The sequence below is a fragment of the Acomys minous genome, assembly GCF_964271855.1.
Source record: "Acomys minous genome assembly, chromosome: 13".
Classification (NCBI taxonomy): domain Eukaryota; kingdom Metazoa; phylum Chordata; class Mammalia; order Rodentia; family Muridae; genus Acomys; species Acomys minous.
The window spans coordinates 54,736,321-54,839,038 of record NC_140495.1 but is presented as its reverse complement, the minus strand read 5'-3'; the positions used below and the strand labels follow the sequence as shown (position 1 = coordinate 54,839,038).

Sequence of the window (102,718 nt, the reverse complement as noted above, 5' to 3'; positions counted from 1 at the left end):
GGATTAGTGGCAAAAAGTTAGAGACAGTGTATTTGTCCAGATTCACAGACTGCTCCTGTGGACCTATTAGAGGCCTACCCAATTAGTAAAGATACGGGCATGTGTGTGCTTAACTTTGATGGGTAATTCTGTGTATGTAATTGTTATATGTTATCAAACTGGCTTAGATGGCAGTTATACTGGAGATTGAGAGTCCCTATTTTCTGCATCCTTACCTATTTAGATTATTGTCAGATTTAAAAAAAAAATCTTCTTCCACCCAAATCTAGTAGATGCTAGTTACTTGTTAATTGCTTTGCACTGGCCTGATGACGGCAGCATCAGCTGCTTTTCTGTCGCTGTGACTAAATTACTTGACATTCAGATTGAAGGAGGAAAGGGTTATTTTGGCTCCTGATTTCATAGGATTTGGTCTGTCATGGTGGGCACAAGGCACAGAGAAGTTCTGTAGGAACCAGGCCCGACTGGGCTGCCTGCCTGTCTTGCTGTTTCATGTCCTGTTTCTAGCAGCTTCCATGTCTGTGTTTATCTTGGTTAGCTAGTCATGTTTACTGCTCTGGGAACGCACCCCTCCCCTCCTCGAGACTTTTCCTCCTGTGTGCGATCACCTCTTGAGGGATTTCACCTGGGAGGAGGATTCCTGTTCTGCTGCCCATAAGAAGGCTCTTTGGAACTCTGGAGGAGAATAATAAACCGCTGCTGCGGCTGCTGCTCTCAGCACGAAGGACCCGCTGTGTTAGTGTGTGTGTGTGTGTGTGTGTGTGTGTGTGTGTGTGCGCGCGCGCAGGAGTTAAATCCACAGTCCTCCACTTGGTACTGCGGTGGCGCAGGCGCCACAAAGTTCAAGTCCTGATGCCTCAGGGAGCAGAGAAAGGTGAATACTAGCATTCTTTCCAGTGTTAGCCTTCCCCGCCCCACCCCCCCCACCCGTTTATTCCCTCAGTAACAGACCCAGAGGCATGCCTGTCTGTCTTCTAGATGATTCTGAATGCAGCCATGCTGACAGTTAAGATCACACCACTGCAGCAGGCTGGCTTTCTGTCTGTGGACCAGCTGTTACCGTCTGTGGTGAAATGGCCTGTTACGACTGTTGGCTCATCACGTGCCATGGTGAAAGTTACAGTGTCAAATCTCTCATCTTAGCCATGCGCTTGGCTGCACACGAGTCTGTAGAAGTTTGCATCATGCCCGGAATTCCACCTCTTCTGAACATGGTTCCCTTAGCTCCACCCCTGGCAGGCTCCACTCTGCCTTCTGTTTTGATGAACTTGACCATGCTCATCCCTCAGACAAATCAAATCCTGCAGGACTTGTCCTTTGACTGGCTAATGTCCTTCAGACAATGTTCCCAAGGGTCACCCCTGTTGCAGCATCCAACAAATCTCTCTCTTTCTCAGGCTAATATTCTGCTTTATCTGTGTACTGATGTCTTCATTCATTTGTCCGACAGTGAACACTTAGGTTGTTTCCACTGTTAGGAGCTATGCTGTAGTGAACTCAGGCGTGTGGTTATATGTTGGGGGTGTTATTTCTCTCAGACAAACTCGGAAGTGGGATTAATGGGTCTTAGGGTGATTTTGTTTTTAAGGTTTCTTTTTTTGTTTTTTCTTTTTTCTTTTCTTTTCTTTCATTCTTTGTTTTTTTTTTGTTTTGTTTTTTTGTTTGTTTGTTTTTGTTTTGAGACAGGGACTCTTCACATAACCCTAGCTGTTCTAATTTCTTCCTCCCTTTTTACATTAAATAATTAATTAAAATATATTTACATCATTTCCCTCCTTCCATCTGATCCTACCCAGGTTCCCCAGCCCCCAGCCCCCCAGCCCCCCCAGCCCCCAGCCCCCCACCCTCTCACTCCCTCCACCCCCATCTTCCCCTCACGCCCTCTCAATTTGTGACACCGTTTTCTTTCATTATTACTGTTACATATGTTTATGTAAAGGCAGAGATGCAACCTGCACAGCCTGTTTAGTGTTGCTGTGTGTCTGTGACTTCAGGGCTGACTAGCTGGTATTGCATAACCAGAGAGGAGCTCATCCCTGAGGAACACTGACTCTCTTTCAGCAGCCTGTATGTGGCAGCAGTTCTTTGTCTATGGGTGGGACTCCAGGGCATTTCCCTCCCATGCAGGCGTGTCCATATTAGTTGGCATGTCTTTCTTCAGGTCCTGTTTAGACAGACATACTGTTGTGGCACCATGACTGGAAGTTCGCTGTTCTTCTAGGAGACACAATCGCATAGCAGACTTCTTGGTCTTCTGGCTCTGAGAATCTAATTTGTTCATATTCTCTCCAGCACCAGCTATTTTTAAAAAAGATTTATTTATTTATTATTATGTATACAGTGCTCTGCCTACACATAGGCCTGCAAGCCAGAAGAGGGCATCAGATCACATTATAGATGGTTGTGAGACACCAGGTGGTTACTAGGAATTGAACTCAGGACCTCTGGAAGAGCAGTCAGTGCTCTTAACCTCTGAGCCATCTCTCCAGCCCCAGCACTGGCTATTTTTCTGGTTTTGTTTGTTTGCGTTTTAAGTAATGGTCCCTAGCGGGTGTGAGTTGACATGTCACTAAGATTTATGTTTATTATACTCTCATGGTTGCTGATGTTAGCATCTTTTCATGTGCACTTTGACCATCTATGTATCTTCTCTGCGGAAACGTTTTTTTTAAGGTTCTTTGCTCATTTAAAAGCCAGATTTTAGTTTTGTTGTTGCTAAACTGTAGGTCTCCCTTAAATATTTTAGATGTCAACACTTTGATCTAGTTTGCTTTCTGTTAATGCGCTAAAACTCTCTGTCTCGAGGGGTACGTTAGTTTGGCTGTTATAAAACTGTGCCTAAGAGCAGCTTGGGGAGGAAAGGGTTTATTTTGTCTCAAACCTCCCAGGTCACAGTGCATCACTGAGGGAAGCCACAGCAGGAACCCAGAGGCAGACACTGAAGTGGAGGCCATGCAGGGAAGTGCTCATTGGCTTGCTTCCAGACACTTCTCCTACACAACTCAGGACCACCTGCCTAAGGAGTGGCGTCGCCCACTGTGGGCGTGCCTTCAGTTTATCTATCAATTAGCAGTTAAGAAAATGCCCCAGACATGCCCACAAGCCAATTCGATGGTGGCAGTGCCTCAACTGAGGCTCCCTCTTCCCAGGTATCTCCAGTTTGTGTCAAGTTGAGAAAAAACCAGCCAGCACAGGGCAAGAAAGGGGTTATTTCTGTTTATGGGTTATGGACTCCTGTTGAAGGGACCCAAGGCAGGAACTGAAGGAAAACGCATGGAGGATCACTGCTTGCTGGCTAGCCCCTGACTCATGCCCAGCTACGTTGTGTATCTAACCCAGGCCCACCAATGCAGCAATGGTGCCAGCCACAGTGGGCCGGCCCCTCCTACATCAGCCACCAGCCTAGACAGTCTTTCACAGACATGCCACAGGTCCATCTGATTGAGGAATTCATTAATCGAGATTTCCTTCTCCCAGGTGACTTCAGCTTGTGTGATGTTGACAGTTAGGAACAAACCAGTACACACCGCGTCAGACATTTTGTTTACAACTATTTTCTCATTCTGTAGTTCGCTTTTCACCCTGCCGATGTGTCACTCACTGTGTTGATGTGGCCCCACTTGTCTGCGTTTGCTCTTTCTGGCGGTGTGTGTGGTGTCATTCCTAATACATCATTGGAGGGACCAACCTGGGAAGCTTTGCCCCACAGGAGAACTCTGTGAGCTTTTCTTGGATGTCACGTCTAAGTCGCCAGTCTGTTTTGAGTTAATGTTGCACGTGGTGTAAAATCAAGTTATACGGAGATTCAGCTTATTTTTTTTTACTTTTATTTTATTTTATTAATTCATTTGTATTACATCTCAATAGTTATCCCATCCCTTGTATCCTCCCATTCCTCCCTCCCTCCCGTTTCTCCCCCCCTCCCTCTCCTACGACTGTGACTGAGGGGGACCTCCTCCCCCTGTATATGCTCATAGGGTATCAAGTCTCTTCTTGATTCAGCTTTTAAACAGTAGAGGAGACTATTCTTTGCCCATCGTGCAGTTTCAGTGACTTGGCTGAACATTAGTGTGAACCTCTGCAAAAGCAACTGATTTTTTTCTCTTCTCTTTGTGTTGATCTCTAATGTGATCTTTTAATTTGTGAATTAATCTTTCTACTAATTGTGGGCTTAATTTATTCCTCTGGTAATTTGCGGTGGTGTGAACTTGGGCTATTTCTTTACCACGACATCTTTTCAGTGTGTATTCCAGGCTAGCCTCAAACTCACAACATGTGTTTTAGCCTGCTCTCGAGTACTGGGAAAACAGGCACACTCTTTCTAAATATGAGTGTCCAATGCTGTACATTTCCTTTCTGTGTCTTGTAAGTTTTGGTGTGTACTCCCCAGTTGGATTTTTATTTATTTATTTATAAATTAATTAATTTATTATGTATACAGCGCTCTGCCTGCATGTACACCCGCAGGCCAGAAGAGGGCATCAGATCACATTACAGATGGTTGTGAGCCATATGTGGTTTCTGGGAATTGAACCCAGGACCTCTAGAAGAACAGACAGTGCTCCTAACCACTGAGCCATCTCTCCAGCCCTGGATTTTTTTTTAAATAATTGACACAAGTTAAAATTATCTGGGAGGGGGACCCTGCAGTTAAGAAAATGCCTCTATTAGATAGACCTGCAGGCCAACTGTGGCAGGTTTTCCTGACTAATGACTAATGTGGCATGAGCGCCCAGCTCCCTGGAGGACTTCCCCCACTGGCAGGTAATCCTCAGTGGTATAAGCAAGCAGGCTGAGCAAGACACAAGTAAGCCAGTGAGCAGCACTCCTCTGTTTCCCAGCCCCGACTTCCTGCCATGAGGGACCACAACCGTACAATGAAACAAGCCTGTCCCTGACCTAGCTGCCGTTGGTCAATCAGCGTTTCTCTCAGCAGCAGACATTTAAGACAGTATGCTGTGCTTACTTTTCGTTTGTTTTCAAGTATGCTTTCAACTGTCTTTTGAGTTGACCCATGAAATGTTCAAGATGGTATGACTTCCACGTATTTTCAGATTGTCTAGGATGTTTTCCCCCTGTGTTTGAATTCTACTCTTATGTCATTATGCTCAAACAATACTTGGTACACATTTGTTTTCTGAATTTTGTATTATTTTTCTCCTTCATATTTAAAACTTTCATATATGTGTGGTATATCTACATCATCCCCCTCAGGCCCTCCAGCTCCTCCTGTATCTCCTCCACTTCCTCTCACATTTACGGTCTCCTTTTCTTAATTATTATTCACACACACACACACACACACACACACACACACACACACACACACCCCTGCTGAGTCACCCCAGTATTGCTCTATATATGTTTAAGGGCTGACTACTGACTAGTGGTCCTGCGTAACCCATTTGGGAGCTCATCCCTGGGGAAGAACGGTTTTCTCTCTTTCAACAGTTGCTCAGTTGCCTGTAGCTCTTCATCTAGGTCTCGTGAATATTCCTGGCTTGTCTTTCTGGAAACGTGATACATTGTGGAGAACATGCTGTGTTTGCTTGGGGAAAGCACATGTTCTCTTATGGGCAGATGGAATGTTCTGGAGCTTGCTATCTAGACCAGTCTCGCCTCGAACTCACAGAGGTCTACCTGCCTCTGCCTCCTCAGTGCTAAGATAAAAAACATGCATCACCACACCTGGTTTATTTATTCATCTTTGGGACAATGATTCATGTGGCCCAACTTGGCCTCAAACTTGCTATGTAGCTGAGGGTGATCTTGACCTTCTGACCCCAGCCTCTACCTTCTGAGTGTTGGGACCACAGGCATGGGCCAGCCGGTGAAGCTTTATGAGGTTCTGGGGATCAAGTCCAGGGCTTCATGCACCTTCTGCAAGATATACTCAGTCCAGAACTGTACTTTAAAACATTTACTATTATTACTTCTATCCGTGTGTGTGTGTATTGGGTGATGTGTGTGTGTGCATGTGTGCGTGTATGTGTATTAGGTGATGTGTGTGTCTGTGCACGCGCGTGTGTATGTATGTATTGGGCGCTGTGTGTGTGTGTGTGTGTGTGTGTGTGTGTGTGTCTGTATGTGTATGTGTATGTACACATACACATGACTTGGTGAGCATGTAGAGGTCAGATGACAGAATTCAGGCATTGGTTCTCTTCCACCCTGGGATCGGGCTATCAAAACCATGCACTTAGACTTATCCAAGTGCTCTTAGCTGCTGATCCATCTTGCTGTCCCCAAAGTCTCACTTTAAATTAAAATCTCCTACCATTATTGTGACGCTGTTTTCTTCTCTCTTCAGTTTTTGGGTTGTCTGGGGTTTGTACTATTGAGGGTGGTACCCAGGGTTTTCTATGCTAAGCACACTGTCACTAAGCTGTATCGCTCAATGCTCTCTCTAACCTTATAACGATATTTAGGTGCTTCAATGCTATGGTCACGTGTGCTACATTTTTTGTATATTCCTGGTGTATACTTACTTTTCTATTGTTGTGATAAAATACCATGACCAAGGCACTTTATGAAATAGTTCATTTTAAGCCAGGTGAGGAGGCACACACCTTTAATCCCAGAACTCAGGAAGCAGAGGCAAGAGGATTTCTGTGAGTTCGAGGCCAGCCTGGTCTATATAGTGAGTCCAGGACAGCCAAGGCTACACAGAGAAACCCTATTTTGTAGGAAAAGAAAAGAAATTGTTAATTTTAGCTTTTAGTTCTAGAAGAATAAGAGTTTGCTATGGCAGAGGGCACAGCAGTAGGTAGCAGGGGCAGAGGGCACAGCAGTAGGTAGCAGGCATGGTGGCGGAAACAGGACATGAAGAGGTCGCATCCTTAACCGTAAGCACGAAGCAGAGAAATTGGACTGGAAGTCGGACCAGACTATGACCTCTCAAAACCCAATCTCAGCGTTGTGCTTCCTCCAGCACAGTAGCACCAACTACCTGAACCTGTGAGGGACATTTTTATTCAAGCCACTACAGCTGCTAATCAATCCTGTCAATGTCACACAGGGTCTTTCTTTGTATCTATCTTAGGGTGTTGGTTCTAAGTCTATTTTGTCCTGCATGAATTTGAGGACTCCTGTCTCCTTTCCTCATCATTTGCTGAGGGCATCTTTCTCCATTTTTCTATAAGTCTGTGCATGTTCTGAAATCTAAATACACCCTGTGTGGACAGTATAGTTACCTTCCCCCTGAAGTATTTCGCTCACTCTGACTTTCCACTGGATAGTGTAAGGCGGTTACATTTAAAGCCGTTACTGAGGGGGAGGGTCGTGTGGTCCCCATTTGGCTGCTTCTGTCCCTCTGCCCATCTCCTGTCCCCCAGCCTCCCCCCCCAACCCCCGCCCCCTGCCCATCTCCTGCTGTCTTTTGTATGTCACTGATTTTGTTTGTTCTGTCCTGACACTTTCATTCTCTTTACAATTTTCTGTGTAAGTTAATCCACTTGGAACTAATGATAACTTTTTGCTTTAATCACATACACAAGTCTTACCCTTTCGTATCCTCTGACCTTACGTAATTAATGTCACATTTTATTTCTTTGTGTATTGTGTCGACATTAATAGATTCTTACGGTTGTGCTTGTTTGTTCTTGTCTTGTAACTTCTTTATAATAATGTTATTATCTTATTTGTGCCTTTGGAAGTTCACGTGCAGCGTGCATGTTCAGGTGCCTGAAGAGAGGCCAGAAGAGGCTGTCTGATCATTCTGGGACACAGTTACAGGCATCAGTCAGGTGCTTGCTGTGGATGCTGGGGATTGAACTCGGGTCTTCTGCAAGAGCAGCACGTGTTCTTAACAACTGAGCCATTTCTCCAGCCCCTCTCTGAACTTCTATAGCAGAATTAAACGTGCTTCTTGCACTGGGCCAGTATCATAGAATTTGTAGTAGTCTGTGTGTTTACCTTAGTGTCTTAGTCACTGTCTTATTGCTGTGAAGAGACACCATGATCATGGCAACTCTTACAAAAACAAAACACTTGATTGGGGCTGGCTTACAGGTTTACTGGCTTAGTCTATAATTGTCACGGCCGGGAGTAGGGCATCATGTAAGTACACATGGTGCTGGAGAATAGCTGAGATTTCTACATCTGAATATATAAGCAGCAGGAAACGGGGTGGGGTGGGGTGGGGGTGGGGGGTGGGGGGCAGACACAGAGACAGACAGAGAGACAGAGACAGAGACAGACAGAGAGACAGAGACAGACAGAGAGACAGAAACACATAGAGAGACAGAGACACACAGAAGAGAGACAGAGACAGACAGAGAGACAGACAAAGACATACACACGACAGAGAGGGAGGGTGGGCTTGGCTTGATCTTTTGAAACTCCAAAGCCCACCCCCAGTGACACACTTCCTCCAACAAGGCCACGCCTCCTAAACCTTCCCAAGTTGTGCCACTCCCCGATACCCAAGCATTCAAATATATGAGCCTATGGGGCCATTCCTGTTCAAAGCACCACACTTAGCTAACAAGCTTTACATGGTCGTCTGATGTCCTGTGGCTGTTCAATGTCTTTGTTCCAACTCAAAGACCTCACTTGAGCATTTCTTGCCATCAGATGTAATGGTGACTGCAGTTTTTGGCTTGGTTTATCTGGGAAACTCTCCTCGCCCCTTCATTTTTGAAGGGCAGTTTTCCCGATCTGGTAATGCTTTTCAGTTTCCTCCCTTATTGTTTTGAGAAGAGCCCATTTGCCTTCTGGCCTGTGATGCTTCCTGAGACTTTTCTGATACTTCTGTGCAAACCTCCCCTGTACACGATGAGGCAGTTTTCATTTAATTCAATTCCTTTGCTTCTTCCAAAACTCTTTGTCTTCTGACGGCTTTGCTGCAGCGATGTGTCCTGGAGTGGCCTTCTTCAGTTTCATGTGGTCAGAGCCCACTGCGCATCTTAAAGTGGGATGCTCACTTCCTTCCACAGATTTGGGGCATCCATGGCTGTCAGTTCAGTAAGCTCTGCATATGCCTCTTTTTCTCTTTTCTTTCTGGGGCCCTTCCAGTGCATTTGCTGGTGCCTCTAAGGTGTCCTATGGATCCTTGTCCTTTTTTTCTTGTTTTGTCATTCGTCTTTTGTTCATCCTGGTTTGTCTTCAAGTCTGCTTATTATTCCACTTTCTTGATCAGGTCTGATGCTTAACTTTTCTGGTGAGTTTTATTTTTTGTTTAGGTACTATTCTTTCATCTCTAAACATTCTGGTTTTTTTCTAGCTCTCTGTGATATAGGCTTATTAGTAAATATTGTTTCTTTTATGATTTTTGATTAGATAGAAATTCTGTTACATAGGCATATTAAAACATTTAACATGCTATAATTACATATTACACATCTGATAACAGACTTACACCCATAATATACAAAGGTCATTTATAACTCAACTACAAGGAAATAAAAAACCCAATTCCAGATAGGGGAAGAACTTAAACAGCCATCTATCTTCCCAAGGAGATAGGCAAATGGCCACCAAATACAGGAGAAGGTGCTTGGCGTTATCATAGAGAAATGCAAAGTGGTCCATGCAGGAAGTGCTAGTACTTTCCTTATGGTGGCTGCTATCAAGTGGATAAACTGGATCCTTCCTGTATTGCTAATGGCTCTTAAAATGGTGCCATCACTAGGAAATCCATTTGGCAGTTCCTCTACAGATTAGACACAGATGTAGCCATAGGAGCCAGGAGTCCACTGCTAAGCATATATGGAAGACAAGACTGTCACACTGTCACACTGTTACGGAAGTGTGCCTCATTACAGTGCAAATGGGAAGCTACTTACATGGTCATCATGCAGTGGTAACTGCAGTGCTGTCTATCCTCACGGTGGCTGTGCGGGGCTGAACAAGAAGCAGGAAGAAGGAATGATGGCCAATGCATTTGAGTTTCTTTTGAGGGAAATGAAAATGTTCTAGAATTATATCATGATGGTAACAGACTATTCATTGATTATACATGTTCAGTAGAAGAATTTTAGATAGCATATGTTATATCTCAAAATTTTGTTTAAACCTAGCTTCGTGACACAATAATTGAACAGTAATTACTCTATTAATAAATCTCTAGGCTAGTCTGACTCGCTGTTTCCCAAAACCCTGGTGATGCTTGCACTTTCCTGCTTTTCCTGCTCAGCTGAATCTTCTCCTGGACCTCTGCCCTCCTCCCCTGGCCGGCAGGAAGTCCAGCCCTACTCTCTCCCCTGCTCAGCGATTGGCTGTAAACTGCTTTATTGGCATAACTGGGGACAAATGGGGAGTAACAGTTACCCACTGAGACAGGAGATTCTCAGAACAAGGATTCCAACCAGATTATGGGGGCCAGGGGGTACAGAAATCAGCATTTGAATTACACAATAACCTTATGCCTACACATTTTAAATCCATGACTACTGACTTCAGTGGTGACCCTGGACTGGGAGGAACAGCTACCTACTTTGTTATAACCTTCTGCCCTTCTAGAGCCCAATCTTTCCTTCCCCACATCTGATTTTAAATTACACCCTGTGAGACAGGCTCTCCTCCCATGTCCTCCAGGAAACCCCCATCACCACTGGTCCCCGCTATGGTATTTTAACTCTAACACTTACACCCAGGTCAGATAGTCTGCTTTAATCTGTTCATTGCTTCGAGTCTGCCTTTCCCTACCTAGTGAATAAGCTTTGTTGGACCAGGGGCTTTCTTAGTTATTCATGGTACCTGGGAAAAGAATAAATCTATGACAAATACTTAATTTTGGAACATATTGCTATAAAATTTAAATCAAATATCCCTTTCCCGGAAATCTGTTGGCTGCCAGAATGTTAGTGGATTTCTAACTTATCATCACGAGGGAAGATTTGGGTTCCAAGACGTCTGTGGGTGTAGCTATTATTACCTCAGAGAGAGATGTGATCTGCCTTTCTTTCTGTAGCCTCCACATTGACAGACAGTGGCACCCCTTGTGGAATCCCTGTCTGGGCAGGGGTGCATTCCTGAGGAGCCTGTGTTTTTGCTGCATTGCAAGTTTGGGGTCTGCAGAAGGTCAGGGCCTTTCCTCTTGTCTGATAGCCTTGGGCAGCAGTTGTCCTAACAAGACAATTGTGAAAATTTGTCTAGACATTAGTTGGATGATTTGAAGTCCATAAGGTGTGTGGTGAAGTGACCGTGGCAGTTCCAGAGGCCGGTCACCTCCCCGTGCCCACATCTGTAAGTGCTGCTTCCTCTCTGGAGCTGAGCTCAGCTATATGGCTTGCTTGGGCCAATGGCACAAGAAGAAAGCAAACGTACTGTGTTTGTGTATTTTCTTCTCTGCATTCCTTGGAAAGGAGGAGATGCTAGCTTTTCTAGAAGTTCCCCACGGACAGTCAAGCCATTGCAGGCAAGGTTTTCCTAACCCAGCCAACTCCAGCAAGGCTGTGAGGGACCACAGCTGAGACTCAAGAGCACCCGAGCAGCCTGTGCTCCGTGTGGGGGGGTACCTAAGTGAACTGCAGACCATGGTGCTACAGCAGCAAAGCAGAGCACAGCGACAGCAGGAGACCAGCTGTGCAGCCACCTCTGTTAAGTAGTTCTGGCCCTTGGGTGAAAATCCAAACTTGTTCCCATTTGTGACCGAGCAACAGGAAGCTGTCTGTATTCCCCAAGTGTCCATCGGAGAGTACGACTCAGTGCTTCCTCTGTCCTGAGGCCAGCGAGGTAGATTAATGAAGTACCCCCACCCCATCCTGGCTCAACACAAAGGGGCATTGGGAGCTAAATATGGCATTCCCCTGGGGCAAGGCAGTCTGTCCACACAGAGCAGCCTGTCCACACAGGGTACTCTGTCCACTCTGCAATGTGTGTAGGCCCTAGTGACTTTTCAATCCCAGCTTAATTTCTCTTGGAATCCTTCGGAGTGTCTTGTAGTCCCACTCTCTCCTGGAACCTCCCATTGCGGGGGGCAATTCATCCTCGTAAATGATCAATTAATTTCTGATGCTGGCGGTGGAGCCCAGGAGCTTGTACTCGCTGAACAAGCACTGTACTGTTGGCCACATCGCCACTGCCTCTATTTCTCTGTTTTATTTTTAATCTTACATTTTAGTTCATTACACTTTTGTTTTATGTTTGATTTATTATTTAATTGCTTGGTGGGGGAGATCAGAGGGGAACTTGTGGGAGTCAGTTCCAGGGACTGAAGTCCGGTCATCAGCCTTGGTAGCCAGTGCCTTTACTTGCTGAGCCATCTCACCAGCCCCTACAGTAGCCCCCCCCCACCTGACCCACCCCCCCCCCCCCCCCGCCACCTCACGGCCTCTGTGACTCAGCTACCAATTGTCTGCTTATATGTGAGCAAACAAGAGACGTGAAGAGCTCTGAATGGCAAGGAGGGAGTGAGTGTTCGAATGAATCTCTAGGAATCTCGACTTCCAAAGAGATTAAGAAAAGAGGTGAGGTCACTACAGCAGGGCCTAACATACGATCGGCTTCAAAACTGTTAGGATGACTATTGCGTGAATGTGGACTTATGCAGGGGGGCGCAGTGGGCACGGAAGCACTGGACCCCCCCAGAACTTGAGCTGGTTGCAAGCTGTCTGACACTGGTGATGGGAACAGAACGTGGGGCCTCAGAAGCAGCAGCAAGGCCTCTTAACTGCTGAGCCATCTCTCCAGCCCTGAAGATGAAAAATTCTAATGTGACCCAGTTCCTATTTCTTAAAACTTCTATGCATATAGGAAATTAATTTCACTTTGCAGGTAAATCTAATTCATGTCGTATGTGGAACTAAATGAAATTTAGTTGATTTCATCACATGTCATGAGAGACCACTAAAGTTTCTCAAATTGCTTCATGTATGCAAGATCATGGCAATGATGGGTTGTACACTTCATTTCAAACCTCATAACCAGGTGCACAAAGTGCGTCTTTAGAGCAGTGTACACAAAGTGCGTCTGTAGAGCAGTGTACACAAAGTGTGTCTGTATAGCAGTGTACACAAAGTGTGTCTGTACAGCAGTGTACACAAAGTGTGTCTGTATAGCAGTGTATACAAGGTGTGTCTGTATAGCAGTGTACACAAGGTGTGTCTGTAGAGCAGTGTACACAAAGTGTGTCTGTAGAGCAGTGTACACAAAGTGTGTCTGTAGAGCAGTGTACACAAGGTGTGTCTGTATAGCAGTGTACACAAGGTGTGTCTGTAGAGCAGTGTACACAAAGTGCATCTGTATAGCAGTGTACACAAAGTGTGTGTAGAGCAGTGTACACAAAGTGTGTCTGTAGAGCAGTGTACACAAAGTGCGTCTGTAGAGCAGTGTACACAAACTGTCTGTACAGCAGTGTGCACAAAGTGTGTCTGTAGAGCAGTGTACACAAAGTGTGTCTGTAGAGCAGTGTACACAAAGTGTGTCTGTAGAGCAGTGTACACAAAGTGTGTCTGTAGAGCAGTGTACACAAAGTGTGTCTGTAGAGCAGTGTACACAAAGTGTGTCTGTAGAGCAGTGTACACAAAGTGTGTCTGTAGAGCAGTGTACACAAAGTGTGTCTGTAGAGCACTGTACACAAAGTGTGTCTGTAGAGCAGTGTACACAAAGTGTGTCTGTAGAGCAGTGTACACAAAGTGTGTCTGTAGAGCAGTGTACACAAAGTGTGTCTGTAGAGCAGTGTACACAAAGTGTGTCTGTAGAGCAGTGTACACAAAGTGTGTCTGTAGAGCAGTGTACACAAAGTGTGTCTGTTTAGCAGTGTACACAAAGTATGTCTATAAAGCAGTGTACACAAAGTGTGTCTGTACAGCAGTGTACACAAAGTGTGTCTGTACAGCAGTGTACACAAAGTGTGTCTGTACAGCAGTGTACACAAAGTGTGTCTGTATAGCAGTGTATACAAGGTGTGTCTGTATAGCAGTGTACACAAAGTGTGTCTGTAGAGCAGTGTACACAAAGTGTGTCTATAAAGCAGTGTACACAAAGTGTGTCTGTACAGCAGTGTACACAAAGTGTGTCTGTAGAGCAGTGTACACAAAGTGTGTCTGTTTAGCAGTGTACACAAAGTGTGTCTGTAGAGCAATGTACACAAAGTGCATCTGTACAGCAGTGTACACAAAGTGCGTCTGTAGAGCAGTGTACACAAAGTGTGTCTGTAGAGCAGTGTACACAAAGTGTGTCTGTAGAGCAGTGTACACAAAGTGTGTCTGTAGAGCAGTGTACACAAAGTGTGTCTGTAGAGCAGTGTACACAAAGTGTGTCTGTTTAGCAGTGTACACAAAGTGTGTCTGTAAAGCAGTGTACACAAAGCGCATCTGTACAGCAGTGTACACAAAGTGTATCTGTAGAGCAGTGTACAAAGTGCGTCTGTACAGCAGTGTACACAAAGTGTGTCTGTAGAACAGTGTACACAAAGTGTATCTGTTTAGCAGTGTACACAAAGTGTGTCTGTAGAGCAGTGTACACAAAGTGCGTCTGTAGAGCAGTGTACACAAAGTGTGTCTGTAGAGCAGTGTACACAAAGTGCGTCTGTATAGCAGTGTACACAAAGTGTGTCTGTAGAGCAGTGTACACAAAGTGTGTCTGTAGAGCAGTGTACACAAAGTGCGTCTGTATAGCAGTGTACACAAAGTGCGTCTGTAGAGCAGTGTACACAAAGTGTGTCTGTAGAGCAGTGTACACAAAGTGCGTCTGTATAGCAGTGTACACAAAGTGTGTCTGTATAGCAGTGTACACAATGTTTCAACACCTTTCACGACTGTGCGTCATAAGAGGAACATCGGCACTTGTAGACGTTTTTGAATTTGCGACTTTACCTCAGACTCTGAAACTGGGGTGGAGAGCAGGTGTGGAGCCACCCCAGGCTGTGCCCGGGAGGGAGCCTAACAGAGAACTCAGCAAGCGCCCTCCTGCTCTTCAAGCCTAATGGAGCTTTCTCCACGTTCTGTTTTGATGGGGTCACAACCAAGGGGAAGAGAACCACCAGTTTGTATTCTACAAACCGTACCTTTCTCTGGAAACCTAACCATTTCTTCCTCTTCCTAATGAGATTTCTTAAATTGGTCTTCTGTTCCATCCCCAAAGAGAACTGTCCAAGACGAGCCGAAAGGAAAGCAGAAGGCCAAAAGAAGTATTCTCCAAATTAGTTTATAGTTTGATCAAAACCAATTCCTCAAAATACGTACAAACATAAAATCCTCATCTACTATATACAGGAAACTCAGATAAATACAAAAGCTTTAGGACTTACTACATATTTTAAGATCCCAAGCCTGCGTCCTCACACCCTATTCCAACAAAGCACCTTGCATATTCACGTTGCTTTTCCTGCAGTAAACAGTTTCCGAGCTTTGCGGCACATCTGTTATGTGAATCACAAATCTCTGCCCATTGCTCAGGGTTATGAGGGCTTCTTGTCCCACAGGGAGGCTGAGTTTGACTGTGCTTTCGGTGGCCTTGTCTTCCAGCAACACTTGGATGAGCTGCCAGGGGGACATAGTTAAAAGGAAAAGACAAAGGGACAGCATTATACTAGTCCTGTTTGCAGAATCCACCCACCTGGGGACCTAACAGGAAACGTGTGCAGGTACTTTGCTCCTGCCCGGGGATCCCAGGTTTTTAGGGGAATCCTCGAGGTCTCCTGGCGGATTCTCTGGGAGGTCCGCCCCCTTCCGCCCCCAGTCTGGAGACGAAGGAAGAGAGATGGCTCGTGTCAAGTGCCTTCAGGAAGGGAGTGAGGCTCTCCAGTTTTTGAGAAACATCCTGGAGCTGACACCCTCCCATAAAGACCCCCTCTACCATTCCTCAAACATAAAAGTAGGTTGGGGGCAGGGCTTGTGGAAACAGTTGCCCCTCTGGTTGAACTGACACTAGACTTGGCAGTAAAGGGTTGCAGAGGCTCACACTGTGAGATGGCTCATGTACACACCTTCTCCCTTTCCCCGCCCCCTCCCCCCTCCCCTCACTGACCTGCCTACACCACGGTACAGGGAATAGGTAGGGAGGCGTGGCTGTGTTTCCGCTCAGCTTTGGGGGACTGGGAAGATTGCAAAGCTTTGAGCATAACTTGAGGGTGGATATGAATATCTCATCCTGGTCTGATTTAATCAACAAATACCCCAGAAATGAATATATTTTTCAATGATGTGCACAAAATAAATGTTAACTTCAAGACTCACAAAACATCTCTCTCCAACAGCTAACAATACTCCCCCCCCCCCACACACACACATACATGTGTGCATGCCTCAAAAATCTGTCTCTGGGCTTGTGGGATGGATGGTAAAGGTGGTTGCCGCCAAGCCTGATGAGTTTGATCCCTGAGATTTACATGGTAGAAGGAGAGAATCAATTCCCACAGGCTGTCCTCCGACCTGTACACGAGCACCCCACCCCCACCCCGCATGAAAAGAAATGTAACAGGCCGGGCATGGTGGCACACACCTTTAATCTCAGCACTCGGGCGGCAGAGGCAGGCAGACTGCTGTGAGTTCGAGGCCAGCCTGGTCTACAAAGTAAGTCTAGGACAGCCAAGGCTACACAGAGAAACCCTGTCTCAAATAAATAAACAAATAAACAAATAAATAAATAAATCTAAACAAACCAACCATCTTTATCTTTGCCCGCAGCAGGGATACAATTCACCCCCTCTTCTCTCTCTCTCTCTCTCATACACACACACACACACACACACACACACACACCACACCACACACCTTTAATTCTGAGAACATGAAAATTAAAAACCTAGTTTGTCTTTTAAAAAGATTTTCCTTATTTGATGTCATCCACAGCTCTGACTTTTTAAAAACATGCCTTGGCATTTAGACTTTTGGAACATTTCCCTGTGCCCAAGACTGACAGACGAATGTGTCGATCTGGAATGCTGACTTCTGTTGCTATCCTCGGCACAGGGCAGCGCTAAATTGTTCCGAGAATGAGGCGAGGCTGACACAGATGTGCAGCGCACGGGGCATTAACTCTCAGCAGATGGGACGCGGGAGGCGGGGGTGGTGGCGTGTGTACCCTTTTTTTCTTGGTGATGAGCACACATGCCGAATAATGAATGCAATGAAAATTAGAGGCGTGTAACTTCGGTGTTGGCTTGTTTAAGTCATTACGGCTAATTCAGCAAGCGTGAAGAAGCAGAGCGACTTTAATTAATCTCTAATGCACATTACCTTGGATTATCTGTCATTCATCTGCTTGTGCTGCTTTATTACGAAGTTCAATTACGTTTTTAATATCTTCTCTATTGTTTCCGCCAATTAAACAAAAGTCAAGCCCCATTGTAATAAACTTCCGAGAGCTACGCGGTTCGGGGGAGAGTTAAGGGCAGGTACTCCAGGCAGGAAGCTTGGTGGGAGAAATACCAATAATGACTATAAAGGAACCAGCCCCCTTAAGGCCAAAGTCTGGAAAATGTAAAAGTCGGCCTACTCAGTCCTCCCTTAAAGACCCCCATTAAGGTGAAAGCATGTAAATTTCTAGAGGGTCCAGCTTGAACCAAGGACAGACAGATATCATCAGATCACTGTGTGTGTATGTGGCAGGGACAGGAAAAACCTTGAAGAGTCCAACTTGACTCAGGGTTAGTCTGTGCTCAGAGTCCAGCTGGACTCAAGGACAGCCAGCTGTGTTTAAAATTTCCACTACCCCTCCCCAACTAAAAAAGTTCCTAAACGCCCCCTGTGACTGCTTCAACCAATCTTTTCCACAGGAAAAGTCCACAGGTTAACTTGCCCGTCCACCCATTATCCAACCACCAAACGCCAAGACTTGTAACTCCCTGCTTGCAGCTTTTCTGCCCAAATGCCAACCAATCACATACTGTAAAACTCATTTCTTTGTCTAAAACCTATAAAAGGCCTGTGCCTCTGTTTCTCGGGGTCTGCAGCTTGAAACAGCTGAACAGACCCCATCGTGATGGCTCAGTAAATTCCTATTCCTATGCGTTTACATCGGCAATGGACTCCGTCTCTTAGTGGGGACTCTGGGAATAGACTAGAGATGTCTCTAGAGGTCTCAGTCTTAGAACTAGTGGTTGGTTGGATGTTGTTCTTAGGATTTTTAAAGCATATTACCATGACTGGCCTGTTTAAACCTTATCGTATGGAGTTAAACTGATGCTCTGGGTTCTCAGGTAACATGTGAAGAGGTGACATTCTGGAATCTGTGTGCAAGCTTGCACACTTACTGAGTCATCGAATTTAGAATTAATCCCACGGGTGAACAGAGGATGCTGGGAAGGTCAGCCCTGGAAAGGCATCCCGTATAGGTGCGAGCCCTGAGCTCTCCGTGGGTGGCCTTGGGAAGGCCGCTGCTGCACCATCTGCAAGCCTCGGTTGTGTCACTGTAACACAGCTGCTGACACCGTCTCTCCCACAAAGCTGCGTAATGCTCTTTGCCTGATCTCCACCTGGTGCAACTGTGGCTCAGGAGGTGAGGGTTCACTGATCACCTTGCTGACTCAAAGGCAGCAGGCAAACTTGACAAGATTCTCCGCATGGCCAAACTTCACTTTGGTGCTTCTTCTAGAACCATCTATGCACTTACGGAAGTCTCTAGTAAATTTGGGAAGATCCTTCCGCCTTTGATAATCTATCACCCTCTATATATGGTTCCTCAGCCTTCACCACTCCCCAGGAGAGAGCTGGTCACCATGGTCAACCATCAGGGACAATCCTGGCAAGCTAATTTACCCAGAACCACCCTGACTTCTAATGGCCCCATTTTAGTTGTTTCCATTCTCTGACTGCTCCTTGGTGCTTCTTTACTCTGTTTTCACAGTCAAGCAAGACCCTGTTGGGCGGTCCTGGGTGGTCCTCATACCCACCACAGTGGACTTGAATCAAGTGTGCCTTATCGTGTTAATCAGTGTCCCCAAATGATATTTTTTTATCCGTAACAAAGTCTCATGCTGCTGTCCATACTTTTACTGAATCCAGCAGCCCAGCACTGATGCTGGTGGTTCTGCTGGGTTCTACAGAATACTCGAGACTAGTCTCAGATGGGCCTGCATTGTGTAGAGGGTCATCCTCCTCCTGTATCGCCTTCTCCATGGGGGCCTGGGGCTCCTTTCTGTCAATACTCCTGGAACACTGGCCCCCCACTCTTCCTCAACTGTGGAGGCCCAGCTCCTACTTGCAGTCAGGTCTTTGACTGGTGCGGGCTCCATATTCACTACTTCCTCACCCACTGATTACATCCACTCACACACAAAAGACACCCCTCCCGGGGATGTACACCCTAACAGGATGGCTTCCACGGCACCATCTTTGGAAGGGCTACACTGTTTACCCTTCCACAAGGTGGCTTCCTCTCCAGGGTCCTTTTATGTCCTGTCTTTTTCCAGGCATTTGAAATTCTAAAGAGAAGCCCCACTTAAGTTAGGCTATTAACTGATAAATCTTTCCTTAGCTTTATAGAACCCGGGACTTCTGGTAAACGCTGGAGTGCACAATGGCACTCCATAGACTGACGAGTCTAACGTGAAGCAGAGTGAAATCAGTCCCTAAAGAAGTCCAGAAGTCAGACCATGCTGGTTAGGATCTATTGCAATATGCTCGGCGAGAAGGGGACCAGAGCTGTGCCCCACAGACAGTGAAGATGTGCTTAAAACATGGCCTCTCCTCCTACCGGAGATCTCAGCAGAGCTCGGAGTCAACAGCTCCTCTGTCTTCTCACGACACTGGACGGAAGCTTTTAGACACAGCCGACTGATGAATTTAGCAAGATGAAAAAGTAAAGTCTAAGCAGAGACAGACAGACAGACTCTGTCACCTGAAAGACATTTCCTTGGCTCCCATTGCTGCTTTTCTGAAGTTTGTACTGTGGGACACTTGTTCCCTGGAAGGGCTGTACTTTGCGGATTATCGGATATGAGCAGTTTTCTTATTCATGTGCACAGCCACAGGTGGCAACGCACCTGTTTCTGGTCAGTAAGCACAAGCCATCTCTAGATGGGGCTCTGCAAACACAGAAGGAAAACCAGGGATGGTGACCCAACATCCAATGCATACAGGGGTTGAGGAATCAGGGCTGTGGAAACGACCCAGTGAGGTGCTTGCCAGGCAAGAATTCAATCCTAGAAGCTGTGTGAGAAAAGCACAGGCGTGGGGTGGGGGGTTGGTGAGGGATGGAAACAGGGGGATCTATGACTTACTAGCTAGCCAGCCAGTGAAAGATTCTGTCTCAAAAAACCAAGATGGACACACACACACACACACACACACACACACACACACACACACACACACACACACCAAGAACACACAAAAGTACACGCATGCCCCTCCTCCCAAATTTAAGGGTCAGATTTCAAATGCCATAACGAGGACCCTCCAGAGCTAGATTAAACATTAACAGAAGCCAGCACCAGCCTGTCCTACAGATGAAGATGCGCAGACGGCCTGTACCTAATGGCGACATAAAAGATGAGCCAACGGCAGAGGCTTCACAGAGTTTAAGGGTAAAATGACCAGCGGTCCCTTCCTAGCCCACAGCAACCGAGTGACAAAGTAAGGTTGGGTACCGTTCACCCTGTCTGAAGCACGCCCTGGGTTCTAGGCCACACAGATTAAACCAAATAATACTGAGGTTAAAGACTTCCTCCTTGGTTGGTCCAAATGGTAGACTCTGTTTTCTGACCCAAGCCTACACCACCCTAGGATTAAGAGACTCCTATGTTCCCTTCAGTAAAAACTAGGAGGGACAAAATTCTCTGGGCCCCAGGTCTTTCTCTGCCTCAGTGTATTGGTCTGTATTGGTCTCCAACACTGCGTTTTTTTCTAGTGTTATTTTAATAAGGTGTGTGCTGCCACTCTCTAGATCTCCCCTCACACCCCCTTCACCAATAATCTCAGAACACTCTTAATCCTCGAAACTCCAATAACTTCTCCACTTTCCATCTCTGTTTGAAAATTCCTTCATCAATGAGATGGAGAACCGACAGTGGGGGCTCTGTGAGATGCTCCTGAGCACCATGAAGGAAAACTCGCTGTTTACAGACTTCACCTTTCTCCTCACACCAGGCATGCCACTGAACTGTATACTATACAGCTGTGCTGACCAGCAGCGGGCAGACGAGCTGTCATAACTGCCCCTGACAAAATGGCTGCAAACAAAGAAGGTTCTGGAACCCTCATCATTGTTCAGTCCATGTGAGGAGTTTTTACTAACTCTCCCTGTGTGTGTGTGTGTGTGTGTGTGTGTGTGTGTGTGTGTGCGCGCGCGTGTATGTGTGTGTCTGCCCGTCCATCTGTGTCTGCCTCTCTCTCTCTCTCTCTCTCTCTCTGCATATCTGTCTATCTGTCTCTCTCTCTCTCTGTGTCTGTTGGTCTGTCTCTTTGTGTATGTGTCTGTCTGTCTGTCTGTCTGTGTGTGTATGTGCATACATGTGTGTTTACCTTATTGCCCGTGGCAGTGTCCACCAGGAAACCCAGCACCTGGAGAACCATGCTGCTTATACCCATAGGGCCACAGCTCTGGTTCATGTGTTTCACTGTCACCTGAGGTGACTCCACACTCCGGCTTGCGCATTCCAATGTTGGCAAAGAATCTAGAGGGTGGAAAAGGGCCTGGTCCGGCTGGGTGAAAAACTGGTCATCTGACAGCAGGTCCTGGAGGCTCCCCAGGTCCTCCTCCTCCTCTTCCTCTTCCTCTACGCACGACTCCAGAATATGAACCACATACTCCAGCAGCAGCAAGTGGAACAGATGCCAGGCGCCTGCACTTAAACAACACCAGAGGTCAGTACACAGGCGGAAGTCAATCGCCAGGAAGCAGATGGCTCTTTGCTCCTTGCTCAACTGAAGGGCTGGGTGCCTGGTGGGGAGGGGCCTTTCAGTCTTGCAGCGAGTCCCCTTCAGGGAACCCTGCAGGTCACTCATAGGCCAGGGTGCCAGTGGCTTGAGCTAACTCAGTAAGAAAGAAGTTAATAGTCAGCTGCTGTGAGATGAAGAAAAATCCACTGTAGCGGAGATGGGTACTGCCTGTTCTGCTCTGTCCTTGATGTTCGCCTGAGAAGCAGAGCCGGAGAGCTGGCCTGTGCAATCTTTAAAGACGCTTACATCATTAACGAGGGAGGGGCTGAGGGAGAGGGGGCAGAAGGAGTCACGGAGCCCAGGGCAGCAGAGGGGACTGGCGACATGGCCTTTGACAAATAGATGCAGAGGTGGTCTGTCCTCCGGGCAGAGCTCAGTTTCACAGGATGGTGCCAGCAACGTGCACTTGGGTGAATGGGAAACACTTGGGTTTTGGCTTGGCCTCAGTTTACAGAGTTGTAAAATAATGAAAGTATACTCTAGAAGTGTGAACTCCATTTTTTTTTTCAATCCAGGGTTTCTCTGTGTAGCCTTGGCTGTCTTGGACTCTCTTTGTAGACCAGACTGGCCTCGAACTCACAGAGATCCACCTGCCTCTGCCTCCCAAGTGCTGGGATTAAAGGCATGCATCAGCATGCCCAGCTTTGGACTCCATTTTTTAAAAAAGCTTTCTGTCAAGTAATGTTTTTGTCCATTTCAAAGCTCCCACAATTCTCCCTATCCAGTGTTCACACATCCTTGAGGGAGGCAGGGGATGAACACCGCCCATGAGAGAATTATCTGACTAAACTTGGCCAACAGTGCCCAGCCTGCTAAACCTTGTGAAAACTTTGACTTTGAGCGACACGCAGAGAGGAGAGACAGGGAGATGGAATGACACCCTCAGAGCTGGGCACTCTGTGGCCACATGGGGTCCTGCTCTGTTTCTTTGCTTGGGTGTTGGCATAAAGTCTGGACCTCATTAGAAGGGGGTGCCTCCTTAACAGTGGGTGCCACCCACATGGTTATGTCTAGCAGCAATCCTCCAAAGAGCTACAGGGTGATTGCAAACTGAGCTAGATTAAGGCTTGCCTTCTCCCAGCTCTGTCTATGTGGAGCAAGGGTCCCGGGCAGCTTGTGGGAGTCTGCCTGACAGGTGTGTAGACTGGGAAAGGAGGCTCTGACTTCCCTCTGCTGTGTTCGTTACCAACTAATTAATTAATTAGTCAGTCAGCCACTAGGACAGAAGCACTGAGGGAGGCAGGGAGGAAGGGAGGGAGGGCTTTGCTCACAGTTTTGGAGGGTTCAGTCCGTCCAGGTGGGGAAGGCATGGGGAGCAAAGCAGTTCACATCGTAAGGTACACCAGTGCTTTGTCCCCTTTATTCTGTCAGGCCCTTGGCAGTTTAGGGCAGGTCCTGATTCTTCAGGTAATCTGCTCTGGAAACCTCTGCACAAACGCACCTAGCGGTGTGCCTCACCAGTCTCCTACGACCTTCTAAATCCACAGAGCTGACATGCTGTCTGCCCCGTGCCCATGAAATACTCGGGACACTGCAGGTGGGGTGTGGGGTAACAGAAGTACCTGTTCACTGCACGATTCTTCCCAGGAAGTTCCCTCCCCACAGCCCCTATGGTTCACCTTCACCAATGGCAGGAGTCTCCTCAACCGAGGAGACCAATCATTGGCCAGGAGGGCGGCGGCACCGCTCATTCTTCTGCCATTTGCACACAGTGGTGGCTTTATCAATCGTTCCTAACCGTTAAAACAGTGCATCAGTGAACGTGCTTCCCCTCCGCCTCTGGGCACCTTCCTCAAAATGTCACAGTTTATCCCTCAAAAGCAGGGACTGAGGCGACACCCGGTCGTTTACTCAGTGGACAATCGCCTTGCCACTGGTAAATACACAACCATGTTTCTGTGTCTACACAGCAACATGAGATTGTGTGCTATGCTAACACTCTTATTACTTATGTATCTTATTGGTTTTCCACTTATTAGCATTTATCTAATGAAGCATTGCTATTATTTATCTATCTACAGCTTTACTATTCCTTTGCTTGTTTTTCCATGTTAGGGCTTGAACTTGGACACATTGAGCCAGTGTTATCCCATGCAGTCCACCTTCAACTCGTACTATAGCAACATCTTAAAAAAAAAAAGATTTGTTTATTTATTATGTATAGAGTATTCTGACTGCATGTATGCCTACCTACCAGAAGAGGGCACCAGATCTCACTATAGATGGTTGTGAGCCACCATGTGGTTGCTGGCAATTGAACGCAGGACCTTTGGAAGAGCAGTCCGTGCTCTTAACCTTTGAGACATCTCCCCAGCCCCCCTTTATTGACATCTTAAACGTGCCTCAAGTCTTGGACTTACCAAAACTGTCTTTGTGGCTCAGGGTCATGGCCTTGCTCACAGCGGTGAGAAGAAAATTCCATTTTAGTTGGAAGCTGGCGGCCAGCTTGATAAACTCCTCTTTGCTTTTGCTTGGCTGTTATTATTTGTATGTAAGAGGAAAAAAATGGCGTTTATGATAAAATCAAGGGGAAAAAACCCCACATTTTCAAATGTACATATCTATCACGAGCTGACATTTTACAAAGGAAACAAAGGGGGAGATGAGATGACTGAGGAAGCCGACTCACTGGGAGGGCGTTTGCCTTGTCTCACTGTATTTTGTCTGCCTCTGGCGCCCTGCTCTTTTCTGAAGGGAGATGAAGGAGCAGTGGATTGAGGGGAGAGGCGAGGTGGTGGTAGCAGGAACCAGGAGGAGTTAGCGGGAGGGGAAACTGTGGTTGGGGTGTATTGTACCAGAGAAGAAGGGTCTAGTTTCAATTAGGAAGGAAGGAAGGAAGGAAGGAAGGAAGGAAGGAAGGAAGGACGGAAGGACAGAACCGAGGCAGAGGCAAGCAGGGGCTATATCAAGTCTTGTGAGAAGGTACAGTGGCTGCTTTGGATGCTAGTCCCACCCCTGTGCCCCTTCGCGTGCATCTACAGACACCGATGAGTCCTAAGGTCTGGGCTCCAGCTGGGCTCAGCACACAGCTGTCTGCAGTGGGGAGGGCTCGTAAGCAAGAGGATCTAAGTTCTATCCCAAAACACTTGAGAAAGAAGACTCCAGCCGGCCTAGCCTACTGGTGAGTTCTCGGCCAGTGAAGGACCCTGTCTCCAAGAATTGCCAGGATGTCCAGGGCCCAACAGCAGCAGCAGAAACAAGAGAGACCCTGCCTCAAATGCAAGACAGAAGGAGAACCAACTCCTAGAAAGTTGACCTTTGACCTCCACACACAGGCTGTGCACTCACACTCCACTCCCACCTATCCCGCCATTACTTTTTACAATGTTTGCAAGGGCCTGGAAGGAGACTGCTCACAGTATATGAGGCACAGTTCCACGGTGTCCTTTGACCTGTGCACACATGTGGACACGCTACCTGCACAGATGAGTGCGAAGCTTGACATTCCTGCTTCATTAGTCACTTTGTATTCCGGGAGCAACAACATGAGGTGGAAAAGCCTCCTGCCGCAGACAGCAGCAACTTTCTTATGACTGATAAAGCCATGTCGGGCTAACCTGACTAAACCACAGCTTGATGGAGGCCGATTAATTATGTACACTTCTTCACTTCTTAGCCATCCTCCACATCCTTACCCCATGTCAGTAATCCTAACACAGAGCTGAAGAGGCTGGTCTCATCTTTGTGTGTGTGTCTGTGTGTGTGTGTGTGTGTGTGTGTGTGTGTGTGTGCGCACACACGCGTGTGTGCATGTGCAGTGCCTGAAGAAGGCACAGGATTTGTTGGAGCAAGAGTTACAGGTGTCGAGTCGCCCTGTGTGAGTGGCTTGGGTCCTCTGGAGCAGCAGCATGTATTTCTACTTGGGGCCCATTTTTCCCACTTTTCCACTGGTTTGTGGGATGAGGGATCAGGCCTGATTGTCAGGATCACTGGGGTTAGCTGCCTGTCGAGCAGCAAGCCTGCTCCAGTCCCTGTGGAGATGGTTTTGCAGCAGAGCCCTCTGACGGAGGTCGAGAGAAGCAGGGAGGTAGGAAAGTGCCCTATTTTATTTTCCATCCCCACATCATTTTTAAAATGAGGCCAGGCATGAAATGTATTACATAAACTTTATGGGGGGGGGATATTGATTTGACCCGAGTTCCTGCACTGGGACACAACAGAACCATAGAGATTCACCATACTAAAGCTCTGTCACCGAGAGGAAACTGAGGATTTTATCTGACCTGAGAGACCAAGAGCGAGTGATGGGCAGAGGAGAAGGGCAGGAGGAAGTGGGTAAGGAGGGGGAAGGAGGGCCACATTTAAGGCCTCAGCTATAACTCTCAGCATGATGCGGCTTTGCTTGAACCTTGGTGGCCAGTTGACTTTTCATCCTTATTTCTTCTTTCAGCCTTTTCCTGTCTGCAAACACTGCTGCCATGACAGAGGATCTTCTCTGGCTTTGAGGGTTGCCCAACGCAGGGACTGTTCTTTGCTTAAATTAACTTTGTTCAATTCACTTTCCCCACAGTGTTTCTTTAGTAGGTACCACACAGAAATGCTGTAGCAGCGGCACTGAAGTGCCCCGGAGAAGCGCCACTGGGGCTCCTGCAGACTAGCTCTCCTGCACGCCGTGTCTGACTGACAGCGCCACGGAGCCCACAGCACTGAGACACGAGGGTGTCTGCGTGGGAAACTCAGCTCTGGGTGTCACCATCTAGGACTGGTCAGTCCCTGCCCTTATGCCCAGCAGAACTCTGGCCATTTGATAGTCTAGGTGGCACTAACGTGTCCATCAATAGATGCTGCCACGTGTAACTAGGATGTTCTCTGTGTAGACTGAGAGCAGCACCGAGTCACATGTGAACTACAACCATGACATGCCGTGAATGAGTGTCCCCAGGACCCTTCTCAGCCTTGGTCACTTGCCATGTGGCCCATGCCTGACTGACCCAGAGGCAAAGCTTGGCTGGAAACAGTGAAATGTCCTGTCTTCTACCACTTTTCTTCCCACCCACACAGAAAACCTACATACGCCAGAGACCATCTCTGAGATTTACCATCTTTCTTACCACGTTTCTCACCGCTGAGTGGGGCTCTTACTGGTAATCAAGAGTGGTGAAGGGAGAAGTGAGGCTCACAGACATTGTAACTATGAAAACACAGGACTCCATCCATCCATCCATCCATCCATCCATCCATCCATCTATTATTTATATTTTTACTTTTGAGGTAGGGTCTCATGTGACCCTAGCTGGCCTCAAGCTTGGTGATGAATTCTGGGCTTATCACCACCACCTCTGGAGGCTGGGAATACAGGTGTGTTAATACAGGTGTGTTAATACAGGTGCATTAATACAGGTGTGTTAATACAGGTGTACATCCCACTAGGTATAGTTTTATGAGTTGGGGATCAGACCTGATCTATGCTAGGTAAGAACTCTACCAACTGAGTCACATCCTCAGTCCACAGTGGGGGTGCTTCCTAAAGGCAACTGGGAAGGAGCGGGGTAGGGGAAAGAGGTTAAGGGGGGTGCGCAGTGGGGCATGAACACCAGCCTATCTGTCCCAGCACAGCACCAGAGGCATGCCCTGTTTCCTCTGCTAGTACTCTGTCAGATGCTAACAACCGAAGCGGCTAGTCACCCCTGACAAGTCCAAGGCTCTGCACTGGCTCTTCTATTGACACTCTTTTGTATTTTTAAAAATCAGCTGAGCTACTTTATAGCAACAAGCTTTTCCAAGGCATATACTTAAAGCAAACTGATGTCATTTTTCTCAACATGGCTCATTGGTGAAGGCTGCCGAGAGGGTGGTAGAGACCAGCAACACATGGTGTCCCGTGCTGTCCCTTGGCTTGAGATGTGAATGGGTCAGTCCAGCTGCTTAGAGGCAGGACTGGCACAAGAGATTTCTTGGTTTAAGATGGTGGCTGAGTGAGTTGGTAGAAATAGGGACAGACCCCTGAAAAGCCTGCATCACTGACATGGTACAAACCTTCGGCTGCCCAGTCACCCAACATCCAGCACAAAATCACAAACAATTACTATTACCTTTTTTTTTTTTTTTTTTTTTTTTTTTACACAGGGTCTGGTTATGTAGTACAGGCTAGTCTTGAGTTCATGATGCTCCTGCCTCAGCTTCTTAACCATAGGTGTGTGCCCTCCACACACCCTCCATGCACCCTCCAAGCACCGCTTGTGTGACTATTTTTTAAGAAGCAAAGAATGGGAAGGGAGCGGGAAAGGGCTTCCTGGCTCTCTCCTTAGGCATTTTTCTAGCTCTTCTCCTGGAGTTACTGTCAGCGTGACTGAGGAGGCCAGGCAGGGAGTGACAGGGAGGTGGAGCAGGAGGATGTCTGAAGCCCTTCTCCGGTTTTCAGGCACAGGGTCCTGGCTCTGGCCTGCTGAGTCTACTCCTCCTTCGGGACAGGCTCGTCTCTGCCCGTGCTCTCTTCCCCAAGCTTTGCCCCTCTTTCCCAGGTAACGCGTATGCTGTGCACCTTCATGTGTTCTCCACCTTCCAGGTGCCAGGATCCCATCTAAGTTCCAGCCCCCACTCAACAGGGACCACACGCATGGCTCTCTCTGTAGCTTCTCTCATGGCGTTCTTGGCCTTCCATGGCTTGCTGTCCGCTTGGTCGGTGATGGGAGTCAAAACCCAGGACCCCAGTGAAAGGAGTCCCTAGAGGCACAGCTGCCAGAGAAGAGTTCACTCCCATCACTGACAGTCTAATCTACTTTTTGTTTCTTTTCTGTGGTCCTGGAAGTGGAACCCTCAACTTCACACAGGCTAAGCAAATGCTGAACCACTGGCCTATACACAGCTGGATCCCACCTCTCCTTTCCTTCCTTCCTTCCTTCCTTCCTTCCTTCTTTGAGACAGGTCTTTCTATGTCATCCTAGTTGTCCGGGAGCTTGCTGTGTTGACCAGAGATCCTCCTGCCTCTGCCTCCCAAGGGCTGCGATTGAAGGCATGAACCACCACGGCCACGCCTTGAGTTTTTTCATCTACTTTATTTGGGCATGTCTGTCTGTAAAACCTCCAAATGGACACTGCTATTCCCAAAGGCGGAGCTTTCCTCCTGTCCAGCAGTCCAGGTGATGCTCATGCCCTTGCCATATGCTCTAACTCTGTTCTTCAAATGCTTATGTACACACCTGCCTACACTCATCTGTGCACACACATCCCCTATGCTAACATACACCTGTTTACCCAAACACATGCACATACATGTACCAAACTGCCTCCCATTTCACACTTCTACTCATGTATGCAACCCACATTCAAACATACAGTACACACACACACACACACACACACACACACACACACACACGAGATATGCAACCTTCCCATCTTGTGTCTTGTCAGAGGTGAGAGGCCATGTCCCTGTCCTGACACCCACACCACCCTGACACACTTGTGGCCAGCAGAGAGCCAGTTTCTCGTGCCTCCAGGGACAGTCCGAACTTCAAAGGGATTCTCCAAAGGCCTGCACTCTTTGGAAACAAAGGATGAATTCTGAGTGAGTTTACCACCTCTGCGGTCATCAAGGCCAGAGTCATGCAGGTAAGTGGTGGGTACTCGAGGCTGTAATTTATCTAGAAGGATCAACACCCACATCTTTCCTGTAAAAAAAAAAAATCAGTTTTTTACCTGGAAGACAAGTGCTTGGAGGTTTGAAGACACACAGTTCAGGAGTTCAGCAAGATCTGTTGAGGTTTCCAGCAAAGAAATTAAACAGCCCAAGCCTGCAAGGAGCCAACGAATAAAAGATCAAATGAACTAGGTACTCATGTTAGAAACCTCGGGACAGACCAGGAGAACAGCACAGAGGGGATCCCCAGGACACAAAGGATCAGTTCTCTGGCTGGATCTGTCATCTCTAGGGTCCCCTTCTTGGAAATCATAGTCCTGTCTCTACCGCTTGTTGCAATGGGATGCCATGCTTTGAGACAATAGCTCCACCTTGCAATTACATGGAGTCTGGCTTCAGATGAGCTCACTGCACAGGGCAGACATGACCTCACCGATCCCTGACAGTTTCACAACAGGCTGGTTTATTAGTGTCACTTACTTAAGCGATGGGGGCATCAAAGGCAGTCAGTGCCTTGCCCGGGGTTGTGTGCTCATACAGGTGGAACCCTTGCCTGTGTGTGAAGTCAGGTCCGGGTCCCGGAAGCAGTGCTGGAGGAAGAGCAGCATGGAAAGCCTTCCTTCCCAAGGGCAGCTGCCCAGCAAGTGTGGCCCTGGGCTTTACAAACACTGGGCCTGCAGGAGCCAACAGTAGCCAGCAAGGTCCCGGCTGTGCTCTGAATCCTCTTTGAGGGTCACGCAGGATGATAGTGGGCACACGCATGTTCTAGGCAGGCCTAGAGGAAGTTTGTAGGCATCTGGGGCCCAGGTGCCTTTACTGGGCTCTATAGGCAGTTGGGGCCGGGGCCAAGTACAGTGAATGGATGCCCATTTAGGTCTTCCAAGGAAGCCAGTGCCCTTGGAGGGGAGCCTTTAAGACTCTACTACTGAGGACTGATGCCCAGAGCTCTGAAACTTGTTTGCCTGAGGAGATTGGGGCACCACAGGGGGGATATCTGGATTGGGGACAGCCAGGAACTTAGGGTCTAGGGACACAAGTGACAAGTGGAAGGGGGTTGACAAGACACATTACCAAAAGCATAGGTATATTTCAGTAGCTTAACTACTAGCACATCCACAGCAGGGTCAACTCTACTTCAAAGTCAAAGAAAAGATTATTTTTCAGGTGGTTTCTATGTTACCCAAACCATGTGTTCATTGGGTCACAGAAACTGCCGTGCTGCCGTGTGACAGGGGCACTCCGGGTGGCCCACGATGAGCACAGCTGACATCTGAAGGAGCTTGCTTCTTTGCAGGCAGCTTTAGCCACAGCTGAGAGGACTCCGGGAGGGATTGTGCCTGAGAGGGAGAAACTTCTGGGCCTTCCTGAGGCATGCTGGCCAAGAGTGGAGCCTGGCACCCAGTGCTAGCTTCAGGTAGCTATCAGCTCAGCTCCCCTCCTGAAAGGCACTTTGGGAAGGCTCTTCAGTCACTATCTCTGTCCCTGCCCCACACCCCAAACACACACAGTGTGCCACCATAAATTGGGCCTCTTTATAGAGGGGAGATTTCCCTTCCTTGAAAATAGTCACAAGTATTTGTCATGAGGGAGGAATCTGGCGCTCTGTATCAGTTGTTTGTGGAGTCCTGCCATGGCGAGCGGCTTGACCCCCGTACTGCACGTTGTTAGAATTTTCCTTGTCTAACTGTGGGTCATCAGAACCTGGTAATGCGTGGTGCTAGCTCCATTCAGTCACACAGGATGGAAGAGACGCTTGGATGTGCACGCATACAAGGCAGATGCAGGAATAATCTCCCCTCACCCCCATAAGGGGGATGTCTGCAAAGAAATACAGTCAGGCAGCAATGTCCGAGGCCGCACCTCTCTGTGCACTGCCTTCTCCAACGTGCATTGGCACCGACACCCTGTCTGGCACTCACGAAGGCCCAGGGAGCAGACGCCATAGAGCAGTGGTTCTCAACCTGTGGGTCACGGTCCCTTTCATAGGGGTCACTTATCAGAGATTTATATTACTGATCATGATGGTACTAAAATTACAGTTAGGAAGTAACAATGAAATAATTTTGTGGTTGGGGGTCACCACAACATGAGGAACTGTATTAAAGGGTGGCAGTATCAGGAAGGCTGAGAACCACTGCCATTGGGGGTTTCTTGGCTTGCCTGTCGCCCCCTACAGGAAAACATGAGTGAGTACGTTCGCCCAGGTAAATGCGGTTCTGCCGTAGTGAGCAGGACCTTCCTAATGATGGCCGAGCTCGCCCCAAATGGAGTGTGAAGGAGGGTTACATTTCATCTCTGTGTGGCTCTCCAGATCCTCTTCATGGCCTGAGTCACCCGCCAGGACCTTCTTTGAAATAACCAAAGTGCCTTCGCTGATGATGGCGCGCAAGTCTGACTTCAGGAGCCCGATTCGCCTGCTGTTCTTCAGGACCATTTTCATTGTCTGAGGATGCAGAGGGAGACCGATTAGTCCGTGACATGCTCACCGTGGCATGTTACCGTTGCTCACCACCCTGGACATCACAAAGCTTCCTGCTGTCGTTGAGTGGAAGGAAAAGCGATTGTGGGTATGTCCAGAAACATACAATCTCAAGTGACACGAAATGCTCAGACGGTGCACATTCTAGCTCCTGGAGCCAGGTCTGCTAAGCTTCCTCTTCCTTAGTAGCCCCCCCCCCCCACCAACCAGGCCCCAGTGACTCAGAAAGGAAACCAGAGCAACTTATTAGATTCTTATAACATTGCCCTTGATACTAAGCAGGCAGCTATGGGACATCAGGCCTTCAGGCCTGCTTTCTCTCTCTCTCTCTCTCTCTCTCTCTCTCTCTCTCTCTCTCTCTCTCTCTCCCCCCCCCTCCCCCTGCCTCTCTCTCCCTCTCCCACCCCCCTCTTCTTCTTCTCTTCCTCTTCCTCTCTCTCTCTCTGCCTCATACTCTGTGTCTTGCACATGACAAGGAGCAGCTTTGTCCGTGCCTCTGTGCTTCCAATTGGGAACCCTTCAAACATGAAATTAACCTTTAAGAGCTGATTTCTGAGCTGTCGGTTGGGGGACTATAGAAACCTTTACATATGGTACAGTCTGGACAGTCTTCCATGCGGCGTAGACTATCTCTAGGGGACTGGCAACACTCTATACAGTACAAGCTGTGAGCATAGCTGTTGCAAGGTATTGTCCAGGGAACAATGACAAGGAATGTCTGTCCACACTTGGGACAGACCTAACTGTCAAGGGCCTTGGAATCATTTTCAGTCTGAGAAGGGCTGAGCCTGTAGGGAGGAACCGACAGGTCCAGGAGGAGCAAAGGGTATCACCGTCCTCTAGAGCAGTGCTTCTCCGCCTTCCTAACGCTGCGACCCTTTAATACAGCTCCTCACGTGTGGCGACCCCCAACCACAACATTATTTTCATTACTACTTCAAAACTGTAATTTTGCTCCTGTTATGAATCGTAAGTATCTGACATGTGACCTCAAAGGGGTCGACACACACAGATTGAGAACCACTGTGTCTAACACGTCAGCCACACAATCACCACCAAAGCCAGAGGCTCAGAGCTGAGGAGACTGAGGAGACCCCAGACACGCGGAAGTCAGAGGGGAAGGGGTCTGTCTGTCTGTCTACCTGTCTGTCAGGGGTTGGCTGTGGTACCTTTTCACCTCTGACACCAGCCAGCCCAGGTCAGCACCTCAGGGCACCCCTCCAGCCCAGGTCTGCACCCCAGGGCACCCCTCCTGTATCCATTAGGTGCAGCCTTGGATTTTCTCCTGGGCAGAGCTCAGAGGTGACTGAGCCTTTCAGTACAAGGGACAGGGTGGACTTCTCACATTGCATCATGGGACCTGCCCACCCCCTACCCCCTCAAGCAGGCTTTCCTGTCTGCCCTCTGCCTATGGGTGAGGTGAAATAGCTTCTGCTCTGTCCTGCAGTCAGTGACAGGAGGATGTGGAGGGTCATGTGTGCCCCAGGAACATTCAGGGAGCAGCAACATACCTTCGCCATGTTGGAAAGGTACGTCTTTCTCCTGAGTCTTTTGACAAATCCATTGACTTCTGTGAAGAACAACACGCAGGCCCATTACTGGTGCTCTCCCTGGAGCTCCGCTAGGGGCAGCACAGCCAATATAAACCCGTGTAGCCGACACTACAATCCCAGCGTCTGGACTGGGCTGCTGTGGGATGGTTTGTGATCCCTTTATTCACACAGTGAAGCGGCACCCCACAGTCTCGGTACTGAGAGGACTTGCCTCTGTGAGCGCATCAGTCTCCAAAGCGGGACTTTCCTGAAGGGAACGGTGCTTTTAGGAGAGGAGGACTGAGAGAGAGAGTCCCCAGCCGCCAGCCCCGTGTGAGGGCAAAGCCGACAGCAGCCTGCCTGTCTGTGAGCCAGAAAACAAGTCCAGACTAGACTGGACCTGCCACTGCCCTCACACTGGGTTTCTGGCTGTACAACATCCATTCCTCACAAGCAACCGAGGAAGGAATCTCAGCTGCTTGTGACCCACCCAGGGTATGATGTTACAACAGTCTCAGGTGAATACCTGAGGAATACCAAGGAGTCTAAAATTTTTATTCAAGATCTCCAAACACACCAACTTCCTTATCTCTTTTTAAAAAATTAAAAAAAAATACATATATATATATGTATATATATATATATATATGGAAGGGAGATGGGAAGGGGGCAGTTGCTCACTTTCCCACCCTCCTGAAGGACAGCTGCTGAGAAGGACACTCTCAGGCAGTATTTGTGGGGGTGGCTTAGCCTGGGAACCCATCAGAAGCACTATAACGTCACTGAGCCCCCAACCCTCAACCCTCACCCCTTACATCCCCCCACCCCAGCTCTGCTCCATTTCAGGGGTGAGGGGCAAAGGGTTCTAGTGCATGACCAGCCGCTAGATGGCGCTGCTGGGTGGGGCGGGGCGGGGCGGGGCGGGGCGGAGCGACATTCAGTCCTCCGTTTTAGAGAATCTGCGTTGTGCGGAATGGTACCTTTGAGTTTGGAGATCTGTAGGATGGCTGGGAAACCTTCCAGAGCACCGAGAAGCCACAGTTTGAATCTCTTACTGAACAGCCGGACAGACTTCAGGTACTGGATGCTAACATCCTCCAGGAAGTCAGGGAGGAGAGTCTCCTCCAGGCCCTGCAGAGGAAGAACCAAGCCGGGTGACCTGGCCTGCCGGTGCACGGGGCTTCCAACAAGTGACGCAGGGACCCGGTAGGTCACAGCATGTCTGAGGGAGCCACTGTTTCTGGTGCGGGACACCCCAACACCCTGGTGTGCCAGAAGTGGAACCTTGATTTCAAATATTGATACTGCCCCCCCTCGGCCACGGATGGAACCCAAGGCCTTGTGCGTATCAGGCAAATACTATGCCATTGAGGCACACGCTGGCTCCCGACTCAATCAAAGCAAGCAAACCAAAACCCAAACAACAAAACCACCACCACTCTGGCTAACGTCACGAGCGTCAAAACCAACAAGCGGAAGGGCTGAGTCAGCTCCTTTTAGTTTTCTGTGTGAGAAACAAGAAGCACTCGACCCCTAAGACCTAAACGGTGAGATTTGTGATACGCAAAAGGTGGTTTCAGCAAAGAAACAAGGCCCGTGTGGCCTCAGTCTCCCGTGACTGCCCCAGAGAGTGGAGTGCCAGAGCAAGGCAAGCCTGGCAGCGGCTCCTGCACAGTCACCATTCATGGCTCTGCATTCAAAAACATCTTCGTTTCTTTTCTAAAATGCTATTTGCTTTATGTGTACAGGTGTTTGCTCACACATGTCTGCATGCTGTGCCCAAGGTGACCACCAGAGGGCATTGGGTTCCCTGGAACTAAAATTACAGAAGGGTTGTGAGCCACCACGTGGGTGCTGGGAATCGAACCTGGGTCCTCTGGAAGAGCAGCCAGAGCTCTTAACCCGAGACATCTCTCTAGCCCCCTGAAAATGCCCTGGCCTGGGGACACCTATAATCTATTACTTTATGGACCGAATCAAAGCCAGGTGTGGTTAGATAGTGGGATGCTGTCTCCAAGAAATAAAAACATAGAACATCTTTGCCTTGATATGCCCAGAGATGGAAACTGGCTAAATTCTGAACCATGGGTCATTATTTTCTTTGTATGCAAAAATTCAAAAGAGCAAAAGGCCCTCCTGGTCCATCATGTACAGATGTGTGTGTTACGGAGTACTATCCTGTATGTTGATTGGGTATGCTGTTCTGGGCTGGTGTAGATTGAGGTGCTTTCTGGGCTGCTGTGTAATAGGGTACTGTTCTGGGCTGGTGTAGATTATTGGGGTGCTGTTCTGGGCTGCTGTGTAATAGGGTACTGTTCTGGGCTGGTGTAGATTATTGGGGTGCTGTTCTGGGCTGCTGTGTAATAGGGTACTGTTCTGGGCTGGTGTAGATTATTGGGGTGCTGTTCTGGGCTGCTGTGTAATAGGGTACTGTTCTGGGCTGGTGTAGATTATTGGGGTGCTATTCTGGGCTGCTGTAGATTGGGTGCTTTCTGGGCTGCTGTGTATTGGGGTGCTGCTCTAACTTGACCACTGGCATCTGTTTCTGAATAGATGTCCGGGGAGGCCAGGGTCTGCCCACCTTATAAAGCTGCATATCGTAGCATCCCAAGAGCTGGCGCACATCAGGCAGTGACATGAGCATGACTGTGTCCTGCTGCAGAGATTTCCAGAAGGATGTGATTAAATCCTCCACCTAGTGTGACAGAACATACCATCAGAAAACCAGGCTGTGCCTTGCAGGCCTCACCTCCATACAGTCAACAGTCCCCCCCTACCCCCCTAACCCCCACCCCAAGGCCGTGGCATGGTCTTCACAACAGGGCATGCAAAGCATGCTATCACCTTCACAAAGCTATGTTTGGAAACTAATGTATTTCATCTGCGTTGCTGGTTTGCCTGCATTTCCGTTTGTGTGAAGTGTCAGATCCCCTGGAGCTGAAGTGGTGAGTCCCCATGTGGGGGCTGGGAACTGCACCCGGGTCTTGGAAGAGCAGCCCATGGTAGTGCCATCTCTCCAGCAGAAACAAGCCTCTGTCCCACGCTAGGAAACCAATTTCCTTGAGGGCTGTTCCTAAGTGGAAGGCTGCTTCTGACCACCAGGGGGCTCTGGTTGATTATAGTAAAGACGAAGGTTGGGTCACTGGGGGCCCAATCAAGGGTTGAGACTAAAAAGTCATCTACTGACTGACCGACCATTAAAAAGTAATGGCACCACTGCACTGTGAAGCCGCAGGGGCCTTCTCGGAGATCAAGTGGGCAGCGTGCTGAGGGGCAAAGGGCTGATTTCCTTCCTTGTCTGTTTTACCCGCCCATTTCCAGATTCCAGTTTTTGAACTAGATAGGCAGTTGCCAGCTATTAAAGAACACCCCCCTTAAGGGTTTAATATTAGTTGTATGTGTGTGTGTGTGTGTGTGTCTGCGTGCGCGTGCGCATGCGCACGCGTGCACGTGTGCCTGTGGAGTCAGAAGAAGGGATCAGATGCCTGAAGTGGAGTTAGTGTGGTTATCAGCTACCATGTTGGTACTGGGAGCTGGAATCAGGTCTTCTACAAAAGCAGTGGGTGCTCTTACCCACTAAGCCATCTCTCCAGCTCTAAAATTCGTGTCCTGTAGGATTTCCACAGGCAGAGACATCCTGAGGCATGACAAGGCCCTCTAGGGTCCCTAGGCAAGAAGCGAGTCCCAGTACAGGCTGTAAGGAAGTAGGCGCCACCAAGAGGGCTGTGACTTGTGATCTGGGTCAGGAACACTGACAGAGGCTTCTCCAGACTGAGTCAGGAATAAGTGCACCATGGGGTCTCCATCCACTCACAGCCTGGCTGGTGACCCGTGTTCAAGTCCTCTGATGCTGCTCAGTAATAAGGAAGAACAGGCTGCTCCTCTGCCCGACAGCCGTGCCTGCCCAAGACTGAACCCTGGCCCTTCTCACTGGGACCCCAATGAAGCGTTGGTCTAGACACTTCCAGGGTGGTGGCCTTCCCAATGGGTTGCAGTGGAAACTTCGCTGGTCCTGCCTCCCCACCATCTCCTTATGTACAGACTCCTGCTGGGGAACACCGTGCTGTCTCTGCCCACAGAGCAGACTCCAGCAGGAACCCATTCTGTGCCCAGGCTCTGCTCAGCCTCTGCTTTTCCTACTGGCACTGGCAGCAGCATGGTGGCCTGCTTTGTGTGTGTGTGTGTGTGTGTGTGTGTGTGTGTGTGCGCACGCGCGTGCGCATGTGTGTGGGGGGGGGGTCCTCCTCAGCTTCTGCTCTTCTATCTCTGGGTACCCAGAACATTCTAACTATACAGCCTGCCATGGCTTGTCCTCCACTGAGCTTATGCAGGGGTTCAATACCCACTGTGGAGAATGAAGACATTGGTGTGTAGAGCCAGGGCCTTCAGGGAGCTGACTTGGATTATAGAAGGCCACAGGGTAGAGGCCTGATGACTAGATGCTTAAAGCTCTATAAGAGGAGGAGACAGACAGACAGACACACACACACACACACACACACACACACACACACACACACACACACACACACCCCAAATCAAACCAAACCAAACCAAAAACCTCAAAACGCTGCTGTGTTGCTGTAGGCTTCCAATAGGAAAGCTATCACAAGATGAAGTCCTTCAGACCTTAAACTTTTAAAACTATGACCCAAAAGAAACATTCTTTTTTTTTTTTTTTTTTTTTTTAAATAAATGAGTCTTTCCAGGGCTGGAAAGATGGCTCAGAGGTTAAGAGCATTGCCTCCTCTTCTAGAGGTCTTGAGTTCAATTCTCAACAACATGGTGGCTCACAACCATCTCTGATATGATCTGATGCCCTCTTCTGACCTGTAGGCAGAGCACTATATACATAATAAATAAATAAATAAATATTTATTAAGTGAGCCTTTCTAAGGCATTTTTGCTATAGTAACTGTTATGGTTTAAATCTAGAATGTCCCCCAAAGGCCTATCAGTCAAAGGCTTGGTCCTTGGCTGGTATGCTATTAGGAGGTGGTGACACATTCAAGAGTTCGGCCTAGCAGGGAGCATTGTAGCCACTGGGAGCCACCTTTGAGATGATTGCGACACGTTGGTCTCTTCCTCTTTCTCATAGTGTCTCACCCAGGAGGAACACTTTGTTCTGCTGCTCAGCCGCTGCCTTCATATTCTGTCTGCCTCGTCACACATGCAAAATGATGAGCAATGCCAATGAGCAGGAGTCCAAATTTCCCAAATCATAAATTAAAATAAAGATCCCTTCTTTTCAAGTTTCTTATCTCGGGGATTTTGTTGCAGTTAACGGTAACTGAGAAACACATTAGTCAGGAAAAGGTGACTAACCCTAGGACTCAGCAGTCATGTCGTGTAACGGTCTTCCGTCGTTATTGAAATATGCATTTCTCAATATGGAGAAGCCTTGTGGAAGGACCAGCCTTCCTAGTCCTGGAAACGGAGCCAGTCACAGGCCATGATTTAAGCAAGTATCTGAGAGACTTGGCACTGGGATGCGCGCTGGTCTCTCCCACACTGTAACGCTTCACGCTGGCTCCACAGCGTGCGCGTGCGCGCTAAGCGACCTGTCACTCAAAACTGAGGAGCTTAGATACCAAAAGCTTGCCCTAAATGAGGAAGCTGAGCCCAGACCACGTTCCAGAATTCACCAATGCCAGGACAGTTGCACGCGGAGGTGTCAGTGCAATGGGATGGCTGTGGCTGACCTGAGGGCATCTGCTCAGGTTAAGTAGTTGACAGGCAGCCACAGAGCCTGTGTTTTATAGACGGAAGCCTACCTTCTCCAGTTCCTGGTTCCTCACGCTCTGTAAAATGTCTCGACAATAGTTGCAGTACTCATCAGCAAGAAAGACCACCTAGGAAGGCACCGAGTGTTAGCTCACCTGGCAGGCCACTTCACGAACAGCCGTCCTGACTGACCCGTGCAATCTGCTTTCTGAGGCCATTCTCGTCACAGTTCTGACGTGACAACAGCCTGGCTTTCCACCCGGCCTGTGCCCTGTGTTTGCATGGACAGTTTACTGGCTGGCAGCTCTTGGAGCTTCAGTTCTGCTGAGGTAACTCACACATTGCCAGGGTCAGTTCTATTACTATAATGTTTGAGGGCATGTAATGTGTTTTTTGTTTGGTGTGTGTGTGTGTGTGTGTGTGTGTGTGTGTGTGTGTGTGTGTGTATATATAGAGGCCAGAGGGTGACATCCAGTATCTTCATCTATAATGTTCCACATTTAAAATTTCTTTTGGTGTTTGAGACAGGGTTTCTCTGTGTAGCCCTGGCTGACCTGGAACTCACTTTGTAGACCAGGCTGGCCTCGAACTCACAGTGATTCACCTGCCTCAGCCTCCCAAATGCTGGGATTAAAGGTGGCTCCACATTTAATTTTTTAAAAAAGACTTTTTATATTTATTTATTGATGCATTTGGGTCTCTACAGGAACATGCATGCCACAGCACCTGTGTGAGGTTATAGGAGGTTCCCTCCTCCTGCTGTGTGAATATCTTATGGATTGATTCCAGGTTGCTAGGCTTGGGGGCAAGTGTCTCTACCAGCTGAGGACTCCACCTCCCTCTTTTTGACGTTTGTCTTTGTTCTGGGTGGTGGTGGTGGTGGTGGTGTGTGTGTGCGTGTGTACACTCACGCGCACACGATATACTTGTGCATGTTTACACAGGCCTCTCTGTCACTTTTGCCTCATTCCTTGAGACAGGGCATCACTGAAGCTGGGAACCCTGATTGACTAGCGGGCCAATGAGCTCCAGTGAGGCGCCTGTCTTCTGCCTCCCCAGCACTGGACTAACAGACATGTGCCTCTGTGCCCAGCTCTTTGTGGCTATTGGGATCTGAGCTCTGACCCGCATGTTTGTGCAGCGCGCACTTATTTCCTGACTGAGCCATACTCCAAACACCCGAGCTTCTGACCCCTTCTTCCGAAATGCTGGCACCCTGCTTTCTTTCCCAGCTCCAGTTCTTGGGGGAACCCAGGTCTCCACTTCCTTCCTCTGGTCCCTTCTTTCCAGAGGAAGCCAGTGGGCAGCAGTCTCGAGGGGGGGGGGCTTACACCAGCTCTGAGGGCAGACCTCAATTCTAGGGCCCCACAGATCGGTGGTCAGAGGCAAATAAAGCAGGAGCAAATGGGAAAGCCACGCCCCGAGGCAATGAGAAAGCCACACCCCCTCGGGGAGCACAAACCTACCAGCTTACAGGAGTACTTGTTTGCCAGCTCCTGTTCCCAGAACGGACATCTTCGGAATGGAGACACAGGTGAGCCCGTCGCGTCTGTCTTTATTGGTGAGTGGTTTTCACACTACAAGCAATTTATACCATAATCAGTTCTCTAAAATCAAATGCATTCTCTGGCATACAAACCAAGTCGCAGTCACAGGCTACTCTACCCAGCCTTGGCTGCGGTGCTGCGTTTGCACCTTCGCCTTCTATCCCGCCACACGATAATGGTTCCTCTAACCGTGTCATAGGCTTTAATACACACATCGTACTTGGGGGCTCTGTGTTACAGTCAAAAGCTAAATAGTCAAGTTCAATAACAATATCATCTACGAGCCAGCCAGTGTCACTCTGTGTTTCTAGAGCCTTCGTCTGCAGAACTGTTGCTCCCTGAAATAAAACGGAGTCTGTCAGGTTCATGGTGGCTGAGCTGCGGAGAGAGAGAGAGTTAGCGGAAGCAGGAATCCTGGGGTGACGGGAAAACGAGGCTCACGGGCTTCACTTCTGAATAACGCATTTCAGGCTAGCCGGGGAGGGAAATGGACGTGGCAGAAAAGCAAGCACACAGGCTGTGTGTGGACCATCTGGGCATGGGGAGGGACCCCTTCCTAGACAGAATGCACCAAGTTTATTTGAAATGATTTTTTCCTAGGTTTTTGAAAGGTTTCCTTATAATAGAAGGGGTTGAAATGAGCCCCACTAATTGTACTTTGATGCCAAATCAGCCACACTGATTTGAGACTTTTCATCTCTCCCCATCTTAAGGGTATGCTCAGTTCTGGCCATGGGATTCTGGCAGCTTCCAGGTCATAATTTCACCTCACCCCTGGGTCCCTCATTCCTACATTGCCATGGCTGAGCTCAGCCGTTTGCTGGGGGGTGTGCTCAGCCATCACCCCGCAGTGCATCACACACAGCACCACACACAGCACCACACACCCCTTGGGGGTTGCTCCTTCTTTGTGATGCCCGTTGTTACTGCTGAGGATCATACTGAGGATTGGGAGTTGGAGGTAGTGCCCTTGGCCAGCACATGTAGAGCCCTGACCCTAAACTTGGGGAAGTGCATAAGGTGAGGTCAGTGTTTTCAGCTGCATCGGCACCCTTCTGGAGGACTCTTGGAAAGCCTCGAGACATCAGTGTCTAGACAAACACAGGGCAGGAGTGTCCTGTGGTGACACACAAGGCCCCAGTCCCAGGGTACACTGCTCTCTGGTCTGTGGGGGATAGTGAGGTTGGTTGGCCTATTTCACAAAGCTCACCAGCCTGGCTGTCAGTGTTTCCATTAGCAAGGACCCACAGGACTCTCAGTTCCAGCTCTGGGCGGCTTCTCACAGTGACAACCAACTTAACACCCAGCCATCTGCTCTAGAGCCCAGACTGGCCTAGCTGGATCCGCTCTCTGGCTGCTACAGCTGTTCCCAAAGCAACGGTTCTCAAAGTGTGGTCCTGAAACCAGCTGTGGGACTAGGAACCCAACTTCCTCACTGCTCGGATATTCAGAGGAGGCCAGATGGCTAGAATTTCAACCACCTTTCTGCCACACTCCGGCTGAGCTATAATCTAGGCAGGTAGCTGTGTGTGTGCATTGTACCCATAAGTATATGGGTATGTACAAGTTTGGGCACACACGCGAGCTCCCACGTGGAGGTGAGAGAGTAGGCCAGGCATCTTCCTCTATTGCTGTCCAGCTTCCTAGGCTTGGGGGCCAATGAGCCAATCAGGCCCACCTGTCTCTGGTCCTTAGTGCTGGGTTTACAGGCATGTGTGGCTGCGCCTGGCTATCTCTATGGGTGTGTGGGCGCAATACAGATCCTCATCAAGCAAGCACTCTTATTCACCGAGCATCACCCCAGCCGCCCTAGGCAGACTCTTTCTTATCTTCCCCCCCTCCCTCCTCCCTCCCTCCCTCCCTCCCTCCCTCCCTCTCTCTCTTTATATTCTGAGAACACTGAAACGCTCTATTTCAACATGACAAATCAGTGTTTCCGCCACACGGAAGTCATGTTATGGTGCAGTGTCAAGACACCGAAGAATTCTCAGCCCTAGACTGGATTTCTCCATCAACCCCGTCCCACCCCAGCAGAACTCAGGGAACAGCTGCGATCAGGGTGTAGAAAGGATGTACAAGCCAGTGCTGTGACACGCTGCCTTCTGGACATAACATGGCTGTCGCACTCATGAACTCACAGCACCAGATGCCACCTGCACAAACCCACCCAAGAGTCCGGCATGCATGGGGGAGGGGCTCACAAGGCCCTGGCCCTAGCTAAGGAGCTATTGGTACTTGGTGGCTGCTAGAGGAGAAAGCGCCATCTCCGGGGTGGGGGGATGTGGCCGCTGGTTGCTCATGCTATAGGGAGTGGCCCCACACCTATGTGCATGTGGACACACCACGCTGGACCAAAGAGGACACGCGTTTGGGTGGGGGTGTATTTGGGGGCTATCTGGAGGGAGTCAGAGAAAGGGAGTAGGACGGATATGATTAAGATGTTACATACACATGTATGAAACTCTCAAAGAACAAATTGTATAAATGATTGTAAGAATATAAAAGTACACAGTCATGAGATGTCAAAGGGGAAATTCACAAGTGCCTGAAATGTCAAACACCTGGGTCTTTTTCTCTTCCTCCCCCTTTTCCACATCACAGCCGTGAGGTGAAGGGTTTGCCCCAGCACACACTCCACACCGTGCTATTCTGCTTCCCCACAGCCCCAAAAGCGGGGCGTGGGCTAGGGTGGGGGGGCAAACTCAAAATAGTTTAGCAAACCCCCAAAAGTGTGACCCAGGGTAAACCTTCTCAACTTTTAAGTTGATTACTGCAGACCTTAGCCTGGTAAGAACTCATGGGGGAGAGGGGACCTCACTCCCTGAGGACACGAGACAATCATTCTGCATTGATCAAAGCCACTGACTTGGTGATAATTTCCTGTAGCAGCCGGCTCCCTTGTGAGACTCTTTCTAGTCATCTCTCACAGCTAAAATGAATGTCAGGGCTAAAGTGCCCAGGCAGGAGGGGGGTACTATAGGGAAGATAAAAAGACAAGGCTCTAATTGAAGTAAGTCATGTCAGTCTCTAGCTCTCCGACCCTTGCCTCACCCCCCACCCCCACCCTGCAAACACACACCAGGAGCTTCACAAGACACCCTGCCCTTTCCCCTAGCTAGCTTCTCAGCTTTATGAATAGTTACATCTAAAAAAGATTTATTTACTTTATTTCCTGTGTCTGAGTGTTTTGCCTGTGTACCTAGGTATATGCACTCCATGCATGCCTGGTGCTATTGATCCCCTGGATCTGGAATTATAGACAGTTGTGAGCTGCCCTGTGGGTGCTGGGAATTGAACTCGGGTCCTCCGGAGGAGCAGCCAGGGCTCTCTAATTGCTGAGCCATCTCTCCAGTCCCTGGATAGTGACACCTTTTAGTGTGTTCCTGCATCTGACTGTAGCAGACATTCTGAACGGTGGGTGTGGATGGCTTGGCTCCTAAGAAAGCTTCTGCCTATATTAGGAAGGAGACACCACAGACCACTCAGGAGGAGGATGGGGATAGAGGGGGCACCCACATGCTAATGGTTTGCCATCGCCTCAGCCCAGTCTGCTCTCAGCAAGGCTGCTGCTTAGCCACCTGCTGAGCATCGCTCCTGTCAGCTCAGACCTTCTGTGTCCTGGGTGAATTCTTGAGCAGCACAGAAACTACGGCCACCATCAGAGGGGATTCAAGAGAAGGGATCAGCCTGCGCTCATAACCATCCTGAGTCCCCACGGCCCCTTCTGCCCGTCTGGACTCTCTGCCCTTCAACACTGTCCCATGTCAACTGCAGCTTCTCGCCTACACAACCACGCTTTTCAAGTTCAAGGCCATGAGATTTTGTGTCTGTAACTTCTGGGTTATATCCCTTGCAGCCCTCAACAGCACTGGTGACAAAATAGATGTTTAAAAAGTGATTACTGTCAGGGAACCATGTCAAATCCCATGCTGACATCGTAATCAAACTGTGATAGACTCTAGAAATGGGACCCTGTGAGGTGGTTAGGTACGGAGGGTGGGACACGCATGAACTGGGCCACACATAAGAGGTTGGAGAAGGCTCTGCCACTCACCATCATGAGGCGCGGCCTGCTGTCCACAGCTCATCAAGGGCCCTCACCAGAACTACCCAGAACCATGAGAAATCAGCGTGTTTAAACTGTTCGGTTTTGAGTAATTTGCTTTAGCAAACTGAGCTAAAACAGGTTCAAAGTCCTGTCGTGATGTCTTGGCCAACAAAAGCAAGGCTCAACTCACAGTGTCACAGCTCTGATGTCCTGATTGTAAGAGTTGACAGAACACCACAGAAGCCCATTGCAGGAAATGAACCACTAGCCACCTGTGCGTGCTTCAGAATTAAGAAACACAGCTTAACAGTGACTGCAGCTGAGCAGTGCGGTCCTCCAGGACAGGGCCAAGTCTGTCCTTGCTGAGCGTCATATATGCTGGGCGTGCCACAGCGAGACCAAACGGGTGGAGGAGTAAGGACTGTTCAGAAACACGGCAAACAGGTGTCATGCCCACATACAAGCCATCGATTAAAGTGCATCATTTCATACCATACTCACCGCTTCTTCTGGTTGGATGACGTTGTTATAATCAGGAGATTTTTCTAAGGTGACATCGCCACTGTGGAAGAACAGACAACAGAGAATCACGTAACTGAGATACCTGTGTCTGAGCACAGGAATGGGATTTTTTCTGCAGCAAGCCTATTTGCTTGGGGTGGTAACTCCATCAAAAACTTGTCCTCCAAGCTCCTATCCACAGACAGTAATTGTCACCCGCTTGGGATATTTTTTTAAAAAACTATTTCTGTATCTGGGACAACCTTGCATGTTAATTTAAAATTTTTTATTCTCTTCAGAAGCAAGGGCATGAGGCCATCAATGTTACAACTTCACTCCTGTGGGAAAAGAAAGACCATCGAGAAAACAGGGTCTTCCTACTCTCTGGTTTGGATTTTTACATTACAACCCAGTCAGGAGAAGGCCATCAGGTGACGGAGGTGACAGAGCGCTGTCACAGAGCAAGGGAACTAGGGCTGATAACAGACGGTGTAAGCTTCATTTGTTACGCTTGTTGGGCGACTGTGTTTAAGAGACATACGCAGCGGAGGATGGAGAGGATGGACTGATGGGGCGTGGCTACTGATGGGGCGTGGCTACTGATGGGGCGTGCTGTGCTGTCCCTTTAGAGACGGGCATAAGACGACGTGCAGAGCAGAGCCTCCGACCTGCACCAGGAAATGTGCCTTTGCTGGCTCTGGACAAGGAAAGTGTCTTCTCCTCCGTGTGCCCCAGGGCCAGGGCTGAGCTGAGGGACAGGCATGGCTGGGGCATCATCATCCTTCCGCCTGAGAGTCCGGGGATGTAGACTGCATTGTCTCTGCCCCCTCAGAGCAGGGAGCCATCGTCAGGTGGACACCTAAGGGAGTCGGCCAGCGCCGGCTTTCTCTGCCTCCCAGAAGCCCCAGCAGCTCTCCTCTAAGGATCATGTCATCCTATTCTTCAGTCTGACTCATGGAAACCTGGGTGGAGGATTTGACAGGGATCTGATAGTGTTTCTACACGGTGTTCTATCCCCAAGTGCGGCGGGCAGATCGACAGCCTGGACACAAGCCCTCGGGGAGGAGTGCCCTTCATCCTTTAGTGAGAACTGCTATGAAACCATCGTTACTACGGACACTGCAAATGGCTCATGAGATGTGGGCTCTGTAACCCAGAGATATAGATGGAAGAATTCTACACATAACATGGTTCACAAATGCTAGACAATGGAGACTTTGAAGTGCCTTAGGAATTTCGTTTTGGGCATGTGTTGTTGGGCTGAGCCGTGCCCCACCCCCTTCATATATTACAGTGCTGGCCTCTACTGTAGTTATGTTTGGAGACAGAAGTGTGTGTGTGTGTGTGTGTGTGTGTGTGTGTGTATAGTTATGTTGTTAGTTGCTTTTTATTTTCTAAGCATTCACTCACTGTTAACAGACAGCCTTGAGGTCTTAGAAAAGACTGAACGTTTGAACAGTGTTGAAACTATAAAGATTTGGAATGAATACACTTTGCCTGTGGGGCCAAGGTGCTACCCTTGGGTATCGCATTGAAGACGGTGGACTTGCGAAGGTGAACTTGGGGTGTCAACTTGATTGGTTTTAGGAACACCTGGGGTATTAGTGAGGTACACCTTTGGATGTATCTATGAATGTGTTTCCAGAACCATGACTGAGGAGAGGGCGCCCCCTGAATGTGGGGCCACCATCTCCTGGGTTGGGGTCAGAGGCAGAAAGTCAGCTGAGTTTCAGGCATTCCTGTTCTCTGCTTCCGGGCCAGCACCAGAGATGAGCTGCCGGCTGCTGCACCTCGCCATCGGCGAGGGAATGTGTCACTCCGAACTGTGAGCCAAAATAAAGCTTTTCTCTTGCTTTGCCTTTTCTGCCAGGTACTTAGCCATGGCTGTGAGGAACATAACCAATACATATAGATTCTGGGGCATTATAACAATAAACAAACAAAATATGTAAGTGAGGTACTAATGCCTAGAATAAAACAAGACGGAAGGAAACACCTGAAGTGAAAATTAGCTGAATAACAGAAAAAGAACTTAACCAGAAAAATATGGTTGTCAGCATTTGGAGACATCTTAAGAATCATTAATGACACTTTCTTCTTTTTTGTTTTCTGTTTTTAGACAGGGTTTCAAATGGTCTTATATAGTGCTTGATGCCATGGAACTCGCTTTGTAGACCAGACTGACTTCACACTCATCAAGCTCAGCCTGCCTCTGACTCTCAGATGTTGGAACTAAAGATTTATGCCAGCGTACTTGGCCCTTGATTTTTCCAATGGAGTGTGGAGAAACACAATTTCCTTGTAATTTCTGCATTGTGCCAACACAGGTTTTCCATTATCTTTGCTACGTAAAGATGAATACAAGATCACGATATGAAAATATTCAGGTGCATTTTCCATCCAGCCATCCTCCCTCTAGTTACCTTCCAATCCGTCCACTTATCTATTCACCTGTCTATTCAACCTTCCTTCCAACCACCTACTCACCACTCACCCGTTCACCCCTCACCCGTTCACCCCTCAGCCCTTCACCCCTCACCCCTTCACACTCACCCCTTCACCACTCACCCGTTCACCACTCACCCGTCCACCCCTCACCCGTCCACCACGCACCCGTCCACCCCTCACCCGTCCACCCCTCACCCCTTCACCCCTCACCCCTTCACCCCGCACCCGTCCACCCCGCACCCGTCCACCCCGCACCCCTTCACCCCTCACCCCTTCACCCCTCACCCCTTCACCCCGCACCCGTCCACCCCGCACCCGTCCACCCCGCACCCGTCCACCCCTCACCCCTCACCCCTTCACCCCGCACCCGTCCACCCCGCACCCGTCCACCCCTCACCCGTCCACCCCGCACCCGTCCACCCCTCACCCGTCCACCCCGCACCCGTCCACCCCTCACCCGTCCACCCCGCACCCGTCCACCCCTCACCCGTCCACCCCGCACCCGTCCACCCCGCACCCAGTCACCCCGCACCCGTCCACCCCGCACCCGTCCACCACGCACCCGTCCACCCCGCACCCGTCCACCCCTCACCCGTCCACCACGCACCCGTCCACCCCGCACCCGTCCACCCCGCACCCGTCCACCCCGCACCCGTCCACCCCGCACCCGTCCACCCCTCACCCGTCCACCCCGCACCCGTCCACCCCGCACCCGTCCACCCCGCACCCGTCCACCCCGCACCCAGTCACCCCTCACCCGTCCACCCCTCACCCGTCCACCCCTCACCCGTCCACCCCGCACCCGGTCACCCCGCACCCGGTCACCCCGCACCCGGTCACCCCGCACCCCTTCACCACTCTTCTATTTGCTTCTCCTTCAGTCATCATATGCATGTCAAATGTCTACCACATGACAGGCATTTTCTCAGGCATAGTTGTGATCAAGACATAACGAAAGCCATTATTATTATTATGATGATGATGATGATGATGTTTGTTTTTGTTTTCTCAAGACAAGGTTTCCTGGCTGTCCTGGAATTCTTTCTGTAGACCAGGCTGGCCTCCAACTCACAGAGATCTGCCTGCCTCTGCCTCCTGAGTGCTGGAATTAAACGTGTGTGCCACCACCGCCCATTTAAATGCCTTTTAAAAATAATTATTATATGCTAACTAAAAATAAATAAACCCGCAGGGTTTAGGACATGAACTGGAGACAACAATCCAATTGGGCCACAAGGCTGATGCACATGAACAGAGGACTAAGGGGGTCTAGCACTAAGGCCAGGTGTGGGAGCTTGGAGGTCTTAGTCAAAAGTGCTGGTGTACTGAGGACCCAGCAGATTGGACCCAGAGAACACGTCAGCCATTGGCTGTACCTGAACCTGGAGAGCTGGCTTAGCAAGTGTGGCTGTGGGAGGCCCGAGTCCACCTTCCCTGCTCTGGAGTCAGCTGCCACCCAGAAGCAGCCACTGTGAGAATAAGGTCAGAGTTAGTCTAGAGAGGAGGAGTCCAGGGTGCCAGCCAGGAGGGCTGTGTGTCTTTGGGCTTGCTGGCTTCTGTGTCACTTCCTCAGTGCGGCTCTGATTCAGACCATGGGGACATTTATTAGGCCCTGAGCCAAAGCACTGTCATTGCTGAACTATGGCAGCAGCGAAGCCTTATACAGTGCTCAGAGCTGGCCTTGCTGAGAAGGAAGGGGTCCAGGTCCTCTGAGGCTGCCTGTAGCCTGTGGCAGTTTCCAGTCATCAAAGCAGAACTGAGAGCAAGCCTATGGCACAGCAGTGGCCCTGTGTTAGTGTCCCTTGAGGACATGTGGTCCTTGGGGGCTCCCCCTCACCTGCTGCATCCTACCTAGGCTATTAGGATTGAATAAACAATGGGGTGAGGGCACTGTCAGCCAGACCAGGGGAAGGCAGGGCACCTTGGAGGACAGAGGTGGCATCCTGCTGTGGCAGCTGATGGCTACACTTCCTTCAGTAACACCCTGGGTGGGTGGGTAGGGGGCAGGGGGGCTGGGCAGGAAAGGTATGGGGTCAGGTGACTCTAAGTTCTCTTTAAGGCTCAGAGCCTCTAACTATTTGGGAAGACTCAGACTTCCTTCCCGGCCACCAACAGTTAGAATCTTTCTGAGTCCTCTGTGGAGAAACCCAGGGAATTTGTTTCTTTGGGGACTAGCAAATACCCACTGGCTTTATGTAGTATGAGGCTCACATTACTTTAATCAGTTTTCATAACCATTGGCACTGAGAGGCCAAGATACACTTCCAGGACACATGATGCATCTTAATAAGTAAACATAGACGATGGATAGATAGATAGATAGATAGATAGATAGATAGATAGATAGATAGATAACAGAGACAGAGAGATAGATGAGATAGATAGATGGATGGATAGATGGATAGACAGATGATAGATAGATGACAGAGACAGAGATAGATGGATAGATGATAGACAGACAGATGGATGATAGACAGACAGACAGGCAGATAGATGGATGACAGACAGATAGATGATGACAGACAGACAGAGAGACATCCTCACAAGTGTTCCAAGTGCAGCATTAGCTCTTGGTTTGCCTCCACATTCTCAGGCTTTGATTAACTGTCACTAACCCAGACTTCCATGACATCGCTCTGGCACCCCAATCTCCCTTGCACATGGTTCTAACAGCAGGGAAAACAAATTAAAGCAATTACAAAGGTAAGAGGATAAAAATGTCATAAAATTCAATGCTCAGACCACGTGTGTTTAGCATGAGTGCTCGGGCAGATCCCCGTCTTGGGGTCACTATGGGCTCTTCTGCAGTGCTCTTACCACGTGTGAAATAATGACTTTGGTTTTATTTGTTTGGGTTTTTTTTGTTTGTTTGTTTTTCTTAGTTTTTTTTTTTTTTTTTTTTTTGAGACAGAGTTTCTCTGTGTAGCCCTGGCTGTTTGGACCCACTTTGTAGACCAGGCTGGCCTCGAACTCACAGAGTTCCACTTGCCCCTGCCTCCTGAATTACAGATATATCCTCTCCCTCTCCCTCTCCCTCTCTCTCTCTCTCTCTCTCTCTCTCTCTCACACACACACACACACACACACACACACACACACTGCCTACTGGAATTACAGGCATGTGCCACCACGCCAGGTTCGTGACTTTGGTTGTGATTGGAAGAGACTCTTCACAGATAGTTGTGGATATGAAGTTAAATGTAAACAGAGTCACTTGGGGCACGACATTACACTGTGCTTACAAACGAGTGCAGTTTGGGCTACACTGATTGTAGGCACTCTAAAACACACCACGCACTTACTTGTTTGCTGCTGTACTTCATGCACCCTACTCGCTAGACCGCCCTGCAAAGATGGTGGCTAAGGACAGTTATCCCATTTCACAGATCAGGCAAAAGAAGAGCCCGATCTGAGTTCGGAGCCATTACTGTCATCCTGTTCCTTTAAGGTGCACATGTGCCTGGCAAGGTAATAATAATCTAGGGCCACAGCTGAGTTGTAGTGCCCTTATCTACAATGCATAGGGTTCAAGGTTCCATCCCTCCCAGTGCACGTGCGTGCGCGCACGCGCGAGCGCACACACAGACACACACAGAGGCACAGACATTCTCACACACACATAGACACACACATGTGTGCACACACAGACACAAATACACACAGTCAGACATTCTCACACACACACACACACACACACACGCACATACACACACATGCACATACTCCCACAGAGGCACAGATTTCACACACACACACATACAGGGACACAGACATTCATAGACACACACACAAGCACAGACATTCACACACACAGGCACAGACATTCACACACACACAGAGGCACAGACATTCACACACACACACACACACACACACACACACACACACACACTGGTTCCATCGCTCCCAGCACACAAACCTAGTTATATATACACAAACACACTCAAAACACATAGTAAAAGTGTTTTGAAACTAAAAATGTACAAGAATTATGCTACTGGAAAAAAAAAACCGCTGGCATGCTCAGCTCTGCAGCTCAGTCATTTTCTGCACGGAGGGAGGGTGCGATTCAACTATTTAACTGTCTCCAGACCCATTAGATTTAATGAACAACTTAATTGCAAAATAACGACCTGCGGGAAAGCCTCTGTAGGCGTTGAAAGTATAAGTTGTCCGCATTTACTTTCCTGATGCAAACTTCAGCCTCTGGGTGGCTTTCCCCAGAGAAGGGCCAGGGAGGGGTGCGTGGAGCAAATGATAACTTGCTGAGGATGTGAGGGGGACTCAGGGGTGGAAACTGCTCTCCAAACCCTCTGCCGAGCCAGGGTGTCATCCAGGGCACCGTTCCCCTGCTAGAGAAAAGCCAAGTAATGTGTATGTTTAACTTGAACACGTCCTAACCAGCCCTGGAAACCATAGGGTGGACAGGGCCAAAAAGTTGGTTGCAACTTGGACACCTCATTAGTAGGGAGACTCACCAGCAGTCTCTCTGGGGGGTCCTGGCCCCAAAGGCTGTTTCCTTTTATCCCCTTCCTGCACAATGGTGGACTAAAGAGAAGGAAGAGAGGCCCTCACGGGGGCAGGGGACCCTCGGACGGAGCTGCTGCCATCTGGGGGGTGGCGAGGTGTAGCCACAACTGTCAGGCTGGCTTTCCCCAAGGTGGGAGTTGGGGACTAGAAGATGAGCACCCCGCCTGCTGGGCTTTGTTGGCACATGGATCCAGCTTTGGCCCCATGGCTGCATTCCATGGGCTCCGCTGCCACTTCAGGGCAGCCCCTGAGCTCACGGCTGGCAGGAGAACAAAGAGCCAAGAACAAAGGCTGGCGTTTGAAGGGCAGCTTAGACAGTTTCAAAGGCCTTCAGCTTGCTGAGCTGGAAAAGCAGTGTGTGTGTGTGTGTGTGTGTGTGTGTGTGTGTGTGTGTGTGTGTCTTGAGATGTATGTGTATGTCTGTCTGTATGTGTGTGTATGTCTGTGTATGTGTGTGTATATACGTACGCATGTGTGTATATGTGTGTGTATGTGTACTTGTGGTGGCAGGGAGGACGGCAAAGGTTAGTTCCCGTATGTCCTGAGGAGAAACATGAGATCACATGTAATTCTTTTTTGGAATTTATATTAAATAGAATAGAAAAGGACAGAGGGTCTCTCTAAAGTGGGTTAACTTGGGATTTAAGTTAAGCAGGGCTGCTTTTTAGGGTATGATTAGACACATGTACACACACATATATGTGTACACATGTGCACACACTCCACTCCTGCAAAGGGGGGAAGCGTTTTGCACCATGCTAGTTTCTAGGGCAGCCACCACACCAGGTTCGGGTCTTGGTGGCTGCCCAAAACCACAATGGGATCTTGGGAGGCCTGTTCAGTGCAGGCCTGGAGGAGGGGCAGAGGAGAGAGAGAGAGGGCATGGCATCCGTTTCCTCTCCTGACACAAAGTCCAGAAAGCCTGAGTAGGATGTTAAACCAGACTCTTGAACAGCCGAGGCACAGGTTAAGTATCCCAGCCAGCTGCTTCAGAGGCCTTGTATGCGCTGCTCTAAAAGGCTCTGGTAAGAAATGTTTATCTTTCTTCCAGCCAGGAGCCTGTGACTCTGGACTTCACATCATAGGCATTAGGGAAGTGCCCTGCCACCGAGCTACATCCCCAGCCCGAGTCTACCTCCCCAGCCGGATCCGCTAACCTGCCCATCAGTAAAGTAGCTGTACTCTCAACTCATCATAAAGAGCCACTGGCTTCAGCCTCGATGAGGCTGACAACTTTGGAGGAACCTCAAAACTCTTATCTGAAGCCTTGCCTGGGGCTCTCCCTTGGGTTTTAAACCCTGGGAAGCCAGCAAAAGACCCAGCTGCACTCCCTCAGGCTGATGACTTCCAGGTGGGCAGAGCCAACTCCTCCTGGCTAATGAGTCAGTCAGATCTGTTAGAGACAGGCAGTGCACATACCTCCCAGGTGCTCTCACCTCACCACCATCCTGTGAGGAGAAGGACAGGAGTGGGAGTGACCTTCAAAGCTTTGAGACCCCTGGCTGCCCTGAGGACCCCACTGAGGGACATCATGGTCCTACCATGCCTTTTCTCCTGGATTATGGAGTTATGCTTCCTTTATTATTTTTTTATTGAATTTTTAACTGATGTAATTTAGATTTATAAGTAGCTGTAAGAAATAATTAAGGGGGAGATCCCTTTTTATGCTCGGCTCAGTTCCACCCAGTGCTAACATTGTTGGAAAAAACATAGCACACTCATCTCTTCAGATCTACAGGGCACTGGGTCCAGAACCCACTCAGTCTCTCAGGAAACCCAACTGCACTCTGCGAGGTCCCAGGTCCTCATGTGAAACGCACAGTATTTGCAGACACCGTGCACACAGCCTGCACACTCAGAGTCAGCTCTTGTTGACTCACAATACTCAGAACAATGAAAATCCTATGTAGAAAGTCACGGCACTGCATTGTTTAGGAAATTAAACTAAAACACCCGTTCCTGTGCTCAGTGCAGACAATTTTCCCCCAATAATCCCCACCCTTGGTTGACTGACTCATGCCGTGGAAGGTTCAGGAACAGAGGGCTATATTATGTTAGAGCCCAGATACTGCCAGGGATAGAGCTCACCCATCTTACTCAAATTTTTTGTTTTCCTTAGACGTGTGTGTATGTGTGTGTGTGTGTGTCCATGTATGTGTGTCCATGTGTGTGCATACGTGTGTAAATGTTATCACCTTCGTCAATTCATGTATCTTTCACCACAGAGCTGTTGTTCTAGGGAAACCCATGGGATAAGTATGGAAAAACAAGATACAGAATTCGAGAATATTCGCAAACCACATAAACAACAAAGGGCTAGTGCCTAAAACAGAGGGAAATAAATCAGAACTAGAGGAATGTGGATGCCCAGAGGGACGGAGCTTTTTAACTATGCATCATTTCATCGTTTGAACATGTTCTATAAATGGCATAACTTAGGGTTGGGGACTATTTCCACTTAGCAAAATCCCACAGAGATTTATGCACGTTTTGATGAGCATCAGTAAGTTGCTCCTCTTCACTGCTCGGCAGATTCTATGGCACAGATGAACCGTGTGTTACCATCGCCAGTCACCGGCCGGAGGACACCCAGGCCCGCCCCAGGTGAGGCTGTTACTCCTCCTACAGCTATTATGGACATTCTTGTGTGCTTTTTAGTGTTCATTTCTCAGGCACAAATGTCTGGGAGATCAGTGGATGGTCAGACAGTACTTGTGTTTATATTAAAAGCTGTCAAACTACTTTGTGGGGTGACTAATCATTCAGTCTCAGCAGACACGTGGGATTAGTTCCGGTTCTTAGCATCCTCAGGAGGATCTTCTCTTTATTCCTGTCAGTCTCACGGACACATGGGCACAGCTCGCTGCAGAAAGGGCTTTGTGAGGTGTGCGTTTGTCTCTTGTCTGTTTTCTAGAAGGGTCATCTTGAGCTACTCACATAGGGCCGCTTTGTGTTTGCTGAGGACTGCGCTCTGGAGGACTGCGCATGGAGAGCACGCGATGGCATAGGGCAACCCCATAGAAGTTTCCTCCACTCTTGCTGTTTCCGTGTGTGTGTGTGTGTGTGTGTGTGTGTGTGTGTGTGTGTGTGTGTGTGTGTGTCAGGCACTGGCGCTTGCAGATGTGTTAGATCCCCGTGGGGCTGGAGTTAGAGGCAGTTGTGAGCCAGATGGTACGAGTGCTGGGAATTGAACTAGGACCCTCTAAAAGAGCAGTGCATGCCCTTAACCGCCATCTCACCAGCCCCCAGTCCTATATTATTTCCATGTTTTTTTCTAAAAAATAAAAAATAAAACAAGCAAACAAAAACACCTTTCAACTTGTCTAAGCCATCAAATTTGAAGTACTTCTCTTGTCGGCAGTATAAATCTGAGTAATTTTCTTCTTTCTAAATCTTCTTTGCAATTCTCTCTTCCCATCGGTGCTGGTACATAATTTACAATTAAGGTAATTACTGGTATGCCAGCTCTTAATTTTCCCTTTATATGACTTGTTTCTATTTGTTTTCTTGGGTTCTCGGTTCTGCTTCTGCGTTCTTGCCTTTCTGAGAGTTACGTTAAGCACAAGATTCCAACTCGCTTTAATCACAGAGTTTTTGGTACACATCAGTGTCTTTCTCATGGTGGCTGCCTGCATTAATTACAGTCCTTGCATCTTAACCACAGCCTGGTGCTCCCTGCATCACCACTTCAAATGAACTGTGGAAATCTCTTTCCTTTTGGGCCCCTTTACCTTGGCTGCTTTAACGGGTCATTATATGGAGCGCAGGTCTTTGCTAAGGCGATGAACTATGACTTTACTGCTCAAGATTAAGAAGACAGTCTACTGTATGCTGGCCATTGTTTCTTCTCTCCCGGTGTTCGGGGATTCCTTCTGTCACCCTCTCATCTTTATTTGCCCTTCGTTCCTGAAGGAAGTGTTTGGGAAGCTGTCTTTTTAAGGTATGTGCACGCGTGATCATCACCTCAGGTGGCCAAGGAGGCCAGAGGTACCAGGAGCTGCAGTTACAGGAGTGAGCCTCCCAGTGAGGTGTCTGTGGGTTAGACTTGCGTCCTCTGCAAGAGCAGCGACGCTCTTGACCACTGGGCCATCTCTCCAGCCCCGAAGGATAGCTGGGCTGCGAACAGAAGCGGGAGTCCTCCATCTCTTGAGAACTACAACCAGAATGGTTTTCCCAGACACAAGGCTTTGTGTCCCATGACCAAGGAGCCCAAGGACAGACACTAACCTGTGGCAGCTTTTTTTACCCAGGAGGTAGCAGTAATGAGAGTAGAAGAAGGAGCTTTTCTTGATGTAGATCCCATCATAATGGTACCTGAAAAAGAGGGTGTCTTTTAACTTCCGTCCAAGTACAGGACCGACCGACATTCTAACAGTAATGGCTGGATGGCGCATGCACACACACACTCACGCACATATAACGTATGTGTATACACACGTATCATATGGCAAATTTCGAATTTGGATCTTTTTCCTGGATAGTAGTATGTAGGATGATGCTAGTGACTCTAGCCAGCAGCAATGAGCCCCACACTCTACAGTACAGTTCCTCTCAGTGAGGAGAGCAGGCAGGTCAGGTGTACCCACCTCATTGACCCATCAGAAGCCGCAGCCTATCATACCCATTTCCTTATCATAGCCTACAAAGGGACTGTTGGATGCTCAGTTCTCAATTTTAAAGTGTCTCCTCTCAGAGAGGGGGAATGGGATGAGCCTCCTGCCACATTTGGCTTTTCTGAAGACTCAGGCTACGGAAAGCCAGAGCCCTCCTTGCAGCCCCGTGCCCTGTGGAGTCCAGGAAACTATAGCATGTGCCCAGGTTATCAAGAGAACCAGCGTTCTTCAACTTAATTACTGCCCAAGGTTAGACTTGGCGAACTCTTCACTGTCTTCAATTTCTTAACAGGCAGCTGGCCCTTCCTCTAATTGGCTTCTGTCCCTGCTCACTGATTTCCTGTCTCGATTCAAAGCAAACAACAAATGACAATGATAATTGCATGGCAATTATGATAAGGACACACTTGATGGCACTGGAATTTCCTTTCCTGCAAAACTGTCACGGTAGGCCCCAGCCTCCTGAATAGAACTGATAGGCTAATTGGCCAAATACTTCAGACATTTCAGTTCAAAGAGTAATTAAAGCAATTGACGTTATTCTATGTGTGTAATTATTTAAACATTTTAATAATTGGACACATTTTTAAACATTTTTAGTATATATAGTGATCTTCATAATCTAACAAGATGTTGAGGCAAATGAACCTAGTACTGGCTAAGAACTCCAGACACAGGGACTTAGTCTGAACCATGGCACCATTTGGTGAGAGATGCTGCTACATATAACTTATTCTCTGTCACAGGTGTAATCACTTATTGTGATTTGCCTGCCCTCTCATTGTCACCACATAACACAAAACAAACATTATAACCATACCTGGCACTTCCCCGAGTGCCCAGCCTCCGGGTGCCCAGATCAGGAAAAACCAAGCGCACGAGCTGCAGAAACAAGCCGGATTAAAAAATAATAATAATAAAATAAAAATGTAATTTGAAACCTGCAAACAAACTCACTTTATCTATACTTACCAAAGAGTTATTAAAAAGTATTATTGCTGATTATAAAAAGTAAATATGCAAATACAATGAGGAGAACACATCAGATAACTAAAATATGTCACAGAGAGGGGAAAGTGCCATTTAAATAAAGCCTGGTGTCCAGGCTGAGGCATGTAATGTCCTGGCTTAGACTCCAAGCACCAAAACAGACTGTGGTTCTCAACCTGTGGGTTGCAACCCCTGGGGGTCGGGGTGGGGTCAGAGGAGGCAGCGCTAGGAAGGGTGAGAAGCACTGCCCTAGGACGAAACCTTGCCTTGAAGTTTCAGCACTCAATGTTCCTAGGTTGAATTGCTCGCATCTAACAGGGTGTTCGGTCTTGCATTCTTCTCTCTTCAACAGTCTATTTGTTTATAATGCTTTACAACCCAATGAGCAGTTTAAGTCTTTTTTTTTTTTTTTTTTTTTTTTTTTTTTTTGGTTTTTCGAGACAGGGTTTCTCTGTGTAGCCTTAGTTGTCCTGGACTCACGTTGCAGACCAGGCTGGCCTCGAACTCACAGCGATCCGCCTGCCTCTGCCTCCTGAGTGCTGGGATTAAAGGCGTGGGCCACCACGCCCGGCCTAGTTTAAGTCTTCTTAACCCCATATGTTATCCTGACTCCATGCTTGCCACGATCCCAAGTTACTTGCGTTTTAGTTCGTTTTTTGCTCCAGCTGAATCTTATTCATCTCTCTTACACCTCTGCCTGTGGCTGAATGCCCTGCTTCTTTTTCTAACGCATCCTCCCCATACCCCCACACCCTAACCCCACCTCGCCTCCTCGCTAGCAGGAAGTCCAGCCCTACTCTCTCCCCTGTTCAGTGATTGGCTGTAAGCTGCTTTATTGGCATACAAGGGGAGTAGAGTTTATACAACATTGAGAAGGAGATTCTCAGAACAAGGCTTGCAATCAGATATTTGGGGGGAGGGAGGCTTGTATAGAAATCAGCATTTAAATTACCCAATAACCTTATGCAAACAACACAGTATTTAGGCTCACACCTGCTGGAGGTGGAAATTCTGCATGGAGGGACGTTACAGAAGCCAGAACAGGGAGAGTCACAGCACTGCCAATGACGGCTGCTCTTGCTCTGCGGAGCCGCTGTGCCAGCTCCTGCTTGGCTTTGCGCCTCAGCCTCCTTTTTGTATTAGCTCCCAGGAGTAGCATTTGAGAGAAATGATATGAGCTTCTTATTTTCCAGCTTGTCATCTTTCTCTCAGCCATGTCTGTCTATGATCTGTTTACACTCCCATCTACCTACGCACCTATCATCTACCCATCTCTCTTCTGCATGCCCTCCGTCCATATGTCAGTCTCTAACCTACCTATCCTGCAGTATCTGTACAACAGGATGCAGCAGATGAACAGCAAGCCATATGGCAACGCAACCTAGGGGCTTGTAACTGGGCATTTTCCTATAAAATGGGCATTTAGTTATAAAACTAAAAAAACAAAACAAAACAAAACACAAAAAACCTCCTGAGTTCTTTCCCACACAGTGCATCAGAGATGAAGAAGTGTGTTGTGAGGGGTGTGTGGGAAAAGTGGTCCATAGTGTTTGCTGTGAGGCCACTGCAGTTGCTGTGTTGTCACAACTCAGAATTCACATGAGTAGGAAGACGAGGGCTTGCTGGCTGAACAGAGAGAAAGGCTGCTGCTCTGGGTGCTGCTCTGGGGACAGCCAAGCCAAGCATTTTCTGTGGCCAGAAACGTGTGTGTGAGAAAGGTGGAGTTGGGGAGGGCGAAGACTTGCCCTCTATAGTTCTAGAACATGCAGAAAGCAGGTGGACACCAGCAGGCTGCACCAGACAAGCCAAGGGACAAGAGTTAGAAGGTGCCCGAGGCAGGTACTGAAGAGCCCACCATCCAAGGGTCCAGCTGGCTCTTAAAGAGTGCAGCCTTCTCCACCCTCCATCCTCCCTCGATGGTTCAACCAACACCTGGCAGCAAAGTGAGAAGGTGAGGTGGGAAACAAGCCAGCACACCTCCTTTGTGACATGCCACAGAGCACAGCACACAGCACACAGCACACAGCACACACCACTTGAAAGCTGTGTTAAGAGTTTGGGCCCCGATCCCAGCCCTCGAGAGGCAGAGGCAGTCTGATCTCAGTGATTTTTGAGGCTAGCCTGGTGTACAAAGCAAATTCTAAGATAGCCTGGTCTCTGTTATACATGGAAACCTTATCTGAACCCCAGCCGACCCCCATCTCTCTCTGCAAAAACAAAAACAAAAACAAAAAACAAAAACAAAACCAACCCAGTTTGTGCATTATATGAGGTAGGCATCTCAAGCATCAAGCTTATGTGGTCGAGCGGCATAGGGTGATGAGAGAACTTCACCTCACCCGGGGCTTCCAGGGAGGCCCTGCTGCCTGCTCACCACCTCATCAGGGCAGAAGATGGGCAGAGCACAGGGACAGGGGACATGATGTGGTTTTTCCCAGTTCCTGCTGTTCACACGGGTGTGTGTGCACATGTGCAAATGTGCCATGCACGTAGCTATCCCTTTGATAGTGAGGCCACAGCCAGCATTTACTCCCCCTCCCCTTTTTTTTTTTTTTGTTTTTGTTTTTTGAGACAAGGTTTCTCTGTGTATCCCTGGCTGTCCTGGACTCGCTTTGTAGACCAGGCTGGCCTCGAACTCACGGTGATCCGCTTGCCTCTGCCTCCCTCCCAAGTGCTGGGATTAAAGGTGTATGCCACCACACCTGGCCTTACTTTCCCCTTCTTAACACTTTTCAATTTCCACACTGTTCACAAAGGAGACGCAATCCTGTTCTAATCAGAAAAAACATTCATCCATGTTATTTTAGCAGAGGAAGCAGACCTCCGGAAACTCCCCCAATCCATGGAAGCTGTCGCTGCAGCCAGAAAGAGCATCACAGGCTTAGTGGGCATCCGAATCCTCTGCGTAGGAACTCCTTCCCAGGGGAAGAGGGAGGAAGCGAGAATTGGATATTTTGTTGCTTCTCTTGTAAACAGGCTTTGTGCTCACATCCCTTTCCCCTTCCTTCCCTTCCCTTCTCCATTTAGCCACAGCTTTGGCACACAGGATGTAGTCCTACCAGCCAATTCCACTCCGCTGGCCTCGTCCCTCGGCTACCTGCCAACCAATGTTAGAACCCTGCCATCTTGGGGAGTGGATTCTAAGGGAAACATTAAGACAAAGAATTCAAAATAAATGCAGAGGTCAGACACTGGAGTCTCTCGTGTCTTTCCTCTGGAATGCTCTGCAGTGCAAAACAACCTCATGACAAGATCTGTTTTCTGTTGTTTGGTGCAGGGACTGGCCACAGAGATGCCACTCGCTGGGCAAGAGCTCTACCACTGAGCTACATGTTCCTAGACCCTAGGTCTTAAAAAGAGGCCAAAAGAATTTTCTTCTAGAACTGAACAACCTCTAAGACTCCATTAAGACCCTGGCCTGACAAAGTTACCTTCTTGCCTCTGAGAAAGCTCATGAGCGGGCAGCCAAGAAAAGGCTGCCGTGCCAGGCTACGTGGCGCTCCACAGAGGCTTTGATGACATTTCCTAAAACTCTGAGTGATGAAATGGCAACCATTTGCGCTGCATGATAAGAGCTGGGAATTCCCAGCGGGTTGGAAAACCCTTGAGTCACCTTGTAAGATGCAGTGATAAAGAGACAATGTAGTTTGCCTCTTTGGTTTTGATCTGTTTATTTACATGGGAGTGTTTACAGCTTATGAATTGGTCTTGGGAGACCTAGCTTAATTTTTACTTATGTGGGGGGAAAAAGTATTTATATTTATTGGTGACATATTCGAAGTGAAACTAAGAAAAAGACAAGAAGGATAAAAGTCCCAAAGAAAATAAAAACAAAAGGAAAACAAGCAGAGACAGGGCTCCAGAGCAGAGTATACCGTAGAGGCACTGGGTGGTGCTGGGATGCGTCCTTGAAGCCACATTTAAGGGGAATATCTACTCAAGTCCACAAAATGAAATGGGAGGCCAGGAAGGCGCTTTCCAGAGCCAAGAGTAGTCATGGCCAAGGCACGGCAACAAGAGCGCCTGCTTCCTGTATTTGAGCAGATGTCCCATTAGAAGATTCAACCACATTTCAGAAGCACTGAACGGCCAGGAGTGACTGGAAGAGTAGAGCTAAACAGTTCAGTGTTTGGGAAAACATACCAGCACCCCCAGGATTGCCAGGGGAAGGTGAGAAGAAGCCACTCTGAGGTGGCATACAGGATGCAGTGCCAAAGCTCAATCCCATTCCACTGGGCTCCTCTCTCGGCAATTTGCCAACCAAACAATGTTAGACCCTCTTCTGGTCCTCGTGTCCATGACACCTTGTCATGGACACAGTGAACACAGTGAACACAGGTGCTTGCTGGTTACCACAGCAACATCAGGAAATGGTCCTTGTACCCACCGTGGTGGATGACTGCACATAGCAGGGTGTCACACAAGGACGAACAAGCAACAGAAACTCACCGATTGCTAGTGGCCAGTCAGCCCCCAGGGCCCACCTGCCCTGTCTCCTCAGTCGGTGCCGGGGTTACAGCCAGCCATCACATCCAGCTTTTTGCGTGGGTGCTGGGGATCCGAACTCAGGTCCTCACGCTTGTTTGGCAAGCACTTCCCCCCCCCCCCCCGCCCCCCGAATTATCTCCCTGGTCAATGTAGTTCTTCTTTCTGTCTTTATCAAGCTCGGTGGCTTTATTATCCAGACAAGTTTATTGCTGCTGTTGTTGTTGTTTTAACATGGTTAGGAGGTTGGCTCTGTTAGCAGGACATGCACTCATCAGTGATTAAATAACATGCCAAGCCAATCCAGTCCAATCCTGTGTAAACAAGGACCCTTGCAGAGAAATAGGAGAGCGTGAACTGACAGCTGTGTGACCCCAATGAGCAGGCTCCTTGTCTCCCTAGCTGTGAGAGGTGGGTATCAACTTAGGACCCCCAAGAGCAAGTCCTCAGCACAGAGGAGCTTTATTTGTCCCAGAGAGACAGAGCGCAGGGATAAAGGACAAAGACCGAGGACACGGGAGAAGGAGAAGGGAACGAGGGACAGTGGGCAGGGGGATTTGTCCCACAGTGGACATCTGGAGAGATGGGGCACGTAGGAAAATGGCAGTTTATAAACTGGGCGTGTTAATTAGGTGGGTTCAAGGAGGCTTTTGACTTCAGTACTTTGATAGCTGAACCTTGGTAGTCAGCCTCAGGAGGAGGAAGTGGACAAATAAGGGCACAGACCTTGGGGGCCAGCTTTAGGAATGCAATCCGAGAGTTTTTAGCAAGGTTTAGGGAATGCGGGAGAAGAACAAGGCCTGCCAGAGCCACATTCACCAGGCCTGAGCTAACCAGAGTCAACCTGGATACAGGGACTGCATGCTGTCAGCTGTGCTGAGGCCCTCACAGGAGGATGTGAGGGGTTTTCATCAGCCTGTGTTCGGTGATCAGACTTCAAATCCTGGCCTGGGCTGTGTTTGTCCAGAGGAAATGCCCACCCTCCCTTTTCAGGTCTTAGCCCAGAGAGGACACAAGCTAAGATGCTTAGATGGCTGGCTCTTGGGCATCACTCAGACAGGGGACCCCAGTGTCTCTGTGCGCAGGGTTTCCTGGTGGAATACACAGGGGGAAAGAACTCTGCATGGTCAGGTTAGAGCTATTAGCATGTACTGCGGCCAGCTATGTTAGGATTCGGCTTCAGTTCACCTTCCTATGACATCCTTGCTTACCTGCTATGGGGGCGTGGCTCTGCCCAGGACCATATTAAAAGGACAAACTGTCCATGTGGCGCCCCCCTCTCTACTCCCTCTCTCTATCCCCTCTCTCTTCCTCTTCCTTTCTACTCCCCCCTCTTTCTCTCTCTTTCCCTCCTCCTCTCTCCTCTTTTCACTCTTCCTGTCTCTGTCTCTGGGGTACCCCTCCCCCTGTCCCTCTCCCCTACATGCTCATTTAATAAATCTCATCTAACATAAAATCTGGTACTTTTATCTTATATATAAAATTGGTGCCCCGGGTGAGGAAGGCTCTTCCATGACTAACAAGTCTGGAATCCTTTATATCGAACTCCATTCTTTCAAATTTCATTCTAAATCTCCATTCATTCCGGTCTTAATCCATCAGCTCCCTGCCTTCAGACCACGATTCTAAGCTGAGACAAATTTCTGCTGCGACGCTCTCTCCCCGGACCCTGAACAGCAGGTAATTCATTCTGCCGCATGGCTGCACCTCCCCCAACGGTGGTGTTGGCAGTAAACCCGGGTGTAGACCAGTGGACTGCCTCTGGCTGGAGTAACCTGCCTCCTACCCACCCACCCCCACCCTGGGGCTGCCTGCCTGCTATACTTTTGGTAAAGCTATCTGTAAATCTCAAGCCCCACCCCTCCTAGCTTTGGTAAGCTCTCCGTAGGCTGTGGACTTCTCTGGGGTTAGTGTGTGCAGATTTCCTGATTGGGCTGGGTACCCAAGCCCCCTGGGAGGTGCGATGTGCGCGTACTGCCGCCGCAGGTGGTCTACTTTGATTCTAAGGGGTCCTGCCTAGGGTTAACTGCTGGGTCCCTCCAGGCTCCCTGCCCCACTGTTTTGCGAACTGCATGCACTCTCCTGCGCTCACTGTCGCTGTCCCCACTCCCCTCATGCCACCCCAGAGCATGTCTCTATTTGGCTTGTTCCTGTTGTGCAGGCCACACAAAGCCTAGATGGAATGGGGCTGCCACTGCTCCACTTCCCTGTCTGTACTGTGCTCAGCCACCCTGAGTTTTTTACAGTCTCTTGGTTTAAAATCTGCCGCTAAGCGCGCTATGCGGTAGTCACCATGTTGCTCCTCCTCCGTGCCTATCACATGACCATTAGGTTCCTGCTGCTGCCCTTCCCCTTTCCCACCGCGTGTATGCTGGGGAGCCAGTGTATATGCGCACGCGTAGGCCCTACTCCCTGAGCCCTGCCTGCCCAAAGGTGGGCCAGGGGCAGCGGAGTTAACCTTCTCCACACAGTGACCAGCGACTGGCAGCTGTGCTAAGTCAGTATTGTACCCTGATTCTAAATGTTTCTTTTTTTTTTTTTTTATTTCAAAGTTATAAAGGTCTACTCAAATTAACAAGATAAATGCTGCTCCTCCTGTCATCAGCTAACCTGGATTCAGCCACTCCTGGCCAATAGGTTTGATACGATTTTTATAATGTTCACTGTATTAACATCATTTGTTTACAATATTAAAATTTAAATTACTGTCTTAAACTATTTTTAGCCTAAAATTCTAACTGTTCCATTCTCTTATGGACTGTGTTTTTGGGCTATGTTTATGTTTCTAAGGCTCTAACTTAACAGAGATAAAACCTAAACTCCTAGTCTTTAAGTATTACGATAAACTATGAACAAAGTTGCCTATTTAAAATATTCTTAAGATAGACAAGACTGCGGTTTCATTGCCGTCTTAACTAAAACGTCGAAGATGTTTCCTGAGCCCCCATATAGGAACTGGTAAAATCTTTAAGACCCAAGAGGCCTTCCCAACAGGCTCAGTTACAACAATCTGTTCTCCAGGCCTTAGCCACTAACCCCGAGCTAAAAATTGAGGCCCACAATATCCCCTTCCCACCGGGGTCCAGCCTGAGCCAGCTCTGCCAGGGACCTGTTTCAGATGCAGCCAAAAGGAGAAACTAGTCTCCCAGCTGCTGCAACCAGAATGGGACGCTGGTCCCACAGCCTAGCCTGATGGCAAATTGGCCTGTGGATGTCACTGCTCACATGCAGGCTTGTTCTCCGTGCCAAGCCACTGGAGGTTCAACCAGCACAAGAGCTGTGGACATGTCCAGCCTTCAAGCTCCTTGACCTGGTGGAGTACAGAAGGCTCTTAGATCCAGCAGCCTCGCCAAACCTAGGGTAACGCTACAGGTCTGTGTTAAACTCATACTCAGACTACCCAGTCACATGGCCAGCTTCTATCCTGGGAGACTTCGGGTACCTTCCCAGCCCTCTGCATATGCAGGAGACCAAACTTTTAACTCTCACGGCTAGATACGGTCTACTTTGTTACTATTCTTTTTTGCTAAAGGACAGTAACTACTTAAAATTTCACCTGTTGCTTAAAGCATCCAAGAAGGTGTTTTAAGAATGTGTTTTAAGGGTTAGAGAGATGGCTCAGTGGTTAAGAGCACTGACTGTTCTTCCAAAGGTCCTGAGTTCAATTCCCAGCATCCACATGGTGGCTCACAACTATCTATAATGTGATCCTATGCCTTCTTCTGGCCTGCAGGGGTATAAGCAGGCAGCACTGTATACAGAAATAAATAAATATTTTTAAAAAGAATGTGTTTTAAGTTGGTAAATACACGTTATGAAGGTCAAAATGCCTAAAAAGATATTTTATTCCTCCTGTTGCTGTAATATTATTGTTAACTGTTTAGAGTGTTGACACTGATCACTGAAGCTCTAGTTTACTAATCTAACTGTAAAAAACATTCCACTATATGATTCTATCATAGTTCCAAGCTCAAGATTTTAAATTTCCTTTTGTCTTTTTCTTACAATGTTTCTCATTGTACTAAAATGATATACTTCCTTCCAGTCTTCTGGACAGACATCTTTCATGATGGGTACTGATGCTAAAGTGAGCCTTTGCCTTCTGCTCTACAGGAGGTTTCTGCCCTCCCCACGTTCCTGCTCTACAGAGTCCAGAAAGGCTTCTGCCTTCCCTAAGCTCACCTCAAAACATTTGTGCTTTTAACACAAAGCTCTTTTCCCAGCCTGTGCTATACTATATGTCTACTGCCTTTTCCTACAATGTGTACATGTCTAACAATGTCTATTTCACTGCAGATTTCAAATAATGATGATGCTAAAGTGACTAAATTTATCTCCCTTTATGAACTTAAAAGGATTCTTGTAAGCTACGGGAAATCCATCCCTCAGGTCAAACGGAACCCAGATAAGTACTGTCAATCCGAAGCCTAAGTTTCTCACCTATCACCTATCTCTAAGGGTGGCATTGCTCCCCATTTTCACTGGTTTGGGGACTCCCCTCTTCCTAATTGCCACCTTTATGCACCCAATACCAGGTGACATCCCCAGTCTGCATGACTGGCTATTTCTTCTTGCTAACCTACAACTAGGACTTTTTTCACTGGGTGAAACTGTGGTTTCTGCTTCCGTTGCCACAGCCGCCACTGCCACCACTGCCCATGAAAAACAGACCATTCACCATTTCTCCAGGCTCCTCTGGGATGCCTTCTAAGAATTTCAAATCCCCACACCCACATTATGGGCTTCTAAGCTTACATGCCTCTGCAACCAAACTTGGACAAATCCAAAACTAAACTGTGTTCATTATTGCTAGGATTTGGTTAAAATGGAAGGACTCTCCCTCTGTCCATACTTTTTCTTTTATCTCCCATGTTCAAGCCTTTCCTAGGGTAAAATGAAGGAAGTTACTATACCCAGACCTTTTCTTTGCTCTTCCCAAATTTTCATGCATTGTTAACGTTGTCTCAAGCCTTTTCCCTTTGTTCTCCCAAGAGTTTCAAACGTACACCTAAAGGGAATTTTCTCCCTAACCTACTAACGTTGTCTTCTGCCCACATACATGTCCCAGATCCTGCCAGACTTCTACATCTGGGACACAGTTAAAGCAGCTACCCACAAGTGCTCCCGTCCAACCTCAGAAATTGTGTCAGCTGGATCCGCATTGTTCCTCCTAGCAGGACCTGCATTGCCTTTCCCAGCTGCAGATGTTCTCAGATCCTGGACAGCAAATGCAACAGCCTGTCCTTCCAGAACCTGGCCAACATTTCAGCCTATCGCCACCCTACTGTCAGCAGGAAGTAGTTAGGATGATTACTTCATCCCTTATCCACTTGCAAAAGGCTGAAATCGTGTGCTCCAGGTTCCCCCAGCACCCCTCGGCAGAACTTCCTTCCCCTTCACTATATAATCGGGACATTTTGTTGCTATTGCTTTTTCTATCTCTTTTTTTCCCTTACCCACATTTATATACTTTAACTTACCTTATATAAAAACAATCCAACATTCCTCATTTTTAAATTATTGGAAAAGGTAGGAAAGTTAGGATTCTGCTTCAGTCCACCTACCCGTGATGTCACTGCCTCCCTGCCACAGGGTCATATTAAGAGGACAAACTGTCCATGTGGCCCCCCCTCTCCTCCCTCTCTCTACCCTCTCTCTCTTCCTCTTCCTCTCTACCCCCTTCTCTTTCTCTCTCCCCCCTCCTACTCTTCCTCTCTCTTCTTCACACTCTCCCCCCTCCCTCATCTGTCTGTCTGTCTGTCCGTCTGTTTCTCACTCCTCCCTTTCCTTCTCTCCCCATGCTCATTTAATAAACCCTGAGAGATCCAACCTAACTCCATTGTGAAGCAGGGTCAGAAAGAGGACAGGCCCTGAGGACTTCCACTCAGCAGAGCTGACAGTTTTAGCTTGAACACACAGGAACTTACCCCGCTCGCCCTCACCCCAAGACAGTTACCTCCATGCTAAGGCACAGTTTTAGAACCACCCAATAGAATTAAAGGTCATGTTAAGTAGCCAATGGGATTGTTACAAATCTGCCTTTGAAAAAGTATAAAAACTCAGTGCGTTTGTTACTCGGGGTCGCCTCTCCCTCAGGTGCAGGTGGACCCATAGAATCAGACCAATAAACTTCCTCTTGTATTTGTATCCAACTGTCCTTTGCTTCTCGTTCAGTTGCTTCCTGGAACAGACTCTCCTGATCAGAGTCTTACATTTTTGGTGCCTTGGCTGGGAATCAAAGCATGGTGAGAAAAGAGAACCCGGATCGGAGGATGGCTTGAGCATCTGTCAGGTACCACAATCTGTCTCTGTGTTGTCTTACTCTGTTTAATTCTGTGTCGGCCAAAGATCTGTTCTGTTTTTGGTTTGTGAGGGTAACAGTCCCTCAGCCTGAAGTCGGGGTTTGAGTCCCTGCCAGCGTGGCTGAGACAGCCACTGGAAGGAGTCAGAGGATGCTCCAGATCTCCCGGAGGGAATTGAGACAATTCCTCTCCATCCAGTGTGGCGTGTGGGCGCCTTGTGTCTGGTGGGTATCCAAGCCTCTGCCCACTGGCTTGATTTCTTCCTCGTCAGTAGAAGTGACGAGCTGATCTGGTAGTCTGTATCTTTGTGTTTACTTATGGACTAGGACTGACGATCTTTTTGGACTTTTATCTGAATATGGGACAGACGGAGTCTACTCCTTTGACTGTGTTTACTGACCACTGGACTTAAGTTAGAACTGGAGCGCACATGTCACTGGTTGTCAAGAGGGAAAATGATTACTTTCTGTTCTTCTGAATGGCCTCATTTGTAGGCAGCTGGCCAGCCACTGGGACCTTTGACCTGAGAACCACCATGGCCGTTAGACAGGTTGTTTTTGGTATTGGGTCCGTGGGCCACACGGACCAGGTTCCTTACATTGTCATCTGGAAGGAACTTAAAACTGATCCCCTCTCCTGGATTAGGCTGTGTCTCCCCTACTCTCTCTCCCAGATTTGGGTGGTCCAGGAGCGGAAACCGGAAGGAAGTTCAGAGGAAAAGGTTCTCCAGGATCCTGGGACAACAGACTTCATTCATCTTGATCCACCACTCCTCCGGATCCACCACCCCCTCCCCCAAGCCAGAAAGGGTTCTGTGAGTCCCCTGCGAGGGCTGCTGCCCTGGATCTTGCCTGCTGTTTTCACCTCTACCTGCCCCCACCACCACCCGCAATATGCAGAGCCTGGAGCAGAGGCTGCCTTTTGGGGCAGTTTTGCTGAGCTCTCCCTGCAGCACTTCAAAGACGAGGTGGCCTGGGCCTCAGGTTCACTCTCTCTGCCTGTCTTGGCCGCATTGAGGCCTGGTGTGGAAAGGCCACCACCACATGACCTTGAGACCTGCATGGTGGGTGGGCCCCTGGCAGTGTTGGGCCCTTCTTGATCTTCTGAGTACCTGGCTGGCCCACTTCCTTCTTTCTCCCTTTGTTCGGTGGGTCACTCAGTCAGAGGTTCTGTACGAGGCATCCTGCAGTGGCTGGGGGGGTCATTAACTCTCCCTCCCCAACTGGGTCTCTGGAGACCACATCTGCCCCTCCAGTTTTAGGTGGAAACAGCAACTCCAACTCCTCTGGTGGTGCCGGGACAGTTGGTAGGACACTGGCTAGTGATGGCGCCTCCCCTGGGGAAAGATGGACTCAATGCTTTGAGAGGCTCAGACTAAGTCATGGAAGGGGAACCTTAAAGGGCGGAGCAGGCATGGTACAGAGGGAAGAGCACTGAATTTCAAGGGGGCTCAAGAGGCTGCCCCTGACCCAGCAGGAGTGGGCCGTGGAGGAGGGGCAGCTGGGCTGACCTCAGGGGTAGGAGGGCAGCCTCAGCAGCAGAAGTGTCACTTCCTAAGCCCAAGACCCTGTCCTGCTATCAGCCCCCATCCCATGACCCTTCCCTTGGCCCCTGGGACCTCCTTCCTCACAGCGGATAACACAGACAGCCTGGGGTTGCCCTGCCTGAATCATCCAGAGAGTCTGTCCAGCCAGGATCTGCTGCTGGGAATCGGCCCCTCGTATTCCTATTGAGGAGGGGTCCCCAACAGGGACAGTTCATCCCCTCTCATCCCCCTCCCCTCCCCTGGATACTCTGGAAGCAGCCACAGGGTCATTCCTGTTCCAGGGGGAGTCAGAGGGAGGTGAGGGGGATCAGCTCTTCTCAGGCTATCCTTGGTTCCACGGCATGCTCCCTTGACTCAAGGCTGCCCAGTTAGTGCTGGAAGGAGACACCAGCTCACATGGTGTCTTCTTGATACGTCAGAGTGAGATGAGATACGGTGAATATGCCCTCACTTTCAACTTCCAGGGCAGGGCCAAGCACCTGCGCTTGTCACTGGAGGAGGAGGGTCAATGCTGGGTCAGAGATCTGTGGTTCCAGTCCATTTTCCATATGCTTGAGCACTTCCGGGTGCACCCCACCCTTTTGGAACCTGGAGGCTCCAGTGATGTTGTCCTTGTGGAGGAATGTCTTGAATGGATGTAACAACTGTCAATAAAGCACTGTTTAGCCAATAAGCTGGGCAGAAGGACAGGAAGTGGAAGGCGGGACTTCTTGGAGAGTAGGTGGAAAAGTTTGACTGTTGAGAGTGGAGGAAGGGGGTGGGGGAAGTGGCCCGAGGATCACCACAGTGGCAAATGCTTGGGGTATACATATGATAATGAGGTTTTACAGTAGTTTGTTTGTATTAGTTTTAGGAGCAGATTTTTATCAGTTTAGATTCTGCCCAGCGTAGTGTTGGCAGCTTTAAGGTACACTTCAGACTCTGTGTCATTTATTAGCCATCTTAGGCCGAACGGATACGTTTTACTCTAACAGTCCTTGTCAGCTATGTGCCCTCCCAGTGACAGTGGGGCTGGTAGCAGGCTGGGAGCCATGCAGGGGTGTGCGAGGGCGATGGATGCTACCCCGATGCCTCCTCCATCCTCCTGCCCTTTGGAGCAAGTGACTATGTCTATCGCTAGGCTCTGTTGGCAGGTCTCAAAGGAGCCGCCCAGCGGCCCACCAATTTGGCTGAGACGATGGAGGCTCTGAAGACCATGTGCACCATGCTGGAGGAACAGGTCATGGACCTAGAGTGATGAGCTGCTGGGAAAATCATCTGCGGGAGGCCTGGAGGACTGACCACTCCCACTGCCATGAAAGTCGACAGGATCACCACCTGGGTCCATGCATCCTCCATCACCCGTGGATCCAGATTGGGAAGGTCCAACAGACAGACAACCCTTTGACACAGTGGTTACACCCATGCCAACTCCTATGAGCTCTTCACACCTGGATGTGGCCCATGGACTCAAGGCGCAGCAGCTCAACTATGGGACCAGAAATCTCTGCCCAGTCTCTGAAGCCCCCCTTGTACTCCATAGGGCCCCAACAGCACTGGGAGCAGCCGGTGCTCCAGTTGGACCAGCCTGGGCCATGCACCCAGCCTCAAACGCCTCAGCCAATGTGGGGAGCGTGACTCGCTGCTCTCTGGTGAGGGAAAGGACAGCATAGACGATGAGACTGAGGATGACAGACCAGGCATGGAACCCACGCAAGGGCCTCACCTGGGCCCCGGGCCACCCCACTGTGGCATGCTGAGTCACTGGGCCACCAAAGCATGCTGGACCTATGTCCCCCGCGGCCTGCCGCCTCCTACCCACCAAGTTCCATGACTGCAATGGGCAAATAGTGGCCCTGCCCAGCGAGTACGTCCCGCACATTGACAGCCACCAGGAGGATACAACAAGGAGGAGTTTGATGGTGACATAGAGGATAGCTGCTGTTTCCACCTGCACAAAGTGCTAGGACCCTAAGGACCCCAGTGGTGCCACAGCCAGGAATCCTGGGCCCTGTACCTCTTCCCGCCACAGAACAGGCTACAAATCTCCTGCCAGAAAGTCATCACACACAAGATGTTTGACCACATGGTCCTTGTCTTCATCTTTCTCAACTGTATCACCACTGCCCTGGAGAGGTTGGGAATTGACCCAGGCAGCACTGTGGTAGCCCTGGGACTGCTATGGGGTGAGCATGCCTATCTGCAGAGCAGCTGGAAGGTGCTGGATGGGCTGCTCATCCTGGTGTCTCTGGTTGACATTATTGTGGCCATGGCCTTACTGGTAGTGCCAAGATCCTGGGTATCCTGCCTGTACTGAGCCTGCAGCAGACCAGCGGACCAGCGGACCCTGCGGCCTCTGAGAGTCATCAGCTGAGCTCCGGGCCTCAAAATGGTTGTAGAGACTCTGATATCATCACTCAGGCACATTGGGAACATCATCCTCATCTGCTGCGTCTTCTTCAATATCTTTGGCATCCTTGGGATGCAGCTTTTCTTTCTTTCTTTCTTTCTTTTAAAGATTTATTTATCATATATACAGTATTCAGCCCGCAGAAGAGGGCACCAGATCACATTATAGATGGCTGTGAGCCACCATGTGGTTGCTGGGAATTGAACTCAGGACCTCTAGAAGAGCAGCCAGTGCTCTTAACCTCTGAGCCATCTTGCCATCCTGGGGTGCAGCTATTCAAGGGCAAATTCTACTACTGCGAAGGCACAGATACTAGGAACGTCACCACCAAGACTGAGTGCCACGCCGCACACTACTGCTGGGTGAGGCACAAGTTCAACTGTGACAATCTGGGTCAGGCACTGATGTCTCTGTTCGTGCTGTTGACCAAGAACTGCACCAAAGTCACACCTATCCATCCAGGCTTACCTGGGTGGTCATGATGGTGGGGTCCTGTTCTCTATCCGCCTAACCTTCCAGCCTGTAAGAGGTTCAGGTCTTGGCTTAGGACAAATGGTGGGCATGTGCATCTGGATTAACTCTGTGTCCTTGTCCAGCTGATCCCCAAAGTCCCCTACCACCCGCATGACATCTTGCTTGATTCCTGGGATAGAGACCTAGACAGACAGCGCCGAGAGGTATTCACTGGGCTCACGGTGTCTATCCTCTTAGGACTGGGGGTGACAGGAGCTGCCACAGAACCCGAACTATCAGGGACTCCAGACAGCCATAGATAAAACCCCCTTTTCCCATTTAGAAAAATCTCTAACCATCCCTTTCTGAGGCTGTACTTCAGAAGCGGAGATGTCTTTTTTTTTTTTTTTTTTTTTGTTTTGTTTTGTTTTTCGAGACAGGGTTTCTCTGTGTCACCTTGGCTGTCTTGGACTCGCTTTGTAGACCAGGCTGGCCTCGAACTCACATCGATCCACCTGCCTCTGCCTCCGGAGTGCTGGGATTAAAGGCGTGCGCCACCACACCCGGCCAGAAGCGGAGATGTCTTGATCTCCTGTTCCTACAACACAGGTTATCTCTGTGCAGCCCTAAGAGAAAGATGTTGCTTCTATGTACATCAGTCAGGAGTAGTTAAGGATACTAAACCACTTAATAGCTTTTATTAAGGAATACATTAATACTGTTCGGATTATGATCCTTAGACAACGATATACCTCTTTAGATACCTCAGACTCTCAGACAGCTCTGATTAAGATTCAACCTGTTTCATGATTGAAACAGCTTTCCAAAGAGAGTGGGGAACGAGAAATCCAACCTAACTCCATTTTGAAGCAGGGTCAGAAAAAGGACAGGCCCTATTCCACCCTGCAGAGCTGGCGGCTTTAGCTAGCACACACAGGAACTTACCCCACTCGCCCCCACCCCAAGACAGTTACCTCCAGGCTGAGGCATAGTTTTAGAACCACCCAATAGAATTAAAGGTCATGTTAAGTAGCCAATAGGATTGTTACAAATCTGCCTTTGAAAAAGGTATAAAAACTCAGCGCTTTTGTTACTCGGGGTCACCTCTCCCTCAGGTGCAGGTGGACCCATAGAGTCGGACCAGTAAACTTCCTTTTGCATCGAACCAGCCTCTGCCTCTCATTCAGTCCCTTCTCGGAAATCAACTCTCCTGACCAGAGTCTTACAACCTCATATAACATAATATCTGGTACTTGTATCTATCATCATCCTGTTCTTATATATAAAAGCTGCGGCTTTAATAACTCCGGGTTTGTTTTGCTAACTGTGAAACAACACTGGTGATACCTGCCTAGCCCCAGCAACCTGGACAACTAGAATCCAGCTTCAGTGAGGGTTGGGTTAACTCACCAGAGTGGATCAGAACCGTGTTCTGAGAGCTTTGCCAATTCTATTGAGAGGTAAGGGCCTAGCAAAGCCAGCTCTTTGTCAGCGAGTGTTGGGGTTGCCATAAAAACAGTACTTCAACTTTACCCAAACCACTATAAAGTGTGGAAATGGAAAGTAGATTTTCAGTGAAATGAAAGCTATTGACTGCTTGCTTGCTCGAAGAGACGCCATCAGACCTGAATCACTAGACTCTCCTCAGAGGCAGTTGGCAGTCCCCTAAGGCTTTACTACCAGTGACACTGTATCTGCCTCAGTCTGTTCAGACATTGGCATAACCTAATATTTCTAAGAATGTATCTCCAATCCTTACCTGTAACCTAGGAAAAACCCAAGGTGAAGCAAAACACCTCAGTGAATGCAGTCTTGCTAAATAAGTCTCCATGCTTACCTTCCCAAATGTTGCCGGGTTGACTTGGTTCTCAGCACTCTGCCCGCAGGTCTCTACATAAATCTCATACATGAGACACCGAGGCACACTGAACCCTTCACAGATGCAGAAATTGTCTACCAGCCTGCAGAGAGAGGGGGAACCAGAAACAGGAAATTGGCAGCTATTTTTCCCCAAGTTAGGACATTCTGACAGTACCAATAACCAGGCCCATGTGTGGGTCCAAGCAAATGACCTCTGTCTAGGCTACTGACTGGAATTGCAGCAGCGCAGGACAGTGCAGAAAAGGACCTGCTTTGTCCTTGGGCCAGTTTTAGGAATACAGACTATGTGGTTTTGGCTGTCAACACTGTAAGGGTCGGCTTTTGTCGGAGGTGAGGTTGCATGCTAAAAAGAAAAGTAGATACTGTCTGATGGGCCTTTACAGAGGCGGCAGCTAAGATCTATGTAACTACAGGGTGAAGGATTATTTACTTGTTAAAATGAAAAATGATACCACAGTCAAGGCAGGTAGGATGGGGTGGGTGTTAGCTGGTCCCAGAGGCCCACAGGTTAACAGCCAGCCACTACCTTATGGTGCTATGTGGGGGACAGCGGAAGTTTAAGGAGACTTAAGGTATAAGTAGGTTAAGTGACTGGGGATGTGCCTTCGAGGATGCAGATTTTGGGACACCCCTCCCCCCCAGTCCCCTCCTCTCTGCTTTATGGCTGCCATTAGCAGCACTGTTCCCTGAGTCACTCTCTTAAGATGCTGTGTCCTGCAGCAGACCGAGAGAACTACAGGGCCAGCTGATGCCACCGAACTGAAACCTCCCCAGGAGTCATTAGTTAAGAGTAAATTGTTTTATTAGCCTGACTTTTTTTTTTTCAGGGATTGCCATGGTTATCTCTCCCATCATAATGCAAATAGAAGCAAGAAAGCCACAGGTGTGCAGTCGGCAGACCGCCTCCAGGGACCTCTACCACATGTGGCTCTGAGGAGAGGGTGTGAGGCAGGTGACTGCCACAGGTAGAGATGGATAAGGGGCTGCCAGTGTGCCACCCAAATGTCCCTGTGTTTTATCTTGGATGCCAAGTCCCAACCCAGCTAGGCCCCAAGGGTTTGTATCAGCAGTACTGTGTCAGCTCTTGTGCCTACCCCCAACCCCCAGTCTGACTGTGTCTCTTCCTGTCTCTGAAGTGGAAATCTCTTGCTTCCACTCCCCTAGACCAGCCAGCATCCTGACTTTTCTCCCAGGGATAATTTGTCATGTGCAGATGACAATGGTACTGATGTTCTAGATAGGACCCCACCTGACAGGTCACTGACTGGAAAACAAAGGGTGAAGTAATGCTGACACAGGGCCCTTCTGCCACAAGACAACAGCTGGGGCCTCTCCCGCTCCCTCTTAAGCTGCCTCTCCCAGGGCTCCAGCTCTTAAGCAGAGCTGCCCCTCCCCCTGGGTAGCCAGGTCTCTTCCTCTGGAAGGCTCTATAGTAGAAGCTGAGTTAGTATTTTGAACCCCAACGTCAGGTGAATCGAAATCTTCCGGCCCTCTCAGCAGGCCCTCTCGCTCAGCCCTGAGGCACCTGTGACAAGAGGAATTCTGGGCCAGGGACTTGCTGCCAGCATGCACCCTCAGTGATCTCCGAAACATACCTGGGCCACCTGCCTTGCCCATTCACAAGCCTAAGGAGTATGCCCAGGCATTTAAAAATGTACAAGCATTCTTTCAAATCTCTGCAGTTCACTGAGGTATCGAACTGAGTCTCCCTGATAAGAAGGCATGCAAGGGGGTCTGGTTACATTTTTTTTTTAAATCTTATTCAAGACGAGAAGGACCATAAATTTTCTTTTGGAAGAAAGTAATAACTATTTATAATCATAAACATACTTTTTTTTTTTTTAGTTCTTATTCAGGTGACTCTTAAAGAATTTCCCCTGAGAAATATTTCTTAAAACTTTACAAGAAGAAAAACGTCGGCTGATATATATTAGCCACCTTATAAAGCCACAGTCTGAGGACTGGCTTCAATTATTTTCCTATTTATAAAGAGCCACAAACCCTTCAGTTCAGTCCCATGGGCCGAGGGTATTTTTCTTTTTAGTTTCCCCCCTTTCGGTATTTAAACAGCCAAGAAACGAATCTCACAAACAATATGGAATGTATTGTTGAAGCTAAAAGTTGTTTTAAGTTGGACACATCCATTCTAGAGCTCACACCAGGAGGAAAATAAAAATAAAGCAAAATAACGTTTCCTCCCCCGCCCAACGCCTGCCTGCGGCGTTCCAGCTCTCCTACAGGTCAAGCCCAGGTCGGGGATAGGTTGGGTTGCTTCCCACGGGAAGTGTGACCTCCACGGGGATAGCCATATGGAAAACCCGAGCTCGGTGTGTGGGCAGGGAACGACCGGCGTCCTCAGCCCTGGTCTCCAGTCCCCTCCACCTGTGCTCATGCCCCCGAGTCGGCCACCGTCCCGCAGCTCACCACTGGATGATGCCCCGGTGCAGGTCGCGGCTACCGGCAAGGGAGGCCGGGGCTGCCTCCGTCATGGCTTCCGCCGGCTGCACCGGGCAGCGAGCGGGCGGCACCGGTCCTCTCGGCCGTGTTTACTTTAGAGCGAGGGGCGCGCGGGGGACGCGCGGGGCGCATAGCCGCACCAGGGAGGAGGATGCTTGGGCACAAGCCCAGCACCCACATCATCAGAGGCCTGAAAGATCCCCCCTCCCCCACGGGCCGCCGCCCTTCTCCGTCCTTGTCCAACCGACCAAGCCAGGAAAACAACAAACAAAACCCGAGGTGCGTGCTTCCAGCCGGGCCGCTTGCTGTGTTTGATCAAGGGTCTGTAACTGGACTGCTCTTAGGAATTATTTGGTTATTTTGGCACTTTTGAAAACCACTTATGTCCAAGCAACACTTCCTTCCCCAAGGGGTTCAGTATAGTGGCCTGGTGGGGGTGGGGCATGGGGAGGGGCGTGGTCTTGAGGAAAGCCCCTCTCCGCCTAGAAGAGAACTGGACCCCAGGTGAGGCCAGTGTGAGGCTTCAGGTGGCTGTGGCTTCAAACTGATGCCCCTCAAGCCTGCAGCCAGACCAAGGCCTTGCTTGCCTTGCACGGCCAAGTGTGTCAATGTGGCTGTTTTGGGACACTGAGGAGCCAGCTGTCTCAGAAGCTCAGACCTTTCATGTGGGACACTAGGCTGTTGAACTAGCGTTGGTGATTTACTAGTAGGGCCTAACAGTGTTTATTATCAGGCCTATAATTATTATGACAGTATTTTCTAATCTGCTAGCAATCAATCAAGACACAGACACCTGTTCTATTTTTAAACTAGCCTTAGATAACCTGGGATAGGGCAGATACCAATCCCCTAAACTACTTCCCATAGAGGGGCATACCATCTGCTTCTAACAATTTCTACCACGCTACCTCCCATCCATAATCCCAAATACTTGCTAATGTTCTTCATCTGGGCCAACTCTCCATCCACGCCGGCCATGTGCTTCTCCATCTAACCCTTGGCGAGGCCTTCCTCTCTCTTCTTCTCCGGTCTCTTCTTCCCAAAATTCTCTCTGTCTCCCTATGCCCGGGAACCTTAGCCACGCCTATCCCATTTGCCCTGCCTAGGTGTGATGGCTTTTTTATTAATTAGCATCAAAATACATCAGACCAACCCCCAACAGACTAGTGCCGTTCCACCGGGACAACACACATCAAAAACCCAACGCGGGGAAGTGACATGGCTGCCCACTGCTTACAAAGTCCCCAAGGATGTGTCAGTCTAGATGATAAACATGCTTGCCACTGGAGACATCAAGGAGAAGCGAGCCCAGCCTGTACCCACTGAGTGACTTTTACAAATAGAAAGCCACAGATGTTGATGAAGATGCAGAGAACGCTAGGACCCTGGCATCCTGCTGGTGGGAGTGTAAAGTGGAGCGGTTGCCATGGGAAACAGTATGTCTGTTCCTCTGGCCGTGGAATTACCAAGTGACCAGGGGTGTGTGTCTACTTGTAGATACACACTCAAGCTGGAAGCAAGGACTGCAGCGTGTGTGGCCACCGTCCACGAACAGAAAGATGGGTAGAGAAAATGTGGTGTGTTCAAACCATGGGCTAGTAGTCATTCTTAAAGAGTAACGGAATTCAGACACGTGCTGCAAATGTGGATGGATTTAAAAACCATTATGCTAGTTGAGGAGGATCCCAAAGGGTGCTCCTGCTTGTATGAAGTGTGTCTGGTAATCAAACTCAGAGAGAGAAAAAAATAAGTAGCAGCTGGGGAGGGTTTTAAATAGGAGAGGCATACCTGTCCAGATAGAAGGTCAGGCCAGGTGTGATGGCGCACGCCTTTAATCCCAGCACTTGGGAGGCCGAGGCAGGTGGATCACTGTGAGTTCGAGGCCAGCCTGGTCTCCAAAGCAAGTCCAGGACAGCCAAGGCTACACAGAGAGACCTTGTCTCGAAACAAAACAAAACAAAACAAAACAACAAAAACCCAAACAAACAAAAAACAAAACAAAACAAAACAGAATGTCAATCTGGCACAGTGGTTCTCAACCTGTGGGTCACGACTCCATTGGGAAGTGAATGACCCTTTTATAGGGGTTACCTAAGACCATCAGAAAACACAGATGTTTACATTATGTTTCGTAACTGGCAAAATTACAGTTATGAAGTAGCAACAAAATAATATTTTTATTAAAGGGTCGCAGTAGAGGGAGGTTGAGTCTAGCGTGATGAAAAACTGTAGAGCCACTGGTAGCCACTGGTAGATCACTACCCAGCAATGTGAATGTACTTAATGTTACTGAATTGTGCGGTTAAAAATGGGTAAAAGGACTTATATGGTGTATACTTTCCACTTTTTAAAACAGTTTGCCCCAAACACACCTGTTTGAAAGCTTCTGAAAACAGGGCAGGAACTCCTTAAGTACATGAAAGTGCCACTTGCTCTCATGTTTGGACACACCAACAAACTCCCTTCCATGGGCACAGCACCATCAGGCGGAAGTCCAAAGCAGCAGTTACGAGACAACCAAGAAAGAGCCTCCGTCTTGGGGTGTGCCTAGGTCAGGGGAGCAGATACAGGGTGACAACTGGGCCTTCCTGGGGACACTCCACTACACCGTAGGAGGTGAGTTCAGCTGTGTCTTGAGGCAGAGAGAATTTTCAGGGCTGGATTGTGTGGCGGGGCGGGGCAGGGCAGGTTGGGGAGTTGATTTAGTCAGCAAGCAACACCATTGCCAATTTGTTTTCTTAGCCCGATGGCTTTGATTTAAAAAGGTGACTTATGAAGCCCTCTGGTAGGGGGGACAAGCGACCTTGTGCCATGTTCTCAGAGTCCCTTCAAACCTCTGGAGACCCTCTCTCACAGCAGGGAAGGCCAGGTGTGCGGGTAGAAAGGAAAGAGGTCGGAACTGAGGTCTCAGGCTCACCCAGGAGAAACAGCGGCGTGGGGGAGGGGCATAAAGTGGCTGCTTCTCTGAAGAATTGGCAATAAGGGAAGAAACCAGGAGGTGAGCGCTGGGAAGGCTTCCCCAAGGCAGCCAGCGATTGAGCGAGGTCTCCCAGCCCGTCTTCTTCCTCTAGTCTCCGACTGGTAATAAGTCCTTGGCTGCTCCAGCCAGCAGGAACTGGGGGTCCTCTGCTTTGTCTGCAGGCTCAGGTCCTGGGCTTCCTGCTGAGAGACTGATGGTTCCTGCTCAGTAGTTCAGGGAAACAGAGGCCGTGGCTCCCTCCATCCTAGATGCTGCTCCATCTATCCAGCCCCGTGCCACTCAGTCAGTGTCTCAAGACACCAGCTCCTGTCCCCAGACACTAGACAGAACCAAGGCACGTGCTGTTTGTCATTTCCTATTTCCAGGTCCTATGACCCCACCTGACCTCAGTCTCCTAAGAGCACCAGTGAGTTCCTGGCATGGGGTTGGAATGCAAGTGACACCATGAGTCTTGATTGCTGGCTTCTGCTCCTTGTCACTGCCGCTGGCAGATGCTACCGAATGCAAACATTACCTCACTTTGGCCCAAAGCTATTGAGGCCTGTTGATTAGAGGACTCACCAAATGAAGTCACGGGGTCAATTTCACGCCTTCCACACACCAAGGGCCTGTTACTTTCAGATGCCACCTGTGTCATATGACCAAGCATGTGACAAATTCAGACTCTGATTAGTTACATGCTAATGCAGTGACACCCTCAGCCAGGGCCTTCTTAATGGGCTGAGTGTGCAAAGTGCACATGACTTGATCAGCGGACTGCTTATGGCTTTTATCAGAGTCGAACATAAAACTACCTACGTGCTAACTAAAAGTAGGATCTACAAACCATTTTCATTTCAAAGGATGATTGGCAGCAACTGGCACAATGGAGACTTTGTCTTGTAGCTGAAGGGACAGCCTGACACGCACCTGTAGCCCCCATACTTGAAAAGCCCCTCTCTGTGTGATTCCAGCTCGGCATCTTCACTCCAATATTGGTACCACTGGACTAACACATTTCAGTGTTTCTATCACGCAGAATTTCCCTTCTTTAAGCTGCACCTTCATGCGCACAATGCCTTTTCCCCTCCGCCTCTTTTTCCTCCTTCAGGCTAATTGGTCTGTAGATTACCCAATTAGTCTCAGTTCACCTTCCAGGAGGGCAGCAAGCTGTGCTTTGTCTTTGCACAAAGCCACCTCCGATGATCCCGGGTGCTTCGTTTTTTCTTCCATTCTTGCAATTATTCACGATCTGTGCTTGGACCCAGGGGCCTCCCAGGCAATGGTAGGTTTTTACATAAAGCTAATGAGCACGTGGAATGCATCGGGCCAGAAATTCACAACGTAGCGGGTGATGTGGGGAGCCGTTGAGAACAGCCAACTTGCACTGTCCATCTGGGCCTGCAAGACACCATTTAAACCAGCAGGCTGCAGACTTTCAAATGAGGTTGAGGTAAAGCTCTCACTGGGGAGGGGTCAAAATCATTCTTCCGTATCACATTGGCCTTCACTTTTGAATAGCCATGTGTTGTCCCAATTGAAATCAATAGGAGCATTGATAATGTAGCACTATTCCCTTCTCCCCATGGGGTCTCACTATGCTGCAGCTCCTGGGTTCTCCAGGGAATCTCTACTCAGTCTCCTAAGTAGCTAGGACTCTCCAGGTAGACCTAACAGGAAAGCTGGCTTCCTGCCACTCTTAATCTGGGGGAGCCATAGAGACATTCACTTGTCATTGAAGTCCCTTTTCTTTGTCCTGTTCTCTTAGGCCGTCTGGAAAGCTGGCTGTATGCGGCGTAACAAACAACATTATCATGGGAGGAACTCAGAGAATTCGAGGAATGAGAAGAGACTGGCCTCATGTGTCACAGAGTGCAGAGCACATTATAACACAGAGGGTGACAGATTTGAACTCCGCCACACTGGAGGTGACTTCTCCGGAAGGCTCATAGAAAGCCAAGCAGAATGAAACCGGGAAGCAGCTTCCTTCTCTTCACAGGACTGGCAGGGACTTGTTGTGTGAGAGCTGTCAACCAGGGAGGTAGTTGGATACCGCTTCAAGTTGTAACCGCCTGCAGAAGTGTAAGCCTTTGCCTATTTTGTTATGTAATTTCTAAAAGGATGGGTGAAAGGCACACGACATTGTGACTTTCGATGGGTGTAAATATTATTTTAAGTGTTTAGAGATGATTTGGTCAAGTGGCTTTTGAGGTAGCACCGGGGCGGCTCACTCCTTGGAGTGAACACAGGCCAGCAGCTGCTCCATCCCATCATTCTGCATGGAATCCTTTCCCCACACTGACCTCACCATGAAACGATTCCTGCTGCAGCGTCTTCAAACCACCCATGTGTCTGAGATAGCTTCCTGTTGGTCATGGGATGCTCCCACTAATTGCCCACTGGGAATTGGGATTCCCCAGTAGAAGGAAGCCGGAAGGAAGCATTATTTACAAGGACATCTGCCCCAGCTTTGCTGGAGAACAAAGGCAAACACAGCCCAGGGGATGTCTGCAGATGGTCCAGTGCACTCCAGAGGCCTGCCTTCATAAACCTGCTGACCAAGACCCCCGCCAACATAGCCCAAGATGTGTAAATAGAGGTTGAGTCTCTCAATTGAATGGTGGGACCAGATTAATTTATTAGATTTGGAACATTTGCACATACATAATGAAATACTTTGGGGGTGTGAGTCAAGTCCAAGCACAAAATTTATTTATGTTGCACATCCACCATATACACTCAGTGTGGGCGTTGGTTGTAAGTGGTTAAACCCTGCTGTGTAAAAGGTTTGCACTCATGCAGCACTCACTGCTCAGAAAGTGCTGGCTTGTGGCCCCTTTTAGATTTCTGGTGTTTGGATGAGGTGTGCTCAGCTTGTGTTATCAAGGTCAACTTTTTAAAATACAGTTTTCACGTGTTACCGCTGTGCCAGGCTCCTGAGAACATGGCTTTGCCTTGTACACACGCTAGACCTCTCTGCCTCCCTCGGACGATGCTGCCCAACCACTCGGCATGGGCGCAACTCTCAATCCTTGGCTCAGGGAAGCTGAGATGAGAAACCACAGGAACCGAGTGGAGGGACCAGGAGAGCCAGACGCTGGAGAGTTCTCTGGCTCGGTGTAGCCCGGCTGTCTCTCCTGAAGTGAAACACTGCATGGCTTCTCTATGCTCCCGGGAGACTGATATTCCACTTGAGCACTTTTGCTTTTCTTTGTAAACAGATGAACTTCTATCTGTTGTTTCCCCTCTAAAGGGAAGGTCTGGGTTCTCTCATCCCAGCCCCGAGGTGAAGGGCGGGGGTTGGGGTGGGGGGGTCCGTGTTCAGTCATTCCTGGGGACTCCTGTGTACAGTGTGTGTGCTGGGGTTAGGAGACCCCAGTAAAGGTAATGCTGCAGTGCCTGTGTTTATGGCACCCATAGTTACCATCTGTCGTAAAGACACAAAAATAAAAATATGGCTACCACCAACATGCCTCCAAAATAAAATATATTAGGTAATGGATTGAAGTCAGGTAGCCCAGGACCACAGGGATCCTACGGGGGACAACTGGACCACAGGGGCCCACAATGCCACAGAACAAGCAGGAACAAATCGGAGATGAGAGGAAGGTGGGGGCCAAGGTCCAACCGTGTCCTGCCATAGGTGTGGCTGTGGATGCCACTAGAGCAAGCATCACCCAAATGAACAATGGGTTAAAGGTGACAGCAAAGCCTTGGAAGGGCTCCATGTGGGTGGAAACTGGCCGGGACAGCACTTGTGTACGCTGTCACCTCCCTACAATTCTGACTGTGTCCCTTACCCACTCTGGAGGGTGCTGTGATTCACTCTGTGAGTTACAGTTGCCCTAGACATGTGCAGATCTAGGCAAACATGCTTTAGAATATTTGGGGGGGGGTGACAAACAATCTCAAATATCAGTTGAAAGAATTCAGAATGTTTGAGCTAGAGCCTGAAGCGGGTATCACCTTCAAGGGCCTTCAGTATTCCGTGTCTGTAAGATGGACCACAGTCTTCCAGACAGCATGACCTCCAAACAGCACAGGCAGGAGAGGACTAGGTGTTCAAACACGTGAGCCATGGGGGACATTTCCCACGTGAGCCTATGGGGGGACACTTCCCACATGAGCTTGTTGGTGTGTTTTTAAAGCACCATTTTTATTTTGGGTTCCTTAAATCTCTTTCTTCCTATTTCACACCAATCCCTCCCAACACCCCAACACCAGGTAGGAGAGAAATGAGGTTAGTGGGGAGAGGGCTGTAGTTTTCCTTAGCTGCTGCTTCCTGCTGTTCACGGTCACTGGGTTTCTTGGGGTCAAGTCAGATCCTGGGTACAGAATATCGCGGGGGGAGGGTAGCCAGCAGCCGCCTTCTTTCTCAGGGCCCCCAGTCTCTCTTGGGTCTGGGTTTTATCCCCACTGAGAAAGACCACACAGACCCCCGACCCCTCCATCCCCCCCCCACCCCCGCACAAGGTGCTTCACTGCTGACAAACATCACATGTCCTTTAAGGAAGCAACGGTCAGCGGTGGACAAACTGGAGCAGCCCCTGTATGCCACACCTGGGATGTAAACAAAAGCATGTTTATATAAGAACCCAAACTTCCACAACCTGTGCCTGTGGGGGGACATCTCCTACATGAACCCATGGCCAGGGTGGGTGTCAGTGGGTGTTCTTTCAAACCAAAACACCTGCTAAAGTTTGAATGTGCCTCTTCCAAAGTTGATGTTGAAACTTAATGCTGGTGTGTGGGGAGGGGAGCACCAATCGCGGCCTGTGGGCCCTGAGCCTCTCATCCTTAGGAATGTTAGCATCTTAAGAGTGAGCAGCTTGCCTTGGCAGGCTACCAAGAAGAGACTTGATACCCTGTGAGCATAAACAGGGAGAGGAGGTCCCCCTCAGTCACAGTCATAGGGGAGAGGAGTAAGGGGGAAATGGGAGGGAGGGAGGAATGGGAGGATACAAGGGATGGGATAACCATTGAGATGTAATATGAATGAATTAATAAAATATATTAAAAAGGGGGGGGGAAGAAGAGGGAAAGGAAATTGCTGTGGTTGGGATATAATATATGTCAGAAAATAAAACAGCTTTAAAAAAAAAAGAATGAGCAGCTTTGCCCTTTTTCTGCTTCCTCCTTTTCAGCCTTCTGTCCCACAGGGACACAGCTTTCAAGATTCCCATCTTGGGAGCAAAGCCAATGCCCTCACCAGATTCAAACATTAGGATCTCCTGATCATGGATGCCCACCCTCCAGAACTGTGATGCATAGATGTGTGTTGTTTATAAACTACAGAGGACAGGGCTTTGTTAGGTAACAGGGACAGAGTAAGCCTGTGTCCTGTCTCCCTACTCCTGCTTGCCACATCTAGAGAAAGTCACCCCCTAATGTCCCCCACAGGAGTAGCATCTCTGGCTCTGGCTATAGAGGCATTTCTAGCCCCTGCTGTGAGTGACAGGCAAAGTTAAAGTTGCACGATGCAGCAAGTTTTGCACAGGCAGCGCCCTGCCATGACCGCTGTGGGACCTAGGGTCCCCTTTGGGTTCTTGGTCCTGAGGGTAGAGCTTAACACAGACACTGAAGGGAGCTGGAGGACAGACATCAGCGAGGGAAAGCGACAGGGCAGGCGAGCTTGGCATCTGCAGTGGGGAGAGGGAGACGAAAGGAAAGGGGGGGGGAGGGAAGTGGGGAACACTGAGTTGGAAAACAAGAGAGTCAAGCTCGGCAATGGAGTTTTGTGAGTTGCCGCCTGAAGGGAGGGTGGCTATGGGGTCCGGGGTGCACAGCTTGTTAAGGGGATGGTTTTTTTCTACTGTTGCCCCTAAGATACCGTGTTGTATCATTGTGAATTATCTGGTGTCGTACTGTACACCCAACCATGCTGCACTGTATCATATCAGACATCATATTACACCGTTGTATATCATACTATACCACATCATATCACACGGTACCGGAACATACCATGTCATACCACATACCATATGTCCTATCTCTTCCCACATTTCTTCCTTATGTTGTGAAACAAGATTTCCTCTTTCACAGGGGGAAAGGGTCTTGTCTCAAAGGAGACAGCCTCGACGGGAGGCACATGCCGCATTTGTAGAGGATGGTACCACAGACCCAGGCACATGCCGCATTTGTAGAGGATGGTACCACAGACCCAGGCACATGTCGGCATTTGTAGAGGATGGCACCACAGACCCAGGCACGTGTCGGCATTTGTAGAGGATGGCACCACAGACCCAGGCACATGTCGGCATTTGTAGAGGATGGCACCACAGACCCAGGCACATGTCGGCATTTGTAGAGGATGGCACCACAGACCCAGGCACATGTCGGCATTTGTAGAGGGTGGCACCACAGACCGTGCGCCTTGTAAGGCGTGTCAGTGGCACTCACCCTCTCACTGTGGTGGACAGTGGCCACACGCAGATACTCATTTGTTCTGAGCGGGTTAGGAAACAGATGGATGCAGAGGGTTCTCTCAGGCCTCTCTTCCTGCCCCGCACCCTGAGTCACAGCTACACAAGTGTACATCATCTGGTTTTCCTCTCAGCTAGCACGGGAACCCGTGTGTCCCTCCTGAAGCGTGCTCTGAAGACCGAACACTCGTGGCACTGAGGATTTTCTTGCTCTGGGAGTTTTATTTTGTAATCATGTAATAACTTTGTAGAACGACCACACCTGCTTAGGTGGGATCACACACTGTGGGTTTTACTCCTCCACCCAGCATGCAACTGGTCACTGCCTTGCCACTCTCCTGCCTTGCCACCCTCTCTCCAGACAGGCTTTCCCGCAGTGGCCCTGGAGGCTGGAATTCTCCATGCCCTCTCTTGCCCTCCCTACCTCTCTACTCCTCCCTCTCCATCTCTCATAATCTTTAGGCCCAGGATGAAAAAGATCAGAACCAAGGGCTCCTGTCACACTCACTCAAAACACCTGTCTAACACTAAGGCTGGGGTGCAGATCCTCTTAGCATGTGCTTAGCATGGTGACCTGGTTTCATCCTGAATGCCAAAACAAAGGGAAACACTTTCATTAAACTTGTTCATGTTTACTAACCTATGGAATAGAAATTTTATTTATTTTATTTTTGGACAGGCTCTCAGTATGTAGCCCAGGCTGGCCTTAAACTCAACACCTTCCTCCCCTAGCCTGTCAGTGCTAGGATTAAGGCATGCGTGCCCATGCCTGGGCTTGGGCGTATCTGCTGTTTTATAACTGAATCCCTGAGAATGTAAGCCATTTGTTCAAGGTGTATCATTTCAGTTTCTATCATTATAAATACGATGTCATCACTCACATTTCTATCACCTCTGGACCCCCAGGTTACCAAAAATAAAGACAATGACATGACTACACACTCCAGGGCTTTTTTGTTTTGCTTGCCTCTTCTCACTGAAGTTGCTCGGATTTGAACAATCGCGTCTCCAGCCTCCTCTCACCACTTTCTGGCTTCCCTGAAGCTCAGAACCCGCAGGTCTGTGAGGAGCTACACATTTGCATACATCCCATAAACTGCCTTTTTTTTTTTTTTTTTGCCCAGCATGGCTTCTCCTTCTCAGGGGCTCCCAGATTCCCTCTTTCCCCTGCCTGTGGCTCATGTGTGTCTGCGTCATGGCATTGCCCAGGTAGCCTTGTCCTGCTTCCCAGCGACAAGGCCTTGCCTGGTGCTAGCAGATATCTGTGGGTGCCAAATAAGTGTTGCATGGCTGAAGAAAAGAGAAAAGTCTTCTGCACAGAGGTGGTTTGTTGTTGTTGTTATTGGTGGTGGTGGTGTGGTGAGTCTGTGTGTGTGTGTCTGTGTGTGTGTGTGTGTGTGTGTGTGTGTGTGTGTATGTGCGCGCGCATTTTGCTGTCACCTCATGGCTTCTGTTTCTCAGGGTTGAGGCAGTGCTTTTGTTTGGAGCCACTAGGAGCTGACATTTGTCACTTGAACTTCCTGACTTTGTTGGCTCTGCCAGACATACAGAGGCCTCTGCATTTGATTTCCTCTGTAAGGAAGAAAAACAAAACAAAACAAAAGTCTCGGTTTATCACGGGACTCAGCACAGGAAAGCTTGCACAATGGCTCCCAAGCCTCCTTGCTTTGGAAAGCTGTCTCAGCCGAGGAAGAGAGTGTCTCAAATCCAACAAAGGCCGCTTTTCTTCCGGGAGAAAAGGCAGCTTTGCCAGTAGCTGGGAGACATTCACATTGAGATGATGGTTCAGTGGCTCTGTGAGTCAAGGAAGGAAGGCAGGAAGGCTCTTAAGGTCCCTTGGGAAACAGAGCCATTTTACTGGGGCCACTGGGCAATGGCAGCTATGAAATACGACTTCCCTGGCTAATATACATGTTTGAAAACACTGTGAGGTCATCAAATGTTTAAGAGGAAGCTAGAAGCCCCAGAGTCCAGTTAAACATCTGTCCTGTCTTGCCTCAGCCCCCCCCCCTTCCTCCGCTAGAGTCCATCATGAGCACCCACTGCGGCCCCGCCCACAACCCCGCCCATTGGACCATCGATGCCTGTCTACTGCGTTTGGTCAGCCATCCCTATTTCCTAACAAAGTCTTAAGAACCTTCCTGCTTCTCTTACCTCCTTTTGGATTGACTTAGTATTTTTATCACTTCATTTCGAAAAAGTTCTTGGGCTGAATGGCAATAAAAACTGGTTCTCTGCTGTTAATAATTATTACAGAATTTACAGCATAAACTATTATCCTCTCGAAGTCTAAATCACTACAGCAGCGTTGCACTGATAGTGCCTAAGTGGACACCCCAACTATTCCCATCTCTCCTCAGTCCCAGGGTCAACAATAAAGCTGTGGCCTCAGTTACTTATCTAGTCTGTTTTCTTCTTCTTCTTCTTCTTCTTCTTCTTCTTCTTCTTCTTCTTCTTCTTCTTCTTCTTCTTCTTCCTCCTCCTCCTCCTCCTCCTCCTCCTCCTCCTTTCTTTTTTCTCTCTTTTATCACGGCTCTCTATCTACCATTGCTGTCCCACTACCTAAAACTTTCGATATCCTAGTTGGTAACTGTTTTTGTTTCTAAAAGTCTTATTTTACCCACTTTCTTGAAGGGTGCTTACACTGGCTTAAGACTCTGGGATGGCATTTGCCACCTTCAGCGCGTAGATCTGGGGCTCCGCTCTCTTTCCTCTCCCTCGGTCCACAGGGAAGCCCCGCACCTGTCCACAGGTGATGTTTATCATCGTGTGTCCCCCCCCACGCCCCCACGCCCCTCCCCCGACCCCTCCCCATCCTTCTTACAGTGTGACCTGCATGTATGGCTTTCCAGGTTCACAATAATGGAATCTGGGACACATTTTTTTAAAAACTCCGTCTAATTTAGGAATGGTTAGGCTTCTTCGCTCTTAAAGCTCAGAGTCTCTGTTCAGTTGGTGAGGAGTTCTCAGGCCCCCACTCCTCCACCCCAACGCCTCCCCCAAGGTCTCTCCTGTGCTTTGTGAGCTGTTGCTGGGTGACAGTACATTGTCGCTTCTGCCTTTCACATCTTTAAATCTTCTTTCATATTTTTTTTCTTATTTTGTTCAACATGTAGATTTTAAACTTCGATTTTTTTCAATAGGAGCTCTTTTTGGTCATTGTTCAAGGCTTCTGTGTCACAAGCCCCTCGTGTGATGGTCTCACTTGTAAGAGAGGGGAGGGCGACCTGGGAAAAGCTGTTCCTTAGTTCCTGAAAATATGAGCTTTATGCCTCCTGTAAACTTCTCCTCCGCCCCGCCCCCAAGCCCGTTCTACAGCACATATTGTTTTAGACTTTGTCAGAGAGCTGAACACAGAGGCATTGGCAGTTGAGTTTCTCACTGGTTCTTGCACACAGCATCTGGGCATCCTCCATAGGCCTTTGAGGCTATGTTTTTGCCACTTGACAATCTTTCCTAGAGAAAGTCCAAGCTTGTTTCCTTCGACATCTTAGGACCTTGTGAGTACAGAAGTTTAACTTCAACACATGAGCTTTTTGGACCACCTAAAATAATGGCCGTGGTCGGGCAGACCGCACAAGGCTGGCTCGTGGTCAGGACTCTGTAGGGAAAGCCTGACTTCTCTTGCCTTGCTCAGTATTGACTGAACGCTGTTCCTTAAAGTCTTTTTAAGAGAAGTTTACTTAAGGGTCAACTTAACATTTGTTGGCTTTAGCTTTATGAAGGGAGGGTCCCCTGAACCAAGGCCACTCTAATCATGTCCTGTGTTGATTTTTACCCACTGTCCTGTGAGGCCAGATTTTTGATGCCTTCAAAATAGAGGCGTTAGAATTCTACTCACTCACTTAGAATTTGGGCTTGGCAATTCCTCACACTCTTGTCAGTTCCATGGCATTTAAATATATATTTTAAAATGTTTCGTGTGTTAGTTTTTTTTTTTTGACTTTCAGTAAAAAATACTATTTATCTGTATTTATTGAGAAGAATCACATGATGCTTCTCCTTTAAACTGGACAGCATTTTTTGGCAGTAGAATAAGGTGTCCCTCTCCCCCCCCCCCCATAAGCCCATGGTATTTGAATACTTGGTCCCTAGCTGCTGGTAGAGTCTGGGGAGGCTTAGGATGTGTGGCCTTACTGGAGGAAGTGTGCCAGCGTGGGCGAGCTTTGAGGTTTCAAAAGACTGGCACCATTCCCAGCTCTCGGCTTCCGGCATGGTGTTGGAGATGTGAGGTCTCAGTGGCTGTTCCAGCTGCCATGCCCCACCCCCACCATGTTGGTGATGGGCTTTTTAGTCCTCTGTAACTGCAAATGCAAATAAATTCCTTTTGTATAAAACTGTCTTAGTTATGGTGGAAAAGTGACTAAGACACAGCAAATTGTCATTTTTGGAATAAACTCAACTTGATCTCATCTATCGTGGCATTAATAAATTTTTTTTGAACTGTTGCTGCTATAGACTGTGTGTTTTTCTCACTTCCGGAGTTGAATGCTGAAACTGAATCCTTCCTGTGATGAAATTTTGAGATGCGACCTAACAGTTAATCTAGGCTGTAGCTCAATGGAGATTACAATCACCATGGACATGTCCGTGGGGGATTTTCTAGATGTGGCGACTCATTGAGGCTGAAAGACTGTCACTAAATGTGGGGGACCCAGTCCAGGGAGTCCTGGGCTGAATAAAAAAGAGAAAGCTGATGGAGCGAGCAAACATTCCTATCTCTCGGCTCCCCGGCTGCGGATGCAATGGGGCCAGCTGCTTCAAACCCCCGACACCATGACTTTCCCACCACGCTGACTGGCCCCTCGAACTGTGAGCCAAGATAAATATTTCTTTTTGTTTTGCCTTTGTTGAGGTATTTTTTTTAATAGCAGTGGGAAAAGTGACTGATACAAGGGGAGGTTAGTTGTGTATGTGAAGCCACACGAGACGTCCTTTCTCCCTTCAGTGCGAGGACGCTGTGAGAAAGCCATCGCCCACCGATGATGAGGAAGCTTCCTCCTGAGACAGTTGTACAATATTGGCACTGACCTGGGAGAATTCGCCTAGATCTGGGGGCAGGGGGGCGTCTCTCAAGGGTTGTAATCATGGTTCCAACATTAAAATACCCACAGGATTAATGTTTCTTTTTCATGGCACTGACTTGGCAAACTGAACTTTCCTGGATGATTTTTAACTATAACGGTTGTTCACAGCATTCTCTTGTCATCTTAGCGTCTGCAATGACATCCTTTATCCTGTATTATTAGTCTGTGTCTTTTCTTTTTCCTCAATAGTTCTTGCCACATGCACATTACTGCAATGAATTGTCTTATTATTTTTATCTCATTTATTATTTGTTTTTTTCTAATCTTTTATTTTCTATTCTATAAAAAAATACTCTATATTTTGGGGAACCAATCTTTATCTTTTCTAGCCTTTTTTCCTCTTTGTTTTATTTTCCAAATTATGCTATAATTATTAATCATTGTATGTGCATGCATGGTGTGGTGTATGTGCACTTGTGCAAGTGTGTGTGTGTGTGTGTGTGTGTGTGTGTGTGTGTGCACACGGTGTGTGTTGGGGATGCTTATACCATGATATGTGAATGAAGGTTAGAGTTATACAACTTTGTTGAGTCAATTCTCTCCTCCGCCTTCCCGTGGACTCTGCGGGCTGAACTCAACGTGAGTCTCAGACTTACGTTGCAAACTTCTTCACCCACTGAGCTATCTTGCAGGCCACAACAAGCAGGACTGTGTTAATTGTTTTTTCTTCTTCTCAAAGATGTTACGTAATCAGAGGGGCTGCAGAGATGGCTCCGGAGTTAGGAGCGCTTACTGTTCTTGCCAAGAATCCAAGCGTCCACATCAGGGCTCACAGCTGCCGGTAGCTCCAGCCCCAGGGATGCCCTGAGCCTTGGGGGCTCAAGTGCACATGCCAGCCCCCATACATATGTAAATTAAAACAAAATAAACCTTTAAGAAATACTACGTGGCTGTTATTAGTGTGTTACTTATGAGAGAAATAACACAGCTTAGGGACATTCTCCTTGACCGCAGGCTATGCGACATTCTTTCGGTGACCCTCGGTAGGTGCTGGATATTGGTGTGACCTCACAGCACATGACCTTCAATGTCCAGGGTCAGCACCAGGGCACTGTAAACAGAATTCTTAACCCTGAATTCGTGTCCTCCCCTGTTCAACAGTGATGAGGCATGTCACTCCTGCCCCAGAGAGCATGTTACTCACACCTTCCAAACACAGGCATTTGGGGGGGGGATATATATATATATATATATATATATATACATACTGTTGACTCCCTCTTGGGAATTACGGGAAATAACTGTTGTCATTTTCTGTTTCCGGCCCAAGTCCTGCCTAGTGGGGTTTCCACTATCCTGCCTGCTTCATCTCTTTCCAGCACAGCTCGAACTCTGAGTCAGTGGCTGCCAGTTGTTAATTAATTATCTTAATTAATGGCTTCATTTAAATGTATTTAATTCTTACATAATTATTAAAAACACCCTTATGCCACTAATTTTTCCTGTTAGGCTAAGTGCTTCCTGTGTTGGCTCCTACTGCCTTGAAAAGGCGAATCCTACTTTTCTTCCCATCCATGAACTAAACCAGGATGACACTGCTTAGCTTCAGGCATGATCGGGCTTGGTCAGGACGGCATGGTTGCAGGCTAATCGGTGTTTCTCTAACTCTGTTATCTCGTGTATTTCTAAACAAAAGGAACTGCCTCCCTTCTTCCTGAGGAGCCGGGGCCTCCTTTCGTGTGAGAAATGTAATGGGTCTTCGTGAGCTTTACACCGCACACACCTTGGTGTGCTAGCTCGTCAGGCCTTGCTGGGGCTAGCCAGAGCTTCAGATGCTGGTTGGCTAGACAATTTGTCCCAGGCGAACTGCAGAGGGCTGGTGGCAGGTTTTATTTCTGCTGGCGTCACGGAGCCATTTCTGATGCAGAATATTCAAGGCCACCCTCCTTTGGAGCCCAGGGAAGTAACACACAGCTGCCTCAGGCTGGACACGCCCCCACTTCTCCTGGCATTCCCCAGGCCTGGTTCATTTGATCTGAAAGTTCTCCCATGCCTGGCCTTGGGATACTGAAAACCCCTCAGATCTTCCTGACCTAGGATACCATCAAGAACTCCTGCCTGAACTGAAGGAGGGCTGGCCAGGCAGCATGCTAGCTCAGGTCCCCTTGGGAGGCTCAGGGCCAAATAAAAGTCTGCCAAGGATGCAGCTCGCTCCCTTGATGAGGAGTTAGCCCAACAACTCAGAAATCAGTACAAAATGTGCAATGCCAGACAGGAGGCAGCTGGGGGAGGGGTTTACCGCATAGGTTTTTTTTGAGGGGGTGAGGGGTTTGGTTTTTCAAGACAGAGTTTCTCTGTGTAGCCTTGGCTGTCCTGGAACTCACTTTGTAGACCAGGCTGGCCTCGAACTCACAGCGATCCACCTGCTTCTGCCTCCCAAGTGCTGGGATTAAAGGTGTGTGCCATCATGCCCGGCCTTAGCTTGAACTCTTGATTCTCCCTGCTTCAGCCTTCCAGGTAGTGGGAATAAACACACATGAGGCCTTGTCCTAATAGTTTACTATCATGCATGCTCTCAAGGGCACATGCATGCGTGTGTGTGTGTGTGTGTGTGTGTATGTGTGTGTGTGTGTGTGTGTATGTGTGTGTGTGTGTGTGTGTATAAGTGTGTGTGTGTGTGTGTGTGTACATATGTACTCCTAAACACATAAGTCCAATCTGTTTAGTCTTTATGATGTTACTTGTGTGGTTGTTTCAGGCTGACTGTTCAGGAAATCATGACTGAAAAGCTGGCTAACTACCCAGGGCTAGTGTAGCTGAGGACCTTGGAGAACCTCCAACCCCACAATCCCTAACTACACTCTAAACATCTGTGTAGGCTCAATTTTCTTAACCAATATATTTTATTAACAACTTAGTGACCGGAGCATACGTCACTTATAACACGACTAACCAAAACAATAGGAAATGAGGATTAATGGACACAATAACAAAACCTTAAGGATATCAGTTCTGAGGAACGATTCTCCGGGCGTGAGCTGTAAGATTTCTTCTGCTGGAACCTAGGGTAACTAGAACCCAGAACCTCAGCAGGAGCCGGAGCCCTGAAGCCTTCCCTCGAGCGGTTCTCTCTAGGAGCGTCTTGAAGTGCAGCGATGAACAACCAAATCTATGCCAAGTCTCCAAAAAGCCCCGCCTCCAGCTCTGGCTCCTTTATGTATCTCCTCCCAGAGTCTGTTCACGGGATCTTTTCAGCTGGCAACAATCAAGCTCCTGCATGAGGTGGTTGCTCTTCTAGTGGATTAGCCTCACCTGTTCTCTCACGAGACGGTTCCGATCCTGCACTTGGAATCCTAAAAAACAGGTTTATCTCTCCTTCACATCTGGCCTTACGCCTACAGAGAAGTGTAGTCCTAATTCCTCACCAAGGAAACGTCTCTCTGCACCACAGGAGACTATTACAGAAATCTACAGTTCATCAAACTGTCGAGTTGCGGAGCTCTGAGCACTGCACCTGAGGCTCTGGGAACAGTGTGGAAGAGGGGCCAGAGAGATCGTATGAGCCAGAGGATGAGGGAGCGTGCTGTGTGATTGTTGTCTCCTACAGAGCTACACCCATGACTGCCTAAGCATGAGCCAAACTAAGCTGACACCAGGAGACATGCCACAGTGGGTGGGAGGAAAACTCAGAAGGCCTCAGCCCCACGCAAAGATCCACAGGAAACCAAGGAATGCTGACAGCAGCAGAAAGTCTTCTCTAGGGACGAGTCACAGATTAGTTGTCCAGTACCCAATGGTTGGCCCTGAAAACATACATATAAGTGTGTGCTTGAGCCATGTCAGATTACAATGCTCAGAGGTGAAGAACAAACAGATTTATTTAACACACCACTGAAGCCTCTCCTCAAAAAAGAAGCCAAGAGTTGACTCAAGAGCTGGAGAACATGCAAGGATGGTTGCATCCCAACACTGTAAAAACCCAAACTGTTTCCTCAGCCAGGAAGGCGTCCTGAGGTGACTTAGCTGAGAGTACTTGTTTTTTTGGAGACGCCATAACAAAATGCCATGTGCAGGATGGCTTGAACATCAGAAATGTATTTTTTACAGTCTAAGATCTGGGTGTTGGCAGCATTGATGCCTGCTCAGGCCTCTTTGCTTGGTTTATACCTCATGGAACCCTCCCCTCTCCTGTCCTCATGGCTTTCCCTCTGTCATGTTGGGTGAAGGCCTATCCCAGTGGTTTTATTTTACCTTGATCAGCTCTGAAAGGCCCCACTTCCAAATGCATTCTGAGGAACTGGAGTAAACTTATAAATTCTGGGACACAACCCACAGCTCACCCTCTAATGATAAGCAGTGAACAAAACTGGCAAATGCCCTAGCAGGGAAGAAAAAGATTATGTTTGACACTTTAAAAGTATTTAAAATTATTTGTCCGTGTGTGTGTGTGTGTGTGTGTGTGTGTGTGTGTGTGTGTGTGTGTGTGCAGATGTGTGTAGTGCCCGTAGAGGCCAGCAGAGGGTGTCAGATCCCCTAGAGCTACAGTTAGAGGTAGTTGTGAGCCATCATGGGTACCTCCAGTCGTTAGCTTCACGGGTTCCAGTGCCCTCTACGGGCTCTCTCTCTCTCTCTCTCTCTCTCTCTCTCTCTCTCTCTCTCTCTCTCTCTCAATAAATAAATAAATAAATGTCTTTAAAAATCACTATAAAACTCCAGTCCTTCACTTATTGATCACAGTTTCAAACTGAACACTGCTTTATGTAAAAGGTAGCCTTAAGAAACAAGTCTTATTTTTTCCATAAATACTTGTTTATTTTAACAAGAATTCTTTTCACACTTACGTGTCGATTAATGATGGTTCTGTCTCTTAGGACAGTAGACTATACTGAACCTGCCTTCCCGCTAACACTGTGCTGGCTGAAACTGGCTTTGGTGAGCCCTTGAGTGTGCGGTCACCTACACCTTCCCAGAAAAAGGTCAGGCGAATGCAGTGCTCTTGGCTTCTTCTGTGGTTTGTGACGTGGATGTCTTACCACTCATTTCTGGAACATTTCAATCACGTACGTTGGTTTTGCTGTCTGTAGAGCTGGGCTTCCTGGTGGTCCATGAGGGCAGCTTCTATTCCCTGCTCAGCAAGCGGCAGGTGCTGTTACTCTACTCCCACTCGTATGGAAACAAAAGCAACCATACGAGTCCACAGCCAGCTACACATGGCAAAAGGAATTCCTGGGTTAAAGAGCTTTCGTGTTTAAATTATTTATTGTTCTTTAATGTATGTGTGTCTGCGTGAGTGCCTGTGGTTGTGAGTGCAAGTGCTCACGGAGGTTAGAAGAAGGACTCAGAATCCTTGGAACTGGAATTACAGGAGGATGTGCGTCACATAGGTGTAGGAACAGAACTCAGGACTGTAAGATTCAGAAGTGTTCCTAACTGCGGAGCCATCTCTCTGGCCCCGTGTTTAAAATGTAATGACATGCTCCAATAAAAGACAACGATGATGATGATGATGGTGGTGGTGATGAAGAAGATGAAGAAGATGATGATGATGATGAAAAAGAAGATGAAGAAAAAGAAGAAGAAGAAGAAGAAGAAGAAGAAGAAGAAGAAGAAGATGATGATGATGATGATGATTTTGCCACACACCATTCAGAAGCTTGGCCACTTCTGCATCTCCTACCCAACAACATTCTATGGGACAGCAGGCGGTTTGGGTTTGTCTCTAACACGTTACTAACCCTGCCTTCCTTTCACTTGTGGCTCAGCTTTCACTCCTGGTTTTTAGATGGAATCTTGCCTTATAGCCCCATCCCTGGCTCCCAGTGCTGGGATTATAGGTGTGCACCATTCTTCCTGCTTCTGTTGCTTGGTGAATTGATTACATTTATAAACTCCTTTCCTATCACAGTGACTGAGCTTACAGTGATTCATAGAGGACCTTCCTATAGTAAGCGTTGTAATTTGTATAGGAACCATTTCAGCTAGAAGCTATTTGCTGCTAGTTCTTCTTTTGATTGATTGTTTTAGATTTGGTGAATTCTTGCTGTGGATAGCCATGTGTTTGTGTGTGTGTGTGTGTATCACATGGCATTATGCTAAGATAACTATATATTTTAGAGTAATTTCTTATAGGGATATAGGTGTCACCTTTATCATATTCTGGAAGTTGAGAAATGATGAAACAAAAAGTTAGGAACAAAAACAAAAATCATAGCAATAAGTGATGTCAAGCTAAGAAAAACAACAAACAAACAAACAGCAAACATAAACAATGTCTGACAGAAAAACAAAATACTGAAAAATTCCCAAGGATGTATGTAAAGAAAAACATAACACTCCTGTGTGAAGCAGTAGATAATGAAAACAGCAGTTAGCTGACGTGGGGCCTTTCTGTCAATGTAATTGATCTTGAAAAAGTTGAAGTCTCTGGAAAAAGAAAGGCTTGGGAAAGTGGGCTAATTTTGTTTAAAGATGCACGAAGTCCTTTGATAATAACGTGCTGTTTGGGGAGAAGCCAGGAATTGAGCTTTAGCCACAAGAACAAAGCTAAAGTGTCTTATGTCATGAAACAAAGTAAAAATGTTCAAAGGAGAGTTCTGTCAACTTCCCAGCTCTTCCGAAGAGCTCCCGCACAAGCCCAGCGGCAGCTGCGACCAGAAGTCATCTGGGTTCCCTCAGCATGGGATGAGAAGACAGAGAGTGCATGGCTCTGGGTTCAAACAAGCCTGAGTTCAGAGCCAAGAAAAACTCAAGTGACAAACTTCAGCCATAAAGGAAAACTTCAAGCTGGCTTTTAAAAGTGCGGAGTGTGAGTCTGTGGTCTCAAGAAAATTCAAGAGAACTGAAGAGATAAACTATGTTATCACTCTTGCCTCTGTATGTTCTAAATGGCACTGGGAACTTCTGCAGGCTCCCCAAATAACAGGTTCCAAATGCAGCTTCCAGCCTGAAATCTGGGCTGATTCCAGTTTTATCCACCCTCTGTCAGGACTGAAGGGCTGGAGTTAGCTGGGACACCTCCTTCCCTTTGTTTCCTGTGTTTTATCCAAATAACAGCCATGACATTCCATTTTCTGGGCTTTCTCAACTTCTGGTGAAATCCGGTTGGTCTGTTGACTATGATTCTTTCCTTCCTTCCTTCCTTCCTTCCTTCCTTCCTTCCTTCCTTCTATCCTCCTTCCCTCTCTTCTTTCTTTCTTTTTTTTAAAGATTTATTTATTATGTGTACAATGTTCTGCCTGCATACACACCTTGCACACTAGAAGATGACACCAGATCTTGTTATAGATGCTTATGAGTCACCATGCAGTTGCTGGGAATTGAACTCAGGACCTTTGGAAGAGAAGCCAGTGTTCTTAACCTCTGAGCCATCTCTCTAGGGCCCCCCCCCTTTCCCTTAAAATCTTTAAAATTTTATTTTTAAGTGTGTGTGTCCACATGAGTGCACATAAGTGCAGGTTCCCTCGTAGGTCACCAGAAAGTTTAAATCCCTTGGAGATGAAGTTATGTGTCACTGTGGGCCACCTGACATGGATGCTGGGTACCACACGTGGGTCCTCTATGAGATTAGCAGAGCCACCTTTCCAGCCCCTATCTTCTACCTGCTAAAGACGAACACACTCTCATTTTATTACACTTTTCTTCATTTAGCGTGAACGTGTGTGTTCCCACAGGCCCACACCATGGCATGCATGAAGGCCAGAGGACAACTTGAGGGAGCTGGTCCTCTTCCAGCATGCAGTCCCAGAGAATCAACTTTGTTTGTCAGTCAGGCTTGACAGCAAGTGCACAATGAACCATCTCTTTGGCCCGAAACAAAACTTTCAAATAACTGTTTTTTTGTCATTGGGTTTATGATGGGTGCTTGGTATTTACTGACCTGTGTACACTCTTTAAAAATTTTTTTATTTTACTTTTATTTATTTTTAATACAAATTTCTTTCATTTAATATATTTATTTTTTATTATTATTATTATTATTATTATTATTATTATTATTATTTTTGTTTTTGTTTTTCGAGACAGGGTTTCTCTGTGTAGCCTTGGCTGTCCTGGACTCACTTTGTAGACCAGGCTGGCCTTGAACTCACAGCAATCCGCCTGCCTCTGCCTCCCGAGTGCTGGGATTAAAGGCGCGCGCCACCACGCCCGGCTCATTTAATATATTTTGACCATGCTTTGCCCTCCCCCAGCTCCATCCACATCCCACCTTTCCACTCACCCAATTCCATACAAACAAAACAAACCCAAACAAAAACCAGGAAAACACACACACAAAACACCAAAAACAGAAATTAAAACATATAAGCAAAAGACCAACAAGATGAAAAATGCAAAAACAAACCAATATGAGACAAAAAGTCTACAAAACTACCATTGAGTTTGCTTTGTGTTGGCCAACTACTCTTGGCATATGGCTTAACCTGGAGTGTAAACCAGCCCTGTGTTTCTCAAATGCTTGATATAACTCGGGCTCTCCCTGTATCATTTCCCTTGGGTCCTGACTGGAATCCCACTTGTAAGTATGGCTGTCTGTAAGGCCCTCGGCCTCGGGGACTGCAGAAATGGCACTGGTCACTATAACAATAACGCTGGAGTTTGGCAACTCCAGAGCGGAAGTTTGTTCGGCTTACAGTTCTGGTGACAGAAAGATCTAAGTGTGGGTCACCCTCATGGGAGGGTCTCTGCTGAGTTATGGCAGGGGTACTACACTGTGACAGCTGGTAGAAGTTATGAATCTGCACTTCTCTCAGTTTTGAGGGATCTACATAAACAAGGCCATGCAGGTTATTAATTCTTCTTGATCAACCACAGGGATTCAGAGAGGGCCAAAGGGCACATGTCACCCACAGGACTCTCTCGGGAGCATCGGCCAGCCATCTGTTATGGTAGCAAGCCTCTGAGACAGTCAACTTGGAGAGACAGAAAGTTGACTTTGGCGCACAGTTTTAGAGGCTTCAGAGCCCACATTTCTTTGATCCTATGGTGACACACTATGGCGGAAGCTTTGTGGGGGCCAAAGCTATTTCCCTCGTGTCCATGAAGCAAAGATGAGGGAGGGAGAGACCACACTCCCAACATCCCCTTCAAGCGAACATCCACACTGACAGAAGACTGCCTGCTAGGTCCACCTCTGGCAGTTTCTACCACCTCGCCATTGGTCCAGGCTGGGAACAAGTGTTAACACACATGCCTTTGGGGGAACGTTCTAGATCCAAACTTTAACACTTGGCTGTCCACACGTTCTGGTTCCAGGACTCCTGGGCAGGCACGAATACTTGAATCTTAACACGAAACAGTGTAGCACTTGGATGCCACCTATGCATGTCCAGTTACCTAGAGACCCAATAGCATCTTCTCAAACTCAATGGACCATGTGCATGCCAGGTGAGGACACAACAGCATCTTCTCAAACTCAATGGACCATGTGCATGCCAGGTGAGGACCCAACAGCATCTTCTCAAACTCAATGGACCATATGCATGCCAGGTGAGGAGCTGTTGCACTGAGCTCTTCAGACAGGAATGATGAGAAAACGGTCTGTGCGTGTTCAGTACTGATGCGATTCTTTTAAAATCTGTGCAGCTGAGTGTGGTGCCTGGAAGGCGTGTAAACAGGGGGCTGAGTGCACTGCTGCTGGCATCAGTGCAGATCCTGAAAAATACATACTGCCCAAAGGTTTTGCATACCGTCCCTGTTTTCCTGTTACTGGACTTTATGGTTTGAATGTGGCATGTTCTTCACAGGCCCCGTGCCTGGATGCTCAGTTCAGGTGGCATTGTTTTGTGAAGTTGGGAGACTTTGGGGACAGACATAGACACCAGCAGAGGCTGACTCAGGGACGGGGCTTATGGGTTGGAGTCTACGGGGTCACCTGAGGGCTCTGCTTTCTGCTCTGCCACAAGGCTGTGAGAGAGCAAGCTGTCTGTGTTCCCGCAAACACGGATAGCAAATACTCCTGTCAGTCCAGACCCAGCTGGCTTCTGCCCAAAAGGCTTCCTGTCCACAAAGGCTGTTCTCTCCCAAACCTACATCCTGCCTCCTCCAAGTGTCTCCTCATCAAGTACTTGTCCCAGTGGTGGAAAAGAATGAACACACCGGAAAAGGTTGGCACAGTTGTTCCTGGGAGACATATGGCTCTACTTTCAGCAAATAGGTCCATAAATAGTTCAGGGCTGTGTTCTCATGCCTCGCCAGGCTGCAGGGTTGAGAAATGCAGCCATCTACAAATGAGCAATGGGTCCAGCTGCCGAAGACTAACAAGCCACAACACCCATGGAGATAACGTGTGACGGGCATGCCGGTAAATCATGTTCCTGCTGCGTCTCTGAATGTTAACGTGTCCTTGTGCAATATGTGTGGTGGCCAGCCTGCCGAAGCTGTCTGCCACCCTGTGGCCCCTGAAGCAAATGTGGGGCAAATGACCATCACATGACCATTGTGAGTGACGATTTTATTCAATGGAAACACTTTGAGGAAGACCGAGAAACTGAGAGTGTGGCATTAAGAAGATCGCTCAGCATGTAAAGGCGTTTGCTGCCAAGCCTGATGACATAAGTTTGATCCCCGAGACTCACTCAGTGGAAGGAGAGAACTGAGTCCTGCAGGTTGTCCATTGATTGACCTCATGTGGGCCATGGAGCACATGTGTACACACACACACACACACACAAAACCTAAATTTAAAAACAAGCCTAGAATGCAATATCTGTGTGTGTCTCATGTGTTGTGTGTATGTCTATGTGTACATGCATGTGTGTCTATATGTACAGGCATGTGTAGGTGTGTTTACTGGGGACTGAACTCAAGGTCTCTCATGCTTGCTAGGCAAATACTTGACTATTGAGCTATGTCTCTAGCCATTAGTGGTAAATCTCTAAGGTCCTTTCCAGTGACACAGTACTGACACAGGCCAGCACACCTCAAGTCTGGCCACAGCACAGAGACACATACATGACGGGGCTGCGGGTTGGATGTTCAAATCCTTCATCCCAGTTCATACGGAGAGGCTTACATCCCTGCCTGGGTGGGAGTATTAG

At 48.5% G+C, this 102,718-nt stretch overlaps 1 protein-coding gene and 1 pseudogene across 2 annotated transcripts; one reads left to right on the top strand and one right to left on the bottom strand.

The window, feature by feature from the left end:
* Positions 1-15,074: 15,074 nt before the first annotated feature.
* Positions 15,075-77,454, bottom strand: RFX8 (regulatory factor X8). Its single transcript, XM_084755020.1, has 15 exons — positions 77,239-77,454; positions 74,771-74,894; positions 57,589-57,650; positions 56,383-56,469; positions 45,178-45,238; positions 40,548-40,658; positions 39,132-39,209; positions 35,939-36,052; positions 34,338-34,488; positions 33,337-33,395; positions 31,633-31,789; positions 29,406-29,500; positions 24,128-24,242; positions 21,351-21,670; positions 15,075-15,425 (listed from the first exon to the last, which is right to left on the bottom strand). The coding sequence occupies exons 1-15, from the start codon at positions 77,301-77,303 to the stop codon at positions 15,231-15,233; spliced, it is 1,794 nt and encodes a 597-aa protein (XP_084611146.1). The 5' UTR covers positions 77,304-77,454; the 3' UTR covers positions 15,075-15,230.
* On the top strand, positions 69,081-73,212 carry LOC311580717 (SH2B adapter protein 1-like; annotated as a pseudogene). The gene has a single exon. The product of its transcript is annotated as an SH2B adapter protein 1-like (transcript).
* Positions 77,455-102,718: the final 25,264 nt, after the last annotated feature.

Bases quoted from the DNA above. Each gene is read 5' to 3' on its own strand.
- RFX8 (XM_084755020.1), bottom strand. From the start codon at position 77,303: ATGACGGAGGCAGCCCCGGCCTCCCTTGCCGGTAGCCGCGACCTGCAC. The intron at 31,790-33,336 runs GTATGTTGCTGC...CTGCATCCTCAG, and splicing joins ACCTTTCCAACATGGCGAAG to ACAATGAAAATGGTCCTGAA. The intron at 24,243-29,405 runs GTAAAAAACTGA...AAATAATAACAG, and splicing joins TCCAAGCACTTGTCTTCCAG to CCAAGCAAAAGCAAAGAGGA.